Source organism: Momordica charantia (genome assembly GCF_013281855.1).
Source record: "Momordica charantia cultivar OHB3-1 chromosome 5 unlocalized genomic scaffold, Mcharantia_2.0 BLBB01000005.1, whole genome shotgun sequence".
NCBI classification, from domain to species: domain Eukaryota; kingdom Viridiplantae; phylum Streptophyta; class Magnoliopsida; order Cucurbitales; family Cucurbitaceae; genus Momordica; species Momordica charantia.
The window spans coordinates 23,435,977-23,537,195 of NW_028275163.1; the positions used below are offsets into that span (position 1 = coordinate 23,435,977).

The 101,219-nt window shown below is 34.7% G+C and overlaps 14 protein-coding genes across 26 annotated transcripts; 8 read left to right on the forward strand and 6 right to left on the reverse strand.

The window, feature by feature from the left end:
- The first annotated feature begins 1,499 nt into the window (after positions 1-1,499).
- LOC111014327 (uncharacterized) lies at positions 1,500-3,592 on the forward strand. Its single transcript, XM_088124545.1, has 5 exons — positions 1,500-1,655; positions 1,733-1,934; positions 2,020-2,246; positions 2,514-2,592; positions 2,682-3,592. The coding sequence occupies exons 1-5, from the start codon at positions 1,530-1,532 to the stop codon at positions 3,320-3,322; spliced, it is 1,275 nt and encodes a 424-aa protein (XP_087980671.1). The 5' UTR covers positions 1,500-1,529; the 3' UTR covers positions 3,323-3,592.
- Positions 3,593-18,586: 14,994 nt separating this feature from the next.
- Positions 18,587-21,506, reverse strand: LOC111014295 (actin T1-like protein). Of its 2 annotated transcripts, XM_088123836.1 has the most exons (4): positions 21,269-21,506; positions 19,615-19,693; positions 19,420-19,501; positions 18,587-18,984 (listed from the first exon to the last, which is right to left on the reverse strand). In XM_088123836.1, exons 1-3 carry the CDS (start codon positions 21,418-21,420, stop codon positions 19,433-19,435), a joined length of 300 nt encoding a protein of 99 aa, XP_087979962.1. In that variant the 5' UTR covers positions 21,421-21,506; the 3' UTR covers positions 18,587-18,984; positions 19,420-19,432. The 2 variants fall into 2 exon arrangements, with proteins under 2 accessions (XP_087979962.1, XP_022144660.1); XM_022288968.2 differs by lacking the exon at positions 18,587-18,984 and having other exon boundaries at positions 19,213-19,501; positions 21,269-21,505.
- A 1,228-nt stretch (positions 21,507-22,734) lies between these two features.
- Positions 22,735-24,309, forward strand: LOC111014296 (transcription initiation factor TFIID subunit 8). The gene has a single exon (XM_022288969.2). It carries the CDS (start codon positions 23,103-23,105, stop codon positions 24,189-24,191), a length of 1,089 nt encoding a protein of 362 aa, XP_022144661.1. The 5' UTR covers positions 22,735-23,102; the 3' UTR covers positions 24,192-24,309.
- A 398-nt stretch (positions 24,310-24,707) lies between these two features.
- Positions 24,708-26,601, reverse strand: LOC111014297 (membrane magnesium transporter-like protein). Its single transcript, XM_022288970.2, has 4 exons — positions 26,391-26,601; positions 26,251-26,303; positions 26,075-26,175; positions 24,708-25,037 (listed from the first exon to the last, which is right to left on the reverse strand). Exons 1-4 carry the CDS (start codon positions 26,461-26,463, stop codon positions 24,944-24,946), a joined length of 321 nt encoding a protein of 106 aa, XP_022144662.1. The 5' UTR covers positions 26,464-26,601; the 3' UTR covers positions 24,708-24,943.
- A 1,935-nt stretch (positions 26,602-28,536) lies between these two features.
- On the forward strand, positions 28,537-34,632 carry LOC111014298 (phosphoglycerate kinase, cytosolic). Of its 5 annotated transcripts, XR_015790778.1 has the most exons (15): positions 28,537-28,662; positions 29,154-29,311; positions 29,400-29,449; positions 29,704-29,974; positions 30,378-30,721; positions 30,823-31,108; positions 31,215-31,282; positions 31,727-31,978; positions 32,277-32,352; positions 32,521-32,597; positions 32,670-32,719; positions 32,934-33,018; positions 33,540-33,638; positions 33,786-34,090; positions 34,177-34,632. XR_015790778.1 is itself a non-coding variant. In XM_022288972.2 (14 exons), exons 2-14 carry the CDS (start codon positions 29,164-29,166, stop codon positions 34,023-34,025), a joined length of 2,046 nt encoding a protein of 681 aa, XP_022144664.1. In that variant the 5' UTR covers positions 28,537-28,662; positions 29,154-29,163; the 3' UTR covers positions 34,026-34,632. The 5 variants fall into 5 exon arrangements, 4 of the variants coding, with proteins under 4 accessions (XP_022144664.1, XP_087979964.1, XP_087979963.1 ...); XM_022288972.2 differs by having other exon boundaries at positions 33,786-34,632; XM_088123838.1 differs by having other exon boundaries at positions 31,730-31,978; positions 33,786-34,632.
- A 554-nt stretch (positions 34,633-35,186) lies between these two features.
- TKI1 (TSL-kinase interacting protein 1) lies at positions 35,187-41,237 on the forward strand. Of its 4 annotated transcripts, none has more exons than XM_022288975.2 (15): positions 35,187-35,411; positions 35,487-35,626; positions 36,174-36,367; positions 36,471-36,553; positions 36,634-36,681; positions 36,783-36,892; positions 37,295-37,379; positions 37,483-37,762; positions 38,054-38,188; positions 38,336-38,478; positions 38,564-38,802; positions 38,877-39,219; positions 39,889-40,302; positions 40,405-40,533; positions 40,642-41,237. In XM_022288975.2, exons 3-15 carry the CDS (start codon positions 36,241-36,243, stop codon positions 40,825-40,827), a joined length of 2,322 nt encoding a protein of 773 aa, XP_022144667.1. In that variant the 5' UTR covers positions 35,187-35,411; positions 35,487-35,626; positions 36,174-36,240; the 3' UTR covers positions 40,828-41,237. The 4 variants fall into 4 exon arrangements, with proteins under 4 accessions (XP_022144667.1, XP_022144668.1, XP_022144666.1 ...); XM_022288976.2 differs by having other exon boundaries at positions 36,177-36,367; XM_022288974.2 differs by lacking the exon at positions 35,487-35,626 and having other exon boundaries at positions 36,177-36,367.
- Positions 41,238-42,590: 1,353 nt separating this feature from the next.
- On the forward strand, positions 42,591-48,062 carry LOC111014300 (cell division control protein 48 homolog E). Its single transcript, XM_022288977.2, has 9 exons — positions 42,591-42,750; positions 42,883-43,048; positions 44,355-44,583; positions 44,885-45,651; positions 45,730-45,951; positions 46,066-46,137; positions 46,237-46,518; positions 46,687-47,046; positions 47,533-48,062. The coding sequence occupies exons 1-9, from the start codon at positions 42,722-42,724 to the stop codon at positions 47,821-47,823; spliced, it is 2,418 nt and encodes an 805-aa protein (XP_022144669.1). The 5' UTR covers positions 42,591-42,721; the 3' UTR covers positions 47,824-48,062.
- Positions 48,063-52,851: 4,789 nt separating this feature from the next.
- On the reverse strand, positions 52,852-53,330 carry ROT4 (DVL family protein). Its single transcript, XM_088124561.1, has one exon. It carries the CDS (start codon positions 53,245-53,247, stop codon positions 53,050-53,052), a length of 198 nt encoding a protein of 65 aa, XP_087980687.1. The 5' UTR covers positions 53,248-53,330; the 3' UTR covers positions 52,852-53,049.
- Positions 53,331-55,073: 1,743 nt separating this feature from the next.
- Positions 55,074-57,448, forward strand: LOC111014302 (Pentatricopeptide repeat (PPR-like) superfamily protein). The gene has a single exon (XM_022288979.2). It carries the CDS (start codon positions 55,361-55,363, stop codon positions 57,137-57,139), a length of 1,779 nt encoding a protein of 592 aa, XP_022144671.1. The 5' UTR covers positions 55,074-55,360; the 3' UTR covers positions 57,140-57,448.
- Positions 57,449-57,555: 107 nt separating this feature from the next.
- LOC111014304 (OVARIAN TUMOR DOMAIN-containing deubiquitinating enzyme 10) lies at positions 57,556-61,817 on the reverse strand. 3 transcript variants are annotated; one of them, XM_088123831.1, is made up of 12 exons: positions 61,400-61,814; positions 61,106-61,187; positions 60,872-60,967; positions 60,663-60,802; positions 60,218-60,291; positions 59,887-59,941; positions 59,704-59,778; positions 59,521-59,594; positions 59,377-59,425; positions 59,036-59,120; positions 58,606-58,662; positions 57,556-57,940 (listed from the first exon to the last, which is right to left on the reverse strand). In XM_088123831.1, the coding sequence occupies exons 2-12, from the start codon at positions 61,185-61,187 to the stop codon at positions 57,861-57,863; spliced, it is 867 nt and encodes a 288-aa protein (XP_087979957.1). In that variant the 5' UTR covers positions 61,400-61,814; the 3' UTR covers positions 57,556-57,860. The 3 variants fall into 3 exon arrangements, with proteins under 3 accessions (XP_087979957.1, XP_022144673.1, XP_087979956.1); XM_022288981.2 differs by having other exon boundaries at positions 60,872-61,187; positions 61,400-61,812; XM_088123830.1 differs by lacking the exons at positions 57,556-57,940; positions 58,606-58,662 and adding an exon at positions 58,669-58,884 and having other exon boundaries at positions 60,872-61,187; positions 61,400-61,817.
- A 3,212-nt stretch (positions 61,818-65,029) lies between these two features.
- On the forward strand, positions 65,030-69,112 carry LOC111014355 (Translin family protein). Of its 2 annotated transcripts, XR_002601822.2 has the most exons (8): positions 65,030-65,452; positions 65,611-65,707; positions 65,804-65,919; positions 67,011-67,055; positions 68,011-68,036; positions 68,214-68,349; positions 68,445-68,716; positions 68,845-69,112. XR_002601822.2 is itself a non-coding variant. In XM_022289045.2 (7 exons), exons 1-7 carry the CDS (start codon positions 65,065-65,067, stop codon positions 68,522-68,524), a joined length of 888 nt encoding a protein of 295 aa, XP_022144737.1. In that variant the 5' UTR covers positions 65,030-65,064; the 3' UTR covers positions 68,525-68,879. The 2 variants fall into 2 exon arrangements, 1 of the variants encoding a protein (XP_022144737.1); XM_022289045.2 differs by having other exon boundaries at positions 68,445-68,879.
- Positions 69,113-70,309: 1,197 nt separating this feature from the next.
- Positions 70,310-74,963, reverse strand: LOC111014383 (uncharacterized). Of its 2 annotated transcripts, XR_015791074.1 has the most exons (3): positions 73,301-74,963; positions 70,767-70,801; positions 70,310-70,680 (listed from the first exon to the last, which is right to left on the reverse strand). XR_015791074.1 is itself a non-coding variant. In XM_022289090.2 (1 exon), exon 1 carries the CDS (start codon positions 74,763-74,765, stop codon positions 73,356-73,358), a length of 1,410 nt encoding a protein of 469 aa, XP_022144782.2. In that variant the 5' UTR covers positions 74,766-74,963; the 3' UTR covers positions 73,107-73,355. The 2 variants fall into 2 exon arrangements, 1 of the variants encoding a protein (XP_022144782.2); XM_022289090.2 differs by lacking the exons at positions 70,310-70,680; positions 70,767-70,801 and having other exon boundaries at positions 73,107-74,963.
- Positions 74,964-76,706: 1,743 nt separating this feature from the next.
- On the reverse strand, positions 76,707-80,890 carry LOC111014318 (adenosine kinase 2). Its single transcript, XM_022289001.2, has 12 exons — positions 80,645-80,890; positions 80,338-80,391; positions 79,358-79,404; positions 79,244-79,275; positions 79,052-79,153; positions 78,879-78,946; positions 78,615-78,691; positions 78,085-78,182; positions 77,932-78,002; positions 77,775-77,841; positions 77,506-77,689; positions 76,707-77,300 (listed from the first exon to the last, which is right to left on the reverse strand). Exons 1-12 carry the CDS (start codon positions 80,725-80,727, stop codon positions 77,158-77,160), a joined length of 1,026 nt encoding a protein of 341 aa, XP_022144693.1. The 5' UTR covers positions 80,728-80,890; the 3' UTR covers positions 76,707-77,157.
- A 6,735-nt stretch (positions 80,891-87,625) lies between these two features.
- LOC111014367 (RNA-binding (RRM/RBD/RNP motifs) family protein) lies at positions 87,626-89,661 on the forward strand. The gene is made up of 4 exons (XM_022289061.2): positions 87,626-88,032; positions 88,150-88,251; positions 88,671-88,970; positions 89,433-89,661. Exons 1-4 carry the CDS (start codon positions 87,667-87,669, stop codon positions 89,496-89,498), a joined length of 834 nt encoding a protein of 277 aa, XP_022144753.1. The 5' UTR covers positions 87,626-87,666; the 3' UTR covers positions 89,499-89,661.
- Positions 89,662-101,219: the final 11,558 nt, after the last annotated feature.

Consider the following 101,219-nt stretch of genomic DNA (forward strand, 5'->3'; position numbering starts at 1 on the left):
AGGCCAAAGAGAGACATAAAAAATGAAAACAGAGAGCAAAAATGAGACGTTTCCTACAAGTACATATATATTGACAAATTTGAGTATGCTTAAACGGTGGCGTTTCGGGTGCAGCATGTGGCTGCTGCTCTCAGCATTAGAAACACAATTGTCTTTGTTTGTGCTTTCTTTTTTTGCTTTTACTCTGAATTCTGAAAGACCCATTTACCAAATTCTCCACAAATTGTCTTTCTTTCTTTTTGGTTTTATTTACTATTTTTTTGCTCCATCTCAAAAAGGCAAAAAATACTACAGAAAGTGGTCACGAGAATGTCCCTATCAAACTTGGAATAAATATTTTAAGGCTGATTTAATAACTTTTTTTTCCCTAGTACTTTAGAAACATAAGCGTTAAGCGTTCAGTGACGATTCTTATTTCTATATTTTTATTTATAAGAAACATTTTTAAAATTATGTTGAAATTTTAAAAACATCAAAATCAACTTCCTTGTTTCTTACCTGACCTATATTTCCAAGAACATAAATGAAAGTATTAGTTTATCTTCCTTGACTCATAGAAGGTATAATAAATATTTTAAAAAACAAATAAACGTAAATATTTTAAATATTTAATTTTAGAAAAATTCATATAAAATTTTTACCTTTTCTTTTAATTAAATAGGGTAGAGAAAAAGAATAAAGACCGATAATTACCAAATATATTTTGTTTCTTTTTTCAATAAAAAAAAAATGATCATGAAACAATTACCAAAACCATTTCTATTTTACTTTACCAAAAAAGAAAAAATAAATAAACAGGAATGTTTGCAAAACCTTGTATTTAATGGTAAATACTCACTTCTTCAATATTCTTAACGGTCATTAACGGTCATTAGGACAATAAAGGTCAAGTTAGCAATTATGAGGTCAGTATTTTCTAAATTATAATTCTCATAACCTTTCAAGTTCGGTTGTAATGGCACAATTACTTGATTTACTTGCAAAGCTAGAAGACAATGTTTAATCTCTCACATATTTGAAATTTTACATATTCTACTCTCACTAGCATTGTTTTGTAGGTGTGGCACTTCTTAGAACTATCCATATATTTATTTATTTTGTATGTTTGTCATAGAATATGTTGTTAATATAATCGATGTTGCTAGTTTACAAGGAAGTTCAATATCTTTTGATTGTAGGCACAATATAATAATTCTTGAGTGTCTATATTTAAAAATACACATTAAAAAACAACTCTATATTATCCAAAGTTCTAACCTTAAGAAAATCAGAGTAAAAAAATAGGAAAAACCAAGCCGTGGTTTTTTGCATTTTTACGGAATCACCGGACCGCCCATTGTATAGTACACCATTTACATAGATAGATAATGTCGAGGAGGGGTAGTTGCGACACTTCACAAGGCCACGTCATATCCACTTAAAATCATCTGATTGGTTACGGGTACAAGCCGATTTGATTGAAAAAGGCCATCCGGTCCAATCAGACGGCAATGCCATCGCCCCCCAATGCTGACCATACATGCACATACATGGCATCCACGTCATACATACATGACATCCACATCCATGCCATCATTCAAATCTCCGTCTATATATGCTTCCTTCTCCCTCCTTCCAATTCCCAATTTCTCACCCGCAGACTAAAAATGGGAGAGGTCGGTTTTCAAATTGGGATTTTAATTTTAATTTTTTTTTGTTTCAATTCACTCATTTTCTTTGTGGGGTTTTTCAGCAAAAGGTGGAGGTAGCTAAAAATGAAGGCGAGAAGAAGCCGGCCGTAGAGGCTGCACCCCCGGCGGCGGCCCCGGTGGCCGCCGTGGACGGTGGTGCCAAGAAAGAAGACGGCGGCGGCGCAATCACCGCCATTTATAAAATCGACATGCATTGCGAAGGGTGTGCTAAGAAGATTAAGCGAGCTGTCCGACATGTCAAAGGTAAAAAAATATAAATTGAAACTTTACAAGTGGAAATTCCGAATATTCTGATTTTTTTTTTTAATTATTTGAATCTGGGTTGCAGATGTGGAGACTGTGAAGGCGGATTGTGGAGCGAATAAGTTGACTGTGATTGGGAAAATGGATGTTATTGCAGTTAAAGAAAAATTGGAGCTGAAAACGAAGAAGAAAGTGGAGCTCATCTCTCCACAGCCTAAGAAGGACGCCGCCGCCGCCGCCGCCGCCGGCGAGAAGAAGGCCGATGAGAAGAAGCCCGAAGAGAAAAAGGCACCGGAGGAGAAACCTAAAGAGGTATTAATAAATGATTTTATGAATTATAATATTTTTGTGTAAGAAATTACATTTTTATTGGAACCGATTTCGTTTGGCGAATTAAAAACCACCCGCATGGTACCCACGTTTCAGCTGTCTTACTTCTTAATTCGTCTATGAAGAACCTTTTTTATTTTCTCATAACCAAAGAAATTACTTTTTATACGTGAAAATTAGTTGTGATCCAACTGTTAATTAGTTATTGATTTGGAGGGTTTTTTTTTTTTTTTTGGATTCGATGAACAGAGCACCGTCGTTTTGAAGATCCGGCTACATTGCGAGGGTTGCATTCAAAAAATCCGCAAAATCATCTTGAAAATCAATGGTAAGACATCAAAGTTCAAATTTTTAGTCCACTAAATTCCCTACAAATCAATTTCCGTTAGGTAATTTTTTAATTCTAAAATCGAGCAGGAGTTCAATCGGTGAGCCTGGACGGAGCCAAAGATTTGGTGGCCATTAAAGGAACTATGGATGTGAAACAACTCGAACCATATCTCAAAGACAAGCTGAAAAGAAATGTCGAAATTGTCCCTCCCAAGAAGGAAGAACCGGCCGCCTCCGCCCCCGCCCCAGCCGGCGGGGATAAGAAGAAGGAAGAACCCGCCGCTGAAAAAAAGAAGGAAGAACCCGCCGCTGAAAAAAAGAAGGAAGAACCCGCCGCCGTTGCCGGTGGCGGCGGCGAGAAGAAGGAAAAAGAAGGCGGTGGGGGCGAAAAGAAAGAGGCCGAAGCGAAACCGCCGCCAGCCGCCGCCGGTGCCGCCGCTGGCGACGGCGGGGCTAAGGCGGTGGAGGTTGTAAATAAAATGGCATATTACGGCGGTTATCCGTACCAGCCACTCTACTACGAGGCGCCGATGCAGTACCATAGCTACTCTATGGAAACTCAACCGAGTTACTTTAACCCCAACCATGGTCATTACGTTGACCATGGTCACGTAGATCAGAGATACGACGTCGTACCAATGGACCACCACTTCCCGCAGCACATGCAGCAACCGCATCCGCCGCAGATGTTCAGCGATGAGAATCCCAACGCTTGTTCCCTCATGTGAGATTTCAATCAACGGCCGAGATCTTCCACCCAAAAAATATATATCCAGAAGCTGTAAATAGAAATTAAAAAAAAAAGGAAAAGTATATAAAAAATCACACGTGGCGGTGGCCTAGACCGGTTTCCGGTCCGGTCTAAGCCGGGTTTTCAGTTTGTCGGGTGGGTGGGTAGTTGGTCATTTTCGTAGTTTCGTTTCACCCTCAGGAATTTTTGGTTGTAATTTATGGATTTAATAAATATCGACAATAAATAGACGATAATTTTGGTTAAATCATTAATTGTTTTAAAGCCACATGATTAAAGCTGTGGCAAATGATGACACTTCAACTCTTTTTTTTCTTTTCCATCATTACTTATGGAAGCTTTAATTTCTTTTGAAAAAAGTAAATATGATTTTTAATGAACTGATATTAAAGGAAGTCCCCACCAAAAATTGATGAAACAAGAATAAGGAAAGGAAAATTAATTAAACATCTGATATGTTCTGTTATAATATATATATATATATGGAGGGATAAAAATTATAACAGGGGAATAATTTAGAAATTTGGTGAAAGTGAAATGACTGGATGCAAACAAAAGAAAGAAATCATAGTGGAGAATCCTGAAGCCTGTTTTGGGAAGTGTGAAAGTAGCTTGATTATGGTTGACTTGTTTACCTTGGTTAAATTAAAACATTACATTAACTGTCTGCCTAACCTTTTTAATTCATTTCACTATTAAATGTAGTTTTTCTAGCAACTTTTTTCTAGTTTCTATCAACTTTTATTCTAAATTCTCCTAGTTATATAACTTATGTCAAAAAAAGAAAAAAGAAATTTGATTTGCAAAATACTTGGTTTTAAAATAGAAGGTTGAAGGATAAAATTAGGGAGAAAAAACCATGTTTTGATTTTAATGAGACGTTCCGACTAAACGAATTGAAGTTAAGAGACGACTCTCTTCCAGCCAACTAACCTTTATTAAATATGGATGTGATGATAAATTTTTGTAGGAAACTTAAACGAGTTTCATAAACAATAATACTAATATGAACTTGAGAGTATATTTAAACCAATTTGAATATAACTTTCAATTCAACAACTTGTGTAAATCTAAAGGTTTGAATTTCTATTCCACTTATTCAATAATTCGTGAGGATAAGAAAACTTTAGATGAACTAATATGAATGGGTGCAAGTCTCGTTACTCGAAAATATCCAATAATAATCACACTTAGAAATATGAAAACGCAAGTGACATCAGTTGGTGAAGCCGGTTATCTTAACTTTATTTTATGAAACGAACGAAGGAAAAAACCGAGGTGGTTGATATTATTTATAGCTGAAAATTCATTTTGATTGTTACGAGAAAAAGAGAAAAAAAATCTTAAGATGCATGTGCTTAGGAAACTCAAATTCCAAGGCAATGAATGAGATTTAGATTCATACTCGAGAACATACCTAACTTTAACCTTAAAAAGAGTTTCAAAATTTTATCCAACCAAGGCGATTATTATATCTATTTATAAATTCATTAAATCAAATACATATTAGAAATACTAAAAAGAAACAAATATATGTTCTGGTTAAAATAAATATATAGTCCATAAATTATTTAAACGTTTTAGTCCACGTATTTTCATATTACAATTTTCATAGAACAATTTTTCAATACTAAGAATTACAATTATTCATTACGTTTATAAAATTCATTAATTAATCCCATTTCATAAAAGAAGTTCCTACCTACAAAATTTTCCAATTAAGTAATTTTTTTTAAATTACAATTTAAGTAAAGGGTTGGGACTTGAACTTCTTGTTATATAGAATTCCATACGAGTCATCTCCTAATCTGAAGTAGACATCCAATTAGAGCCAAGGTAATCACTTGCAAACAATAGAACATCGCTCTAGTGAGGTTCTTGACCACATACACTTCGAGCTTAAGTTACTACTTTAATGTAAATTGGTGTCAAACCGAGTTTAATTACGTTGTATAGAAATCGACTTCGCTAGTTTTGGGAAACATTAATGACCGTGTTATTCCAACATTTTGTATCTTATATTTAGCAAATTTTGCACTAGTGGCATTCACGTTTTTAGGCGTCCTCAACCTGTTCGAGCTGAGGCCCAAACACGTGTACTTTTCTGGTAGGTTCGAATTCCACCTATTAACACTATTATCCATTTTGTATACAATAGTGATTGAATTAAATATATATATATATATATATATTTGATATTATTATTTGTGGAGGGTGAATCGAAGGTTTGATGCATGCATGAGCATGAAGGCATGGAAAAGATATATTGGATATCTAACGTATTCTCCACTGCCTTACATTTTCAGTACCACCTTATCTTTCTCTGTTTTGTCTCACCCTCCATTTTCCATACCTAATTCAAATTCACTATTTTAATATAACATAATAAAATCAAATAAAATTCTTTTTTATTTTATTTATTATAGAGTTGGAAAGCTGACGTACGACCATGAAATATGCGTTTTAAATTCTCCATTTTCGAACAAGACAACTGAACAAACCTCCATTCACAAGTAAACCCATTTGCCTCTCCTCATCTAGACATTGACATTTAAAAGAAAAATTTTATTTAAAATTAAATTATAAATTTAGCCCATTTTTCTTTTCGAAGACGTTGAAAAAGTTCAAGGACTTACTCGATACAAAATTGTAAATTTGGAAAGTCATCATACAAAATTATTTTTAAAATATTTATATTTGAAACTTATCTTCCTTTTCTTATTTATTTATTATTACTATTATTGAGATAGTATATAGATTTTTTTTTTAAGACTGACATATTGGTGGCCCTGTATAAGTTTAAAGTTTGAAAATTAGTAATATTTTGAAAGAATTCAAAATAAGGTGGGAAAGTTGGTTGGAGAGGATAATATATCTTTAATATTATTCATAATCGAATATTCTCTCGTATTATAATACAAAAAATGAAATCAATGGAGCCATTTATGGGGATGCTTTCTTCTTTGATTTGTCCGTTGATGATAACGGAAAATATAATGTCTTTGGTTATAATATTGGCGGCTAGCAATTAAAGTTGATAAAAATTTGATAAATTCATTTTAAAAATAAAACAATTATATTTTTCATCTCAAAATTGTTCTAATATTATTGCTCTGATTGGCTTTTGCCTTTTGATTGCTCCTACTTTTTGGATACGTGAATACCGAAACCACGTCCATGCACTAGATATTTCTTTATTCTTTATACGAATAGACTAATCCCTGTGTCCAAAAGCCACCCATATACAACACCCTTTAATTTTTCTTCTTCTTCAAGAAAAGTAGAGGAAAAAAACTCCCCTTTTCACTAGGGATTCAATCTTGTTCATTTTATAAAAGCCTAGTTTGCTTTGCTTCAGCTTAAATAATCATTAGCTACCTTTAAGATGGGTAACAAAGAAAGGTATTAATTAACAACATTGGATCATGTATATCTACTCATTTTAATGCTAAAATGATTTTTAAATTTTTTATTCTTTTTTTAATTCGACCATATGAGTGAAGATTCGATCATCTAACCTTTTTGTCGAGGTTTTATTATCGTAACTAGTACAATAAATAGGGATGAAGTTTCGAACTCACGATCTTCTGGTTATTAAATATATGTGCCTAATCCAGTTAAGCTATGCTCAAGTTGGCTTTGACTTGTTTATTCGATACTAATGTTGTCATATCTATTTTAACGCCAGTCCTCATGTCATGGCCTTTGTGGTTTCTTTTCCAATTTTGATTACGTTTTTTTCATGGAATGATCATATAATGATTGAATATCTCATTCAATGATTTTCGAATAAATATTGTGGTTTAACGGTACCTCAAATATCTCTACACAATGATATTATATTGTCCACTTTGGCATAATCCTCATGTGTTTATTTTTTGTTTACCTAAAAAACCTCGTAACAATAGAGATAATTGTACTCACCATAGATTTATCTTCTTCTCCATCCAACGTGAGACTTTATTGAGAGACATTTTGTCATTGTCACCTAAACATGAGCAAGGACGAAGAATACATTCCCCTCCCCGTCTCTCGTTCTCTCATCTTGTTTCTTATATATCCACACTGCCAACCTCTTCATAGTTCTCGCCCTCTTAAATTTTTCATTCCCACCCCCTCAAGCTCCAATTCCCTCACCCTCAGACTCTGACTTCTTAAGAAATTTAACAATTTTCATTTTCAAATAAGGATTTCTTGCAGGAATTTAACCATTTAAATGAAGATTTACTTTGGATAATTAATTTTTAATTTGGAATAATTTCATGCGGAATTGAACCTGATTCTCGTGAATTTCTCGCTAGAAGTTCCCTGCCTTGATTCATGCAAAATTTCGTAGGGAGGAAGAAGTCGTTCTTGTTCATGCTCCACCCTAATAACACTCCTAGTTTGTATTTATTATGACACAGTCAAATCATCTATAAGACCTATTAAAAAAATCCACACATTTATCCTTATTTTTTAGTTAGTTTTTGAATCTCAACACAATGAGTTAGTATAATAAGTGGTCAATTTGAAATCCTCTCACTCATTAACACCGTATTCAATATAAATAACTTGTAACATTTGATAGATTCAATCGAACCATAATAAGATCAAATGAAACTAAGTCCAAAACTATTATACAAATCAAATCTAAGATCAAAACTAGAACCAAATTGATAATTCAACCAATAATTAATTAACACGTGAAAAAAAAAACGAGAAACAAAATCCATACGCAAAAGCATTCCCTTTCCTTTTCTCAATTTGTACCCTAAAAAGCCAAGAAAAGTGCCTTCCAATTCCAAGCCAAGTTCATCGAAATGTACTGAACCAACACTTGGTATTCTCAATGCATGATTCTTGCCCAAATGACAAATTAATTAGGCATCTCTCAAACCAAATCCAAAAGAAAATATCTCACCAAATTCTCATAAAGATCCCCACATGAGAATATGGGAAATGCAAAGGTGTCCACAATTAACATATAACTAAACAATTTAACCCACGTCACCATCCCATTGGACTCGCCCTCAAATAGGAAATAAAATATTCCTCCATGTATCAATATCTATATAAAAAGAAATTAAAAAAAAAACATTATTAGTTTTCTTATATCTTCTCTATACTACTTTCACCTCTAATAATTTAGATGGCATAGTTTAAAATTTGTAATTATTTAATCCTTAAAATTTAATATATAATAATTTAGTTTTTTCTGCAAAAATTTTAATATGTACTGATTCAATACATATAATTTTAAAATGTATTTAGTCTCTTAATTAATTTATCAATTAAGATAAGTTTTTTTATGTAAAAACCGATATTTATTGAGAGATATTTTATCGACATTCTAGTTGGGATTGACCTTTTAATTTTTTTTTTTTGGGTTGAAAATGGAAATGTGCCTCTCCACTTTATTTATGCCTTATACGTACACGCACCCGTCACCACATTATCCTGATCCGCCACGTGTCCTTCATGCATTGCTGTCTTCTCTCCACGTGTACTCACCTTATTTGTTAGCTCTTTTTATCACTATGATTTATTTAGGAATTTTTCTAGTATGTAAGTACATAGCACATACTTTATCCATTCACACTTTGATACATGTTGTATTATTTTATTTTATGAGTTGTTGAGTTAGAAACAATAAACGGTAGTAGTATGGAAATTTTCTCATACTCTCGTGGTACAGGAAAATTTCCCTATTTATTTTAGGTTTAGATTTATTCATTTTGGTCCCTATTTGTTTTAGGTTTAGACTTAATTTATTTTGGTCATGCACTTCTAAATAGGTTAACTTTAGCCTATATGTTTTCAATTTTTTTTCCATTTCAATCTATGTAATTTCAAAAGATTCGTTTTGGTACCTATACCTTAAAAAATAACCAGTTTAGTTCATTCTTTTTAATTTTAATCAAAATTTTAGCATAACACTCTAATCACTAAATTTCTAGAAATATAATAATAAATTTATATTAAAGAGTTTTCTTGGATTAAAATTTTGTAAATATCGACTAAAATAGTCATTTTTAAAAAGTATAGGAACCAAAATGAATATTTCAAAAATATAGAGATCGAACGAACAAAAATTGAGAATACATAGACCAAAATAAATATTTTAAAATTATATAAATTAAAATAAATTAATGTCAAAAAGTGTATTGACCAAAATAATACTTAAATCTTTATTTTAATATTATCTCTTTTACTTAATTATTTATTTATCCATGACGTGGCAGGAGCTGCCTCTTTGTTTTTAATTTCTGCTTACCAAACGTAGTTACCTTTTCGAACATCTTCCACACCTGTTTCTTCTCTTCTTTCTATTAAACAATATAAATATTATTATTATTATTGTTATTATTATTATTATTGTTATTATTTGATGGTATAAATATAAATATTATTAAACTCCATCTTCATTCTTCCTATTATTATTTGTTTCGACCCCAAATAGTAATATTATTTAATTAGAATATATATTCCCTTCCAATATTGTAATTCACATTAATCAATCAAACCCCCTTTTTCGATTTAAAATTCAATTAAATGGATACTTTCCAATCAAATTTTAAAATATTAGATCAGAATTATCAATCAATTATCGTAATAATAATATGATGTAAATATAATTATAAAAACGTTACCGTTTAATATCTAAGATAACCGAACGGATAATATATTTTTATAAAAACATTACCGTTTAATATCTAAGATCCAAAACGGATAATATATTTCTATAAATATAAATTTCTAGTCTTTAAAGGCAGGAATGATAATATTTAATTATAGTAAAATATTCATATGTGGAGCAGTATTGCTAAATAAGATGTTAGCAAGTTAGTTAATTTTCACAATTAAATTTTGTTGTTTTTGTAAAATTATGTAATGTGTTGGCTGTGAATATAATTCAATATTTTTGTTTTGCTATTTTTGTATTTATTTCTTTTTTAATCATTCCAATTGGTTATTTTGGAATGACATAACCATATACCTCAGAATCGAGACACCTATTTTCTTCCTTTTTTTCTCAAGGGTTTTGTTGTGTCCAAAAATGGGATTACGTGTACCATCGAAACCACATTTAATTAGTTAATTGATTAACGTTAACTAAATATCAATACGAAAAAAAATGTTGAAGATTATTGACTTTAATATAAGAGATAAGAAAAATAAGTAATATCTTAATCGGCATGCAAGTGTAATTGACAAGACATTACGTACTTATGTGGTTAGAGTTCGGAAAAAAACAATCTTCCACACCACGTGGCAATAGAAGAAATTTCTTCGAGAGATAAGGACGAGGTCTGTTACCTTACACATCGATAGAAACTCAGAAAAGGTCAAAGTCTTATTAAGGATTTCGAGGTGATAAACTCCTCCGAACCATCATCCCACAATGGGATAACTTATGCTACAATTTCTAGTGAACTGTCAAATTAACCTTCCAGTGGGCCTTGGCTACTGACAATATAAATAAGGGTCGGATCAGTATGTGCGGGATTGATAACTCGTCTTGAAGTAATATCGAAAATTACTAAACTTAAGCGTCAGAGCGTGAATTTTCTTTTTCGCAGGTAACTTAGAGAGCTTGAAATGTCCTCATGATGCATTCTGATACATACTTTCACGCAACAACAAATTACTTTCCTAAATGTCAAATATTTAAAATTTGTATGGTAAAAGAAAATATATATATATATATATACTTTTTATTTAGACAAAATTCATATCAATAAAGCACTTTTTACATAAAGATTATCAACCAATTAAGTAACTTCATTTTTTTAGTACAACATGTTAGATGGAGATTGAACTCACAACCTCATGGTTGAAGGTATATATTAATTACCGCTAAATTATGCTTGTTTTGGTCTGAAGTAGCTTCCTCTTGGTGAATAATATTGTAATAATATAAGATATTTATATTTATCTTAATAAAATAATTAATAAACATACTATAATTAACAAAAATCACACACAATTTTTATTTATTGCATACTTAACCGGAGACTTTAATAAGACTAGACCCATACTAATAACTAATCCTAATATTTACATATTGAACAAACTCATTTAGGAAAAGAATTCCTTCCTAATCATAAGATATCAAACCATTACATTTAGAATATAAATTATTATTTAATAATAGTTGATTAGTTCACGAGGAATTTAATTTTAATTTTAATTTAAATGCACGAGTATGATGAGTTCAGCGGGTCACCGACTCCTCCCTCCTGAGTCGTGACGTGACATTGCAAATATTCTGTTTTTTATTTCCCTTATATAAGTAATTTATTTAATTCTTTATTTAATAAGGATATTTCAATTTACAAATTAATTGATTGATTGATTAATTAATGTTATTTCGTCGTAATTGGAATTTGAAGTGCCACCTTTTAAATTTTATTGTAATTTAATACGGATGCCTTTTTATAATTTTATAATTAAAAAACAATTTAATACAGTTTTTATCCTTCTCGCTTCAGTTTTATCTTTACTTCCTAAAAACTTTTTATTTATTCTCCAACTTTTTTTAGTCTATTTTTCTTTTAATGCCGATCTTTTAATTTTCAAAAGTCAATTTAAATCCTCCGAATCTAATTAAACATCTTCACAAAATTTTCCCGTTAATAAACCAACCTGTTCTTTCTAAAATTACAATCATAATTTTAAAAAATAATGAATTAAATAAAAAAATATTGTTTTAGTAAGTATTAAAAGTGGAAACTAAGAAGAAAAATTATTATTATTATTATTATTATTATTATTAGTAGTAGTAGTAGTAGGAGGTAGATCTCAATTTATTTGTTTTCCTAATAATGAGCAAACAGAAGAAGACAAATGAGAAATTATTAGTATAATAATTATTATTTTACGCATTTTCAGAAAATTTATTATTATTACTTACTTTTCAATTTGTCCGTCGAACCATTGATACCCATAACAATTATTATTTTATGCTGTAAAATGAGGAAATTGGGAAAAAAAAAAAGGAAAAACTGGAAATTGAAGCTTTTGGAAATAGGAGAAACTAATTTAGCAATAATATGCAGATAATGATTTTAAGAATTTGGTTAGGGGCAGGGGATGGAATTTAATTATAATTAATAATGGTAATAATAATATAGGTTTGGGTTTAATGAAAGTAATGCCAAATTTGAAAACATCATGAATGCGGATGGTGAGTCATATCATTATGTGGGGCCCAGTTTCTGACTCATACATGACTATGACTCTGACAATGGTGGCAACTTCTAGATCATGTCATTATTATTATTATTATGTATGATGATGTATGGCAAGATGTTATGAGTGGATGGATGGATGGATGGATGGATGTATGATGTGCTTTTCAGGCCGTCAAATCCGTTGCCATGGGTGGACCTTCACGATGATCTAAACTTTGAATTTAATTTTTTTGGTTTTTTGTTTTACTTTAATTACCTTGAGTAAAATACAAAATTTAGTTCGAATTCCTCCTAATTTAGAAGTGTTAAAAAGACAAGTTCGATAATAATTTTGTTTGAAAGAATTATGTTTGCATTTTGCAACAAGATATTCAAATTTTTTATCTTTATTGATATTTTTATATCATAATAAGTTCTATATCAATACTTTCATAATATCATGATTCAAAAAATATTTACGGAACATTATTAACGTGAGTATAATATTAACTTTTATACGCTTTAACTTATTTTAAAAATTGTAAAAATTTTGTTTTTATATATTATTAAAATGTTCGTCGAAATTGATATTTTATTGATATGTCCAGAAAATTGAAATCTGAATATTTTTATCAACATCAACATTTAAAATTTTGTTTGTACCAAAATCAAAATAGCTCAACAGACATGTACCTGTAAGTAAAATTCGATCTCTCGTCTCAGATATTCTACTCAAAAAACCTTGTTTTCAATTAAATCGATATGTTTTTCACTTTTTTTTCAAAATATATTTAAATTCTTTACCAAATTACACAATAAAAAATAATTTTGTAAGAACTTTTTTGTTTAGTTTCAAAATCTGGTTTAGAGAACAAAAGTTGTTTTTTTTAATATAGAATTGAAAGTGGTATTCATTAGTTTAATTTCCAAAAACAAAAATCAAACCAAAAAGATTTTTCCTTAAATAAATGCAAACAAAACGTTTTAAAGAAATACTATTTACTAGAAATAGTAATCAAAATTAACAGTACTAACTAATTTAAATAATTGATGACTGGTTAGGTATGGACGAAAATAAACATAGTAACCCAAACACATTCTATATTTTTATGACGTATTTATACGTATTTTCTTAAAATTTTGTATTTAACGAAATTACAAGAAAATAAAGTAAATATGTATTTTTAATACAATACAAAGTTTAAAATTTAACAACCATATCATAATTCAAATATAATATAAAAACATATAAGAAAAAATTAAAATTCAGGCTATACATTTGATAATGATTAAAAAAAAGTTGTTATGTTTTCTAAAAATCTTTTACACGTAGACTTTCATTTACAATAATAGCAGTGACCTAAAAACAATTTCTCAAAAGAGGAACCCCCAATTTGGAGGGAATCGATTTTGAAATCATTTCATGTGTTTGGATAACTAAACAAAAAAGAATTTAAAATCCTAAATGATTTGAAATTCAGTTTTTCGTTCAAATATTTTCGGTTTCAAATAGGTCGGATTTGTGAGAATTTTAAATTGAAACTTAACAAATTCCAATTTTGCCCTACTTGCAAAAAGGATATGTTGTCACTTCAACCTGCTTTGCACATCATCATCAACCAAATTGGTTTCAAATTTTGATTTGCCTTATTATTATTATTATTATTATTATTATTATTTTAATTCTAATAACTATAAATGACTCTCTCTATACATTTTTTCATCATCAAGGTTTATTTTTCTATTTTATTTTTGATGTATTTAATTTTCCTCAATATTCTTTAGATCTTTATGTTTATGTTTTTTTTATAATGTTTCCTCTTTTTTATTGTTTTCAATATTTGAATTCAAAGTTGCTAAAAAAAAGGGTTGAATCAGGAGATTTGCAAGTTTTTTTTTTCAGTTTAATTTTTAAAATAAATGTGACATTGACAAGTTGTAACTTTTGTTAGGTTTATTTGATTAAATTATTTATTTTTCCATGGTTAAAATTACTACTTTATATTAAATATTATATTATTAATAATATAATATTCTGAAAAATATTAAAGACATAATAGTAAATGTTATACTTTATTTTCATTTTTCGTCAACATCCAAACAATAAAGTTTAATTTTAATTATTTAGAATCATTTTGGTTCCAAATACTAGAATTCAAAATAATTTCTGTGATTTAAAATCCTAGAATTTAAAATCATTTCCTAACAATCGAAGAGCGCATTAAAGACAAAAAAATAATAAAAAAAATAGTTAATGAAAAGTGACTAAGGTAGATCTAAAATGACAGCTTTATCTTTAAAAAAAAATAAATAAAAAAAAGGAAGGACAACTGCTTTTTTTTTTTAAATCTAACAATCAACTTTTTGTAAACAAATTAGCTTTTTAATTAAGAATTTGATTAATATTACGGGCCAAACAAACTAAAAATATGTAGTACCAATAAAATTAACATTTTTACTTTGAAAAGTACCACTTTTTTTATATATATAAAAGAAAAAATCAAACACAACGATTATGAATTACATTTCAATGATTTGACAATATCTTAAAAGTTAAGTTATAGCTAACTACTTAAGTTACTTATTTTTAACCAAAGGGTCGTAAGTTTGAATCTCCACTCCAATAAAAAATATTATATAAGTTTAGCGTATAAACTTTCAGAATTGTGTCTAATAAATTTTTCAATTTTGAAAACTGCTTAACATGTCTCTAAGCTTTCAATTTTATATCATTAAATTTTTTTAAAAAAAATTAATAAGTCCCTCAATTTTTAATTTCTAAACTATCAATTTGAACCTAATAGATTTGTCACACAATATTTTTACAATTGAAAATTTAAGCAACTTTTCAAAACTTTTAAATTTCAGAAACGTATTAAACACTTTTCAAAATTCAAAATATATGAGACGTGATATTTTAAGTTTAAGGATTAAACATGTAACTTGATTTAAAGAATTAATTAATATAAAATGTATTTATCTGAAAAAGGAGCAAAATTCCACACGTACAGAAAGTGACCGGAAAAAGAATGAGTTGGAATTGACACGTGTAGGTGTTGGTGGGTGGAGAACGAATTTTATTTAAAGCCAGCTCGTGAAGCAACACCAACCGAGCCGCCAGACAAGCAAGGGGAACCGGTGGGACCCAATCCACGTCAGTGACACGTGTGAAGTTTGAAATTTGACGCCAAAAATACTTTAGCCTTTTGGTTGGTTTTCCGTTTCCCTTCATACTACGCTTCCCACGTGTTTCCGTTTGGCGCCTCTAATTTCTCTCTCCAACGGTAAAAAAATTTTAGATGGATTTTCCTCTAAGAATGTAAAATTACCAACTTCACTTTTCTAAAAAAAGAATTATAAAATTATTTCTTTATGTCGGTTTAATAATAACATAATTGACTAGAAACAATTTCCATATTAAATAAAATATCTTGGTTTGGTATCTAATGGCGGGAGAAAGTCATTGTGGCCCTCAATCAAATTTTGAAAAATAAAATTACTTTTAGATTTGTTGGTTATTTACTTTAAATAATTTAGTCTATAAATTTTAATAATATAACAATATAGTTTAAAAAAATGTCACATCCTATTTTTTTTTATCGTAGAGAATACTAAGTTATTATAAGTTTAAAGTTATTATATTTAAATTGTTACATGCTAAAATTTAAGGATTAAGTTGTTATGTAGTAAAATTCGTGAACTATATTGTTGCTCCAACCAAAGTATATAGAAAAAATGTATTTTGACTTAGTGTGAAGTTAATGGAAATATTAGATTACGTACGTAGTCTGCTGCATTCTAATTTCACATAAAACTTGAATTTTCAGTCTTGATATTCTACATAAAATATGGATTCCTATCCTTTATTTCGAGGAATTGCGTCGGTTTGGGAATACTCCATTTCGAGTGTTCTTTTAAGAAGAAATTCGAATCTCCACTCATTTAAGTTAGGTCATCTATAGAAAACAAAATTCGGTTTCAATCATTTTCCATTTAATGGTTGTTGTTTTAAGAAGGTGCAATTTTTGAAATTATGGTAGATTTGACAACATGGTGGTTTTTTTCATAATGTTCTCAAACTTTTAAGTTATCATTCTTTAGGTATAAAAATAAACTATAAAAAGGAAACAAATAAAAAAAGTGCTCACGTTGAAACTACAACGAAATTTGGAAAAACTAAGCAACTTTTAAACTAAAACATAAAACAAGAGATTGTATGACATAGTCACATCGCAAACTCTAATATATACCGTAAAAAAATATCAAGAACTATATGTGAAGGAAAATGTAGCCTTTAATCTTTCATAAAAGTATCGCACCATATTGTCGATGTTCCCACCCCACCTCATTTATATATATGTATAGAAATATTATCATTACAATCTAACCATTCAAATGTTTACGTACCATTAAAAAAAATTAGATTTAAAATTTCTAAATAAATAAATGAGGAATAATCATGCTAGAGCATGAATTCTCTTCCTACTCTGATTCTTGTAAAATTTATTGGAACATTTTCTCGGAAATGGGGATAGAAAAGTCATTCTCATCTCCGCCGCTCCTGGATAACATTTCTATATATGTTAATTGCATGAAAATTTTATTAATTATTTCATTTAATAGATTCCACATTTTTTTTTTAATTACTAGTGATATAATTGTATATATATGGCTATAGCGTAAAGTTCTTTCTTCCTAATTGTGATACTGAAAGTTTCCCCATGCATATCATGGGAAAAGAAAACTACTTAAAAAAGAAAATCTTCGTTAATTCTCCAAATAAAATATGGATATAAAATTTCTATAAATATGTGATTTTTATTTCTACTTTTTTTTTAATTAACAAATTCAAAAGGCAGCAATTTAAAGAAGGTAGACATAGGGAAAAGTATTGTACAAGAATTTTTTGGTTTAGATAGAAACAATTTTTTTTTCTAATTGAACTTTGCTAATTAACTTGTTATAACTTGTTACTAATGCATTATTTTTACTAAAAATTATGAGGTTAGTAATTTCACGACAATATATGATGAGAGAATAAATGAAAACTATTGATTTTAACATAAGGTAAAAAAAAAGATCATAATTAAATCATATGATTTGACAAACAATTGGGCCATGAAAACTAAACACGTGTGATGCACTAAGTTAGAGAAAAATCAGTTGGTCAAATTTACTGGCAAGCACTAATTCCCCAAAAAAAAGTTTTAAGTCCTTTGCAAAAAATAAAAATAAATAAATAATAAAAAGGTTTCCAAGAGTCGTATGGTTTGAATTCATGCACCTGGATTCCAAAATCTTCAAGTTGACAAATAACCAAATTCTATGACCTTTTAGGGAACTAAACAGCCTCAAAAGTGATATCTTGCAATTTTTTCTTTTATACATTTTTCTTCTCACTTTTTTCCTTCAACCATGGGTTTTGAATATTGAAGATGTGTTTGGAAGTTGTTCTTATAAACCATGTTCTCGTTTCCCGCAATGAAAATGATTGAAATTACGATTTTAAAATTTTCAATTTTGGTCCTTTAGATTTAAAAGTTTTAATTGACTTTTAAAAGTCATCTGGGTTGGTCTATCAAATTCCATGAATTGTCTATACCGTGACACGTTTTTTCCATACACGAGGTTGATATTTTCTATATAGTTGATTGCATTAGCTAATTGTATTATGGGTTTATGAGGAAAAATAAGAGCAAAAATGAGTGAATTTTCGAGTGGCTAGAAAATAGTCTAGAAATTATTTATGATGTTTAACCAAACCATGAGAACCAAAGGGAGACTTTAAAATCTCAAGGACGAAATTGAAACTAAGCTTAAACTACAACAACTAGATAAATTCATTGAAAATATGTTTGATTTTGTACATGTGACTGCAGTTTCTCAAAACAAATTCTAGAAAAAGATATTTTGCACAACAAACTAAGATTAGAGAGTTCTGCAGGTACAAGGATGGCATAAAGGGAAATTCGTCCATTTTTAGGTTAGCAATATGGAGAATGACTTGGAGAATATCATCATCATGAAGAGTGAAGATGATCACCATAATCATTCTGATTTTTGACTTCTATAATTAGATAAGCTAATGGGAAAAAAAATAGTCTTCTTCTAAACTTGGTTGAAATTCTCCTCTCCAATACCATCTTCCCATCCAACAATTATTTAGGTGGGAGTTTGCTTGTCAGAAATGACATGTGGTACAACAAATGGGTAGCTTTTGGAATGAAATGCTTTACTTTGTAGTTTGGACATAGCAACTTTTTCCTTTACGTATAGTAATTGTAAAGCCAGAAATGATGGTGTGCTTCAAAAGTGGGCACAGTGATTCAAGGATGGCAACAGATAAGAAAGTTTTGGGCCCAAAAGTGTTGTACTTTGGGCCTTGACTGATAATTCAGGCCCAGATCACAGGTGGGCTACTGCTAAGAAATCCATATATGAAATTGGGTTTCTGCAATATCATCTTAGAATCAGGATACTTCACCTGTAAAGTGTGAGAATAAGAGCAGATAAGATGCACTTCTAGTACCAATGTAAGCATAGCTCAACGATAAAGACGACGACTTCTTGCTTTGAGGTCGGAAGTTCAAATCTCCAATACTCAATAAGACAAAAACAAAATGCTACAGGTTCTAAGTTCTTTCAGTAACTATGCTCCATTTCAATTTATATAATTCATGCATTCTCAGAAATGATTACTACAGGTTCTAAGTTCTTTGAATATAGAGCATTTGAGCATTGCAATTATAAAAAACGACATCATAGTAGAGAATGGCCACATGAAGGGCATAATCCAAGCGGGTCTAAAAGAAACATGATTATACAAATTCATAAACCTTCAAGCATTAAAGTGCAATAATACTCTCTTTTGCCATTCTAACAGACCAAATAACTAAGCAGCAAGCATCAGTGTTCTTACATAATCAGAGAGCCTAAGGAAAGTACACGGGCCAGTTAAAATAGTAGGAATCTCGGTGGTCCTTGTCCATGTACTGATTCCACTGCAGCAGTGCAAATTTTGTAAGGGCAAAAGAAGCATTCCATGAAATCTTAATATACATAGTTCATATGCAGCAATACATGCTTTAAATTAACTGGAGCAAAACAATGTCACCTTGAACTGGTATGGTTGATTCTTTTGTCGGGCCTTTTTCCAGTGGTATTGCTCAAACAGAAATGCTTTGTCATGCCAACTACAAATTGAGAACTCGTACTTCAAATATGAGCACAGAAAATAAAGATGACAAAATGCTAAGGAGAAGTAGAAAAACAATATAAAGCATCACGTCCCACACACGTGATCTCTATGAGCATAACGCAAAGAAGTATAAGTGCAGAACGATCGACAAAAAAGGATTCCAATATCTCCACTATTAACAACCCAGCCACGTACATTTTTTATCAAAATTAGATTCATGCTTCTAAGTTACTATGACAACATCAATGAACTAAGCAATAACATAAAGGCATAACATAACCTGGCTCCATAATCACTATATCATGTAAGAGAGGGCTCTCTCAAGACAAAAAGAAGCAGAATCCAAAAGTAAGAACAGCACTGAACAATATAGGAATAAAACCATATATATAATTACAATAGTCTATACTCTTAGGCTAGAGGGAATGAGTTCAAATTCCATAATGACCACCTACTTAAGAATTAATTTTTTATGTATTTCTTTGGAACCGGATCGACAATTATCTCATGAGATTAGTCGAGCTGTGCTCAAACTAGTCCGCAGAAAATAAAAAATTATACCTTCGCCAGAAGACGTCAAGAAAAGCGAATTTCTTTTCTTCTTGGTAAATGTGGATGCATCGGCGATACTATTGTTTGTACAATAGCATAAATTGTAATGTGAATCGAATATTAAGTCCAATAACCAAATTTACACCGCCGCAGGAAAATAAATGTACATTTTTTCCAATTCCACAACTAGTTGAATAATAAGTGGCTAGATTATAACTGTAACTATACAGGCCATGAAGCTGAAAGAAGTCCTTAATACTTCTAGAACGATATGGTCTTAAGCGGCACGAATACAAACACGAGACAGGAATATGACAAGATAGGGATATGATGACACTTTATTTTCTAAAAATCTAAGACATGGACACGTCAATGATACGTTAATTGAAATATACAATTCTTTAAAGTATATATCAACTTTTATACCATAAGGAAATTCAAATTCAATAAGTTTATGGTTAAAAAAATGAATGTGATGTATTTTGCTCCCAAAATTTATTATTTTGTTAATATTATCATTTATTTCTATTTATTATGCTTAATAAGTGTTCCATAACTATAATAAATGTTAAATCCATATTTCCTTTGTACAATTAGCGTGTGACACACATCATTGAACTAACAAATTTCCGATAAGTGTGTCACTGAGTGTCAAGAGTATCCAACATGTGTTCGTGTCGAATACATTATTCAAATTAAACTGTCGGTGATTCTTAGATATGGTCTCTTGTAATTGTGCATTCCTACCTGGTCAGATATAAAGCGGGTATATTGTGGGAGCCTGACAGAAATCGATCAACAATTAAATCCCTTCAGAGTCTTCCTCCATTAAAAATTAATTTCAAAACCGACCCACCAAAAACAAGGTGAAACTATTCCTACAGAAATTGAACATTAGCACATCGATGTAGTGACTATCCATGTAGCGAATTCACAAAACACAGACGAATTAGCTACAAACAGATTAGAGAAACGGGAAAGCGAATTGCGCAGCAGAATAAGAGTTGAAGAAGAGTACTTGAATTGATTGGAGAGCTGCCACATGTAGGGATTGAACCAGGTGAGGACGGAGAAGGCGGCGGATCCAATCCAAATGTTGACGAAACGATCCGGGTCGGCGTGGGGAACTCCCGGGTCACCTCTGTACGCATTTCCGAAGTACTTCTCCATTTCCTCGTCTCTCTCGCTGCGCCTTCTCAGAAGCACCGATATTTCCTGGTTTTCTTCTATCTGCTTATCTGCGCTGCGGGTAGAACAGAATGCCCCATCCATAATAGGGGCCATTCATGGGCCGATACGTGACGGGCCCATTCGATACTGAGGCCCAACTTCACTGCAGGATATTCATACACATGGGCCGATTTGTATTAGGCCCACTTGAGTCCAACAAGATATTTCATGTCTCGCCATCATGTCAAAACGTTGTTAATGGCCCATCCAAACATGAGGCTTATTTCATTCTCTAAGATTGAATGTTGGATTTCACACTCTATGGAGTCAAATTAAATAAAATAGTATTAAAATTTAACAATTTTTATTAAGTTTAAATCTCATTTTCGCTTCTAAATTTTCAAGTTTATTTTCTATTTCTTAAAAATGTCTGCTTTAGTCATTGAATTTTTTTTTAAACAAATAACTATTTTGAAGATTAACATAAATATGACTCAATAGATAAGATAACTATTATTTTACTTGAAGTTTAAGGTCGGACCTCTGCACCACAATTTTTGAAACAAGGAAAAAAAAACTAGACTTTTAAATTTATACCATTTTTATAAACGTATATTTTAGTCATTCGAATTTTTTAAAAAATAAATATATTTTGTAAATTTTGAAAGGTATATTTTAGTACATAAATTGAATAACTATTTTTTTGATTGTCATTATTTCATAACTTAATTCCCAACACCTAATACTTGTCTTAACCTAATCTATGGGGCTATAGTATATACTCCCATCACTATTTTAATACAAGTACTTAAATCACACTATACATTTGTCAAAAGTAAAATTTCCAAAAGAACAAAAGTTTGAAATATTAGAACACACCTTTCAAAGTTAAGAATAAAATTTTACTTTTATTAGAAAAAGAAAACAAGATTTCAATAAATTTGAACATTAAAAAAAAAACCATTTTATTTAAATTACGGTATAAATACCAATCCAAACCTAGGAAAATACATAATTGTGCAAAAAGAAAAAAAAAAGTTTAAAAACCATCTCTGTGGTCTACTTTGACTTTTTTTCATTTTGATATTTTAAAATATTTATTTTGGTAGTTGCACTTCCGATTTCTCATAACTATTTCAAGTATTTCAATATCTATTTGCAAAATTTAAACACAATTTTTATACCCAATATTTTAACTTTTTAAATACAAATTTATGTTCTTATTTCAAAAATTTCGGTGAATAAATTGTTACGCTAAAATTTTGATAAAATAAAATTTAAAACACTAATATACGCATAAATACCAGAGCAAGAGGCATTCTCAGTGCTGTTTAAAACGAAAACCTGAAAGTTTTGGAGTTAAGAGTTTAATCGGCTTTCAAACGTCGAGGATCTGCGGCGGCGTTTTTTCCCTCCACCTTCGTTTTCCCTCTTTCTCGATTTCTGTTGCTTCTCAAATTTTCAACATTTCCCCCTCCTCCTCCTCTAGGGTTTTGCGCCTTTACAATTTTCAAAGATCCTCCCTTGATTATTCGCGAGATGGGTTGGAGTTGGAGTCTTATTTCCATCAATTTAAGGCTTCCCTTTTAGCTTTTCGACTTAGTTTCTTCCCGATGCCTTTTTAGAATCTCGATTTGAGCGTGCGGTGGAATGGATTCGAAGAAGATTCAAATGCAGAACCAATGAGCGATGGGGCTCGGAATAACATGCAGTCCAACCACCATCAAAGCTCCGATTCGAGGAAATTCAGACCCAATGAGTTCGGGCGGGAGGTGTCGAGGATCGCTGTGGCGCAGATGTGTAACACCGCGGGGTTTCAGAGCTTCGAGGGGTCCGCTCTCGACTCGCTGGCCGACATCGCCATCAAATACCTTCGTCATTTGGGGGAAATAGCAGCATTCTACGCCAATTTATCTGGTAGAGTTGAATGCAATGTGTTTGATATAATTAGAGGGCTTGAAGAATTGGAATCATCGCAGGGTTTTCAAGGTGCTTGGGAACCCAATAAGTGTCTTGCCAATTCTGGGTCAGTGAAGAACATCGTTCGCTATGTTGATTCAGTTGAAGAGATCCCTTTTGCTCAGCCTCTACCGCGTTTCCCAGTGATCAAAAACAGGGAACCAATTCCAAGCTTTGTTCAGATTGGTGAAACCCCGCCAGGCAAACATATTCCCAACTGGTTACCAGCTCTCCCTGATGCTCACACTTACCATCATTCGGCTTTGTGGAGAAGGAAGCCAAGAGAGCCCCGGGCCGAGAAGATAGAGCTGGCGCGGCAGCGGCGGAAGGCGGAGAAATCTTTGTTGGGTCTGCAGCAGAGATTGGTTTCCTGTGGTTCAGAAAGATGTGGCAATGGCGAGATTGCATTTTCAGGAACATGTTTGGAAGAGGTACAAGATGGGGTTCCCCTGATTGGATTGGCTTCTGAAAATTTAATCTCCGAGGATGGGAGAGGCCATTTGTCTGTGCCGGAGGTGTTTGCTCCTGCCATTGAAGCGATTAAAGGTGGTGATTTTCCCAATGGTGAGGACGAGAAGGCAAAGATTCTTCCTCATGCGAGACCTCTTGTTCATTTCAAGTTAGAAACTAGCAAAACGTTTCTTGGAGGATCTATGAATTTGGGTGCTAAAATGGCAGGAATTAGGGAATCTGGGGTCAGACGAGACGATGAAAGAGATCAAAAGAACCACGAGAGAGATGAAAAGAAGAGGAGAGTTGAATATATTCTCAGACATTCTATAGACAAGCCAGAGGAGCTCAACCAGTCATAAACCAACAACCCTGTTAAAGTTTTTTTTCTGAAGCCCATGCTTCCTCTTCAATATTGCAATGGCAAATGTGCCTAGGTTCTAAATCTATAAAATGAACAAGCTTTTCTTTCTTGTTTCATTCATTTCTTTTAGATTTGATCAATTTAACCTAGTTTTGATATGTCCTACGAGGATGGCGCAGTGGCAAGTGCTTGGAACGATAAACTATCACCTTCCTTAAAGGTCTCAAGTTCGAACCTTACATTGGTCACAATGTTGCTTTAAAACCCCGACTCTTCTTATCGAGAGAAAACCTTATTAACAAAGGTTAGCACAACAATTAGCAAAAAGACATTATCAAGTTTGCATCAGAATACAGAGTTCATTTTGAAACAAGAACCACATCTTTTATTCCATCCAAAAGAGGTCTATTTCAATGACAATGGATCGTAAACAGAAGAGAGATTAACTACCATATCGATGATACCAATCACCAATTGCAGTTAGAAAACAAACTAATCTCATTTTGATGGAGAATGCAGAAAAACATACTAATCTTTTATGGAAGAGAATAATTCAATAACAATGGTGAAAACTTGTTTTAAGGAAGAGACTGTCTAAACAGGGAAAAGGTCTCACAATATCCAAAATAGAAACAAGTAAAGAAACATTAGATTGATGGAATGCAGCAATATCTCCTTTAAGCTCTATAACGTCCACTTCATGCTTCCAGCTTTAACTCCCCAGGACCTTCTTGGAGCATGAATGAGATCTCAATGTTTCAGCTTCAAATCCGTTTGCAGGGGAAATAATCTGCCTCTGTGGTTGAAGACCATAAAATCTGAATTGGCGGGAAGAGAAACTATCCTGCAACGGAGAAAATGTTCTTCTATAAGTAAACAAATGAACTTTCGTGCCAAAAAAGATGCTAATAACAGTGAACTTAGTAGTAACAACTCCAAATTCTTGGAATGTTCTGAGCTTGAATAAAGTACACGATGCAGCAGATTTGAAGGGATGGAATCTACTCCATGCAAATAAATTGGACAGCCCAAAAAGAGAAATTCTATAAAACTTATAATTGATAGATATCCAACTATCTCGTATATTTAAGAGTGGCTTTATAAAACCTTCTAAAAAAACAAAAATAACTACTAAATCCTAAGAAACTCAATGCCCTTGCGCTTCTAATTTGAACTTTGAAACGGAAGAAGGAACAGCAATAAATCACCAGACCACAAAGAAGGTGGACAGACTGAGATAGAACAGCAGAGCTAAAGACTGTTATAACAAAGGTTACATGACTTTGGATTGAGGTTTCCGCCTAATTTAAGCCATTCATTGATAATTATTTAACAAAATGCCAAAATTATGAATCAGGATAGAAGCATTGTCACAAGAGTGCAAATGCTGCTGTTTACCTAACAAAATTCTTATGGAGACACAATACAAGTGATAGTGAATTTGCTCTGTTGCACTTGCAACTAGGGTTAGCCATTTTTATTATTTGTGGGGCTTTTTTGATTCAGTAGGAACAAAGTTCGACTTCTATTCGATTATAATTCCTCAAATTGAAGGCAAGACAGGATGATCAGATAGCCCTAAAAGAATGTTTGACATATTGCATATCCACACAATTGGGTTGATCTTTTGGACATGTTAGAATTTGGTAATTACCTTAAAGCTGAGCTCTGCTACCGGAGCTAGCTTCTCTGGATTGGCAATGGGTCAGTAACTTTCAACCCTAAACCTTATCGTTTACCAATATACGATATATTCAAGTATCACTGTTTTATGGAGATGGACAGATATCATCCAATGGGAAAAACTAATGACGCGATTCCAATCTAAAAACCCCATTTAGCAAAATCACATTTAACGCACAAATTGACAGGAAAAGGTACCTATTCTCCTCAGAATCTGGATTAATCGATAGGAACTTCCCTGGCACGGTGAGCGCAGCCCACATAGACAATACTAACCCTATGATCAATTCGATTGCCACCTAACATCACGGGAAAAAGAAATCCTTAATTCAAAAACACCTCAAATCGAGTGAGAAGAAGAAGCAGAAAAATACATTAACTGGAGGTGCTGAGAACTCTTCCTGCATGATCTTCAATAAGTTCCTATCTGCAACCAAAACAAGATCAATCGGGAACTCAACAAGCAAGGAAAGGTATAATTAGAGAGTATAATCATGGTTGTTTTAGGGCATACATTGGATGGTAGAATAAGCAGCATGAGCCAGAATTAGAACTCCGAAGACGCCAACAACGAAGCTCACTCCCATGTCGACTGACAGATTTCTATAACCGGACGGCGGAAGGTACAGAGTCGACGGTGATGTCGCCGGAAGTCAAAATACTCGCTGTGAATGGGGAGATTGACAGAAACAATGAAATAGATCGTCACCCTTTTTTTTTCTTTTTTCTTCTTTTTATTTATTTATTATTTTTATAAGAAATGTCTAAAAAGAAATATAGATTTTTATTATGCTGAAAACGTTTTTGATATTGTAAAAACTTTTACAGAAATATTTGATGAAAATATTGTATTGATGTCAATAAATATGTTTGAAAATATTGTAAAAACAAAAAATTTGTCAAAATATTTAAATTAATAGATAAGTATTTGACCGATGAATACTACTTTAATATTATGTTTATGTCGATGTTTTGTTAATATTTTTTATATTTTATCGATTTTCTTTTTTAATATTTTAAAAATATCTATTTATCTTAATTTTAAATTCATGAAGATATGAAGATGTGAAATTTAATATCCTCTTTTAAACTTTTTCTTCTATATTTAAAATCAAAACAAAATTCTCACTTGACTTCGGAGTATGTTTAATGTTTAGGATTTTACGTAGAAAATAAAAATAGGATTTGAGAGAGAGAAAAATTAAATTAAATATAGCTTATATTAGTTTGTTGTTGTTTAAAATGTTGTTTCCAGGCACTTGCTTTTAAATCGGGCTTATTTTAGGTTCTGTGTTGCGTATAATATATGAGGTGATGATTCGAATCTACTGTTCTTTTTTATTTAGTTAGTTTACGTACTTATAAAACATATGTATTTATTTATGTATTTTAATTTTTGGCTTTCAATTTCAAAACTTCTATTTGGTCACTCTGTTTTTGTTTCCCCTGATACTTGTGTTCGATCACAGTTTCAATGCAAACACTGTTATTATAGCTTTGCATTAAAACGTTTATATTGTTAGACTTTTATTAGAGTAAATATAGACCAAAATAATATTTTAGAAGTATATACCCAAAACATACCAAACTTGAAACAAAGTAAGATTTAAACTTCAATTTTATTTAGGCTAAATTAAAAAGAGAGAGGTACCGTTGAACGTTGCTATTAGTTTCAAAAATACCCGTATCATTCCAAAAGTTTCAGTAGTACACTTGACTTTTTATAAATGTTTGAACAAATATTCGTTAATATTTGGAATGTGAAGTTGATATGCCAATTAACTTAGGAGGTTGCTTGGAACGATTATGCAACAAGATTAACAAGTAGGATAGACACACAATTTTATTTTTTATTTTTTATTTTTGAAACAATGATACACACAATCGACTATATTAAATATTAAATATATTGTAGTGTCAACAATTAATTGTTCAACGTAAGTTTTCATGTTAATTGTCACGTCGTTTTAGATCCATCAATTTGTTGTTCAAAATATTAACGTAGGTTTGTTCAAAATATATTTTTAAAATATTTATGAAACGTCGAGAAAAATACTAAATATTTTTTAAATAATAGAGATATTTTTCTAAACAAAATACTTTAGAATTGTTTTTTTTTGTAACTTGGCATTCTTTTTACTTTCCATTTCACTCGTGAACATAGAGGGATGAAAAAAAACATTGATACCAACCCTAAAATCCTTTTAACTAATTTTATTTTTCTCCTACAGAGATAGAAACAAGATTTTTAATGTCGATGTCGATGAAAATGTCGAGGTTTCAATTTTATGGAATTATCGATAAAATGTAGATGTCCATAGAAATTTCTATAAAAGTTAGAAAAATTAAAAAATAGTAAAAAATATTTAAATTAATAAATAAATATTTTTCTATTTCAAAAATAATTAATATTAATTATATATTAGTGAGATTTTTTTTTGTTGATATTTTTCATATTTTATTGATTTTTTTATGCTATGATGGAAATGTTGATTCATCCCTCATGTCGATGTCGAACCCATAGAAACGTGAATATATAAATGTAAATATCAACGTGTTGACAGATATTTAGAAGTATGGGGAGGAGTGGAGAATTGAATATTTAACTTTTAAATAAGATATATTGTATCTTATTTACTAAATTATGTTACGATTAACGAATTTAATTGAACTAAAATAGTTTAGTGGATAATACGCGAAGAACAGACGACACGTCGTCATATTATAGACTTCGAAGCTTGCGGGTTGCTACTTTCTTCACCTCCAAAGCGTCCGTTTCCTCACCGGTAAGTGATAAAGAGAGATGAAAAAAATGGCCGATTGATGTCTTGGGTTTCATTTTACATAACTGAAATTCATCGATTTAAAGGCCAATGTTTTATTTTCTTCGGGATTTTATTGTAGCTAGCAATTCTTGTGGCCATTGTTGACAATTAGATTAAACATTTCGGTGATTTCAGTGGTTGTGTGTAGCCAATTGATTGCTTTTGGTTCGTAGAAACCAATTAGATTAAACATTTCTTTGATTAGAGACTGTTGGCATTGAGAATCTTTATCTGCCGGACTATTTACTGTCACATTTGTGGTTTGGAATGGAGTATATTGAGCTATTTTCTCTTTGAAATTCTCAATTTAATCTGTTTTTCAATAGCGGACACGCTTGTAAGTTGATGCTTTTACTGTTTGGGCCACTTTCGGGTTTGAAAGTGGTCTGCTGCATGTTATTTTACAATATGTTTATTGAAGTCTAAGGCAGAATTCTCATTGCTGAAATCAGGAAAAAGGAGATGAGCCGACTTTTAAATTCACTTCAAGGAACTCTTTTAGTAAGCAAAGTAGTTGCTCAAGATCCATCTAAATTACTTTGTCGTAAGTTTTCTCCATACGTTGCAAAGTATGACGACAGATACCATTCTGTCTTATTATCAACACAAGGTATAAGATTAATTTTACACTATTTTGAGACTTTGAATTTGCGCCCTGTTCTTAGACAAGTTTGTCTTATTTTGAAGTTATGTCTCAGCACGAAGTCTGGGGGTAGTCTATTGTGAGAAGAACTTGGTGAACTCTGAGGTATTAAAATTGTTCATTTCCTCTTTGTGCTGGCCGATTTATCTTATGATGGAAAGGAAACATTACTATTTAATTTCTGTGTATATAACTTGAATTTGCAGTTTCCTATTTTCTATGACCGATTCTTTTAAACTTGATTTAATTTATTTATTTTATGGCTTTTTTGAAGTATTCCATTTAGAAGTCTAACGCAACTTTCAATGCACTATATGTAATTTGCTTGTGGTCTTGATCGACAATTGGGATTATTGTAGGATCATGCTCTTAGTTGGTTGAATTTGGAGACTGTTCCACATGTACAAACTCTTGGAGAATTTCCTAGAGAGGAGCTTGCTGGAAAAGTTGTCATGGTCAGGTTTGATTCAACCTTACTGCTACAGGAAGAAATGGACCCAAGGATTAACTCGGTGAAGAATGCAATCTTCACCATTAAGTACCTATACAAATCTGGAGCAAAAGTGATACTTGCCAGCAACTGGAATATAAACTCTACTGCAAGACATCCTGATATGGATTCTGTCGCTGGTACAGATTCTAGGATATTCTCTGATTTCAATATCACACACTGTTATTTCATTTCATGACTGGAGTTCTATAACCTACTACATATATGCGATATAATGTTTGATGTGGGGTGCGTTAGAACATGGAGTGATTTCCTCCGGTCCATTGGTTGTGCCCAATTGAATTTGTAAAAAAAAGAAGGGTAAAATTTCAATAAGGATAGATTGGACTCCTCTCTCCTATTAGTACGGATTTTGAGAGAATTGATTGTGTTGTTCCTATGTCAGCATGGTAAAGCAAGGTAGAACAAACTAGAACACCTTAATGCACGAAAGTTAAACTTTAACAGAGCTCCACTTTCAGACTTCTAGACGGTTTTGGTATACTTGGGTGTTTCTTAATGTTCAGTGGCTTTCCGTTTCAGATTACTTGTCCTCTGTTCTTCAACTTGAAGTTCTTCCAGTAAAGTGCAGTTCATTTAATTTGCTGTCAACGAAAGAAAGCTTCAAAAAAGCTGATATTCTTCTTCTAGAGAACCTTTCCGAGTTCAAAGAAGAAGTTGCTAATTGCTCAAAATTTTCCAAGCTGCTATCTTCAGGTGTTGATATTTTTGTTAACGATACCTTCTCTCAGTCTCATAGAATTCTAGCATCCACAGTTGGGATTACTCGTTTTTGCTGTACCTGCATAGCTGGTTTTAACTTTGAAGAAAGTTTATGTCAGCTAAAGAAGGCTGCAGAAACCAAGAGCCAACCTTACATTGCAATTGTATGCCCTCCTTCCCTACTCGAATAGCGATGGATTTTTCCTTCACCAGTCATAGAAAGATTCGGTGTAATATATTAAGATTTTTTTTTTCCCTAATACAGATTGGAGGAGGCAACCTTTTGGACAAAGCAGCTGCCTTGCACTTTTTAGCTTCCACATGCTCTGGGTTGGTCTTTGTTGGAATGATGTCATTTCAGATAATGCATGCTCTGGGGCTGTCTGTTTCTTCACGTCTGGTGAATCATGGTGTATGTAAGGAAGCTGCAGACACAATTCAGTTTGCGCTTGATAACGACGTAGAAATTGTGTATCCAAAGGACTTCTGGTGTAAAGATGTTGAAACTTCAAAGCGAATGAAAATATTTGCTTCTCATGATATTCCAGATGGTAAGTTTTCATTTTCCTTTCGTCGTGTGAGTCTCCATTTTAAAAGGTTGATCCTTTGAAATTGAAAGCTTGTTACTTCGTTATCTTTAACTTCTTTCTCTTCTAGGTTGGCTACCGGTCGATCTTGGTCCTACATCATTGGATGAAATAAATGCCCTGCTTATAAATAGCAAGGTAAGATTCAATTTTTTCCTTGAAGTTACAATATACTATCTACTTTATTCAAATAAAAGAGATTTGATCATTTTTATTGTCCCTACGATTTATTTATACCTTCAATGAAATGTCTGTGCACTCACACTTCAATTCGTGACGATTCAAATCTTTGGGGTAGGGGTGGGGGTAGAAGTATTGGCCAAAGTTTCACAAGCTAGACCTGCCTAGTCTTTTGAATGATGGATTCTGCAAATATGAAACCCAAGAGAGAATATTACAAATCCTAAGATTCAGATCATATGGTCATGAACTTGACTTATCAAAAAAAGCTCTTATGGTCATGGACTTGCAGGAGGTTCATTAATAAAGCATTCTGCTATCTGCATTATTTTTAAGCACCAACTAGTTGTTTTTCTGTTAATCGCCCAAGCATCAGTCTAACACTTAAACACTATGTTGCAGAAGATTATATGGATTGGTCCAGTGAAATTCAGTGATTCAAGCCCAAGTACAGTCGGAGCTTCTAAATTAGCAAGAAAGCTATATGATTTAGCCCAAAATGATTGTGATGTAACTGTTGTTGGAAACACAGCACGCAAAGCAATAATGCAGGAATCAAGTACCCTATCTGCTTATAATGTCTTCGAGAATGCTTCAGTCGTGTGGGATTTCTTTAAAGGGAAACAACTTCCAGGGGTTTTGGCCTTGGACCGAGTAAGTTTTTTTGACCTTTTTTTTTCTTTTTTAATAAATTAATTATGAGTTTAAACTTTTACATCAAAAAGCAGAATATTATCTTGATCTATTGGAGAAAAATGTCATAAAAACATTTTTCGCATGTCTTGCTTGATGATTGATTTTTTCAATATTACAGGTATTTCCTAGTTTTACTAGGCTATGACTGCCTCTTACTATAATTACTTTTAGTTTTTCCTGCACTTGTTTAGACTCTATGCAATTCATGCATCTGGATGAACAGCTAAAGTTGGTTTGAAGCGATTTCTTTACGCAGGCATACCCACACAAGATTAACTGGGATGCAGTCTTTTCTGATGCAGCTCTACCTTTGGTGGTTGACATTGGAAGTGGTAATATCTTTTGTATATCATTTCCATAGTAAAACTCTGTATTTAACAGCTAAGAAGACAATATTTATATTTTCATGTAGCCTTGTTATCAATCACTCAACACCCCCCCCCCCCCCCCCCCCCTTTTTCTTTCCTGTTGGTACAAGTTTAAAGAAGCCAAAATGACAGGTAATGGGATGTTTCTTCTGGAAATGGCTAGAAGAAGGAAGGATCTCAATTTTCTCGGTTTAGAGATTAATGAAAAGGTCTTCTTTAGTTTCCTTTACCGCTCAAAACTAAATTTTACGTATTATCTCACACTTGAATGACCCTTTCAGCTTGTGAAACGTTGTCTACATTCTGTTTATCAATTCGAGATGAAGAATGGGTAAGAACATTTCTTTTTTTGACGTGGCACAGGCTATACTCAGCTGTCTGTCAAGATAAAATGTTAGACTAGATGCAAATTTGCAAAAGTTCATCTGACTGCATCTGGCCACATTTTTTGTGGATGATAACAAAGTCTTTGTCTTTTTATGAACTCTTTTCATCTGGTTTCCTGTTTCATTTCTGAACCTTATCTCAAATTCTCCTGGTTTCAGGCACTTCATTGCGACAAATGCAACATCGACATTTCGTCCTATCGTGTCTAGTTACCCAGGAGATTTAGTTCTCGTCTCTATCCAGGTATAAATTCTCCTGTTCTTGTCGTTGTCTCTAATGTTAATGAAATGAGGGGAGGACCTCAGACTCGCAGGATGTGCCACCTTCATAACTCCGCAACCCTCCACCACGAGCGGATTTATTTCTTAAAAGTTAAAGCCTAACGGAGCCATTATTAATGCCAGGCTATTTATTGCTTTGCTCAGGCCACTCAAAATATTAGTACTTTCTATATCGGTGTCAAATAGATTCTTTACCTAAAAATTCATGGTTCTATTAGATATACAAATAAAAGATCATGATCCTATTAGGCATAAAATTAAAATTTGTGTTCATAGGTTCGTTGATTTTGAAAACATTGAATAGGTCATGGATCTATTTGACACAAAATTGAAAATTCAAGGATCTATTTGATACTTTTTACGATTTATGGACTGGTTAGGCCTAACCTTGGAACAACTTTGAAAGTCCAAAGACTAAACTTATAATTAACCTCACCAAAAACTTGTGTCTGAACTGAAGTAGGATTTTTTTTGTAACTGTAGTGCCCCAACCCTGATTTCAATAAACCAGAGCACAGATGGAGGATGCTGCAAAGGTCATTAGTGGAGGCAGTGGCAGACCTGCTTGCATCTAATGGAAAGGCAATACCCTTTTCTCTGTGCATCTTCACTTTTGTTTGTTTGTTTCCAGTAAATGTTTATCTTGGAAGCTGGGCCTCTCCTTCTCTTCTGTGACAAAATAATATGAACTTTACTCAGCTTCTGTAATGACTGGCTTTCCATTTTTAGGTATTTCTTCAATCTGATATTGAAACTGTGGCTTTGAGAATGAAGGAAGCTTTTTTACTATATGGAAAAGGAAAACTAGCTGTTGTGCAAGACCAAGTTGAAGTTGATGTGGGAACTAATGGGGAAGGATGGCTTAATGAGAACCCATTTGGAGTAAGATCAGACTGGGAACGACACGTATTAGATCGTGGGGCTCCTATGTTCCGATTAATGCTCTCGAAATCAGCAACAGTGCATTAGTTCAACTGAGATTCAGATAATTCGACTTAGTTATCCATCAATGGAGCTAACTCAGAACCATGAATGTATACCGCAACTTGATCGTCCTGTTCATGCACTTTCAACTTTGCATTCTACCTAATTGTCGTCATTGGTCGAGTTTATGGTGCAGGAGCTGATTTTGTCGAAGAAACTAGTGTGGTAATCCGTGTTGCTTGTTCTTTCCAACTGGACGGAGACGACTTGAGATTGCAGAGAAGTTGCCAGAGGAAAACCTTGGAATGCCCTCTAGTACAAAGAAAAGATAATGGAGACTATCTCCAACTCTGATTCTTTTACTATTTTCATTCAATGTCCACTAAGGGTCAGTTTCTGAGCATTCAGTTTTGTACTGATAATTCAATGAGCTGCTGCAGCCTCAGCCTGCCATTCTTGTCTTCTGCTTCATATTTTGGCTTGTAAGCTGATTAACCAACAATTAGGAATATGACCAACTTTTTTATTCCATACAAATTATCAGGGAAAAAGGGCGAAACGTAAAGCATGGAAAAACGTTTTCTTGCCAACTTGAGTGTAACTCAACTGATTAAAATATTTATTATCAACTAAAATGTTGGAAGTTCGAATATCCACCCCGAGCACCTTTCTTTTTTCCGCATTACTATTTTTTGGGTCCCTTTTAACATATTCCCAGCAACCCAACAAGCAAGCCCTTCTAAAGGAAGAAAACTCTCCCATTTGCCTCAAAACTCCAATCCCTTTACTTTTCTTGGTTTCTTTGTGGACAGAACACAGAGATTCCCTCATTGAATATTATCCAAATGGAAAAAAGGATTCTTAATCCATAATATTTAACTTCTTTATCGATAAATAATCTATATACATTTTGCTGAATATAATTCGAGCGATTAAATATTAATATCTTTGAAAGGTAGGAAAAACAACTTTTTTTTATTTTTAAGTCAACTTTCTCTCCATTTTAACGCAATGTGGCATGTTAAGTTATATTTGTATTAGTCATGCAATTAGAAACTAAACTATTTTTTTTTCAAATAAGATTAGATAATATTTTATATATTTTATTTGGTGTCAAAAAATTATAGGCCTTATAAAATAAAGGAGGGGATTAAATGTTTAGGTCAGATCCTGAATTCCCCATGGGTTACAATTTTTTTATTTTTTAGTATTTTGAGGAATTAAACTTTAAAATTTGTTTTTTCCCACTTCCCCTTTTCACAAAGTAAAATTATTATTATTATTATTTTTTTTTATTATTTTCTTTTCTTCTTTCTCACCTCCCCACTGTAGACGGCTGTCGGAAAATTCTCCCCGGTTTTTTCATTGTTTTCGTCTAAACTTCGAAGCTTGTGGCGTTGCAGATTGTTCGATTTCTTGAATCCATCTCAGGTATCGTCAGTGTAGTGTACATATCCGATTCGCTTATTGATTTTGTGGAGATTTTTGAATTGACCGTGTGTGCAGTTCGAAACCCTAAATCGTCTCTGGCAGCCTGGAAACGGAGTGGAGATTATTAAATCTTTGCTTTCGATCGTCTGCTAGAAAATTGGATTAGAGGAATTTTAACGTAATTTGGTCAATTAGTTGTTTCATGCAAAGTTTAGGTGAGCGATCGTTCTTCGGACTCAATTTTGGGTTAAATTATTTGAATTAGTTGGCATTTTGCATCTGCCTAGCAGTGATGTTTTCCTCGTTCGAATTTTGATTACTTCCCGTATTTTGGTGTGTGAACTATAAGATTATGTGGTGTAGGACTTTAATTGAATTGCTGCTATTAGATTTTGTTATAGCATTCTTCGTGCTACAGGATTAGGGATAAATAAGAACGACTGGGAGGCTAAATATTGGAAATCATGGGTTCCGTTGCAATTAGTAATATTCATACTTTTTCTAGTTAATTATATTTTGTTGATCTAAGAATTGATGAATCCAAGAAACTACTCCTTATGTTCTACCTTCACTTCTTAATTATTGGGAGAATGTGAAGCCCTGTGGAAAGCTCTACCATTGTCCACATTTCTGGTGTTCTCCTGATGCTTATAAGGACATTCTATTTACAAGTGTTATTCTTTCCGCATGATTGATCTATTTTAAATAATTTTGTTTAAATCTCTGATTTCTCCAACTTTGAATGATCATCCATTGTTGCAGTAGGTTTGAGCATCATTTGGAAGTCAATGAAGGACAAGATTACTATTGTTCATTAAACAAATATAAAATGCAGACAGATTCAATTGTCCCCTCCATCTCTGAGGCACATCTTCATTCAGAGACTATCTTTCCTCATGTTGGAGATCAAGGCATTGCAGCATCAACTCCCGACCATGTTATAGAACCACTGCCTGGTACTATATTGTCATTGCAGATTTCTTTTCTTTTAAATTCCTTTTTTATAGTTTATAGTTTTTGACATTCTCTGCTCTAACTGATTTTTATGGGTTTATGCAGCCAAAAGGCCGACTCGGCAATGGGCTGCTTGGACACGTGAAGAGGAGGAAAGTTTCTTCACTGCATTACGGCAAGTTGGCAAGGCATGTAGTTGTCCACTAATTTTGCATATTTTTCTAAAAATATGTTATGTCTCTCTAACTGTATCATGCCTTCTATGCAGAATTTTGAGAAGATCACTTGTCATGTACAAAGCAAAAACAAGGACCAGGTGCTTGTCATAGATGGTCTTCTTTTGGAAAGTTAATCCTTGGACTTGTGCTCTAATCCCTTCTTATGTATATATATATTCTTCAAACTTTCTGTAACCAGGTCAGACATTATTATTACCGTCTAGTAAGGCGTATGAACAAGCTGTTGGCTCCTGGGCTATGTCTGGATGCTAAAAACTCTAAGGATACTAATGCTGCAATGCTCCGATGGTAATAATTACTGCTAATCATGCTGTCACCTTTTCTTCAATCTTACCTATTCTTTCTAAACGTGAGTGATTATTGTCATTTGATTGATTTCTGGGTAAATGTGTGATGAATTGTGGAAATCAAGTTGGATTCTGCCATAATGCTATTTTACATCATTATTGAGAATGTTGGCCTGCCTGTATCTGGAGAGAAATACATACGAGAGAATTTGTTATTTATGCATTAATTTATTGCACTTTTCTATTTTTCATTGTTCAGTCCGACTACTTTAAGTATAATATGAGAAAGCTATTTATTTTGAGTTTTAAAAAAATAGTATAACTAGTTTTGCAATGATTAGTGTTATAGGCCTCAAACGTGGATTTTTTGTTTTTCTCTCACCATACTTGACATGCCCAACAGGTGGTCTTTACTGGAAAAATATAGTTGCAAAGCTTCAAAGCTTCACCTGAAACCCCGACGTTTCAAGATTTTTATTGAAGCCTTGGTTAGTCAGAACCATCTAATCCATTCCACCCTTTGGTGCCTTTCTGTGTATGAAACTCTTCTTTTGCATACTGCTGGACTGACCAACTCACTTTTACATGTAGGAGCATCAACTTTTGAAAGATCGGAAGAAGACTGTAAGAAAACGACCATTGCAGGGAGAAAACTGCCCTCCACCCATACCAAGTGCTGTCTCTAGTCAGAGCAGAGCTTTAGGGCATGATGGGCGTGCAGTGAAATTAGTTTTAGTTGACACTCAAAACATTCCAAAACTGGGCCCTAGGAAAACCTCGTCAAGACGCAATCTGAATGTTGGTATTAACCGTGGAAACAATGGTGGATATTCCACTGTCCTCAAACCACCAAGGCAGAGAAGAAAATCAGGTGTGAGCTCTTCTCCCAAAACTCTTTGTTGGGGGTGTTGTTGGTTTGATTTAGAAGATTGATTCCTTATAAGTTTACTATTGAATGTTTTCTTTTCCGAGCTACTGTCTTTGTCCAACTTTTGTAATATGCTATCTAAGATTGTTTTTGTAAGAGATCTTAATATGGATTCTTATAGGAAAATAAATGTTTAGAAGATAAAAATAAGATTTTACGGTGCTATGTATTTTGGGTTGCACAATCAATGTTAAGCAAGAAAATATTTATCCATTGGGTTATTTGTACTTTTAGATGGTGTATCATCAGCTGCATATAAAAAATGGGAAAAAGCTGCAATAGCAGGCGTTTCTTTGGTTGCTGATGCTGCTGAGCATTTAGAGCGCACTGTCACCAATAAAGATGTTTTACGCGATCAAAATACTCCAGGTGAGTCACGTCACATATATATTTTAAATTGTTCTGAACTTTACATGAAAGGATGTATGGAAAATCTGGCCCTATGTTAAAGGGTGATGGAAAACGTGTCAAATTTCTTCACTATAGTAACTTTGAATGCTTTCATACTTATTTCAGGGAAAAAGAATTCTGATCCTGCTGGGAGCCCTTTGCTGCTATTGCCTCCTCTTCAGCCAAATTCCTTGATTGATGTTGCTAATACAAAGCTGAAGCTTCAGTTATTCCCTGTCGATGATGGTACTCGTAGAGCCCTGGAATTGGTGAGACCAGTAAAGATTGCATCAATCAATTTATATGTGAAACATTTCGACACTAATACAATGTTTGAGGTCCTCTTTTGTTCAGGATAAACACAATCCACACTTGGAGCTTACTCTTAGTACAAGGAAGAAAATATCGTCCGTTTTAGAGCATCTAAGTCGAAAATGGGGCAATTCAAGTGCTGCTCATGGAGAGCTGATGCTTTTTCCTTACAATATCCAGAGGAAAAGCCTAGCAGATTGTCAGAGATGGATACAGGACTCCTTTGAGAGTGCTGGTGACGTCTATGCATCAATTGGAAGGCCCCAAGTTTTTCGTTTAAGGTTTAATTCTTTTTGGAGTTTTGTTTAAAAAGATAAATGAGTAACAAAATAACTGACTTAAAATCTTCTTGAAGGTATGGTTGGTGTTCGAACACAGAACATGGGTGTATTGAATTTCAGACATCTGTGCCAGCATATGGCATTAGAGATGATCATATCATGGATGCCAGAGATATTGAGGGAAGAATTGTGGATTTAGCATCAATCAACGGTCAGCCTGTGGATCTTAATAAGGATAAAGTAGGTACATTGAATAAAAATAATATTTCAACTCCTGACGCGCCCAGTGAGACAGAAAGGCACTTATCTACACGGCCAAATGATGGTCTTACAGGGTCCTCTGATCCTGCATTAAACATTTCATGGGATAAAAAAAATGTCGCTGATAGAACAATCAACCAACAATCTGATGATGTGGTATTTTTCTTTTTCTCTCTAACTATTTCAGATTGACAATTTCTTTTTGACATAAATGGTATTACTAATGTCATCTTACTGATGTTCTGATGTCAAAGATTGTCCTGATCTGTAATTATCTCATTGATGCTTATAGTACTAAAAAATATTAGTTAATTAGTTACCTTATATATACTTCTTTGCTTGACAGTGAATTTTTAGTTCCTGCTAATTTCCAATTAGTGGGATTTTGTAAGCGATATGAATTCAGCTCTGCTGAGGAATATCTTATTCATGTCTTACATGTTTACTGCCATTAGCTTATGGATTTTTATTCGTTCTCTCAATCTGCGCACTAGTTGTCTCTTTCTCTTTGCACACTAGGGTACATAACATAGCTGTGGACTGTAAGGTATTTTGTTTCCTCTCATGAACGGTTCTACACTTGGACATTCTGGGAATATCGTTTGTGAAATTTATGTTCCAGCATTAGCAGAATTCTATAAAATTCATCAATTGGATCTGCCAATACCAGTCTTGTTTGCTTTTAAGTGCAAGTGATGTTTTATGACAAAATTCTAATCTTATCTTTTTGATAATTGTTGTTCTCATTACATCGAACCTACTTTTGAGAATGTACTTGTAGTTTCATTTTGACAAGACTGTCTGTTTCATCCTGTGTATAACTAGGATGACCTGAAGTTAAGCAATGGGACTTCCTTATCAGCTGGTGAGTGGGCTGACAGCCTTACAAATATAAGCATCGGAGACCTACTTTCAGGAGTTTCTCACGATGTGGATGCCAACTGCATCGATACACCTCTTCCCGAAGGCACCCAATGTCTTCAGCAGATCCCGTTCAGCTGTGATTCATTTGATGCTGCAATTGCTGCTCATATATCCAGACAGCAAGACAAGACTGTTACTCCACCGACTTTGGCCTCCCATTCATCCTCCATATGGGATGCTGAAGAGACATGTGATGCCTTCTCATTTCAAAAGAATCCTGTCGACCTACAAGAGCTTCCTAGTTCATCCACTTTCTCTTCTTTACGAGGTTGCAAACACATAGCTAGAACCAATTCCGCCGGCCACATGACCGAGGTATCGAGAAATGCCTTGTTTAAACAACATTACCACTGCTGGTGAATGATAATGATGCTCGGAAGTGGACTGAGTTCTAATATGTTTTAAATTTGTCCGCAGGATGATTTACCCAGACCAGGGAGCCCTACTGGAGAAGATTACATTCAAGGAGACCCAATGGATGAGTGTCAGTCGGATCCACAGATCACAGAAACAAAAGATATCAATGAGCTAGCAGACATTTATTGGGTATGTTCGTTTACGTTCTTCCCAGGTCGAAAAATTCTCCTAGTTATCATATGATTCTCGAATACAGAACAAGTCTAAGTACTTTTTTTTACCTTCCTTTTGTTTCAGCCTGATTCCTTGGGGCCGTTGGATTTGGATTTGCCATCAACTAACAAGTACCATAACGAGGATTTAATTTTAAGCGATAGCCTAAGCAGCTTGAACCGTTTGATAGCAAGTAGCTTGGATGCATTTCAAAATTGCTCCTTTTTCGGCTTCGACAAGAAAGAATCATCATCAGCATTCAACAGTTGACCTCCAGAAAAGCCTCCATATCGGATTTTAAAGATGGAAGCCGAGGTGTTCACTCTCGAATCCAGAAATATTGGATAGAAAGAGGGATTCTGTAATTTTAGATGCAAAGTTCAGCCATGACGGTTGAAGGAAGGAGGACATGCCAATGCCAGAGCACAGCGCTGCCCACGTAAGTAGTTGAGAATCTTGGTTTTGTATCTAAACAACTTTATTTGCTTTTGGGGGGTTCCCCCCATTTGTACAAAATAGACATGCAAAGAAAAATCAACTTAATTTCTAACGTTTTTTTTTTCTAAATTTTTTTCCTTAATGAGGGCTGTGTGTTCAGTTTCCGTAAATTGTACACAGCTAAAGCTTTAGCTGAGAACATCTTCAACCCAATTAGCAAAATTTGTGATTAATGTTCTTTACGTTTTCTGCTATGGATTTTTCTCTTTCTGTACTGTGATTGTGATGAGATAGATAAGAGGGAAATTTAAAACATTGATAGGTTATTAGAGCTTAAGTAGTTAAAACACTTATTTCTGACCACAATTCAGTTATTAGTCAAATTTTAAAAATAAAAAATAAGGTATGTCTTGAAAGAAGAAAAAAAAAGGTACTGAAAATTATTTTTGTCGTTTTCATAATTTAATTTATATTTTAAAAATGTTTACAAAAGTTATATACCAAGACAAAGGAACATAAGGGAAAGTAATGGTTATAAATTTTGTTGTTAATGGTTATAAATTTAGTTCTTAAAAACAAGAAATCAAAATTGAACTTGTTATCAAGAGTCTTAATTTTTAGTTTTTTGAAAAGTTTGCATATAACACTACTACTACTTTTTAGAAATGGTTTTAAAATTTGAGTCAAATTTTAAAAATTTAAAAAAGTAGCTTTTAAAAATTTATTTATGGTTTTTAAATTTAGTTAAGAATTTTAAACCAAATGTCGTGGGAGCTAAACTTGATAATATTTTTAACTTTTTATCTTTGTTTCGTATTGATTTTCAAAAACATGTGTGAAAATTTAGCCATGGAAAACTAAAAGGTAGTTTTCAAAGATTTTCCTTTTGAAATTTTGTTAAGATCTTAAGTAATTAAATATAAGTAGCTTCTATAAGTTTAATATTTGAAAACATAAATCCAAAAAAAAAACCTTTATTGAATATAATTCAGCCTAATTGGTATTTTTGGTAGAATATAATAGTTGTGGTCTAATTGCAAAATGTTATTTATTTATCATTTAATTTTATTGATATTTCTAATCAAATTAAAATATCACGTTAAAAATTATTTCTAATTAATTTGTAGTTTAAGTTTTAAAAAAAATGGTGTAAGTTTCTTCCTTAACACGATATTAAAAGTAAGTAAGATAAAAAAAATTATTCTATTATTTCATTGTCCTGATTAATCAAGATTAAAAGATCACAAATTATATTAAAAAAAATCTATTATTATTTTTTTTTAAGAATTCGTTCTATTATTTTGAAGCAATTAAATTCAACTTTTCATTCTTCAAAATTTCCATATTAAAATTCTAATTAACCATTCATTCATTAATATCCACCTACCAAAACATATCAATACCCACAAAATTACTAGGAAACAAAATTAAAAAATAAAAGATTGCGGATATTTATTCTAAAATTACGTGGAAAACATTCTCCAAAATTGGTGGGGATGAAAAAACGTTTAAATGACCAAAAATAAAATAATATGTAATTTTATCCAAAAAATAAAAAGAAAAAAAAAACCTTTCTTTCCCAACAAGAAAAGGGCGAAATATTTCTCTACTTCCGGTACAAATACCGCTAATCGTCTCAGGCTTTTCCCCAAATTCTTAGTATTCCAACTTCGACGGGAGTTTCCTTCTTCTGATTCTCTCTGCTCGTCTCTCCAATTCTGCTGAAATGGCCAATCAAGCTGAATCGTCAGACCCGTAAGCCTATTCTTTTTTCCCATTTTCAGATCCGCATTATCTTCTAGGAATATAGTTCTTATTGAGATGGTACTTGTCTCCTCAATCTTCTTGAAATTTGGGTTCCAATTTGTTTGTTTTTTTCTCTCCCAGCAAGGGTACGAAGCGGGACTTTAGCACCGCCATTTTGGAGCGGAAGAAGGCCCCAAATCGACTTGTTGTCGATGAAGCAATCAACGATGATAACTCGGTGGTCGCTCTTCATCCCGATACCATGGAGAAGCTTCAACTCTTCCGCGGGGATACGATCCTCATTAAGGTCAGTCTTTTACGCATTTAGTTTGATGATTCTCTTTCTATGAGCTGTTTACCCTGGATTCTCTGTCTGTTCTTCTGATTTATGGGAAATTTTCTTCTATTACCCAAGTTGTATAACCCTTATGGATTTTTGAATTTCTGTTCGATTATTTGAGATAGGGAATTTTATTTTTTTACTTCTGCGTATTTCTTTTGGGCTTGTGGGTTTCTGTTTTACGACAAAGGGTTTTCAATCTAAATGGATGGGGAAGAAGATTCGGGGTCTTATTTTGCTGTCCTCGTTTAAGCATATTACCGAGAGTTCTAACGTTGACACACATGGTACTTTTCCTCGAGTTCATTATGCCAGTAATTTTAGGGATTACTAGTACTTATGAATACGAGCGTGAAGTGTTAACATATTTCAATTTAATCAATTGTTTGTGCCGCGCGGTCCTCTATCTGATGCACTTGAAAAGAAGATGTTAAAGTCGATTTCAGCACTAAGATATTGCAATTTATATGTTTGACACTAAAACTAAGGGAGTAATCTGTAAGTGGGGTATATTATACTTTCCAAGTAGTTGCAGATATCTATGATAAGTATAATAAGTTGAAGATTGGTGGACATATGTTATTTTTTTCCTTTTGCGCTCTTCACTGTTTATCACTATTTCTTGGCTTTTATAATTACGGTAAAAACATAATGCCTTATAAATGTTTTAGGATTTCTGTGATACAGGATAACATAACTACTACATCGTAAAATTATTATTGGTCTTGAACTTATATCGTAGGTTATATACTCTATTCTATTGAGAAAACACTAGATTGGGCTGGAAACGTGACACTAGGGTCTTGGAATAACAAAAGAGGCAAGCATTCTATGACGTGTTCTCTCATAAGCTATGTTATTTTCAACCATATTACACCACCCTATTTTGTACTTTTGGTCGTTTACTGAAATCTTTGTTTCTTACCAAGAGAAAAAAATTACTAGGTTTATTAAAAGTGGTAACCCAGAGTGAGAGAACATGATCCATGAGGCTAGGATCCTTTCATTTCATCATGCCCTGCATTCTTTGTTGGGGGTGAAAATGTACGAGTGTTTTTAAGTCAAACCCTATTGTAATGTATTGGAGCCTTTTGAACAGAAAAACTTATTACTTGTTTTTCTATTCAACTTACTGCAATATTCATTATTGATTCTAAAATAATTACATGTCGGAGACTTGTATTGTCTCTTTTATTTTTTGGGAGGGACGTGCCATTCTTAATTACCAGTTATTCTTATTTTGATATGTTTCTCCATTGTATTTGGGATTCAGGGTAAAAAGAGGAAAGACACAATATGCATTGCTCTGGCTGATGATACATGTGATGAACCTAAAATAAGGATGAACAAGGTTGTGAGAAGCAATCTTAGGGTTAGGCTTGGTGATGTTGTCTCTGTGCACCAATGTGCTGATGTTAAATATGGAAAGCGTGTACATATTCTTCCTGTGGACGATACTATTGAAGGGGTTACTGGAAACCTTTTTGATGCATATTTAAAACGTAAGTTTTCTATCTTCAACTATCCTTCATGAGTTATACTCCTATTTCTTCTCTTCTATCCAATATGCATAAGATTTTTTGTAATATTCTTGTAAACTTCAATCATTTTATTAATCATGTAGTGATATCTGTTGCTAGCATATGCATGAATGATCTTGGGCTTTCTGCTTTCAATCAATACTTTAGTTCTCTAAAATGAATATTTGGGATACTCGCTAATAGCTTACCTTCATATATGTCTTGTACTTTAGAGCATTGTAATATATCACTTCAAGACTGTCCAACTATCTTTTATTTGCAGCATATTTCTTGGAAGCATATCGTCCTTTGAGGAAGGGTGACCTCTTCCTTGTGAGAGGAGGTATGAGGAGTGTAGAGTTCAAGGTTATTGAGACTGATCCACCTGAATACTGTGTGGTAGCCCCAGACACGGAGATCTTTTGTGATGGGGAGCCTGTGAAAAGGGAAGATGAGGATAGATTAGATGAAGTTGGTTATGATGATGTTGGTGGCGTTAGGAAACAAATGGCCCAGATTCGTGAATTAGTTGAGCTGCCACTGAGGCATCCACAGTTATTTAAATCAATTGGTGTGAAGCCACCCAAGGGAATTTTGCTGTATGGACCCCCTGGGTCTGGGAAGACTTTGATTGCTCGTGCTGTAGCCAATGAAACTGGTGCATTTTTCTTCTGTATCAATGGACCAGAGATTATGTCAAAGTTGGCAGGTGAAAGTGAAAGTAACCTCAGAAAAGCTTTTGAGGAAGCAGAGAAGAATGCACCATCTATTATTTTTATTGATGAAATTGATTCAATTGCTCCCAAGCGAGAGAAGACTAATGGGGAAGTTGAGCGAAGGATCGTCTCACAGCTACTGACCCTCATGGATGGATTGAAGTCTCGTGCACATGTCATTGTGATTGGGGCTACAAATCGACCCAACAGCATTGACCCAGCTCTGAGAAGATTTGGAAGATTTGATAGGGAAATAGACATTGGTGTTCCTGATGAAGTTGGGCGACTTGAAGTTCTACGTATTCATACTAAAAACATGAAGCTAGCTGAAGAAGTGAGTTCCACAATAATTTCATCTCTTCCTTTTTGGTGATTAATGAGAGTTAATAACCTTGTGGATCTGTACATTCAGGTTGATTTAGAGAGGATTGCCAAAGATACGCATGGCTACGTTGGTGCTGATCTTGCAGCTCTCTGTACTGAGGCTGCTCTTCAATGCATTAGAGAGAAGATGGATGTAATTGACTTGGAAGATGACTCTATAGACGCCGAGATTCTCAACTCCATGGCAGTTACAAATGAGCATTTTCAGACAGCTCTTGGAACTAGCAACCCATCAGCTCTTCGTGAAACAGTAAGTTATAAACATTTATAAAACAACATGCCAGTGGTGCTAATGCATTTCCGTTTCACCAAACCTGCAGACGTCCCTTTGGATTTACCCTAATACTTTGAGTTTCATAATCAGGTTGTCGAAGTACCTAATGTTTCATGGGAGGATATTGGAGGTCTTGAGAACGTTAAGAGGGAGCTTCAAGAGGTAAATCAATATTTCTTGTATTGCACAATACTCTTCTAGGACCTTTAATTTCCCATCTTCATGGAGAATCATTGCTCATTTTACATTCTCTTTATGCAGACGGTTCAATATCCAGTTGAACATCCTGAGAAGTTTGAGAAATTCGGGATGTCGCCCTCAAAAGGTGTTCTTTTCTATGGTCCTCCAGGATGTGGAAAGACTCTTCTGGCAAAGGCTATTGCAAATGAATGTCAAGCGAACTTCATTAGTGTCAAGGGCCCGGAGTTGCTCACTATGTGGTTCGGAGAGAGTGAGGCCAATGTTCGAGAAATCTTTGACAAGGCCCGCCAGTCTGCTCCTTGTGTCTTGTTCTTTGATGAACTCGACTCAATCGCTACCCAAGTGCGTTACTTCGTTTATTGATGAAGATCTTATTATTTCTTCATTTAGTATTTTACAGAAAGCCTAATCCAGCAGTCTCATGGATATTAATAACCATAAATATGCAAACATTAGATTATTTTCCTTTCTTGTTGGTTCTTAGACCTTTTATTTTCAAACTACTTGCAGAGAGGTAGTAGCGTTGGGGATGCTGGAGGTGCTGCTGATCGTGTTCTGAACCAACTTCTTACAGAAATGGATGGAATGTCAGCAAAGAAAACTGTTTTCATCATTGGGGCCACCAACAGACCAGACATTATAGATCCTGCTCTTTTACGTCCTGGACGTCTTGATCAGTTGATTTATATTCCTCTTCCCGATGAAGAATCTCGTCTTCAAATCTTCAAGGCTTGCTTGAGGAAATCTCCAATCTCGAAAGATGTAGAACTCAGAGCCCTTGCTAAGTACACTCAAGGCTTCAGTGGTGCTGATATTACAGAAATCTGTCAGCGGGCCTGCAAATATGCGATTAGAGAGAACATCGAGAAGGTCTTTTTCTTACTCCCATGTGTACTTTATATTTTTAGTTAAATTACAAGTTTAGTATTTTAACTTTCAAAATTGGGTTTCAGAATTTTAAGTTTCAAAGCTTATCTAATAGGTTCTAGAACTTTAAAATGGTAGTTTTCTAGATTTTCATTTTTGTATCTAATAAGTCTCTAAACTTTTAAAATATCTAATAGGTCTTTAAATTTTCAATTTTGTGTCTAATAAGTCTATGCTTATCACACATAAAATTGAAAAGGAATATGTGAGTTTGAAAATTGTCAAATAGGTGGTCGGTCTCAAACACAGAGTTCAAAGTTGATGGACTGCAAGAAATTAAACACTTTTTAAATAGAGATCTATTAGATACAATCTTAAAAGTGAAGTTATGTGGTTAAACATTGTAATTCAACTTGTTTTGGTTTATGCCTATCCAACCGCTTCCGCTACCCTGAAAGCCAGCAGTAGTGATGATGAGCTCTTTTGCAGGACATTGAAAAGGAGAGGAGGAAAAGCGAGAACCCTGAGGCCATGGAGGAGGATGCTGATGACGAAGTGGCAGAGATTAAGGCTGCTCACTTTGAGGAGTCTATGAAGTATGCACGAAGGAGTGTGAGCGATGCTGACATCCGCAAATACCAGGCGTTCGCGCAAACACTTCAGCAGTCGAGAGGGTTCGGAGCCGAGTTCAGGTTCTCAGAGCAGAGTTCTGGACCAGCCGCAACCGACCCTTTTGCAACTTCTGCCGGTGGAGCTGATGACGATGACCTCTACAACTAAGTACGTCATTTAGGTTCCAACTCCCATTTATGTTTAGACTTTAGTATGATATTTACTCGGTAAAAGCTTCAAATGGATCACTTTTGATTGGACACAGTTCTGCTTCTGAATTCAAACAGTTGATTGGATGGAAAGAAAGGAGTTCAAGAGAAACATTTTGTTAATCCATAATTTTTTTATGGATTGCACAAAAAATGAACAGATTCAATTTGAATGTGATTATTATTTATATTTTCTCATTGCTTATGATAATATATCATCTTTGTCAGGGTACATTATAGCACCCCACATGAACAGGTACTCTAAATATAGAACTTTTGGACCGAAAATGGAAGTCTGGAGATTGATTTCTAATCTTTTCTTGGAAATTGCAGCTGATTTGGAAATATGTATGGAAGGTTTGAAATGTGTTTGGGATTTTGAAGTCCAGGTCAAGCCGACCAAATTTGAAAATTGAAAAATGAGCATGGTAGATTGAATTATTATTTTTGTTGTGACCCAAAATAAAGCAAAACGAGGGGAGTTGTTTAACAACTTATTTTAGGACATTTCATTTCCCGTGGATGGGAGGTTACTCTTACTAGTCTACGCCAAGTTTGATGATTTTCATACATATTGCTAAGTGGTGAAACTTGTTTTTCACTTGTTGAATGCAGTCTGATTTTTCATAAAAAGTTCATTTTTCAAGAATTTCAGACCAAGCTCTTGATCAACTTTAATTTTTTGGCCCCTCCTTTTTCTTCTCACTCCAAACAGACAGTTCGATTCACATGAACCAATCACTTTTGACATTTTCGAGACTCTATTGGTCTGAAAAGAAAGTTTGAATGCAACGAGACGATATTCAAATTAAATGATTAAATTTACTAACTCATTCACTTCAACTTTTGGATTCGGGTGGTTTAATATGATAATGGGATGAGATTAGTACATTGATAGGCTATTTAGAGACTATAATTAGGATTGGTTACTTGGAAGGTTACCATTTAAATTCCTTAAATTTTGTTTACTCTACAAAAGTAAAAAAATACCAAATCCAAAATCCTCCATTATTGAAAAAATTCGAAAACATCATTCCTCCTACCTTTTTTCTCATTTTGTTTCTGTCCGTTCTTTCGTCTCCGGCCGCCGTCTGCTTTCCTTCTTCTCCGACAGTCGTCTCTGTTCTTCTTCATCGTCGGAACAGTCCGTAAACTATTATACTTTTTCTATCGTTCAGTTTCTGTCAGTTACTTCGTCTAGCAGTTCGTCTAGCTTCTCCTTTGTCTCCGTTTATCCCGACCATTATCTAGTCTCTGACCAGAAGGTACTTTGATATATTTTGCATTCCAATATATCATCCAGTTTTCGATTTCAAATTTTAACAATGTTGAAAACCATCTTGTAAGTATTTGAAGATAATTGTAAGATATCCAAGTTTATATGGGATTTAGATTATATATGGAGATATATTATATAATTCAAAAAGTTTAGTTAATTAATAATATTGGTAAATCATGGGAATAAATTTTTTTGGAGTGAATTAAGGGATTAGTGTTAAAAAGTTGTATAGGGTCCACAATAATTAAAGGAATATGATTAAAATTTAATAATTTAAATCTTTTAGATTTAAAAAAAAAACTTAAATGCAATAATTTGATATTATAAAAAAATTCTAACATGCATGGAATCTAAAAGTGTAAAATTAGAAAATTTTAGATATTTGTAAAAATAAGTTTCTAAAACACTCAGTCGTTGAATGAATTAACTCTATAATAATAATAATAATAATAACAATAACAGAGCATATGGTTCTATGTTTGAACTTTGCTAATGTAATTTTTTTGAAAGTTGATGAAACCAATATGGTATTTGAACCTAAAATCAATTACTTCTCAAATATAGTTTGTTTCATCTACCATGGTTATTTTATATCCTCATTTTTCTTTTCTTATTATTTTGCTTGCTATACCCAGCTACCAACATTATAAACATTATTATTACTCTTACTTCCGGACCCATTCCCTTCTTGTTCTCACCTACGTATCTAGGATATTTTAAGAAGTGAACATCTTTATTAGGCGCAGGGTTCTAGGAAAGAATTTCATATCTTCATTTTTCTTTTCTTATTATTTTGCTAATTACTATATCCTACTACTGTAACGTTATAAACATTATTATTACTCTTACTTCTGGACCCCTTCCCTTCTTGTTCTCACTCACGTATATAGGATATTTTAAGAAGTGAACATCTTTATTAGACACAGTGTTCTGGGAAAGAACAACCCCCACATCAAACCATCATTTTTATCATTTGTAAGAATTTGTTTCAGTTGCATATCATAAAGAACTCAAACAATTGCTTCAAATATAGTATTAGGAAGCTCGACTTATTAGCTAAATGACAGTTCTCTCTAAACCTTAAATCCACCAACTAAATATATGTTATACAACAAATTATATGCATTCCGACTTCTCAACCAAATCGAGCATATATCTTATGTCGAAGTTGAAATTTAAGTTGCATAAACCAAAAATTCCCAATCCCAAACTAACACAAATGAACAAACTAAAACTTGTAAACCTTAAATTACACAAACAATTATGAATTATCTACAAAAAAACTTCTAGATAGGCAGAGAGGGGTGAAATAACTTCAAGTAAAAAAAAAAAAAAAAAAAGGTCCAACTTTTTATGTGAAACCACACGTGCATTGGCACTAGGAAAGGTCATGCCTGGTTCGTACGTATAACAACATTGTCACCAGTTGTAGCTCTGATTCTCAATTATACAAAAATAAAAAATAAATAATAATATTTTTATTTTTTGGCCCTTTTTCTTTTTTCAACGTTTGCAGATTGCACGTGTCCATCTTACAGATGGGTCCCCCCACTTCCCTTTATTCACCAGATTGCCCCTCGCCCCCTCTTTCTTTTCTTTTACCCCCAATGTTTTCAATTTTACAAAGAGGCCTACAAACCCGTTTGGCCCTTGCTTTTGGCACAAGCCAAACCCAAAACACGTATGTCTCGGTTTGTGTTGCGTCGAGTCTTGGACCATTACAAATTGAGCATCGATTTCTCAAAAGATCGTGGATTCAAGTATGCAGGGATAAAAATGAAATGAAATTTGAATTTCCTAGAAAAGGAAGAAAAGAAAGTGGAGAAGGGTTTTGGGTTTGGCTTGAAAGAGAGATTTTAAGGAATGGGGCCCCAAAAAAAGATATGGAATAATAAAATAAAGAGAGCAGCGAAAAAAAAAAGTGTGCTTTTTAGAAGGCCGCACGAGAGGGTGTCTCAGGAGAAGCCAAACAACAGAAGCTTTGCAGCCAGCCGTACACACTACTCCCCCTCTCTTTCTCCTCAACGATTCTTGCTGTCGGCGACCACTCCAAACCCTAATACCCTATTACCTATGACGGTATCTATCTATTTGACTCACGAGTTATATTTGTGTCGCTTAAATTAGTTTTTACTGGTTAACATAAGTATAGTTCAACAGTTGAAGTATCGTGTTTCTTTTTTAGAATTTGGAGGTTCAATATTCCTAATAAAAATATATCTATTTTTGTAGTTCTTTTTTTTACGAACATCTGACGTCTCAAAACAGCAGCATCAAGTTTACAACTTTAGCTCCTCCACCGGCTACGTAGGAATCGCTAGCATCACGAGTACCATCTGTACCACTTGAGGCACCTGAGCAAGAGCAGACTGTCTCGAAGAAACTGTCGGGCGGAAGGTGATTTGTGAAGGCCGACCAAACAAAGGCTGAGGCCCAGATTGGAGATGATCCCGACAACTATCTACCAAAATGAGTTTGAGAATTTTCACGTGCTAACATTTTTATATGTTTAATCTTTCGACTGTGGAAGTTGAAGGGAGTGATTAATGAATTTAAAAAAAAAAGTTTAAATGATAAATTACAAGTTTGGTCTATGAACTTTTGTTTAATAGCTAGCCTGATAGGTACCTAGACTTTAAAATTTATTACACCCAAAATGTAAAAGCTCAAAAACCTACCCAATACTTTAGAAACTTATATTAAACACAGCGTTGAAAATTCAAAAGCTAAACTTATAATTTGTTAATTTGTTTAACAACAAAGAAAAGATCCTCCTTCCTTCTTTACTCCACTAGTACGCGCATTTGATTTTACTTTTGATTTTCACTCGAAATGATATCGTCCTTTGTGCCTACTAATGTGAAACACTTCATAAAGAAAACTAATGTGAAACCATATGTTTGCATTTTTACCAACATTAAATTTAATTTATGAAAAAGTTCATTGAGTTTTTTATCATTCTTTTTCCATCTTGGGCTGATGGGTTTGGGGGAGCAAAAATGTCTGCCATCAAGCTTTTTTTTTTTTTTTTTTCCAAATCAATCAATTATATTGAGTGCTAAAAACTATTATTATTATTATCCTCCACTTTCTCAATAACAACAACAAATTTCATGCCTCATTTATTTTATTAATTGCACACATAAATAAATGGTAATATTTGTCCTGTTAGCATATTATATCTCTTTTACGGATGGTGAAATGCGCTATATAATTGGTACCCGACAGATACTTTATCATTGTAATGTTAGACGACCATGTGAAATACAAAAAAAAAAAAAAAATCAATATTTTTCTTGTCATATTTATGGTGATATATCATAACACAACGTCACAATATTATTCCAAATAATTTATGGACTCTAGAAAATCATTAAGAATACATGAAATTCCAAGAGAAATGAAACTAAAGAAAGAAGTGGAGTAGAGAGAGAGAAGAAAAGCTCAAGAAAGAAATGGAGGAGATATGGGAGAGAGATGAAACAAATGGAAGAAATTGAGGAGACAATTAAAAGAGATATATGAAATTAAAACAAGAAATGGATAATTAGAAATCAACACACAAACTAGGAACTCAAATAAAAAGCCATATACATACATTTTTGGATTCAAATAATTAATTTAAAAAAAACCCATTTGAGAAATCCAATCCAAACCCATATATATAATCAAGAACACCACAAACCAATATCATCAAAAACAATAACAATAATAAAATCTTTCATAAAGCTATCACTAAAATATATCATACACATCAAAACTAACCTTACAATAATATATAACATACGAATCTCTCCCTCTTTCTATTTTCTTAATTCAAGACTCCTCTCGCTCACCCGAACATAATTCACTGGTAATATTTAGCATGTACTTATCTCTCGAGATCAGAGGTTTGAAAAAAAAAATTCAAGACTCTCCTCTGTCCCTCCAACACACCAGCATTGCAATGCACCTTCTGAGAATATAGAATTTAGTCCTCTGTTTCTTCACCAAATTGTTACACTTCTCCCCAAAAGATTTGCACCCATTTGATCCTTCTTCACACCCTCCATTGTGATCATTCCCAAGCTCTCTACAATGGCTGCTGCTCCCCCTCTCCCTCATAATCTTCACTAATTTCTCCACAAAAAAGCATCAAAAACCTCAACTTTTCTTCTCCAATTTTGCCAATCCAAAACGACTGCGCTTTGAGCAGCTGGTGGGAGATTAAAAAGATGGGTTTTTTGGTTAAAAATGGAGGAAGAATTTATAGGTGTGGAGGAGAAGAGGAGAACATATGAAGAAGAATGAGGTGTGGGAAATTGGAAATAATAATGGCCCAATGCTATGCTCTAACTTCTCTCTCTCTCATAAAAAAAAAAAAAAAAAAAAAATCTCTCTTTTACTTCTTTTTTTTTTCATTTTTTTTCTACAAGCTTCTAGCTGGAAGCTTGCAGATGGCCCCACCTCTCCATTTTTTTTTCCCTTTCACCAATCATTAATGGCGGGTGTCCTAATTTTCCAAAATTACTTTGCAGAGCTATTAATTGTTGTACTATATAAACATTTAAGTTTATTCATCAAAAATATTTATGCCAATGCTTAATTGGATTCAATAGACAAGCTATCAAGCTTAGTTTAAGTGGTTAAGACATTTCGGATTGTAATGTTATATTCTAAAAATATAATAATGATTCTGGAAAGAAAACTTCTAAATGTTACAAAATGTAAATTAAATCAATCATAAAATCAACATTTTCTAAAGTAGTTTTAAAATCACTTGAATATAGTTTGGTGGTTAAAGTATCTCTACCTCTTTTATAACCCTCACCATGTGGACGTAATCTTCATCTCCTCCCGTTTATTTACTTGTAATTATATGTAATGTTGTATTAGTTTTTATATTCCTAATAATCGTTATCATATGGGCAAGTTAAAGGTACAAAGTTGATCTAAAATTATTTTTTCCTGAAATTTGGTGAAAGGAGCAAAAGAAGTCTCGTAAACTAAATTCACTTATCTTAATTATTGCTTTTTTTTCTTCTTTTTTTATGTGCACAAATTTATTAAACGTTAAATTTTAACCAATAACTACATAGATCCTTCTGTCTTATACGCTAACATGATACAAACCAATAAGTTGTATTGATATCAATACTTATAACTACAACGAATTGACATAATTAATAAATATTAGTTTCACCTCCATCTATATATATATATATATATATAATATATATGATTCAGACAAGATTTTTTTTCCTTAATATACTAAACATATTGATAATATTGAGGTATAATTGTGAAATTGTGTGCATGTGTACATATAAAACCTAGATTTGGGCGACATAAAGTTAGAAGTGACGAATTTCAAGTGGCACACGCTCTCCCAAACAATTATTATGGGCACACGTGCACTCGTGCTCAATTTCAACCCAAAAATAAATTCCCATGCTCTTTTCTTCCCAAAAATAAATAAATAAATAATCCCACTGATTTCTTTGTCAATATTAATAATGAATAAATAGGTTAAGTTATGTATTTATCCGAGGTAAATAATAATTGTGGGTTCATTCCCTACCGAAGTTATACTTAGATCGGCAAAAAAGAGGAAGAAATTCATGTTATATACATAGCAATTCATAGGAGTAATTGTACATAAATAAATATGGCGTAAAATAATAGCAAAAATCACAAAAAGATGGATTATTGTCGAACATTATTTACCTTCCATTATAATTCTCCATTAATATGTGTGATTTTAAGTTTTTTCCAGATGAATACCAAAATAAGGTATAATCCATCTATAAAATATTTATCTTCTTTTATCATTTTATAGAATAAAATTTTCTATTTATACAATTTCATATTGTAGTTCATATCATAAAATCGCATCAAAACAAGATTGATGTAAATCTAAACAAAATTTAACTAATTAAAACATAGATCATTAACTAAAAGGTCGGGTGATTAAATTCACACATGTGAAACTAAATAAAGGAGAAAAGAAAAAAAAAACATTGAACGACACATCGTATGCGGAAAAACGACATGTCGTAAGCAGATAACGGCCGTAGTCCCAAACGTACCCGCCAAAACTCGCGTCCTCAACTCGTTCAGCTCGATTGACTCAGTTTGATGAACGAGAGCTCCTCGCAGATTCGATTCAATTTTTGCCCTAAATTTCATATCAGAAGATCTTCAAAATAAGGCGCACAACCCAATTTTCCTCACTCCGATGTCGAATCAGGCGATTGCCACGAACATTTGCAAGCTAATCGTGAAATCTGGCCTTAAACCCTTCAAAACGACGCCATCGCTGCTTTCGAATCTTGATACTCAGATAACCCACTTGGTTTTGTCCAATCCAAATGTTCCGACTCAGTCTTGTTTGAGTTTTTTCAACTTCCTCCGAAGCAACCCTTCTCACAAACCCGATCTTCGGGCGCATTTAATCCTCGTCTCTAGGTTGTATGGAGCTCGGAAGTTCGCCGTAATGAAAAATGTGTTGAACTTTATCGCCAACGATGAAAATCTCCGAAGCACTACTGAGCGGATTGTTGCTTCGATTGGGAGTGAGTTCAATGAGCCTAAATTTGTTGATAAATTGTGTGATATGTTATTTAGGGTATATGTGGATAACAGAATGTTCGATTCGGCTTTGGGTGTTTTTGATTATGCGAAAAATAACGGATTGGAGATTGAGGAGAGATCCTGTTTTGTGTTTTTGCTTGCTTTGAAAAGGTCTGTTAATGTGGAATTATCTTTAGAACTCTTGCGTAAAATGGTCGATTCGGGCGTGGAAATCACTGTTTATTCATTGACGATTGTGATTGATGGGTTGTGTAGGAAGGGGGATGTTGAAAGGGCTAAGACTTTGATGGATGAACTGGTTGGCAAAGGGATTAAGCCCAATGTTTTCACATATAATACTCTTTTGAATGCTTATACTGAAAGGAAGGATATGTGTAGTGTAAATGAGATTCTTAGCTTGATGGAGAAGGATGGTGTGGATTATAATGCAGCAACATATACAATTTTGATTGAATGGTATTCAAGAAGCGGGAAAATTGAGGAAGCAGAGAAGCTGTTTGATGAAATGCTTAAGAAAAATATAGAGCCTGATGTTTATGTTTACACCTCGATTATAAACTGGAACTGTAATTCTGGGAACATGAAGAGGGCCTTTGCTCTGTTTGATGAAATGACTGAGAGAGGGCTTGTTCCAAATTCTTACACTTATGGGGCTCTTATAAATGGTGCGTGTAAGGCAGGGCTGATGGAGGCAGCTGAGATACTGGTAAATGATATGCAAAGCCAAGGGATTGATGTAAATCAAGTGCTATTCAATACGTTGATAGATGGGTACTGCAAAAAGGGGATGATTGATGAAGCTCTGAGGTTGCAGGAGATCATGCAGCAAAAAGGATTGGAGATCGATGTGTTTACTTATAACATAATTGCAAGTGGCTTTTGCAGATCGAATCGGCGAGAGGAAGCGAGGAGATTATTGCTCACAATGGAAGAAAGGGGAGTGGCTCCAAATGCAGTGAGCTTCAGTATTTTGATTGACATTTACTGCAAAGAAGGAAATTTTGCAGAAGCGAAGAGGCTGTTGAAGGAGATGGAGAAGAAGGGTGAGGTACCAAATGTTGTTACGTACAATACTTTCATTGAAGGCTATGGCAAGAAGAGAAAGATGGAGGAGGCATACAAGCTCAAAAATGAGATGCAAGAAAGGGGGTTAATGCCAGATACATTTACATATACATCACTTATAAATGGGGAATGCATTCGTGGGAACGTGGATACCGCACTGGAACTGTTCAACGAGATGCCACAGCAAGGATTAAGTAGAAACGTAGTTACTTATGCAGCGATGATATCCGGGTTGTCCAAGGATGGCAGAGCCAATGAAGCTTTTAGATTGTACGATGAAATGAAAGCAGCAGGCATTAAGCCTGATGATAGAATATATCCTTCCTTGACAGGGAGCCTTCATAGAACAGGGTCTTAGTTCCGGGATTGGGAAATGGCATCGATAAGATTTCAGCTCGTTGAGGAAACAGTTTTTTGGTGTTAAGATACAATTCTCCAAAGAGGTAATGTCCTATAAACCAAGGATTGCTGACGAAAAAGTTAAAAGTTATCTCGAACTTGAGCAACACAAGAAGGAATTTGAGGCCCAGAAGAGTTGTGTTGCCTTTTAAAAGAGCCAATATGGCGAATGCTATTGTGAAAAGAATGGCTTATGTGAGCCATTTCAAACACATATTTGAGACAATCCCAATACATTCAAAGATGCCATCGTGCGCATACAGCAACAGCGACTGATTTTTCTTCATCGCTGTAATTCTGACAAACGATTTCCAGTGATGAAGACAAAGGTCCATTTATTTGCCATTATCTGAGGTCAAGAAGAAAACATGATGCTTTCAGAGAGTAAAGATTCTCAATGCATTGGATTTCTGTCAAAAGAATGACATATTATAATCGGTTTCTCCCTCAAGATACCAACCAATTGGGCCAAACAGTATACAACTACAAAAAAACCACATGCAGACAGCCCTGCTTAAACGTTATGGGGGAATAAAATAAGGAAGGAAAAGTGAATGAGTTTTTGTCATAAAATAATTCTAAGGCATGTGAACATTAGCCAATATTGGTGATTGTGAATCCTAACAAAGGATTGCATTTGAAGCAGCAAAAAGTTAGGGAATCTGAGGCAGCAGCGCTTTTCAATGCTTATTTCCAAATTTCCACCATTTTTTCTTCTTTCTCAACTCACTGGGTGGGGAATCTCCAGCTGATGGCATACCTGAATGTATATCAAAACAACAAAGCATAAATTTTAATCATGGAGATCAAGTTGAGCCAAAGTTAAAGCTCAACCATACAACTAATTACGAATCTGAGGACTTGAAAATTTAAGTGATTTTCTTTGCCTATTTCAAGTTTCGATAAAATACATATTTTATATTGTCAACTCTGATAGTAAGAGTTTGAGATGTTTGAATAAAATTATCATGTGGAGTAGCAACTTGAGGATAGATCAATTCGTTAAGGCATGTATTTTCGACCAAAAGGTCAAAAGTTCGAATCCACATCCCCTCATGTTGAACTAAAAAATATGTATATATATATCATGTGGAGTACTGTGGTTAGGACCTAATATCACCGATATCATATATAGGCTTTGCCAAATCAAACGTTCTAAAAAATTTTGAAGGGTTCATGGTTTGACAAGTTCCACAACTTAGTCCGTAACACAACTTAGTTTGGCTAAAGGAAACGCAACTTAGTCCGTAACCCAACTTAGTTTGGCTAAAGGAAAAGTTTCCTTTAGCCAAACTAAGTTGGGTTACGGACTAAGTTGTGGAAGTTTCTTTTCTTTCCTCCTTGTCCCATTTTCTAGGCTTAGCAATTCATCAGACCCTTATTTCAAGCAACGTCAAACACAATGCAGAATAGAACACCATTTACCTCCCTGAGGATGGATTGAGTTGTAATGCACCTCTGCCCAAAAACTCAAGAAAATTACTGCAAAGTACGGTATAACACCATAGTCAAAGGCCATAAAAATCATTGGAAAAGTAAAAAATAAAAACAGGGCCCGAGCCAAGTATTCAATGCAGATAAACTAATAAAGAAAATGAAGAAAGGGGAATAAAACTGAGGGACAAGATAATGTTCTGTGGCTCCTGCCATTGAAGAGGAAAATGATGAGACAATAGTTTTCATTGCAGCATCAATGTAACATTGCTATGAAGAAAAAACAGAGAGACGGGAATAGTTCAAAAAGAAGCTAACGATAAGATTAAATACAAGAATATCCAACCATAATGAGGAAAGAAATAGCTGTTGGAGCAGGAAAAATGTCATCAGTCATTACTGCAAATAGGTATAAATTTACCTCCTTTTGTCTTTTGAGAATTGGGAAGAATCTCTACGCAGCAGGTATCCTTGAAAGAAGTTATAACAAATATTCGTACACCGTACTGCATTAGAAGATGATGTTGATGATGATAAGACAAGGATGAAGTTCACATGTAACTAACTTCATTGATTGATTAAGCTTAGTACTTCAAATTTTAGTCTTGGAGCGATAGAAAGAAGAGTGGCGGGATTGATTTCATTTGTGGAAGGGTGATAAGATATTATCGTCACCTTCAATCCCCATAAGATACCAAAGCAATTTATCTAGGAATTGATTGATAGCATAACAAAAGGCAAGGAAGTTTATGTAGACCATACCGAATCCACGGCTGCCTGTAATGTTACATGATCACCCCATTCGCCGTTCCTGCTTCATAGAAGTAAATAAAGGTTAAGATGATATTTGGAAAGAAAGTAAGGTAGAAAAAGGAAAAGAAATGAAAGATAAAGCTAGATTAGAACCTGGACATCTTCTCCAAGTACTCATCATATGCCATCGGAACATATCCCTCATAAATCTCTGGATGTGACATAAGCTTTTGGCAAGAAAACAAACAAATCAAAGATCTATAGTTGTGGGAAAAATGCAAGATAACAAACTAATTCGTATTAAGGATTGTGTTTCTGTTGTCCAGGATGACAAACCTGATTTACAACTTTTTGTCTCACCAATTCGTGATTGTCGGGTGTTCCATATAGTTGATCAGATAATGCACGAAACTGACAAAAAATACAGAAAGAAAAAGGATTGATATCATGATATGTCCATGATGTAAAATGAATCTGAATTACAAGAGAGAGAGAGAGAAAGAGCTGGGAACAACGAACTTGACAATTGCCATCACCTTGAACCTTTCGTTCAACAAAGTCATACACTTGCAATCTGAATTTAGAAGACATTCCTTCATCAGTTGTAATAGCTGAAATCAGTCTATTTAATAGTGTACTGTACAGGGAACTTGTATATCCAGCACAATGATATAATACTAGCATTCTTCTTATAGCAATACCGACTTAGTATGACATGAGGAAAGCTATATCTAGCTGTGATATGCAGAAATACAGTAATGAGAGAGTATGCTTAAGAAGACCATGACCCCGTAGGTTCCTCTTATAGTACTGAACAGCTTCTTGAAAGTACAAATTTCTTAGAGGATACCTGTTAAGCAGCCTTTCATGATCAGAAGCTGCTTCATCAACTGAAGGAATTTCCCCATTAATTCTAGGAACATGCTGCTCAATTCACAGAAAGGGTTAGTCTCAGAATTGAACCCTCAGCAAGAATGCAAATGAAAAGGAAAAAATTAAATCACATCTTATAATCTACAAAGAACTACAGAAATTACACATACAAGCTCCTTTTATTGTAAGCAGAACAAATTATTAGATAGTTGCCAACCATCACTATGGTTATGACTAACACATTACATAAGGAGGTTTTACAGAAGTCAATAGTAGTCATGGCAACAAATAGGAAAAAACAGCCATCTCCAAGACTCTGCACGTACAGAACATGTAATTGAAAAAATCAATAACAAATTAATAGGAGTGTGCAAGAAATGGATTCGGTGTGAAGAGAAGGTACTTTATATATTTAAACCTACAGGAACAGGAATCATTTGATTGAATCTCCAGAATTCTTCACCATCAACTTCATGGGAATACAAGAAGTCCTCATCCCCAGGACTAGAACATGAACTAGAAGGATCCCGAGTTTCAGCATCTTCCTCAACAGAAATACTCTCTGCAGTGAAAAGTAAATTAGCTACACAAGTCTGAGAGGAATACTGGAATTAAAAGGCATATTGAATACCTGAACTGTTATTCCTCTGAAATTGATTATGCCAATCAGTTGTGTAAATGGATGCTTGCAATTGCTCCTCTCTTTCAATTGGGCATCCAGAGGACTCTGCAATTGATAACTGTGTCAAGTTTTCTTGAAGAGTTCGTGCAATAATCTCATCATTCTCCACACAAGTGGATTCTAAATTGTAATGATCTCTGTAATAATTCCCAGGATAATGATCATCCACCGCTGTCGTCTCACCGTAATACCCAGAATTAAAAGCTGAATCACCATCAAAAAGACGAAGACCCCACCGAATGACATCCTCCGATTCATAACCCATCTAGATACATACAAACAAACAAGTTTTCCCATATTCAGTGCATTAACAAATCAAAACAAACGAGACTCTACTCTGAGATCAGAATTTCAACTTATTTCAAGAAATGAGTACTTAAGAACAGATACGTAGCAATAATTTATCGTAATTCAATGAACAAAACGAGTTCCGAGAACAATCCAAGCATGTTCGTTTAATTTTCACCAACAAACTACCTTCAATTCACACCCAGTACGATCAAAAACACGAACGAACCTCCGTCTCAACAAGGTGGGCAGTACAGGAAAAATAAGTGGAATTACAGAAAGTTAAGAAACACCCCCGATATCGGAGAACGGATTGAAGCCGAAAATGGGCAGAAAAGAGAAATACAAAAGAAACAGTCGCGAATCATGGCATTCATATTCTACAGTTGCCCTTACGACGCCGTTCAAACGCCGAGAAAGTGGCTATGGGCGGTGCCCAGTTTAAAAAAACAACGCACAAACTTCTTGAACGGACTGCAATTCCGAGAGTGGGATTTATTGTAGTTTAAGAAACGATGACAATGGGTGTTGATTGAGAGGGTGGATTTTACGGGCGAGATTGGATTTGGGAAAATCAAACGGCTGCGAATGCGATTGTGATTGAATATTGATTTGTTTATTAGGGGAAAAAACAATATGCCTTTTGCTTCAAATTCCATCATAGGCCCAAAGGTCCCCACTGCTAAAAACTGACGTCACGCCTCATCACAATGCCCAACCACAAGAGGAAGAAGATGATGCAGTACTTTTTTTTTTTTTAATTATTCATAATTATTGTACTTTCAAGGAGAACTAATTCCAACAATAAACCAGATTTTAAATTTCAAAATCGATCTAACTATCTGTATATTTTTAGTTGAAAATATTTAAATCGGCAAATAAATATTTTAATCTATTTAAATGGGTTGAAAATAATTAATATTAATATTATGGGTATATCACAAATATTTTGTTGATATTTTATATACTTTGTGGATTATGTTGATTTACAATGTAGAAGGTATTGACACATAAAAATCTCTATATGTCGATGAAAATTTAATACCTTGATAATAAAATAGGTTTAATTATAAATAGTTTACATTCTAAAAATAATTATTTTGGTCTTGATGTGTTAAAATCAATGTTTTAAATGTCGATGTCGAGATCTCAATTCCATGGAAATATTGATAAAATGTCAATGTCGATAGATATTCTATAAGAATTAGAAAATTTAAAAATTGTAAAAAATATGTAAATTAATAAATACAGATCTTCCTATTTCTAAATTAATGTTAAAATTGTGTATATATTAGTGACATTTTGGTGATATTTTTCATATTTTATCGATTTTCTTGTACCATGATGGAAATATCGATTTACCTCTCATGTTGATATCGAACTTATGAAAACATGGACATCTGGATGGAAATGTTGACATGTCGATGGATATTTAGAACCATGATTAAAATGAGCGTGTATTTAAATCATATAGGTTGAAAGGGACGAAATTGATGTTATTTTTTAGGTTTAGATGTTAAAACAGTCCTTTTGGATATTCAAATATCGAAACATGGTTTTAACTATTGTGTTTATTTTATTTGAATTTACCACAAAAAAAAAGTCAATTACACTCTCTGAATTATGATTTTACCGTCACTATTGTTAACATTATTATCGAAATGCAACATACGATGTCTAATAAATAAAATTAGGTTGATCATATGCAATATATTAAACAGAGTTAGGGTATGTTTATTGACGATGTTAACAATATGAACTAAATATAACTATAATTAGCCAACCTGGTCATAGCAACTGATTAAGAAACATAGTTGTGAGTTCGAATCTCCATCTCACTCCATCTAGGTGTTGTACTAAAAAATTCAATACTCAATTACATTTAAAAATATATTTGTGATAGTTGAAAAAAAATGTATAATATTTATGATATAACCTAAAATATTTCCAATATTGTATTGAGAATGAGATAATACTGATGATTCGGTGGACAAATCATTTTTAGAAGCATTGGCATCGAATGGAAAGTTCGATAATATAATAGTTACGAAAGGAAAGTTTGGATAGAAAATTAGGATAGAAAATTACTCCTTGAAATGCAAGATATTTTTCTTTTCTTTTCTTTTTTTTTTTTGAGAAATTTTTAAATGCAAGATTTAGATGTTTGGAAATGGATGATGTAAGATTCAATAATCAAAGGAGATTGTATTAAAATACTTAAAGTTAGTGGAAATTGATAACATTATTAAGGGTTTATTATATGTACAGAAGAATGAGACAAGTTTTTGTATGTAATAAATATGAGCATGAACTAGTATGTATGTATTAATTTAAAAGGTCGGTGAAACTATAATATTTTATATGTTATTTAAAATAACTATTTACATAATAGTATAATTTAGACGTAGTAAAAAATTAAATATTTTAGAAAGATAGAATAATTAAAATTAAACTGAAATTTAAAAGTAAGATAAAATATATTTAGAATGAAATTAAAAAGAAAATACACTCCAAAAAGTTGAATTATTGAATTTATGATATTAACTTAAATTTGTCTAATTAAAATGAAATTGTGTTATTTGGGATTTGACTTTTGACCCAACTAATCACAAAGAAATAGTTTGGACTACCACTAACAGCTCTAGAAACTAAAATAATTAATGAAAAAATGCTGCTAATTATAATTGAGAACGTAGAAATTGAAGATAAAAATAAAATTTATATTTACCATATGAAACTGAAACTAAAAGATATTTGGAACATTCCAAGAATTGAACTCAAGACCTCTCACACCCTAAATGAAAATCATACCACCAGACCAAATATTCAATCAATTAAAAACAACTCCTCAATTTTAAAACAACACTGATCATTTTTAAAGTTTAATATCACACCAATACATATATATTATAAAAAAAATTAACATATATATATAAATAAGCTGACCATTTAAAATTGTATTGATTTTAGAAAATAATAGTTTAAATATTCCACCGATGTATATATTTTATTTTCTTACTTTTTAAAAAGTTGAATTGTTTATATGAGGAAAATTTTCTCTTAATTACAAATAGGGGTGGTTGGACGTTTAGAAATTGCTTACTTTTTTTTTTCATTTTTTAAAAGATTTATATATCCATATACTTGAAACAAATTTACATGTTAAATGAATAAAAAATAAAAATAAAAATATATTTATATAGTAAGTTTTTTTTTCCTTTTCTAAAAAATTTACATATTTATATGTAAAAAATTTTGTTAACATATTTTATTACAAAAAACACATGCATACAACCGCGAACCCCGAACACTTAGGGGACTTGAGTGTTAAACTCATTGCACCAATGTCAAATTTTATATATGATATTAACGTTCCAAAGTAAGAGGAGCTCGAGCCCCTTTGGAACTACTGTTAGAGATATGAGACTCACCATCTTTCTCCTATAAGTAGACATTTAATTTCGTAGATAAGTATACCATTATGATTCATTAACATAACAGTTATAGGTCAAATTTTTACACCTTGCTCCAAATAGCTCGACCTAATCCATTCCACATGTGTTGAATCGTTAAAGTAAAACAAGAGTTTAATATAGTAACGACCTAGATTCTACCAACCTATCGTTTACTTGATGCACACATGACTTTTATTTTTTACACATGCATCTAAGTGACAGTCGTATCAAATTTTTATTGTATCGTAATTATTCTTTGAAAAATATTAAAACGAGGATTAAACTTCCGACTGCTAAGAAAGAAACGAAATGTTTAACCACTTCATGGAACTACCGTAGTCCCTTCCATTCATTTATTTCATTCATTGTTTCCGTGTGAGTTGTGAGAGCCGCCGAAGGATGGGCTCAGCCCTTAGAAATGCTTACTTCATTTTCTCTCACTCCTTAAGCCCTACTCGAAACCCTAACACAATTCCCCTAATTCTTTGCCTCCATTCCCTTCCATCCATTACCGTTTCTCGCCTTCCATTGCAGACCAAACCTGAAGCGCATCGCTCCCGCTCGGCCCCTGCTTCGTCTTTCTGTTCCTTCTCCTCTTCCATGGCAGGCAGTGGCGCCGAGGCGGCGCCCTCTTCGGTGGAGAAGCAATTCGAGGATTTCAGAGTCCAGCTTCAGGATTCTGGAAGCTTACGCGAGCGCATTCGAAGTGTGGCAATGGAGATCGAGTCTTCCACGAGGCTTATGCAGGCCAGCTTGCTTCTGGTTCACCAGTCTCGTCTGACTCCCGGTACTGAATTTTTCTCTGCGTTGTACTATGATACTCGTGTGGTCGTGTGCAGTTTTTGGTTTTTGAGGGAAATGAGGACTTTCTCTCTCGTTCTGTTTCCCTCTGTTCAGCGTATCGACTCGTAATAATGTTTTTGATATCTGACTTTTCTGGTGTAGAGGTTCTTGAGAAGCCAAAAGCACAGGTTGGTTTACTAAAGTCGCTCTACAAGCGACTTGCTGAAATTCTTCGTGAAAGCCCTGGCCTCTACTATAGGTGAGGTGACTGGTTATGGTTGACATTTTTCTTGGTTGCTTTCTGTGGATTTTCTTTTTTGCAAGTAGCTATTGCATTCATTACGTCTTCATTTAGGTATCATGGAGACTGGAGGAGTGAGACGCAGACCGCTGTTTCGCAGCTTGCTTTTATTAATTGGCTAGAAACAGGAGAACTTCTTTTGCACACCGAAGCTGAGGAAAAACTTGGGTGTATGTTTTTTGTTCTTGTATTTTTTCTGTTCACATTTGACCTTAATCGTAATTTAAAGAACCTAATAGGATGCGGTGTCTCTCTTCTGAAGTTGTTTTATGATTGACCTAACATAACATCACGATCATATTCTACACTATGATCTGATTACATTAATGTTCAAACCCTGTAGAACCTATAGAACAGAACTGAGTATATGGGTTTACTCGTTCTTCCACGACTGCACCGTTACCGGCTCTTCTACATCATGCTCAATCCTTCGACTAGATTGTGCAGTCGTAGGGAGATTTTTTTGCAGGTAATTTTTATTCACAAGATTGCCTATGCAACTAAAACCATTTGAAGCAACCATCAATTTTGTGATGTCTTCATAATTTTCTGGAGGTACATGACACCCTCTTAAACAGTACAGTTTAGGATTGTACTCAATTCTCAAACTGATTAGAATTTAGATACAGGTCTTCTGGAGGTTGACTGGACTGTAGTTGCAAAAGGATGCACAATATTTTATGTGTTCCATACCTAGATTACTAGAGCAGTTCTTAAAGTATCGCCTTCTATTATTCATTTTTTCTGATCTAAAAGAAATCTAGAACATCTCAAATTAATATTTGTAGAAGAAATTTGGGGTTTGGTTTAATTACTATCTATCCTCGTTGAGAATTGAGATAAATTTAGTTTTTTTTCCTCGCCCAAAATGACTGCCATTCCTTTGGCCTAACTCATAAGCCTATCTGGAAATTCACCATTACTTTACTTTTTCTATGTTGGTGTTATTATGAATTTGCCCCCAAAAAGGCTTACTGTCATGATAGTTATTACTATTTTGCATATTTCACCTCAATATTTACTTTAACATGCCAATGCATCCTTTTCTCCAATCATTGGTCTCGATATCAATGTTTCCACCAGTATGGTACAGAGGGGGAACTGATTGCCACATGCGTGTGTTTCTACCTCTTAATCTTATGCATTTCACCATCTGTTGTTAATTAATGTTCGTTATCTCGTTATGCTATGCCTACCTTAAATCTACTCTGAAATGACAAACTTGGAAATTAACTCATTATATTTTTTGGTCTATTTGCAGTAAATGAATCTGATTTCAGTTTGGATGTTGAAGACTATCTTATTGGTGAGTTTTCAGCTGTTCGTATATTTCTTACTTCAAGGTTCAGTGTGACGTTGATATTATATTGATTTCAGTGTTCTCAAGGCAAGCCTATGCCTAACTTTAGCAAGGGTGATGTGGTGCGCCTGACTGTTATGTGATATCTCTGGCAAGCACTTTCACTGAAGTGGATTGCCTTGGTTGTCTATCGGTTGCCTTTTTGTTGCTTTGGAGTTGCCTTTTTATCACCTTTTCACCTCTGTGAATAGGATCTTTGGCTAAATTTTCTTTTCATTCATTGTCTCTTGAAAATTGTGGCATTGAAGTATTTGTACCACGTACAAACTTATTTGCCCAATTTTATATTTCATTTTATGTTATAATGTAATTCATATTTTTTATTTTCAATATGTAACCATAACTTTTTATTTTACATCGTTCATGTTGCTTTACTATTTCAATGCTTTTTATACATAGGCCTCTAGGGAAGCAAGGAGCTAGTCACCATGTCTTGTGACTTGACAACATTGTTTGCTTTTGATTTCCATGTTTGTTTTGCAAACCAGTGGTATTTCCGGGATGGAAAGAAACTGTCATTTCTTTGTTTTTGTTGGCAGAAGCTTGTCACCCTTTTTCTCAATCTTTCCTATGCGTACATAGTTTCAAAAAGAATGAAAAAAACCGGTTTTCGTGATCCTTATACTGATAAAAAAGAAAAACCTAGCATCTTAATGGCATGTTATCATAGTTCCAATGCTAGCTTTTATTCTTAATGCGATTGATACAATAAAGAGCACCATACACAGACCTATGTTAGTTTGATGATGAATTGGTAGTTCATGTTAGAGTTTTGTGTTCACAATCCATTCAACTGTGCTCTGTATTTCTGGTCCAGTATGCTGTCTGTTCATGCATTCTTCAACAACTTGATAACTATTATGAGTTTCTTCTAATCTGGTTATTTGTATTAATTTTGCAGGCATATGTTTCATGTCCAATGAATTGGTGAGAATTTTCAGAATTAGTATTGATTTTGATTCTATAACTTGGAAAAAAATGAACATATGTTTACAAAAAATTTACTTAATATTGAATGAAGGAGATATTCCATTTGAGTTGGTATTTATCTTGTTGTTCGCATTTATCTATTGTAATAAAATTTTGCGTCAACTCTATTTGTAGCCACGGTATGTTGTCAACCAAGTGACAGTCGGAGACTATGATTGTCCAAGAAAGGTGCTCAAGTTTTTTACCGATCTTCACGCAGCCTTCCGTATGCTTAATCTTCGCAACGATTTTCTCCGCAAGAAATTTGATGGTATACTCTTCACTCCCATATTTTTTTCCTTTTTCAATTTTGTTGTTATTTTTGCATTTCATCTTCTCATATGAATCATGTCGTCATCGCAATAGGCATGAAGTATGACTTGCGAAGAGTTGAAGAAGTATACTATGATGTTAAGATTCGAGGCTTATCGGCAACTGGCGATTAAACGAGGAAACTATCATTGACTATGATACCAGATGGTACCAGCACCAGAACACAGAAGTAAAAGGGTGAAACGGTCTCTGCCTGTCTTGATTATGTCAAAACTCAAAGATGTTCTTCTTGGGTAACAAGTTTTGTCTGGTGTAAGGATGAAAAATGATACCTGGGATTAATCTTAGAAGGAAATGGTACTTAGGTATTATAGCCTTTGTGCTTGAATTACTGGTTTCATGTGACTGACCCTATCCTAAGAGTTGTTAGTTTGATTAGTTACCCAAATTGTTTTTAATTCTCTAATAATTATGTTAATTAAGGTAATTGCAGGTTGCAATAATGGATTACAAAGTAGTTTTCCATGACTCTTGCAGAGCAGCGGTAGCCTCTTACTATCCAATCTGAGATGGGGTTTTATAAGGTACATTTCTTGAGTAATTTACATTGTAAAATGTAATGTAAATATCTCAAACAATTACATGGCAAGGATATCGTGGGTAATGTAAATATCTCATTTTTATTTTGTACAAGTATTTTAAAATAACTAGTTTGCGTTTGGTGGGTAATTTGAAAACAAGGGATTTAATATTTTTTTTTATTTCATGTTTTCAGTGTTTAGAAAAATTGTTCTAGGTGTGTTTAGCAATATATTTGTAGACTACTATTAGTTACCAATTATATATTTAGTTCAGTCTAAAATATTATTAGTTGATATATATGTTATAAATTTCACATAATTATTATTTTATAATATTATATAATTTATAATATATTATGCTTCACATATTTAAATTTTAACAAAATAAGTAAGTTTATAAATTATAACATGAAATAGTATTTATCAAACTTAACCTTTTTAATGAAATTTTCTATTTTAAAATTTCACATTCAAAATTTGAAAACATAAAGTTTTTTTTAGAATTTTTATTAGTTGGATGGTTTTTAAAAATAAATCTGCCAAGTAAACAACTCAATTTGAAAACGACACAAAATAGGATTGCACATCAAACCGGCCTTAAAATCTCAGTTTTATTTTTTTATTTTTTTAGTACAAAAATCTCAGTTCTATTGATGTATGTAAGTATTTAAAATAACTTTGGCTTTATGTCAATTTGGTTTAGTTTTTTTTTTTTTAAGGAAGTAAAAAAGCCGTGTTTTAAAGATATGTATTCAGTATTTTGTCTTGAGAACTTACAATTCTAGTTTAAAAGTATTTTAATACCTAAGAAGGTACAATTATGGTATTTGTCTGAGGAATCTTTTATAAACGTTCGAAAGTGATAGATTATATTAAGTCCGGATTGTAGTATTTATCCATGAATGAAATTAACATATTTCAGTCGTACTAAAAAAAAGGAACAAATTTCAATCATCCCCATGTTTTCGTTGATCGATAATTAGTTTTAGGTATTAAATTAAACAATATTTATTCTCATAAAACAACTCTTTTTTTTTTTTAATATTCTCATCAATTTGATTCTAGAAAAATGTTAATCTAACATTGAAATCTGAACTTATAGTTCTTAATGAGTACCATTTATGAAAGTACTTGGAACTATTCAAAGGTGTGAATGAAACGTGGGAATTGGAGAAAAGCCGTAAATATTAATAGTCTAAGGAGCATATTTTAGGCATATTTTTCAATCTCTTTGACAAAATGCTACTATCAGTATGAGTGATGTCGGTACTGTCTAACCGTCATAAATAGAAATGATAAAGGGGAAAAAATAGCAGAAAAGGATGGCAAAAGAGAAGAACAGAGTACCAATGTTGTTAATTATCTTATAATGCTTAAGTTTAGAGTAAAGCTAGTTTCAAAAGAGGAGATTTCTACAAGAATATGACAGAAACTTTGTCTCATTCTATGTTGTTAGGGGAAGCACTGCACTATGGTGTCTAATGGTCCTAATGAATAATCTTTAGGCCAATGCAACTTATTACCTATCATCCCCTAAGGTGCAAAAGTGCTCTTTCCCATTGTCCTCTTACTCGTCTCGAAAATCATGTTTGCTTTTCTCTGAGGTGCTTTACTTTAGAACGAGTTCATGGCTCGTTGGGTCTATGTAAATTCGTCCAACCCCGCTTTTCTCACCTATAGAAACCTCTTCTCTACGGGTTAGATCTGCTCTTCATTAAAGTGCTTTTGGCATTATCTTTTCCCCTAAACTGCAACTTCTTTCGTTATTAGCACCAATGCTAACATAAAACATAAATGGAAAAGTTCAAGGAGGGAATAGGAGAATCAAAAGTACCTAGATAGAAGAAAAATTGAGTATCCATGTGGTGCCTGCCAAACACCATTCAAATCAGAGTTAGATTCTGAGTAGAACTAAACACAAGAAAGAATATTACATAACCTCAACAGTGGTCCCTTAGTACATTTATAAAAAGGGAGTAATAATTACTCCACCATTGCTATAGTACATCGTTGTCAAGTACAGTGACCTTTGTCCACCAACATGTGTCTTCCTCGATTAGCCGATGGCAAGAAATTGATGGAGATCGAAAGCTATACCTATGGAAGAATCAAGCTCAGTCTTGGTACCATACTTGGGTTGACCCTCCAACCGTCCTTGTAGGCCCAAGTATGCCCATCCTACCTTGCAAGGGAAGAGCACCTACCCTACTGAGCTTGGTACCTTAATCCTACTTTTCTATTAAAGAAAAAAAGAAAAAAAAAAGTAAAAGAAAATGCGAGTGCCCTATCGAGCCTAATGTGTTCGTCCTACCTGCACTGTGAGTTCTAATGGACAGGTGCAATTGGTGCCACAAGTGAGATAAAAGTTGGATAAGTACATCTTAATATTGCTACATAATAAACTGATTAAGAAAAAGACCACAACAATTTCACAAATTCAAGCATAAAAATACGTAGACTCAATATCTTAAGCACAACAAAGTCAACATTATAATTTGAATATTCATCCCTTGATTGTCCATGACGAAAACAACCTCTAAAACTTCTGTCTGAACAGGAAAGAAGAGAGTAGAAAGGGTAACATGATAAAAACATGTGAAGAACAGGACTGGGGATATGTTTATTTTGTACAAACAGTTCTCAATCACTTTGATAATAACGTCCACAATAATCCCAAATGATTAAATAAAAATGGCATCTTAAAAAATGGTTTAATTTGCAAGATTCCATGCAAATCAAGCCACACACCATACATAGTGATTTTAAAGGTTGAAAAAATATCTGACTTTTTTCTTTCCCAAGTTCATGTACGATGAAATGTAGACCATGCTGTAATACGTCAGATTGCATCAGAAAGGTGCTGAAAATCAAAATGGTTGGTTGAGCAAAACGAACCATTTCTTGTACCCCTCGCCAATGTTTCTACACCCACATGTGGCTTAGATGGTGAGAATTCATACAAATTCAAACCTTCCACTTGAATACATTTAAATTTTCTGTCTATGATTCACTCCTCAGTCTTTCTATCCTATTTTACTCTTCCAAAATAACAAAAGAATAAAGAAAAATCTACTAGAAATTAAGAGTGCAGGTCGAAATTGAGAAAACCAACCAAATCAAGTCGGTTTTGTTGGCTTGAACCATATTTGTTAGTCATTCGATTAGCTAAATTATGAATCTGAAAAGTAATCGAACAGTTGCGATCACCATTTTGTCAGCGGGCGGTTCAATTTTCAAAAAATTCAGTTTTTCTTTCTTAAACCAATATGTTGATTTGGCTTCAGTTTTCGCCCAAAGTCGACCAGTTTACCCTCTCCTCCATCCCACCCCCACCCCCACTGGAAACTATTGAGCTATTTCTCAATCTGGATGTGGTAAATTTTGTCTTCTGCAGAAGAAACATACATTTATTACATTAAAGTACTTTAAGTAGCAGGGGTAAGGTAAATTTACAATTATGGCAGAGATTATGGTTAAGTTCTCTACTTTCAGGCAAAGGTAGTCCAGTCAAACTCTGGCTGAAGGAACTCTGTACGAGATACTGTAAGGTGTCAAAATTTTCAATTCAGATGATTTATATTTGTAAAATGAAGGAAAAAAGGAAAAGGACCACACTTCCCATCCTCCCAAATTAATTTGGTTGAGACTTAAACCTCAGTTTCTAGTTTTTACTTTAGCAGAAACAGCACATAAAAAACATTACTCGCTTTACATGGCTCAGATGATTAACCAACCTCGGCATAAACTCAATCTTTGATTCTTAAAGTAACAGACCCATTAAAAAAAAAAAAAAACCGACTTTAGTCTTCAATGATTGTCCACACAGAAAGAGAAGATTTCATCCATTCTAACTTTCTGGTCATATCAATTGCTTCTTCTAGTTCAGATATAAACACATAACTAGTAATTTTGTTTTTAGTGTTTACAACTTTTACACAGTTTTCTTTGACAATTGTCATGACCAGATATATTATTTAAGATATAAATTTAAGTGATCAAAACTAAGAAGGCCACCAGAAAATTAAAAAATCTATGCTTTCCCGTATTAGAACCTATGTAGTCCAATCTAGCATACTAAATGGAATGAAAATGATAAAACAGACCTATAGGTTTATCTACAGAGCAGATTCTCACGACAGTCCTAAATTTCTTTTTTACCACCAGAAAACAGATATGTCAGCAAGGCATCCCACTGGGACGGATTTGATTCATGTCAAGTATTCTGATGTAAAATATACACAAGTTACAAGTAGCATGAAGCCTAGAAAGAAGGTACATACAGAGAACATTGCTCGTGATACTACAGAAGCAAGTACGGCTGGATATCTGGAAATGCAAAATAGGCAGCACAGAGCAATGAAAAATTACCAGTAACTTTCCTTTGCGTTAAGCAACTTGCCCCTGTAAAGCCACCAATCCACCATTATCCAACCCCCTCAATCAAACCCTCGAGCTCTCTTCGACCAAACCTCAGCCCCTGCACTTTGGCATCTCTACACCTAGCAGCAAAGTAGAAGATAAGCCAAACCACCATGAAATAGACCTCTCCCACAGACTGAAAAAACATGGCGACATGTTTTCCGCAAACTCGAGCAAGAGCCCATCTCATGAAAGAGCCACAACAGATGGCTTCCAAGCACTTTATTTGAATAGCCTGGTTTAACATTGTCAATATCAAATAACAACCTTCCTTCAGGATCTCCCTACCAGTCCGCCTAGCATCCACAATTACAACCCAAGCATCTACAGCAAAGACGAACGCAACAAGAGTATCTAGCAAAAACCAGGCAAAGAGAAACCCAGAGATTTCTTTTTCATAACCACGAATCCATGGAGACATTATGGAGAATGGCATCAATTTCAACCTCACGAATAGCTTGAAGAATGAATATTGATCTTCGATTTCACCAAAATACCACAACCCAAGGAGTTGAGTTAGCGCATCTCTCACAGCCCATCTCATCAAGATGAACCCAGAAAGCCTCTTGAAACCCAATCTTGACCCATCCCATACCATACCAACAAATGAACCAAACCTCTCCATTAGATCATTAAGAACTGCGATGAACACAATGCCCGAAGCCCATGAATACGTAACAAGAAAGCCAAGCATCACCCAGATATAGGCAGCAGACAAAAAACTCACAAAGAAGAACAAAGCTGCAGCGTCCCGACGACCAAGTTCCAGCCCCTTAACGAAAAATTGCAAATCTACAAGCCTATCCATATCCTGATTCACATTTTCCCCTCCAAGTCTTCCGTCCTGTTCTTCCTGATCATCAACGCTTTCTTTGTCATTATCAAAAGACGAACTCCGGGCCTTGAATCCCACTCCCGGTCTAACAACTTCCGAAACCCTAATTCCATTGTCGACGACCAGATCCGAAAACCCCGAGATCGAACCGAATTGGGTGAAAATCACGAAACTGGCATTCGGTGCGTTATTCCGATTGGACCCAAACAGGCCGCGCTCATCATCCCCATCTCCGGAGAAGATATCATCATCTAGGGTTCCGACGCGGGTAAGGTGCAGGAAAGGGCGGCGACGGTGGCGACGGGCAACAGCAGGAGGCATAGACGAGTCCTCAGAGGATCGCAGGAGGCGCTGCTCCCCTGCAATGTCGAGGCGAGAGAGAAGAGCCTTGAGGGAAGGGTCGCGATCAATGAAGGAGGTAACATATTGGGTGCCATTCTCAACGACGATGCGAAAGGAGAGGATAAGGAGGGAGAGGAAAAGGAAGGTGAAGAGATTGGATGTGAAGGAGGCCGTAGCTTCTCTGAGAAGCTGGGCCGTACTGCGGAGATTATCGAGGCGAGGATGATTGCCGCTCATGGCGGGTTGTGTTCCGGCTCCTCCGATTTCTTCTGGTCCACCGCCGTGGGAGGGGTTGTTTCCGGCGCCGGAATCGCGGAATTGGGCGGTCGATGATCGGAATTACGGCGGCGTAGTGGGCGGCGACGGCGAGAGAGAGAATGGAGAGTTGAAATGGAGCAGAGAGTAAGACAGTGATTATGATTCTCAATTGTCAAATAGGATACACAAACAAAACATGGTGCCAACCAACACAGGCCTTTCGAGCGCGTGCTTACTACGCGCCTTTTTTTCTTCATTTTAAAACAAAATAATAAAATCCTCATTTCATTTTTAAATTACAATTTCAGCAAATTAAATTCTGAAAATTTAAACGAGTGCTATAGTAATATTAACATCCTTCACTAATTGAGTTTTGGGTTTCTTTTTTTTTTTTTTAATTCCTGATAATGTTTAATTATTCATATCTCAAGATAAAACAATTATTTAAATTCTACGACTCATCGAAACATTATTCAATTGGTTAAGTTATCTATATTCAACCAAAAGTTCATAGTCTGAATTATCGATCATGCTAACTAAAACAAAAATAAATAAATAAATAAATTATTGCATTTTAATTTCAAGCTGGATACTTTTTTTTTCTTTTCCCTTTTTCTTTTGCGGTTATCATGTTATAGAATATGTGTGGTTGAATTTTAGATATTTTATTGACTATACTTTAGTTGGTTTATTGGTATAATTTCGCTCTTTTTTTTTTATTTTGAAAAATGTATTAATTGGACGTTGAAGTTGAATTTGATTGAATTAAAATGGTCCATTTTTCTTTAGACTAATCCATTTATTTCATTTTACTCTCCCTACTTTTTAATATTTATTATATAATGATTTTTTCTTATATAGTTTGTTTTTTTTTTTTCAATAGTTAATGAGCATTGTCTAGAAGTTGAAATTATGCAATAAAATATCTCACGTCAGTTTTCACCTCAGGTCATGTTGAATTGATGACAAAACTTTGGGAAGGAAAATTATTTGAAGGTGTATTTCAAAATATTCTTGTTGCATCATTTTTCAAAACATAATACTATTTTAATAACATAGAAAGACGATCGACAATAAAATATTCCCATCTTTGATGATATCAAAAAAATTGGGAGTGCAACTTATAATTGAAACTTTGGTCAAATCTATTCATTACTTCTGTTTGAACAATAGATTTCAACTAGTTTGGCTTAACAAATTTAGTTGATTTCAACCTCACGATTGTTTCGAGTGGAGTGGCAATTCGAACTAATTTAAAAATTCTTTTGTTCGAGAATGTTTCTTTCTCTTTTTCTTTAGTTTAGTCCATTTTTCATAAAAAGTAAAATGAAGTAAAGTGATTTCAGAAGAATAATTTGAAAATAAATGTCTAAACCAATTAAGCTACGTTCAACAGCTTGTTCGGCATTAATTTAGTTGAAATTTGAGTGGAATATATTTGCGCCCTTAATATTAAGCACTTCTTATATCCAATTTTTGTTAGAATTAGGCAGCATGTTAAGTGTTTTCCAATCTTGTAATCCAAATATTAGAAATTCTGATAACAATATTTTCATTGTTTTCAAATTTTTGAATTTGAAAATTTAAAAACTAAGGCTATTTACAACTTTAGAAAAATCATATTATACAGTTAACATTGATCATTACGAACCGTTCAATAAATTTGGGGATCATGTAAATCATTACAAAATTCTACACTTCATCACTCTTTTAAAGTCGCAGAAAAAAAAAATAATGCGAAAATATTATCAAAACCCATAATAATGGGATCCAATTCGAGGGTTGCCAAACAGAATTCGACGAGAATTGCATTATTTTTTCAGCTCCAAGAAAGAAAAAAAAGAGACAAAAGAGAGAAGAAACATCGTCCAAACAAGATGTGTTTAGATAAGGCAAAGAAAATGTAAGAAACTCCAAAAATGTCGGAATGATAAGAACATCACATCATTAATTATTAAGAACAGAGCAAAAGCATGTGAGCTGTGGGTCTCTCAGAGGCAGCCATGGGGTCCAAAACCTGCTCTAGCTTTTGCAGAGGACCTCAATTTGCTGCCCCATTGCTTGTTTTCTAATGCCAATTGCCACCACATGGCATGGAAATCCAAGAAAATTCATGGGAAAGAAGAAAAAAAGAGGAACAATTCTTGCTATAAGGTAAGGACAATATACTTAAAAGTAAGGTGCTCTATAAATCAAAATCTCATTTCTTATAGTAACTGGGTAACAGGGGATATAGTGGACAGCCACTGGTCGTCCGTACGAGCGTGGCAGACGAAGCAGAAGCGAGAATGTCGGTTTTGAGAATTATAAAGATAAAGTGATTGGTAGTAGTAGGCTAGAGAGGCTGAGAGGTCTTGAAAGAAGAACATGCTCATTTGAAATCGGGCTTCTCAGGGAATGTGCAGCCAGACCTTTGGATTATAACGTTTGATGCATAACAGCCAGCTCTCACACAGTCTTCCATGGGTTTTCCTTGAACCAACTGGGATAGAAATCCTCCGACGAATGCGTCTCCTAGAAAAACAGTAATAAAACGAGATGAAAATATGATCCTAAAATCCAACCAGTTTTTATGCATATGCTTCAAGTGTTCGTTGATGCACCTAAACTTATCATAAAACTGAAAAATTTGTTTCTATCACACACGCACACAGACAAACTTGGATGTGCTTATGTTCACTGAACTCCATTAAATTTAAGGGGGAGGCAGAGAGCATACCAGCTCCATTTGTGTCAACAAGTTTCTCTTTTGGCAACAAAATTACTGGGAACTTCTTCACTTTTCCATCCTCAGCAACTACAACTGGGTCTGGACCTTGAGTAATAATGGCAATCCTCTTGCGTTTTTCTGATACTTTAGGCCACTGTGAAATCCTTAGGGCTATCTCCTCGACGTTATCGGTCTGGTCATAAAAAAGTTCGTCAATCTATTTATGCATAAATTGGAAGCCACTATTCAAGTCTTTATGGGATCAAGCAAACCATTACCTCCCAGCCCTGAACTTTTGAGAACGTCCTTGCTTCAGTTTCATTACCAAAAATGAAGTCCATATACCTGAAATATAAAAAAAGAAAAGATATGTCTGAGTCGACATGTCAAAGTTCCCCTACTTTTACCATATTAACGTCATACGTTAATACTTACGGCAAGACTTTTTCTAGCGCATCCTTGAAGAACTCACAAATAAATGGAGCAGACAGGTTCATGGAGAGACACTGAAGATGATTGGCAATGTTAGTTACTTGTTCAGAAGGCCCTGATAGACAATAATTATATCGATTACATCACCCAGTGTACCTTGTCATTTGCAGCTGCATGTTCAGCTACAAGCTGTACCGAGTCTGGCGATACAGTGAGAAAAAACCCGGCAATGTAGAAATACTTGGCCTTCTCAACTATCCTCATGGAAAATCATGATCAAGTTAGCACATAAGAATGCACACCTGTCCTATCCACAGTCTCCAAAACATTTCAAGAAAAACTTGGGTTGTTTTGGTAGCTTGTTCAGCGGAACAGTTTGTTTTTAGGAGAACTATGATTGAGAAACTTGAAAATGTATAAGGTTACTGTACAGAAATTATTCATTAGTCCAAGATTTTCATAGAGATAACCACTTATTCTAAAAAATAGGCCACCATGAGAACAAATTAAGGAGAAACAAGGGAAAAGAGATTTTAAATAACAGTTTTTTTTCCAAGGAAACTCTAAATAACAGTTAGCCAAACATGTTTTCATTAAGTTTTTTAGTTATAAAAAACAGAAAATGATTTTTAAGAATAACCTCCGAACAGCCCTCTAAAAGCCATAAATAAGAGTTCTGTGTTTACCTAATGCCCAATTTTCAGGTTTCTTCAAATGGTCTGACTTGTAGCAATTTGCAGCTGACAAGTTGGCAACAAGTGATCTGTATGTCACAAAAACAGACTCCTGTTAGATGTCTAACCAAAATATGAAACGCATGGTTACTGATCAAATTAATGATTTATATAAGTAACAATCTGAGAAAGAACCAATTTTTACCATGATGGGAGCGAACTTTGTGTGTTTGACTTAATGTAATGGTTATCAAAGCAACCAAAATTTTAACTAACCTTTCACCACCCACCACACAAACAGCACAGGTTCCTGTTGGTGTAGATTCAACCTCATAATATTGAACCTAATTTGTCAAATACAAAAAGAGCAAATAAGATCTTAATAATGCAAATTTGAAACATAAAATTACCACGACAGTGGGAAGATAGCGATAGGATGTGGAACTTACATTAACACCAGCACTTTTTGAGTTTTTCTTCATCTCCTCCCCGAACTTGTCTTTTCCAATGCAACCCATATAGCTTGTTGCTCCGGGATGTTGAAGCATCCACTAAATAAGGAAAGAAAAGGTTCATCCAACAGCGGCAAATAAAACTTTGAGGAATATGTGTATAATCACCAGGGAACAAAATTAGTGTACCTGAGCCACTTTAATTGAGTTTTGTGTAGCACCTGCACTTAATAAAAGTACACGAAATTCACAAATGTTCCAAAACCATAATAACACAAATAGATTCAATTATCCATACGTCACCTCCAGCAATGTACTCCACATTAGGCTTTTTTGCCAATTCATCATACCTACAAAAAAAATATGCACAAAGAGATCAATACTTCAATTGATTAACTATTGCAAAAAAAGAAAGGCTCACATCAGAAAATATGTGAAAATATGGGTCAGAGTATGACCACAACATTCCAAAGCATTTCCAAAAATGAAAATAAAATAAAAAATTATAACAATCTAATTGTAACGCATCATGTGTCAGATGCGTACACACAATCTAAGACAGACAAACTAGTGCTTCTAAACTTCAAATATTCCCGAGGCTTGGTAAAATTTTGACGATATCAGTATACTTTTATTGCCAAAATTGAGTTTGTTCTCGCTTCTTTTCTACTAAATGAATAAACCACAATCCACAACCATTAGATAAGCCACGTGTGCTAAGTTTTTTTGTAACAAAGCTATTATCAGCTTCTTTCTGTTCTCCAGTCGTTTTTACAACTAGTCCTGTAGTTTGATTCAATTTTGACATAAGATTCGTGTTGAAAATTTCATCAAGTAAATAGCCTCAAACTGAACAAGACATAGGATATGATATCAAATCCATTAACTTTTTGATCAGAACAACAAAGGAATCCATTAAACAGTAACCTCGATTTTCAAGTAATATCAATATTAGTTGATCTCATTCTAACAGCACTAATCTTCCAATATTCCCTTATTCATTTAAGTCAAATCAACTAAACTGTAATGAGAAACTTGATTTTCAAGCAAACCCATAAAAGACATTGTCGCTAACTACGAATGATTCTCTCAAGGCCTAACAACAAGGATGTAATTTGAAACAATAAAAACACGTTGTCTTAAAAAGAATAAGGTTCGCGAAATATAAGGGTAGCAAGTAGTGGTAGCTATGACTATTATCACCCACCAACCAATTAAACAAGAAAATAAAACTAAGACGACGGAGAAGATATCATTCAGAGAATTGAATACCGATCCCTTACATTGGAAGATGTTTATCCTCGGCGAGGATAGCATTGTTCAGCTTGATGTCGTATCTGCACGAAACGAGTAATTTAACGAATCAAAGTACAATTAAAAAAAAAAAAGAAAAAGTGAAATCCCAGCAGCCGAAAAGTTACGATCTACAAAACCTCTGCTCATGCATTAATATCTTGATCGCTAAAACCAACGAAATCAAACGATAACAGAGCATACGCGTAATTAGATGCAATAAAAAATAGCATAGCGATCTGGGTTTTGTATCAGAGGAAAGGGCAATAAAAGAAGCGAGAAACAATGGGGAAATACCTGTGCAGGAAATCATCGTCGACGACGGCTGAGATGTCGAGAAGAGGGTTGCCCATACCCAAGAGGATCCTCTCGTACGCCATGGATGCAAGTGAAGGTATAGAGAGAGGGGAAAGGAGTTATGAGAGAGCGAGATTCAGATCTAGGAGGAGGGAAATGGCGAGAAATTTATAGGAAGAAGAGAAGAATTGGGTGTGGGTGCAGTGAGTGATGGGTGGCAATGGCATATGGCACAATTCTCAATCTTCACCAACCTCAAATGGGCCCTTCTCCTTCTTTTCTGGTTCTACTCTTCCTAAAATACCTACCCCCAACTAAAAAAAAATTAAAAAAATTCTCCTAATTCACAAGTAATATTTAACTCGAGATTAAAATACTATTATGATCTTTTTATTTTTATTTTTATTTTAGTATTTATATTTTAAGTGTTTGTTTTGGTCTCTACTTGTTTGAGTGATTATTCTGAGGATCAATATGAGCTCAGCGGTAAATGACACCTATTTATGATTAAAATGTCATGAATTTGAACTCCCCACCTCACTTTTTTATTAAAAATAAGTGACCATTTTGATCTCTATTTTTTAAATTTTAACACAAATGGACCGACCCATCGTCTCCACCCCGTAGGAACTACGAGATCACCCCAAGGATGCCTTCGGTATCGAGGGGTCGCGTTCTACACATAAAGTCATGGTTACACTAAATATATTGAAATTGTGATAAAAAAAACATAATAAGAGACCAATATGATCACTTTTTTAAAAGTATAGGAACCAAAATAAATATTGTAAAAATATAGTAAATAAAATAAATCAAAGCGAACTGGACTCAAGGTACAAAGCAAATTGTATTCATTATCTCTCAAATAATTTATCCTTCTTTGATATGGCTGAGTAATATTGAAAACATTATTTAGAAAAATATGAATTTATATTAGATTTTAAGATACTTTACTTGCGTTGAAAATAAAAATGAAGAGATTAAATTGATAATGTTGTTAGATATATGATATAATTTTTTGAGTTTTACAAGGTGTATATAAATTTTTAAAATCCATCTTAATTTCTACCATTATAAACCAAAATTAAAAATATAAATATGAAACTGAAACTGAAACATGGAAGTATGTATACGGAAATATAATTTTGAATTGAAAAATGTCTGAAATAATCTTATGAAAATAAGTTTTTATAGGAACGAGTTCACTTAAATATAAATAAATGTTATATAAATATTGGATTAGAGCTATATCTAGGTGTTGGCTTCTTCCAACAACCCAAACCAACTACCTTCCCTTCAATTTAAATAAAAATTATCTAAATCTTTAATTATATAATATTTGCACTATTTGCTAATGGATGTATAATTTCAAATCTAGCACATGTATCAAAATGTTGATCAAATAAGAAGTAATATTTAGTTAAGAGAAAGAAAAAAAATTATATATATAGTTATATTGATTAAAATGTTAGGTTACAAATTTGACCGTTGAACTTTTAAAATTGTATCTAACAAGTTCGTTAATTTGAAAAATGTCAACACATCCATAAACTTTCAACGTTGTGTTGAATAAATCTTGACTTATTATTATACATGTTTTAAATTTGAGGGGTATGTTAGACATAAAAGTAAAAGTTTATTGTCTTAGAGACATAGTAACATTTTTTTAAATGATTTATTAGACATAAAATTGAAAGTTTATATATGTTCTAGACAAAATTGGACTCGACTTGTTATTTAATCGAACATTGATGTTATATTTGAATGTTATATAAGGAAAAAAATGACAATAATTGCACTGTTTCCAAAGATGCAAATAGTATATTCATACATGTTTTAATAATACTAGTTAGATTTACGTATAATGCACGTGGTTTTGAATTTTTAAACTTTTGAAACATAATATTTTTGTGGTGAAATTTTACGTTTCGAATGAATATATATATATATATATATATATATATATATATATATATATATAAAACTAAGAATTCTTAAAAAAATTGATAAAAATAATTACATAATAATTAGACTATTATTACATAGTAAATAAATAAAAGTAAGGAAATAATACAGTTATTTTAGATTAAGTAATTATTTAATATAATTATTGATTTTTTTTACAATCGAAAGGTGTGATTTTTTTCCTAACACAAAAATGTATACAGGTCAAAAATTTGAATTAATTAAGAGTAAAACATATATAGACAACTCAAAAATATGTTGATATTATACAATAATGCTTTTTCTTCATCCATTAAAAAAATAGTTTTTCACGGTTAAATAATGTGTGAATCATGGAGTAGTTATGGAGTAGGATCATTCTATTTTTTTTTATTCTATAAATTTCTTGCATTCTATGTTTAAGAATATGTAAAACCTTTAGTTTAAAAAAAAATGCTATTTTCTTTTTATGAATTTGTTCTTATTTTTATAAAACATATATTAAGTTATATTTTAAAATTGTAACGTATATTTCACTTATAATATTTTATCAATAAAGTATGACACGAAACAAATGTTTCTCTCCAAAGATTCTAAAAATTAAATTTTAAAATTCTGTCAATTTTTTAGTTTATGAAAAAAATTTGTCTATTATTTTTATTTTTATTTTCTATGAATTTGCTTCTTATTATTGTTTCCTATAAAACTTCAAAAGTTTTAACGATATATTATTCATAATATATTCAAAGTAAGACATTAAACAAATTTGAAAAAAAAAAGTTAATAATACCATAAAATTGTATCATTACAAATTTTAGAAAAAAAAAATCATATGCATAGTATGCAAAATTTTCTAGTATGACGACATATTGGAAAGGAAAAAAAATCATCAAGAACATTATTTAAAAAAAAAAATTGAAGTTAATAACATTTTATACGAAGTTTTGAACGACAATGAAAGTTAATCTATTAAAATTTATAAATATAATATGAATAGTAAAAAAATGTCGAATATAAATTCGTAAATAATTAGTATGAAACGTTTTGTTTGAATAATAAACCTAAAGGTTTTTAGAAAATAAGTTAAAGTATTCAAATGATTTAAGACTTACATTTTATATGATCTGATCAGGTCCTTGTTGAATTTCTTTTGTGAAATTAGTTGGATCTTCGATTTTTGTTCGTTTTCATTCGAGAAGATGATAGGGTATCAGGTTTTTGGTGATATTCGCCCTTTTTAATACCGTATTTTTTAAATAAAATATCAACGAATACTAATATATTTTATTTGAAAAACTAAATATTAATACCATTTAAAAATTCAGTTTAGATTAAATATAAATTTTAGAGACATTATATTAAAATATTTAAAACCACGTGCAATGCACATGATATTAACTAGTTTCAAAAAATGTCACCGGCTTTTCAAAATTTCAAATATAGCAAAATATTTGAATTTTTTTTTCAGAATTTTTATTATTCCAATTTTACCTTATGATATCTGATATACATCCGATGTACCTCTGATATACTTCCGATATATATCCGACGTACCTCTGATATACATTATCAGATGTATGTGTTATATGATGTACCTCTAATTTACGATATATTAAATATATTTGCAATTGATATATTAAATATAAGGTATATCAAATGTTTAATTTTTAGTGGTATATTAACTGTTTAAATTCTAGTTTACCATTGCAATTTATTGATTGATATACTATTATTATTAATAATGTTGATTACCATATCACTATCAGTTATTCTATATTAATATTAATTAAATACTAAATATAAGGATATCAACGGTTTGAATTTATAAAGTATATCAGATTTCTTTTTTTTTTTTTGACGTGCATGATCCACATAAACCTTTTATACAATAACTTTATATTTAAATTTTTTTTTTGTTGCACCATTGTTTTCATATGAAAAAAAAAAGATATAATAGTATTATATCAACACACATGTATCATAATTATATTAGTAGATATCATGGTCATATCAGAGGTATTCCAGTGGTAAATTAGAAGCATATTAAGTATATATCAAATATATATCAGTGTTATATTAGTGGTAAATCATATAATCCTATATAATAAGTTATATTAGTAGTATATCATCTGTATACCAATGGTAAATTAGAGATATATCAAATATATATCACAGATACATAAATATTGTATCGGTATGGTAAATCAATGGTTATAATACAGTGGTAAGTATATTAGAACTTCTGTAAATATCATAGTTATATTAGAGTAAATCAATTGTATATCATTATTATATTTGTGGTATATCATAGATATATATGAGTAGTTAGATATATTACATATGTATATCAGATATATTTTAGGGTAAAATTGTAATTTTAAAATTGGACCTCCGTTGAAAAAAATGCTATATTTGAAAAAACTAAATGTGGTTGCTATTTTACTTATTTTACTAAATATTTTTGTCATATTTGCAACTGTCTTTTTTATTTTGTAGTGATTAAAACTAATTGTTTCAACGATAATAATTGAAAATGTTGGAATAACTTGTATCATTTGGATTGGGATTAAAATTAAAAGTATTATGTTTGATGCACGTTGTTTTAAAAGTTTCAAATTATTTTAAGTAGTTTGATAAAACCTTACAGATTGCCCAACCATATTGAACAAGTATAAATGCTTTTTTTCCCATTGTTAATTATGTGGCAATGAGTTGATGACATCAAATAATTATATTTAACATTGTTAACAAATAAATGAATAATTATATTTAAAGTTTAGAGAGAAGTGAAAACTATAATGGGAAATTTGTTTTTTTAGTAGGTAAAAAGCGAGTTAGAGACCATTTATAAGATTAAATCAAACTAAACCAAAATTATAAAAACTAATTTTAAATTTGACTTGAACTGGACCAAAATAGGAAACTAATCTAAAAATAAATAGGAAGATATTTGTTTCAAAAAAAAAAATAGGGAAGATATTTGTTGTAGTAAATTAAAAAATATATATATATATATATAAAATAAAAAATTACGAAAGATGAGCTGGCAAAAGTGGAGGGCTGTGATTGCGCGGATCAGAACGACAGACCAAGTGGCCAATTACGACGATACCCCAAGTTGATGTCGACAACGACGGATGGATCTCACATGCGTGACGCGTGCGACTTCATACTATCCACTTGTTACCCCTAAACGACGGATTAAAAATAAATATTTTTAAATATAACACGAAGTTTAAAATTTCACAGATATATAATATTTTTATTCGAATTTAAACAAACTATCACATGAGAAGGGAACAAAAAGTAAAGTTTATGAATCATTTTCAGTGCAAAAATAAAATTATTAAGATTTTTTAAATACATATAATATTTGTGTATGCACTATAGATATTCAATTAGGTGAGTTCTACTTTTCTACATTTCTAAATAAGTCACTTTTAATTTGTTGTTAATACCATCACTTTTTTTAAGTATAATATGTGGGGATGAAAGATCGAACTTACAATCTCTTGGTTGAAGATATATGCTAATTACCGTCGAACTATGCTCACTTTGGCACAACAACATTTATTTAATCATAAAACATCGAGTGAATTATTTCATATGGTAACTAGTAAAAAAGAAAATAATACGAAAAAAACTGTTATCATAGACGTGAAAACTTTTCTTGGTGCAACAACACGAGAATTTGGAATTGAAAGTAATAAATATTTAACTATCGAGCATTTGATTGGTACAAGTATAAAAATTTTAAACGCTAAAAGTATAATATCAAATAACTTTTTAATTGGAACTAAAAGAAGTAAAACAAAATGCTTGGGACTTAATGAAACTACACTCCACTCAACTTAAAATTATGTTTAAATATAAGGTGATTGTACCGTTGTACTTTTGATTATTATTTATTTAATCTATATATTTTGAAAATGTTAATTTCAATGCCTATATTTTAAACTTCTATTCATTTTTTTTATAACTATGGATCTGAATCAACTTGCGTGCAACTCAGACTAATTTCACGGAACAACTATATGATTTTATTACATTTGGTTGGCAAATAAACATATAGGAAATTAATTCATAGGTAGTGGTCATCATGAGATTTTAACATATCCCCTCTAAATCATTTTGATTTACCTTAACCTTGGTTTATTTTAATAATTATACTTTCAAAACATTCGTTTTATTTCATGTATTTTTAAAAAAGCGACTAATTTGATCTCTATTTGCAAAAATTAAACACAAAACCTATTGATTGAAGCTCTATGTGGAATTGTCCGAGTCCCAAGGAGCATTTGGGTTTAATCCTTTGAGTTCAAGGAGGGAGGGCTCGTGGAGTAGCGTATTTCGAAACAGGGGTCAAATAAATATTCCCACAATTTCGGACCTCCGTTTCTGCATCATAATCCACCTAATATAGGTATTGGGACTGAGAATGAATTGCCGTGGCCTGTTAAACTAAAAAAGCTGTCATGGATTGAGAGAGTCTTCAGCATATTGGTCACAATCATCAAATACCTGAATCAGAGGTGTAGTAGATGGAGATGACTTATTGATGGCTCGATTCAAGCTTTTCTTTTAGGCTAAGAATGTCGAAATTTACTCGCAGTGGAAACCATTGTATACAAATTTATGACCACATTTCAACAAATTTAATAGGTAAAGCATCATGCTAAAATTATGATTAGATGAAAATAAAAATACAAGAATCGATTTTTCGAAAGTACTAAAACGAACAGAAAAAAAAAGTGACAGTAGGTGAATCAAAGTGTGCAGCCCACCTACCTTTTTTATTTCCTGATCAAATGTTGTAGGATTAATTGGTTGTCTGTAAGATTAGTCAGAGCGCACCTAAGCTGATCCGAACACTCACTGATATTAAAAAGAAAAATTACATGTCAAAAGTACGGAGATGAAATAAAGAGTCATAGTATTTAAACCTAAATTGTAAATATCACAGCAAATTTTCTAAAAAAATCCGGTTTCTCAAAAAGTGGGGAGAAAAGAAATCGGCTATAAATACATAGCTTCTCTTCATCGAGGCTCCTCCAACCTTATCTCGAAACTCGGAAGCCATGACTGCCTCTGCAACTTCCCTTGCTCTCTCATCTCTAACCCCCAAAACCCTATCCCTTTCGAACCCTAGAATCAAATTGTTCTCTCTCAATCCCTCTTCAATCCGCCTTCTTTCCAACTCCATTTCCATTTCTGCTTTCGCCGTTCGTTCTGATAGGCCTTCTCCGGCCTTCTCTTCTCGGTTCATCAGAAATGTCGCCGTCTCTTCCGATTTCGACCAGGAGGAAGACGTCCTTGAGGACAGTGGGGACGACCGCAGCTACGCTTCTGACCTCAAACTCTTCGTCGGAAATCTTCCTTTCAGCGTCGACAGTGCCCAGCTCGCCGGCTTGTTCGAGAGCGCCGGAGAAGTTGAAAGAGTCGAGGTACTTCGCGATTCCTAGTTTTACTCTGAGTTGCATTAGACCATGAAAGGGGCTGGAGGGATTAAAGAGACTCATTTGCTTGCCCTAATTTTCTTAATTTAATGGTGTTTTTTTAAGGTAATTTACGACAAGACGACAGGACGAAGCAGGGGATTTGGTTTTGTCACGATGTCGAATGCTGATGCCGTCGAAGCAGCTGCTGAACAATTTAATGGCTATGTAAGTGGCTATACTTGCATCAACACCAACTTAATAGTTAATACTCTGCGACGCTGCTTTTGTTTGTGCTTCACTTTCTATTTGGAAATTCAATTGCTGTTTCCCAAATAACAGATTCATCTTTCCCATGATATTACTGCCTCAAATGCTATACACTAAATTTTGGACGAACAAACTTTATGTTTGTTGTTACAAAGAACCAATCCTAGTGAGTTGCACGATCTTATTTTGTGGGGAAAAATTTCTGTAGGGTTTATCTGCTTTCATGGTCTTTCTTCAGGAACGAATTTAATTTAGGGCTAAAAGTTCCATAGATTTGCCTTTCTGATCCAGTGACGTACTACATATTTGATTTTATTTAAAAACAGATTTATTGTATTTTCTTTTAATAGATGATTCCTGATTATAACCTCTTACAGGAACTCGATGGTAGAGCATTGAGGGTAAATTATGGGCCCCCTCCACCAAAAAAGGATAATTTCTCTTTCACAGGGTCCAGAAATGCTTCAAACTTCAGTAATCCCAATCGTATTCATGTGAGTAATCTTGCTTGGGGTGTCGATGATTTTGCACTGGGGAACTTGTTTAGGGAACATGGAAATGTTGTTGAAGCAAAAGTAGTTTGCGACCGGGACAGCGGAAGATCTAGGGGCTTCGGTTTTGTAACTTATAGTTCTGCGGTGGAAGTTAACAATGCCATTGAGGCCTTGAATGGAGTTGTAAGTTCACACTGGCTCTTCCTTTTTATGCACTTTATGTCAGTTCTGCATTTGTTTACAAAAGATCTTGATATGCTGCCTCATGTCCAATTGAATGTATAGCCACTACAATCTTGCTTACTGAATCAGAAAATAGATAGATGCCATCTAAGAGCTGAGTGTTATGAGCATGAAATTATGTTGTTTATTTCAAACATGATTTTGAGTCGCCAACCTTCGTAATTGGCATTACCCCGAGTCTCTAACTTCGTAATTGGCATTACCCCGAGTAGTTTTCAATCCATTCCCAGGCGACTCTAAATGATCGGCTTCTCTTGTTTCCTTCGTGGATGCTTTTAACGGTTTATGAAGCTGAAATTGATGTCTTTGTTGTTGTTCCTATTTGTCTTGGTATAGATCCATTGCTTTATGATGAAGTAGGATTCAGAATCAACTATCTAAATATAAATGTACACATTTCAGGAGTTGAGTGGAAGAACCATCCGAGTAACACAAGCAGAAGCAAGGCCGCCAAGGCGCCAGTTTTGAGTAACAGAAGCCTTTCTTTCTAGGAAAAAATTACGCGGTTTTGGGCTCTCTCTTATGTTAACCTTATTTTCTATTTATTCTGTTCTCTGATAGTAAATGGTGCCAAATGCTTTAGCTGTACTTTCTTTATGATCAATGGTATTTGATATATTTTTTTTCCTGATTTTTGCCTATGACTAAGATTAGAAGCATAGTACTTCAAAAACATATGCTGTCTCTCAGAACTTACTTCAAAGTTTAGATAGACGAGAGAATGTGTCATGAGACTAGAGACATGGTATTAGTTGAAACTTAGAAACTACTGGAATTACAAACAAAAAGAAAAAGAAGAAACCATTTGTAAATTTATGTTGTTTGTTATCCCTTTATAAGCAGGGCATTGAAAAAATGGTTGGTGTTTTAGGTTAATTTTAAGCTATTTTGGCATGAATTTCAGTTGTTTTATGACTATTTCAAAACTTCATTTTAATGTTGAATATCCTTTTTATTTTGAGTTCAAGAATGTCTCGTTATTTTTGCTATGAATGTTGGATAGACCATATTACAAGGTATAATAGAAATTTTAGGTGAAACATTTCTTGGTTTCTCGTTTCCAAATTTTGAGAGATATAAATATGTTGTAATTGTTTTTTTATTTGTGTAAAAGTTTTAAAAATAACAAAATCAAGTATATATATATTTTTTTATTACAAACATATGTAGGAGTGAAAATTTGGTAATTGTTTTTTTGTTTGTGTAAAAGTTTTAAAAATAACAAAATCAAGTATATATATATTTTTTTATTACAAACATATGTAGGAGTGAAAATTTGAACCAAAACCTGGAAAAAGTATCATACTTGTGACAAATTTTTTTAAAATAGATTTTTATTTTTTGTATGAAATATATTAGTGTGCACCAAATATATTAATGATAATCTTCATTTGAGATGCAATGTTACACCTGATATGCGATCTATATGATCTACAGGTCATGAGTTTGAATCGTCCACTCCCATCCTTATCCCATCCTTATTTGTTGTACTAAAAGAACTGTTATACCTAATATAAATTATATATTTCGTATCTACCAAATATATTGATTTTTCTTCTTTTTTCATTTGAGCTACACTTTTGGCAAAAATATCCGTGGGACTCGATTCCCGTGGGTACCCTACCCGATTGGGTTGGGGATTTCCCGGTTTGATTGGGGGCGGGGTCAAATAGGGGATCCCAATCGGGTTCCTTGGCGGGGACAGGGATCGATCCCCCGCCCTGTCCCAACACCTCCATGTTTAATTTTTTATTAAATTTTATATATATATATATATATATATATATAAATCAATAATAATAACTTTTATTAATTTTTATATTACTTTTATAATTCCTCAAAGCCCATCAACCCCAATACTTCAAGTTCCATATGAAAACTCTCTTTCAAAATTTCAGATGGTATAACTTCAAACTTTGAGGTTTGAATTATTGGATTAAAGTTTCATTTTTAATTAAATTGAAAGAACAATTTTAAAAAAGAGGTCGGGGACGGGTCCCCGGGGATTCTCCACCCTCCAATTTTTGGGGACCCGCCCCGCCCCGTTGCCAACCCTACTCTCGTGTTTTGATATGTTTGCAAACAAAAGGAGTGGCTGTTATATTTACAATTAACTAATTGAGGTTTGTGCTATATCCTCGAGGGCCCTTGCCAAAATGTTAAGAAAAATAGAAAATAAGCAGAAGTGAAGAAGCTTAAATCAAATTAAATACATATATTAATAAATTTTAAATATAAAAATATAAAGATTATAATTTATTTAGATAATTTAACGATGATTTTGTTTTTGTTTTTGTTTTTTTTTTTTGGGAAATTACCGATAATGAATTTAACGAGATTGAGGAATGAATCTAAAATAAATCAAAATATAAATATAAAGTAAAATCTTGCGCCTGTCAAATCTTTTATAAATATAAAGTAAAATCCTGCACCTGTCAAATCTGATGACTAAACATAATATAGTATACGTCTATATGATTACAAATATATGAAAATCAGTTGTATATTTCAACAATTATACTCTTTAATTTTTGATTTATCTGTTGAAACAATCCTATCTTTTGTGTTAGACATAAATTTGTCGAAATAAAATTATAGATTCCACGATGCTATATTTTTGCCATTCTTTTTTATTGCGATAGTGTAAATATAGCAAGTCCTTCAAATTTTCCTACATTTTTACCATTTCTGACCTAACGATGTAAAAAAAAAAAAAATCATAAATGAAACAAAATAAAATTAGGCCCATTATTTTCGGCCCATTTAGAGGCCCATTATTTTCGGCCCATTTAGAGGCCCATTATTGGTTCAGCTGAAGCCTTCGTCAGGTTCAAAAACAAGGGTGAACGCAACCCTAGAATATTGTAATGAATTTCCGGTACTTAATTTCGTAATAAATATGTAACTTTTAGTACAGCACAAAATTTAAAATAAAAAATATAAATATATATAAAAAATGAAACTCCCATTATATGAAAAGTTAGAGACACTTTTAAAGATATATATTAAATTAATGTTATGGAGTGATCTTTTTTCTTCTTTTTACAAAGTTATTTTGAAATGAGAGGATTGAAATCTTTAATTAATTATTCATATTGGGCCAAATAATTAAAAGTCTTAATATATTATTAACAATTTTTTATAGGTTACAGGATTTTATTTTTCACCTAACATTTTAGATTCTAAATCTTAAAAAATTACCTCCTCAAAAGACTTGCAACAATTATCCGAAGAAAAAAACGTAAATAAAATTAGATCAGTTAACTACACTTTTGTAGTTAGATTAGTTTTAAACATGTGTGGTTGAATCTTAAGTGTTTGAGTGTCGACTCTCAAATGATCTATTTTTTTTATTTCTTACCATACTCGATTTTATATAATAAATTTTTATACGATTCTCATTATAACCATATTTTATACTACATGTAAAAAATATTAAAATCAAAGAAAACTTTAAAGAATATCAAACCATAGACCTAGAATTACAACTCAAAAATTACAAATTCCTATCCAAATAAATAGACAATGGCACAAAGAATAATAAAGAAAATAGAGGATGAAATAATGAGTATAGAGTGAGAGCACACAAAATGCCAATTAGTATTTTTTTTTTAAAAAAAAAGGAAAAAGAAGAAAAAGCCACGTGGAACTACCCCATTGAATGGTTATTTAGGGCAGGTTTTGGCTTCCCAAATAAGGTTTAGAAAAATTACAAAAATGTTTGTGGTGATGTTTTGTTTGTCCTCTTTTTCCCCACCATTACAAAAAAAGTTTGGTTTTTTCTTGTTTGTTTGTTTTAGCTTTTGATTATTATACCCACTAGAACAAATAATCATGTGTGTCCTATCCTTTGAGGGTATTTTTTCTATCTTGATGAGACAAGTTTTGTCATGAAAAATCAAACATTTATCATTTATTTTCCCCGGTTCGATTATGAGTTTGTTCGTTTCTTTCTTTTTTGCTTAAAAAAAAAAAAAGAAGAGGCATTTAGTTCTTACGAACTAGAATTAAGCCTCCTGAAGTTAAGAAAAGTATTTTTCTCATCTACTAGACATTGTTTTTAAATTTAATACTTTTTAAAGTTTATAGACCTTGTTTATGCAAAGATGTGCACAACAGTGTGTTCCTGATTGTAGCTCGAACTCGGCCTCCGGACCGACCTGAACACTTGGGCGGACCTGCACAAAAAGGTGAGCACTTCGACGATCAAGTCAGTATAGGTCGGATTCCAAGTTTAGTTCGGAGCCAGAAATCATCGTACCTGATCGGGGAGTGAGGTCCTCTACTTATGGGTGGCGGTCCCGCTAATCTAGCGACTGTTACATTCGGTAATCTCGGGACCGTCGGTTACACCCGGTAATCTCGGGACCGACGGTTACGCCCGATAATCACGCCGCAGACAGTTGCTCATCTCGGTCCCTACCGAGCTCCCCGGTAGGTCAGACATGGGCCAGGCTCACCTCGGCCCTCATACTTAGCATTTGTCGGCGTTGGTGGCGGCCATCTCGGCTATCCGAGCTGGGCATGACTCATGAGCCATCTTGGAGCATCAATGGGGGTCATCCACGTGTCCAGGGTATTCCCTTCCCCAAACATTGGCCCCCTCTCTGTCTGGTCCGATCTCGACCTGGCAGAGAAGTTCATTCGACTTGCTTTGGACACGTGGCGACTTCCTATTCGTGGGAAAATACAACCGTCGCGGAAGATTTATCGTCGGAATATTCAAATATTCCGACGCTTCGGATCTTAGAGAGGATCCTTGCCGCTCGTTGATTATACGTGTACGGTGGGGAAATTCTTCCGGCGGGCTATAAATGCCCCCAATCCTTCAGATCATACCTTACGTTCCTTGAATTCTTGGAGTTCGATCTGAAGGCAGCTCGAACCCTTGGTAGGTCGGTCTCTTCCCTCTCTCTTTCGAACGTAATTGCCATGTCGTCCTCTATTAGCATTAACCTAGGATCCGATTTAGCTCGTAGGTTAAAGTCCGAGCTCGAGGAGATAGAAAACTTTAGAATCTCCGATGACGGGGAGGATAGTGACGCCTCCACTTCAGGTCAGGGTTTGGAATACCCTTCTAGGATACCTGAGCACTACCTCGGATCCCTTCGTAGGGGGTTCGCTATCCCTGAGAACATCCTCCTCAGGCTTCCGGAGGAGGGGGAGAGAGCTGACAATCCTCCAGAGGGATGGGTCACTCTCTACTTCAAAATGTTTGAGTACGGCCTCAGACTTCCCCTTCACCCTTTTGTCCAAGAATTTCTCTTCCGGACTGGGTTGGCTCCGGCTCAGGTGGCCCCCAATGGGTGGGGTGTCATTTTCGCTTTGGCCATCCTCTTTTGGCTACGATCTCGGGATAGTGAGGAGGCCGAGCTGTTGGACGTAGACCAGCTCCTCGCGTGCTTCGAGGCGAAAAGGATAGCTAAGAAGCCTGGTCGGTTCTATATGTGCGCAAGGAAAGGCGCATGCGGTATAGTTAAGGGGCTGACCTCCATCAAGGGATGGGTGAGGAAGTGGTTCTACGCTTCCGGGGAATGGCTCGCAAAGGACGAGTCATGTCGTTCCTTCTTTGACGTCCCTACTAGGTTTGGGAACCTAGGTACGGAGTAGTTCTTACTTTTCGTAATTTTCTTCTGTCATTCAGGTCTAACTCGGACTTTGTCTTCTTGCAGTTTCAATCCGACCAGTCCCCGAGCTTACGCAAGCCTCCTTCGATACGCTGAAATACTACAAGGAGCGCTTTCCGAGGGGTAGGAAGGTCGGAACCCTAGTGACTGACGAACTGCTGCTTGAGTCCGGGCTGCTAGATTACAACCCTACAGTTCGTCCCATTGAATCCTCAAGACCGAACTCTGAACTTGGTATGCCGAGCTTGCCTCCCCCCTTTTTCCTCTAACCTTGTGCTGACCCCTGTTTTTATTTCGCAGCCATGGTTTGCGGATTTGCAAGCGGCGTGAAGCGCAAGTCTAAGGGCCGAGCCCATGCTCTTGAGGCTGCCCAGAGTTCGAAACCTGCCACCCCTGCCGTGGTAGGGCCTGCCTCGGAAGATCCAGCCCCGGTGATCGAGCTGGAGTCTTCTGGGGGTCCCTCGAGGGAGAAGCGCCCCAGGGATCAGACCGAGGCGGCGGACGCCCCGCCTTTGGGCGAGGAGGCGAGGGAGGAAGCCCCTCTGAAGCGAAGAAGGAAGAAAAAGAAGGCGATCTCCCCCTCGGAGGTCGGAGCTTGCAGGGTCTTGCCTGCAAGTTTCGCAGATCGGGTGGACGATCCTGCGGCCAGGATGGGCGGGACGTCCGACGTGACGGCGCGGTTCAGAATTGAGCCGTCAAGTTCTGGGGTGAGGGACCAGGTGTCCCGCATCTCCGCTGCAAGTTTGGACCGCTGCCTAAGGAGGGCGTCCAAATTTGTGAGCTCCCCTGGGTCCGTTCTGCAGAGGACCATCGACTACGCCGCCGAGGTAAGACTAGTGCCCCATTTTTGCTTGATTTCGCCCAACAGGTAGTTCGATCTAACTTTTTCCTTGTACCATTTCTCAGGCGTTCGTTGCTTCCATTGAATCGGCTCTGGCTGTAAAGGCCGAGCTGGATGGGAGGGAAGTTCTGGCAGCGAGGGAGAAAGAGGAGTTTTCCGCTGCCTTGGAGGCTGCTTCCTTCACCATGAAGGATGAGCTGCTGAAGGCTCACTCTGAGGTGGAGACTTTGAAGGCCGAGGTGGAGTCTCAGGCCGAGCTGCTGAAGAAGGAGGAGGACAGGCGCAAGGCCCAACTCCGAGCTGCCCACGCTATCACCAGGGGCTTGGAGAGGGAGAAGTTCCAGCTCCTGAAGGAGAAGGACGACATGCTTCAGGCGCTTGAAGCGAAGGATAAGGAGTTGGAGCATGCGACTGCCGAGCTGGAGACGGCGAAGGAGCGCCTCAGCAATGGAGTCCTGCTGGAGGAATCGTTTAGGCAACATCCTGACTTCGATGGATTTGCCAAAGACTTTTCTGACGCGGGCTTCAAGTTCCTCATGAAGGGCATTGCTTCCGACATGCCCGACCTTCAGATCGATCTTAGCGGTCTGAAAAGGAGGTATGCCGAGAAGTGGGCGTCTGGGCCTGGCGGCACCCCTGGCCCCCAAGCGTTGGTGGATCAGTATGTCAGAGATCTGGACTCTGACTACTCCGATCCCGAAGAGGACCAGGTCGGCTCCACTCAGGAGGGCGCTCCCCCAGCAGGCTCTTAGGCGACCACCCTTCACGAGGCTTTTCGCTGTTCTCCCTCCCTTTTCTTTTTGTTTGTAAGTGTCAGGGCAGAGCTGCAAGGTCTATAAGCCTTGGCTCTGCTCTTCATTCAATAAAGAGACTCCCATTTGCTTCTACTTTGTTGTTAGCAACCTCTTTTCTTTGCTTTTCCTTTGAACTGCAGCTAATGTCACCTCGCACCTCTTACTTTTGAGGTCGCGCTTTTAATTAAAATAATTTGAAAGTTTGAGTTTGAATCTCTTAATGTTCAATACATTGCACCAACTCTGGATTTTTAACATTTCACCCTTAACTTAAAAAGGTAAAAAGGCTAAAATCCTAAGTCCGTAGCTATTCTTCACATCGCACCTCGTACCCTTAGGCTTCGAAGGATTGAATTTGAACCAACTGCTGGAATGCGATCGCGTGGGAGTCCGTGGCCCCCATTTAATTTCTTGTCAAACTCGGAAGCATGAAATTAAATCATCACATTTATTCCGATCATAATTCTTTGGAACAGTCTTGACAGATGCATTGAAAATCCTTTTGTCATTTCAAGGATAATAACGCTTCAGGTGCTCCGCGTTCCACGGGTGCGCGAGGACGTCCCCTTTCAGATCGGCCAATATGTACGTCCCAGGTCGGACTATGCCCTTGATCTCAAACGGGCCCTCCCAGGCCGGATCAAGGGCACCCACATGCGTTTGGACCCTCCTCAAGACCAGATGTCCGACCTGAAAGGCCCGAGGTCGAACGCGGGCATTGTAATGTCTGGCCATTCTGCCCTGATATTCCGCCAGGCGTAGCTGGGCCATTGCTCTTCTTTCTTCCAACAAATCGAGGTTGAGGAGCAACTCATCTTTATTCATCGTAGGCTCGTAATGCTCTACTCTGTCAGACGGCATGCCGATCTCAACCGGGACTACAGCTCTGGAGCCGAAGGCCAGGGAGAACGGGGTTTCACCCGTCGACTCTCGTTGGGTGGTCCGGTACGACCATAGAACCTCTGGTAGCTCCTCGGTCCACCTGCCTTTCTTGGAGTCCAGTCTAAGTTTGATGCCTCGCTTGATGATCTTGTTGACTGCCTCCACCTGCCCATTTGCTTGCGGATGTGCGAGGGACGAGCTGAGATGACTTATGCCAAGTTTGCTGCAAAAGTCTTTGAACTTGACATTGTCAAACTGCTTCCCATTGTCTGTCACTATGGCCTGCGGTATACCAAAGCGACATATGATATTCGTCCATACGAAGGACGTGACCCTGGATTCCGTTATGCGGGAGAGCGCCTCGGCCTCGGCCCACTTGGTGAAGTAATCCACAGCAACCACAGCGAACTTGGTCTGGCCCTTGCCCAAAGGGAAAGGACCAATGATATCTACCCCCCACTGCGCGAATGGCCATGGAGCCGAGATGGGGGTGAGCAGCTCGGGAGGTTGGTGGATTATGGTTCCGTAGCGTTGGCAATTGTCGCAAGTTCTAACGAACTTCTTGGCGTCCTGGCTGAGGGTCGGCCAATAGTATCCTTGCCGGATCACTTTGGCTGACAGCGACCGGGCGCCTGAGTGATTGCCGCACACTCCTTCGTGGATCTCTCTGAGGACGTACAGGCCCTCTTCAGGGGTTAGGCATTTCAATAGAGGCAGGGAAAAGCCACGTCGGTACAATGCCCCATCTCGGACCACGAACCGAGCTGCCCGCCTTGCCAACTTTCTGCGCTCCTTGGGGTCCTGTGGTGAGTTGCCCCTAATGAAGTCCGCGATCGGGTCCATCCATGAGGATTCTGGAGCGCCGATCTCCATCAGTTCTGGCTCTAAGATGAAGGGATTATGTAGGATCTCGACGGGGACCGACCTGGCGAGGTCGGTCTCGTACGCCGATGCTAACTTGGCCAAGGCGTCAGTTTTAGAATTTTCTGCTCGCAGAATCCTGCTTACCTCGTAAGTTCGAAACTGGGCGAGGTATGATCTGACCTTGCCAAAATACTTCTCCATTCGGGTGTCTTTGGCTTGGTATTCGTCCTTGATCTGGCTCACAACCAGGGAGTCACTGAAGACCTTAACACAAGAGGCCCCCAATGCTCGAGCGATTCGCAGGCCAGCAATAAATGCTTCATACTCAGCCTCGTTGTTAGAAGTCCGGAAGCTGAACCGCAAGGCATACTCAAATCGCTCAACCTCTGGTCCGAGCAAGAGGACCCCGGCTCCGCACCCCTTCTCATTGGAGGATCCGTCGACATAGACTGTCCAAGGCAGGTCGGACTCGCTCAGTTCGGAAGGTGGTGTGAGCTCGGCTATGAAATCTGCCGCTGCTTGTCCTTTCAACGCAGTTCTGGGTTGGAACTGGATGTCGTACTCACTTAGCTCTATTGCCCACTTCATTAGGCGTTCGGAAGCTTCCGGCTTGTGGAAGATACTTTTAAGGGGCAAGTTAGTGAGCACCACCACCGTATGGGCTTGGAAGTATGGTCTAAGTCGTCGGGCCGAGGTGACCAAAGCGAGAGCCAACTTCCCCATCTGAGGGTATCTAGTCTCGGCTTCGGTCATAGCCTTGCTTGTGTAGTAGACCGGGTTTTGCCGCGCTTCCTCTTGCCTGATTAGGGCCGAGCTGACGGCACTGTCAGACACTGCTAGGTACAATTGGAGCTTGTCCCCCGGCATGGGCTTGGCAAGCAAGGGTGCCGAACAGAGGTAGCTCTTCAATTGCTGAAACGCTTGCTCGCACTCCGCTGTCCATTCAAACGGCTTTTTCTTTCGTAAGACCTTGAAGAAAGGGAGGCACTTATCTGTCGACCATGAAACAAACCGGTTCAGGGCCGCAATCCTGCCATTGAGGCACTGAAGCTGTTTCAGCGTTTTAGGTGCCTCCATCTCGATCACGGCTTTAATCTTTTCGGGGTTGGCCTCGATTCCCCGGTTGTTTACCATGAAGCCAAGGAATTTTCCCGAGGAGACTCCAAAGGCACACTTAGCAGGGTTGAGCTTCATTTGATATGCCCTCAGAACCTCGAAGGCTTCGGCCAGGTCGGAGAGATGCGACTTAGACTGCTTGCTCTTGACAAGCATGTCGTCCACATACATTTCCATATTCCGGCCGATCTGCTTGGCGAACATTTTGTTCACCATTCTCTGGTAGGTCGCTCCTGCGTTCTTTAACCCGAAGGGCATGACCTTGGTCTGTTATGAAAACGGTATGACCTTCATCTGAGACATGCATCTTGATTTGGTTGTACCCAGAGTAGGCGTCCATGAAGGTGAGCAGTTCGTGCCCGGCTGTAGCGTCCACGAGCTGATCAATCCTCGGCAGTGGGAAGCAATCTTTCGGACATGCCTTATTTAAGTTCGTAAAATCTACGCACATTCTCCACTTGCCGTTGGATTTTTTAACTAATACAACATTGGAGAGCCACTCGGGATACGAAATTTCTCTTATGTATTCAGCTTTCAAAAGTTTGTTAACTTCCTCAACAATTACATCACTCCTCTCCTTGTTTATAGGTCTTCTCTTTTGTTTCACAGGTCGGAATGATGGATCTATGCTGAGGCGATGCGTCATAATTCGCGGGTCAATGCCAGGCATGTCCTCATGGGACCACGCAAAGACGTCCGAGTTGGATCTGAGGAAGTTGATTAGCTCCTCTCTGTCGGTGGCCCCCAGCATGGTTCCTATGCTTACCTGCTTCTCGGGACTAAGCAGAGGAACAAGCTCGAGCTCCTTAGTGGGTGCGGCAAACTCCTTCCTCGGCAGGTCGGCCTCGAACTCGAGCGTCCCATCCCTGAGAGTTTCGAGGGCGCAGACCGATGAGCCTTTGAGTGCGGCGGCATAGCACTCCCTCGAAGCGGTCTGTTCTCCTCGTACCGTGCCCACGCCATTGGGGGTGGAATACTTCAAAATTTGATGAAGTGTTGAGGGAATGGCCCGAAATGAGTGGATGATGGGTCTCCCAAAGATGGCGTTATAGGCCGATCTACCGTCAACTACCACGAACTCGACCATTTGAGTGACCCGAGTTTGGTCCTGCCCCAGCGTGACCGGCAAGTCGATGCAACCCTCTGGGATGATCGATTCTCCAGAGAACCCAACCAGCGGCGTCAGGCTTCTCTTCAATTGCGACCTCGTCCAGCCTAAGGCGAGGTAGGTCGGTAAGGACAGGATGTTAGCGGATGCGCCCCCGTCTACCAGCACTCTCCTGACCACCACATGATCAATCAAGGGAGCAATCACAAGGGCATCATTGTGGGGCAGGTGGACCTCCTTCAAGTCTGCACCGTCGAAGGTGATTGGGCAGGTCGGCCCCTACTCCCTGATGATGCACACCTCGCGCCTGGCTGCACGGGCTAACTCCTTTCTTTTATGTCCGGATTGAGCCCCGCTTGGCCCTCCAAAAATGGTATTGATGACCGCAGGTCGGTCGGTGCGCGGGGGTGGCGTCCTTGAACGCTTTCGCTCTTCCTTTTTCTCTGCTGAGCTGGTCCTGGGCTTTCCCACAAACTTCTTGAAGTAGCCGTGCTCCCGATGGAAGCGGCAATACTTGTCCTTGCTGCGCCTCTCCGGGGCTCCCCGAAGTTTCTCTGGACGCTTGAGTAGTTTTTCCATTCCAGAATCCTCGATGTTCGTTAGGATCTCGGAAATTGGAATCGTGGTTGGGGTGAAGCGCTCGTAAGGTCGGCTCCTGGTAGGTCCGTTCTCCGCCCTTCGATACTCAGCTCGGCCGCTGGAGAAGGATCCCTTGTCCTTGGACTTGGGATCTGCCCTTTCATCTTTTCCACTTCTGCCCCGGCCGATCTTTCGTTCAGGTCGGCTGGTTTTGGTTCGGAGGAGCTCCTGTCCATCGATGACTTTCTTCGCCTTCTGGAGCACTTCGGCGAAGGTGGCCGGGGCCTCCTCTCCAAGTTTCACCGTGAGGGCTTCGTCGGCTAGGCCGGTGAGGAAATAACACATGGCCGAGTCATCGGAGCAGTGTGCGACTTTCAA

Excerpts from the sequence above, each read along its gene's own strand:
- LOC111014327 (XM_088124545.1), top strand. The coding sequence starts at position 1,530 with ATGGCATCCACGTCATACATACATGACATCCACATCCATGCCATCATT. Across the intron at positions 1,656-1,732 it reads GCAGACTAAAAATGGGAGAG|CAAAAGGTGGAGGTAGCTAA; the intron begins GTCGGTTTTCAA and ends GGGGTTTTTCAG. Across the intron at positions 2,247-2,513 it reads CGGAGGAGAAACCTAAAGAG|AGCACCGTCGTTTTGAAGAT; the intron begins GTATTAATAAAT and ends TTCGATGAACAG.
- LOC111014295 (XM_088123836.1), bottom strand. The coding sequence starts at position 21,420 with ATGGAGAAGTACTTCGGAAATGCGTACAGAGGTGACCCGGGAGTTCCC. Across the intron at positions 19,694-21,268 it reads CAGCTCTCCAATCAATTCAA|TTGGCATGACAAAGCATTTC; the intron begins GTACTCTTCTTC and ends CTCAATTTGTAG. Across the intron at positions 19,502-19,614 it reads ATCAACCATACCAGTTCAAG|TGGAATCAGTACATGGACAA; the intron begins GTGACATTGTTT and ends GCACTGCTGCAG.
- LOC111014296 (XM_022288969.2), top strand. The coding sequence starts at position 23,103 with ATGAGCGATGGGGCTCGGAATAACATGCAGTCCAACCACCATCAAAGC.
- LOC111014297 (XM_022288970.2), bottom strand. The coding sequence starts at position 26,463 with ATGGGAGTGAGCTTCGTTGTTGGCGTCTTCGGAGTTCTAATTCTGGCT. Across the intron at positions 26,304-26,390 it reads TGCTTATTCTACCATCCAAT|ATAGGAACTTATTGAAGATC; the intron begins GTATGCCCTAAA and ends TTTTGGTTGCAG. Across the intron at positions 25,038-26,074 it reads CCAGATTCTGAGGAGAATAG|GATAGTTTCTCTTCCCGCCA; the intron begins GTACCTTTTCCT and ends TCTCCGTTGCAG.
- LOC111014298 (XM_022288972.2), top strand. The coding sequence starts at position 29,164 with ATGAGCCGACTTTTAAATTCACTTCAAGGAACTCTTTTAGTAAGCAAA. Across the intron at positions 29,975-30,377 it reads TGATATGGATTCTGTCGCTG|ATTACTTGTCCTCTGTTCTT; the intron begins GTACAGATTCTA and ends TTTCCGTTTCAG. Across the intron at positions 32,720-32,933 it reads CAATTCGAGATGAAGAATGG|GCACTTCATTGCGACAAATG; the intron begins GTAAGAACATTT and ends TCCTGGTTTCAG.
- TKI1 (XM_022288975.2), top strand. The coding sequence starts at position 36,241 with ATGCAGACAGATTCAATTGTCCCCTCCATCTCTGAGGCACATCTTCAT. Across the intron at positions 38,479-38,563 it reads CTCGTAGAGCCCTGGAATTG|GATAAACACAATCCACACTT; the intron begins GTGAGACCAGTA and ends TCTTTTGTTCAG. Across the intron at positions 40,534-40,641 it reads AGCTAGCAGACATTTATTGG|CCTGATTCCTTGGGGCCGTT; the intron begins GTATGTTCGTTT and ends CTTTTGTTTCAG.
- LOC111014300 (XM_022288977.2), top strand. The coding sequence starts at position 42,722 with ATGGCCAATCAAGCTGAATCGTCAGACCC. Across the intron at positions 45,952-46,065 it reads CATCAGCTCTTCGTGAAACA|GTTGTCGAAGTACCTAATGT; the intron begins GTAAGTTATAAA and ends TTTCATAATCAG. Across the intron at positions 46,519-46,686 it reads TCGACTCAATCGCTACCCAA|AGAGGTAGTAGCGTTGGGGA; the intron begins GTGCGTTACTTC and ends AACTACTTGCAG.
- ROT4 (XM_088124561.1), bottom strand. The coding sequence starts at position 53,247 with ATGAGGGAGAGGGGGAGCAGCAGCCATTGTAGAGAGCTTGGGAATGAT.
- LOC111014302 (XM_022288979.2), top strand. The coding sequence starts at position 55,361 with ATGTCGAATCAGGCGATTGCCACGAACATTTGCAAGCTAATCGTGAAA.
- LOC111014304 (XM_022288981.2), bottom strand. The coding sequence starts at position 61,187 with ATGGGTTATGAATCGGAGGATGTCATTCGGTGGGGTCTTCGTCTTTTT. Across the intron at positions 60,803-60,871 it reads TCAGAGGAATAACAGTTCAG|AGAGTATTTCTGTTGAGGAA; the intron begins GTATTCAATATG and ends TTTTCACTGCAG. Across the intron at positions 57,941-58,605 it reads CTCAATCCATCCTCAGGGAG|GTATGCCATCAGCTGGAGAT; the intron begins GTAAATGGTGTT and ends ATATACATTCAG.
- LOC111014355 (XM_022289045.2), top strand. The coding sequence starts at position 65,065 with ATGGGCTCAGCCCTTAGAAATGCTTACTTCATTTTCTCTCACTCCTTA. Across the intron at positions 65,708-65,803 it reads AGCCCTGGCCTCTACTATAG|GTATCATGGAGACTGGAGGA; the intron begins GTGAGGTGACTG and ends GTCTTCATTTAG. Across the intron at positions 65,920-67,010 it reads AGCTGAGGAAAAACTTGGGT|TAAATGAATCTGATTTCAGT; the intron begins GTATGTTTTTTG and ends GTCTATTTGCAG.
- LOC111014383 (XM_022289090.2), bottom strand. The coding sequence starts at position 74,765 with ATGAGCGGCAATCATCCTCGCCTCGATAATCTCCGCAGTACGGCCCAG.
- LOC111014318 (XM_022289001.2), bottom strand. The coding sequence starts at position 80,727 with ATGGCGTACGAGAGGATCCTCTTGGGTATGGGCAACCCTCTTCTCGAC. Across the intron at positions 79,154-79,243 it reads ACTCAATTAAAGTGGCTCAG|TGGATGCTTCAACATCCCGG; the intron begins GTACACTAATTT and ends TTCCTTATTTAG. Across the intron at positions 78,183-78,614 it reads ACCTGAAAATTGGGCATTAG|TTGAGAAGGCCAAGTATTTC; the intron begins GTAAACACAGAA and ends CCATGAGGATAG.
- LOC111014367 (XM_022289061.2), top strand. The coding sequence starts at position 87,667 with ATGACTGCCTCTGCAACTTCCCTTGCTCTCTCATCTCTAACCCCCAAA. Across the intron at positions 88,033-88,149 it reads GAGAAGTTGAAAGAGTCGAG|GTAATTTACGACAAGACGAC; the intron begins GTACTTCGCGAT and ends TGTTTTTTTAAG. Across the intron at positions 88,252-88,670 it reads CTGAACAATTTAATGGCTAT|GAACTCGATGGTAGAGCATT; the intron begins GTAAGTGGCTAT and ends AACCTCTTACAG.